Below are 102,971 nucleotides of genomic sequence, written 5' to 3'. Positions count from 1 at the left end.
ATTATATATAAATTAGAAATACATTTTTGCTCGAAAGAGAGCCAGATGCAAGCGATTTTATATAATATTAAAATTATTGGTTTGATGAACTTTTTGTTTTTAATTCTGCGTCTATTTACTACCAACGGGTAAATATTATTATTATTTTTTTAATAGAAAAACTAAATATTAGTTGCATTTGTATTGCATGAAAAGTAATTTTACTTAATTTGTTTGCTTGTTTATTTTTTACTTATCCAGGCTCAAAATTTTATTTTAGGAGAAATGTGGGTGCTTTTTTTTTTTTTTTCATTTTTTTGAAATTCTCGTCTTCAACTTGTTTTCCGTATAACTGCACGCTTAAATCTTTGACAAAGCGGCTGAATTTAAAATTTTCTTACTGAAAAAACTCACTTTGGTTTGAAAGGTTGAATTTTAGTGAAACATAAATGAAAATGGAATTTGATATAAATTCTAAATCATCAAAAAGTTCAAACCATGATAGAGAAGCATATTTGTTTTCAGAAATCAGTTTTACATGCTAAATAAAAAAATAAATAACGTTAGTGTAAGGGAAAATTGGCTCGTTTATTATTAGACGGTACTTCTTGTCCTCTGTCAATTGCAATTGTTCAGTTTATTTTTTGAAACTTTGCAATATTTGCAGATTAGTTATGAGTAAAAATCAGCATTGCTAAAGAGCCAAAGAAGTATAAGTAATTGCATGCACACGTTTATGACTTACAACCCCCCCCCCTAAATCTATAAATACAACAATTTACAAATATTGGACTTGATTAATGTGGGTTTTCAACGTTGCGTTTTAATTTGAATACTAATTCATTTGCAAATTTGTCTTTAAAAATTTCAGCTGACTCCTCTCAAGTATAGTTTAATTGAAAATCTGTTTTGATGGAAGTTAAAGTGTATTTTTCAGCCTTTTTCTTTTTTTTTTCTTCGTTGCAATTTTTCATTATTCTATTGTATGTTTTCTACTTAACTAGAGAGGCAAAATGTTTTCTCAGTTGAACTGTTGTTAAATAACGGAAATTAATTCGCAAGTTGTTCAAAACTGCTAAAAGGGTCGCATAATTCCTCTTAGACTCCCCTGCTGTAAAGGTTTTTGAGAATGAGTACGACATTAAATGAATTAAAGTATCAAATGAGTAATTTAATGTTTAGGATTACAAAAAACAGCTAAAACTATATAAATAAGAAATATGCCTTGTAGAAGTTTAGCTGTCAGCAGATATGAGTACTTTTTAACGATTTTTTCGTGAGTCATTTTTTTAGTAAGTTTTGGTACTCAATTTATCCAAATTTCAATTTTACTTCATAATGTAAAACTAAATGTAATTCAAATTAAAATATATGAATTTATTATAAATCATAAAGAAAAATAGGGGTGAAACTATACTGCCTAATTAAAACAAATTCAAACAGTATGATTTTTTTAACGATTCCTTTTGTTTGATATTGGTAAATTTTTGACAATATTGTTAAAAGAAAAAAATGCTGTAAAATAAAATAGTTTTTCAAAAAGTAAAATGCAACGTCAAATTTCTTTTTTTCTTTATTCCAAAAAACCCATATAAGTATTAATTATCTTTAAAAAAAGCTTATTTTGACTACTTTAGTTTATGGGTGCAAGCTGTGTGTGTGTGTAGAATAAAATAATGTAAAGCAGATGATAACCTTAAACAGTAGCTTCACAACAGGGGGGCGGAGTGGCGGGCCGCCCCGAGTGATACCATTCTGGAGAGTAACACTCAAAATGGATTTAATAGTTTCTGAAAAATATAAATGCTTAAATTCTGAAAAACAAATCCCCAAATAACCTATCTTAAAATATATACTTAATCTATAAAATTTCAACGAAAATGTAGCACAATATTGCGTATTGTGCTACAGTATCAACGCTACAGTATATATGCAAGTGAAGGAAGCGGTTGCATATGTGTCTAGGTAAAATTTTACAGGAAAGGCTTCAATAGTTATGTTTCTGTAATGAAAATTTTGTTACATCACGTAATTAATTTTAAAAAAAAGGGAAAAGAAAATTGTATGAATGTTTACATACAAGAAGCAAAGTTTTTTTTTATTGGATTAGGGAGGGGAATTACTTACTATCACCTCGAGTGAAAGGAGTGTTGGGAACGCCCTTGACTTTGAATGAGTAGTTTTTAAATGATTTGTTTTACTAATGCAGGGCAAAATTAACTTTTTCGTTTTTGTTTTACAGGTTTCTTCTACTCTGTATATGTCTACTTTGTATTATAGAAATAACTAAAGCTGTAAGTATGATCATTAACACATTTTCTGTCAGTTAATAATAAATACAAAAGGACTAAAAATGCTAAAAATCGGTTAAGCATTAGCAATTTCCTTGCGTGTTTTGTCAAATCCAATCAACTCTTTTTTCCATGAAACTTCTTTACAGTGCATTACACTCGTTTTCGGAATGCAGTACGAATACAATCATCTAGACGCATAATTTATTAATAATTAGAAGTAAATTTATAATTAGAAGTATATTTATGATTAGAAGTACAATTCATAATTAGAAGTATACTTATAATTATAAGTATACTTATAATTAGAAGTATACTTATAATTAGAAGTACAATTCATAATTAGAAGTATACTTATAATTTGAAGAACAATATATTTTTAGAAGTATACTTATAATTAGAAGTACAATTTATAATTAGAAGTTTTCTTATGAATTTGTTAGAAGTATAATTTATAATTAGAAGAAGAATATTTGGATGTGTAAAAGAATAATAATTAGCAATATAATTTTTTTCTTACATGTATACTTTTTACTAGAACTACAATTTATAATTATAAGTATACTTATAACTGGAAGTATGATTTATAATTATAAGTGTACTTATAACAAGAAGTATGATTTATAATTATGAGTATACTTATAATTAGAACTATAATTAATAATTCTAAGCATACTTATAACTAGCAGTATGATTTGTAATTATAAGTATACTTATAATTAGAAGTATAATTTATTATTAGAAGCATAATTTTTATTTAGAATACTTATGAATATAAGTATAATCAATAATAAGTACACTTATAATTAGAAGTATAATTTATGATTAAAGAAAAAAATTGTAATTGACAATGATCTTAATTGCAAACTTTGTTTAAATTTAAAAGAAAAAAAAAACGAATTTTAAAAAGTACGAAATGATAAGTTGGCGACATTAAGAAAGAGAAAGGATACAGTGAAAAATCATTTTAGTCGTCAATGTTTTCACTCAGCTATGTTACTTTCTGGAATTTTATCCGAGTGGGCAAACTTCATCTTCTTGAATTGTATTCCAGACAACCAGTGAAGAAACATTGCTTTCAACAAGGAATCCAAAATTTTTATTTTTACTGTCGCTTCATTTTCAAGTACAAAACCTTTTTTTCATCCATAGATTAAAGAATTACAAATAATGTTAATCTTCTCAAATTAATCAGCAGTGGAAGCAGGGCCATGTTTTAGGGGTGGATTTTTTAGGGTTCAAACCCCCGCCGACATTTTTGAAACTACTAAAAAATGCTTTTCATTACTCTTTTGCTCAAAAACCATTATTACTCTTTTTCAATTTTATTTGAAATTATTTTTGAAGAACTTTGCGAATTTAGTCCTATATCTGAAGTATTTAGTTTTACTGCAGTTATTGGTGTACAAAGTTTAATATTTAAAAAAAATATTTCAATCGGTGAGCAAATTCAATTTAGTTTTTTTACGCTTCTGCACATGACATCACAAGTGATTAAATTGTATTCACTGTTGCCATAAACGCAGAGCGCAATATTTAATTCGGATCTTTGCTCACATGTACTGGCAACGAAATGGTTGATAGCAAGCGTAGAGCCCAATATTCAATTCATTTCTGAATTATTATAACTCGGAAACGCAGTAGACAGCAAACATAAGCATTCAGCGCGCTAGTGGAGTACACGCCAAAGGGCATCACTTGTGACGTCATTAAGACAACGCCTTGTCTAAAAAATCGGGCATTTAACAAAAAAATTAAAAATTAAACGTTTTGAAAATAAAAGATTTTCCTCGCTACGTGTTTTTTTTTTTCTCCCACATTACATCAACTTCAATGATTAAAAGTAGTACTTTTGACTGATGGAAACAACCACATTATAGAAGACCGAATTTAAAATCGGCCAATTGCGTATTCGCGAATTAGGTATAAAGGCACGTCACCGCTTGTAGAAAAAAAAACCACAAATTCATTTTTTTTTTTTTCTTTTTTTTTTTTTTTTGTGCGGCCCGTTAAAATGGTATTCATATGTGGGTGGTCTTGAAGAAAAAGCCGAGTACCGTTGAATGATTCTCAAATAAACGAACGCTACTGAATCGAATTGCTAACCGAAAACAATTCTGTTGAAAATGAATCTACTGCTAACCAGCGTCATTTAAAATTACGCAAACTGGTGTGACAAACGAGTAGTGAGAAACAGAAGAAAGCGAGAAAAAGAAAAAAAAAACTCCTCCAAAATGAGTGATGAATACCAATTTCGCTTGGACCTTGCAAAAGAGAGGCAGAGCTAACATCCGGTGGCTTCAGCGTAGGCGGTTATTTCGGCCCGTCTCGGATGTGGGCGAGTGACTCAAGCTCCAGTTTTGGAACTGCTCTTGTAATTTTTTTCTCCAAGGGATTGATATTTATTGAGAAGACGGTGGAAGGGGGTGAGACGGAATGTTTACTGGCGGGAACGAAAAAGAATAATTCTGAGTTGGATCCCACGACCTTTTTTGTTGTTGTTGTTGTGTTGTCGTTTGTGGCTAGGTTTCTCAAAGTCACACACAGATTTCGGCACCGGAATTTCTTCTGCTTGGTGTATTTATTCTCCACTTAGAGCAGTCGTTCTCAGTCGGTGGTTCACGTACCTTTTGAAGTATGCGAAATTTCTCTTGATTTTTTAAGGATATAAAAAATGCCCCCCCCCCCAAGAAAAGAACTCTGTTTACTATATTGACTTTTAAAAAACTAAAAACGTTTTACTGATGCCTGCCTTTTTTTCTCTGGCGATATGTGTCTTCTTTTCTTCTATTTTTTTTGAAAATAAATGATCAGAGAACATAAATGTAATTTTTTTTTTTCATTTCATTCATTTTTTGAATTTTCTTTTTGTTTTTCATATTCGAATTTCTGTAATTTGTAAAAACTGATTCACAAGCTTATTTAGAATAAAGTAAAACTTTTTTTTATTCAGAGATTTATTTTAGAACAATGGCGTGTTTGTTTGGAGTACTTCCTTGTATTTCTACTGAAATTCAGAATATTTTTGAATACAAAATGAACTTCTGTTTTTGTACTGTATGAGCTTGAAATGCTATAAATGACCAGATAACTGTGACTGCAATGCATAAAAAATATCTTGTGTAGCATTTTTATTGGAATAACATACGAAAGACTGCATTTACTTTACAAAACTCAAGCTATTCCTTGTTTCCGTTGACTCATTCGTTCAATTCAAATTCCACTTGTTTTTAAATTTGAAAAAATAAATAAATAAATAAGTACGAAAAAAAAATCATCAACGAGATGATGCTAAGAAGTGAATAATGGGAAAAAATAATTGCGATATCTCTCTATCTAACATATTTACATTCTAAAGATAGTGGAAGCTAAGTGTCACACGATATAAATAAATATATAAATAAATAAAAAAGAAAAATAGTAATAATAATAAAAAAAATCATTAACGAGATGATGACAAGAAGCGAATGATGGAAAAAAATAATAGTGATATCTCTGTATCTAAAAATTTTACATTCTAAACATAGCAGTAAACAAGTGTCACGATATAAATAAATAAATACAAAAATAATAATAATAATAAAAAGATCATTAACGAGATGATGACAAGAAACGAATAATGGAAAAAAATGATTGCGATATCTCTCTAACAGTTTTACATTCTAAAAATAGTAGTAAATAAGTGTCAAACGATATAAATAAATAAATACAAATAATAATAATAATAATACTAATAAAAAGATCATCAACGAGAAGATGACAAGAAGCGAATAATGAAAAAAAAAAAAATTGCGATATCTCTCTATCTAACATTTTTACATTCTAAAATTAGTGGTAACGAAGTTTCACACGATTTTGAACATTAAACGCAATATTACTTTTAACTGAATTATTTCCTGAATTAAAAAAATGTTTTTATTTATTTTGTTTTTATTTGACAACTATTGTACATTCAAATACTCCCTCTTCGTTTTTTTTTTTTTTTTTTTTTTTAAATTTGGCACATAAGAAAGATTTAAAACTTGTTAAAGCAACAAATACATTTTTTTTTCAAGGACAGAACCCTCTGACTGACTTTTGCCGAGACTGAAAACTATTTTCAAAAGCTGAATCTTGATTATCAAAACAGTGAATTAAAGCACTGTGGACACAAACAACCGAAGTAATTCTTGGACGTGGCCACCTAACCAAAAATTTTTGCTGTCGCAGCTTAAAAAATTACTTCCCCCAAGAAAACTTTTAGTTCATTTCTTCACTCCACAGCAGACGAAATTTTATGCCGCGAGCGAGATTGAGTTTGGTGATGTTCTTAAAACGTGCCCTGTCTTTTTCAATTTTCTAAATCTGATTTCGCTTTCCCTGGGTCTGTTTCTGCCGCTTCCGTAAAAAGTTCTTTTAAGATATATGAAATTTTTATGACATAATAATATGTTGTCGTCATTTTTGTTTTTACGCAGTTTATCCTTTATGGATGTGATCCGAACTTTTTATTGCACTTACGAACCTCGGGAAGCAAACGGGACTCTAGGGGCGTACAAAAAAAGATTTTTCGCCTATGTTCGAAATCAGATTTTAACTTTAAAAAAAATATTTGAAAACCATAAAGGTACAAATGAAATGCTTTGAAAATTTAAGATATAGATTATTCCGTAAATCAGCGTTTCTCAAACTTTTTTTGACCGGGAAGTGTTTTTGAAAAAAATCAGCCAATTGGTAATGTTTTTCCTTTAAAAAAAATAAAAACATGCATTTGCGAACCGTTGAAAAAATTTGAGTTTTTTTGCGGATTGATGAGGTCCCCCTACCCCTTTTTCTTTTTCTTTGCGTACTAGCAGAAAAAAAGCACTTTGAACTCCATTGTCAAATACTTTGTCAAACACTTTGAGAAGGGCTGAGGTTTTTTTAAACTTTTTCTAAATAGTAATAATGAAAAATGAATTAATAAAAACATAAATAAAACTTTGTGTTAAATTATTGTTACAAAAAATGTTATGTTAAAAATAAGATAAGTAAGTATTGTAATAATTATAATAATAAATATTGCTGAAAAATCAAAGAAAAGTACGAAAATTAATCACAAAACTCGCGTAAAAGATGTCATATAGGATATTATTATGGTAATTTCTTTTTTTCTGTGTAAAGTACATTTTTAACTTGGAAAAGCAAAAATATCTGAGTACCGGTGAAATTTTTCTGCGGACCGGTGTTGGTCATCACACCTCACACCCGAGGGTCCCCTGCACCGGTGCCGGTCCGTCGGACTACCGATTAAGAATACCTGGTATAGGATATCACCATTTTTACTTTCTTTTATATCTAATATATAAAAGTATTGGATTCGTGCAAATTTTCGAATTTCGAATTTTGACGGATTCGAACGTTTTGAGGTGTGCTGAGTTCATTGGGCGTCAATAGCTAAAAAGGGGGTGGCGCAATCGAACGTTCTTTTTTTTTTCCATTGCGCCATATCTCAAGAAATATCGCTACATTCTGGATGAAATTTGGAATAAGTGTGAATCCATATGTAAGCAGGCGTTGATTCAATTTTGGCACCAATCGCTTCATGGGGGCTGATTTTTTTTTTTTTTTTTTTTTTTTTGGTGTGAATAAAAATAGCTTTATAAATGCAACAATAAAGATAAATCGTAATAGTCTGCCGGCTGCGTATTTCGCGTGATTTTAATTGGTGGAAAATGACCAGAAAATCGCGATGATTTAAACTTTTTAACTGTTGCCATCTAGTGTTTGTTAACAAATAAATGTTTGTAATTATTTTAAGCAAGGCTTTTTAAATAATTTTCAAATTTCATTCATTGCTTTGCTTTTGAGATAAATCGCGAATTCAGATGATCGTCAAGTTTTGGCGTGTGTAATTTTGTTTTTGTTGGGAATATTGCTTCCTCGTCAAGCATGGGGAGGGTGCAGAATTATAAGAAAGATATAGAAGAAAGTTTCGTGATGGCCACAACATACTACTTGTTTGTACTGTTAACCCGCCTCTATTTTCCTATTGAGTGAGGAAATTTTTTTTAACGTGGACGATCAAAAATTTTCTGAGCACTGTTCAAATTTTTCTGCGAACCGGTGCCGGTTCACCGGACTACCAGTTGACAGTCGCTGTCGTAAATTTCCCCCAAGTTTTAAGGTTAAGGTGAGTCCCAAGTTAAGCTTTTACAATTTCTGTACATTATTCGACTCTGTAGATTCGTATATTCAAACGTAACTAGTTATAGTTAAAGCCAGACATTTTATTCAAATTGTTCATGAGGCAAATTCAAGAAATGTGTATGATACAGGGTTCAATAGAGATATAGATGAACTTTTTGAAGAAATGCAAGCAGTTCAGTAGTGGAATAGATGAACTTTTTAAAGAAATGCAAGGTAATAGCAAAGAAGTATGTAAGCTATTTAGGACAAGTTGTTACTTCACGTCTGGTTTTATGCGATAATTCAAAAGATGCTCATCTAAAAGAAACAGAAAAACAAAACTTTTTTTTTAACTCTGATATGTTCCGATATTAGTAACATATTTGAAAAAGTATAATAATTATTGATTTGAAATCTAAATTTAATGCTCTTTCTTGCCGCCCATTTTCACCAAGTTAAGTTACATAATTAGTGTGTGGTGGCATATAAACGATATAATCAGTAGTGAACCATTAATAAAAGTTCGTAATTCAAAAGATTTTTTTTATTAATTTAAAGTACAACCAACCAGTAAATTTAAAAAATTGTAATTATCGGGAAAAAACTATTTAAATTAGAAACCATTGTTAGAAACAAACCTCTAAACCCCGTTCAAGTTTTTTCCACATATTTGGAATTATGTAATAAAATTAAAGAAGATTCATCTTCAAAATGGTTTTGCAAATAACTTTGGGGAAACTCAATTCTTCTTAATGCAAAATCTACATTCCTTTGCAAAACCTAGCTGTCAAATAATCGAAAAGAATAATCTATTTTTTGCTGGTGTAAATGGTACAAAGCAGCTAGATATGAAAAAAAAAAAAAAAAAATCGCACTCTGCAGATTCTCAGTCTAGCAAACAAGTGACCTCGTCAGTAAGGAGTTGGAATCTTTACTGGGTGATTGCAGGTTCGATGCCTGCCGGTCAAAGATCCTCCGTGTACGCTGATGGTGAAGGGTGTGGTTATCTGTTATGGTTACAATACCTCCTAGTTTTCATTCCAAATCAATACCTGGGTGGGGAGGGAGAGAGGATGGTCCTGAATCAAATGTTGCTCGCCTTCTGATATAGAGCATAAAAAAAAAAGCTGTCTTCGTGCTTTATCTAACCGGTTAACCTCGTCTTGGGGAATGGTTCGGGGTACTCAGGAGTGTAGTTAGATCTTTTTGTCTTTCCAAAAAATAAATAAATAAATAAATAAATAAAAAAATAGATAAAATAAATAAAAAAATGAATAAAAAATAGATAAAATAAATAGATAAATAAATACAAAAATCGATAAAATAAATAAATAAATAAATACCTTACCAATTTGAATTTTTTCAGGAATACGTTTATATCTTATAGAGCAAGAAAGAGCCCGTGAACGCCAGACCTACGTCATGGTACAAAGGTCGAAAAAATTTTTGCGTCAGCAGATCACAAGAGGTAAGAAAGTTTCGCTATTAGTTAAGCTGAGTCGCGCTGACTTTGGCAGGAAACAGGTAGCAAAAGTTGCGTCAAAAACTGAGCCATTCCATGTCAAGTGACCTCGTCGTTTCAACTTGCTCATCTCCGACTTGAACGAAATTTTATAGAGGTGTAGACATGCCTATAAAATTTACCTATATAAATTTTCAGCTTCCAAGACCTAAATCCTGAGGATCTAAGATCGATAAAATAAAGGGTAGCAAAATGGCGGATCAGCTTTGAGAAATAAATTTTCCTGTTTTGCACGGTTCCCACATTGGAGGTCATTTTGGAGTCCACTTTTTTTTTCTTTTTGAGGTGTCCTAGTTCCTCATGATTTGTGTCTTGGAAGCTGAAAGTTTTCATAGGTTAGTTTCAAAGGCATGTCTGCACCTCTTTAGAACGTCCTCCAAATTGGAGATGGTTGGATAAGGACCACCAGGTCACGTGACATGAAATAAATTTATGATGTTTAGTTTTTCCAGCAATTTTACGCACCTTTCCGACCTGTTTCCTGCCAAAGCCAGCGCGACCCTGCTTAACTAATAGCAAACCTTTCTTACCTGCTGCGATGTGCTTTTGAAAAAAAAAAAATGGGCCCTTATACTATGTCGTAGGTCTGGCAGTAGCGTACTTACGGGGTCTAACTCCCTGTTTTCAAATTGAGTGTATAAGTGTTTAGCTTATTCAATGAAACATAATAGAATTTCACGCCACTAAAATTTCTTTTTTTTTCGTGAGAAATAAGTATTGTTTCATTTTTGCCCCCTATAGCTCTTTTCTTGCAAGTTTTTTTTATTTAATTTTTTTTTATAAAAACATTTTTATATACTTGTATGATCATTTTTTTTAAATTAAAAAAAAATCTTTTTTTTAAATTAGTCGAAATGCCGCCACCCTGGCTGCTGCACCCCTGGCGAGAGTCACTCCTATCACCCCTATGACACGCTACTGAGGTCTGGCATTCATGGGCTCTTGGACTATTAGCTTATGTGGACACTGCCTTTCCCTAAACATTCGTCTGACTAACACTAATCATAGCAGTACACACATAACCAAGTAACTCACGAACAACACTGAAAGTATACATTCCCTCAGCGCCTATCAAATTTCAACAATGATAAGAGAGAGAGAGAGGGGAAAGAGAAAAAAGGCTAGAATTTTTTTTCCACTTTTTTTTTTTTTTTTCTGCTCATACGATGAAAATAAACGCTATGATTACGATGTGAATGTCGCGGTTTTTCTGATGTTAGAAGGACAAGTTTCTTATCGATTTGATACCCCTGAAATTTGCTGATAGGATTTTTGGAATTATGTTACATGAACGTTGCCCATAATTGGTCACTTTTCTATTGAAAACACTGAGAGATACTATTGAAGATTACGTTTTTCTCATGATTGGCTACCTTCCCTGCTATTTTTAATGTGTAGTTAGGTATGACAGTGGTTATACCATTCTGCAAAATTCGAGTTGTGTCACAATTCGTAGCTTTTAATAATTAGTCACCATATGATTTTTTTAAATTTGATTATTCGTTTCTTTATGCGTTTTTAATTAATTTATTTTTTTGCGTTGATTCTAAAACTAACCTTTATTTTCGTTCATCTGTCAGGGATTTCAAGGCATATCAAATTTCAAAACCCGCAGATTAAATTAATAAAGTTAACATTTAAGAAATAAAGATCGAAAATTTGAGGTTTATTAATGGATTTTAAATGTTTTTTTAGTTTGTCCTGCAATATTGTGCCTAAACAACTGAGAGGTTAAAAGAAGAGAACGCTCATAGACTTCTAATTTTAAACGAAATGTTTATTAAAGAAGTCTAAATTTATTTTATTCTTACTATTTTTCAGTTGGGTAAAAGGGTATGTAACTTAAAGGATTATTTTCTACTGCGAAAACTTTGGACGGTCTATATCTTCTGAGAATCTCCCCTGGTTTAAGCTGTTACTGCACAATGGTAACACTTTAAGCATATCGGAAGCATTCTATGTTGTGAAACAAGAATCGCTTACCCTTCTCCTTGCTTAGTTATCATTTTGTTCTCTTATGCCTCATTTATATGTATGGAAACGTTTTAAATCTCCCACTTTTCCCATACAAAACTTTAAGGGCAATCCCCGTAGGGGTGTCCCAATGGGAGGTCACTGGAACCTCACAAAATTCCTTACTCAACACATGTATGTGAATGATTGTATTTTATTGTTCGTTAACTTTTTTTAAGTTTCATTCGACAAATTGAGAATATTCCCCTTCTCAAAGATTTAGTTTCGTGGCGTTCTTGATTCCACTGTAACAGATGCATTAATTGCTACACAAAAGCAGGTTTATCATTTCGAACATTTTCGGGAAGGGGGGGGGGAATTGGCTTCTTCGATCCCTTATATCAAGGCCCTGCGCAAGGCCTCCTACGAAAGGCTGCAAATATATTAGAACTTCGTTTTATGGTATGAACTTTATGAAGAATATGGACATCTGATTCTATTTAATATATATATATATATATATATATATATATATATATATATATATATATATATATATATATATATATATATATATATATATATATATATATATATATATATATATATATATATATATATATATATATATATATACTGTTAAATTTAGATGATTTCCAGGAACAATAATTAAACAATATTATTTCATCCAGTCACAGGAGTATGTCATGAGATACATCCGTGTGTTTCATGTTGTTTATTTACTGTTGTTTGCAAGATTGTCATTTCGTCATGCCATAAGAGGAAAAAAAATAATGAGCAGTATGTTGCCTGAGGACCCCCCCCCCCCCCTTTTGCTGGCCTTTAAATGTCTTTCTTGAAAATGAAATTTAAGCTTCTGAATCAAAAATCCATCTCTAATGACTAAAAAACTTAATAAAGTTATTTAATTTGTAAAAAAAAACAGTTAGCAGTTTGTTGTATTTTCTATAATTTAATATAGAATTTCATTTGATATTCACAGTTTGTTATTTGGCGTATTTATTTAAAAATGTTTCTATTTGCAGCAAAATGTACAGACATATCCTTTGATTGGAAATCCAGTAGTATGTGCTGGTTGTAAAGGCGATAACTGCAATTGTGTGGGAGAACAGGGATCTAGGGTAAATATGATTTTGTTTTCCGAAAAAATGTGAAAAGAATGTCAAAGAGAATGACTTAATTACTCTCCTTGCAATTCACTAATCACAAACTATCACATAACATGATTCAATTTTTTTTTTTTTTTTTTTTTTTTTTTTCAATTTTCATAGTTAAGCAAGTTTGTTCCATTTTCAGGGAGCTCCTGGCAGGCCGGGAGAACAAGGCATAACTGGACCTCCCGGATTCCCAGGACCGGATGGCTTGCTTGGAGAAAAAGGAGATAAAGGAGAATTGGGGATCCCCGGATCTAGAGGTTCAAAAGGAGATAGGGTAAAATATAGTTTCTCAAATTGTTAGAAAATCTTTTTCTTGAACTTTTCATCTTGTTTAATGGCTTGTTTTACTTAAAAGTATTTTTATAAAGTTATGCATTTACATTTTTTAATTTCATAAGTATAAAATGTCTACTTGTGTAATTAGCGTAATTAGTTATGTTGCATCACCTCAATAAATACTTTTTATCCGTAAAATGTGTTTGAAACATGTCTAATGCACTTGTAATGTGACTTAAATTTCAAAATGCTGTTAATTTTTCATTTTTTTTCAGGGTAAAATGGGGATGCCTGGCTTCCCTGGTGTAAATGGCATACCGGTAGGTGATAATGTCTTCATTTACTTATACTTTAATTTGTTAAACGATGTTTTTTAAATTGAAAAGGTTATCGCCAAACAAATATTTTGCACATTTTCAGTCTTTTTTTTTTTAATTAAAAAAAGGTTAATTTTTTCTTGGAAATTCATGTATAGAATTAATCATAATAATCGGAATACAGCTTTTTAATTTTAGTTGAATAAATCTTTGATTTTAATTAATTTTTTAAAAGTTTTATTTATTTATTTATGTTTCTTTTTTTGTTGCTCACAATTTTTAAGACGTTAAGTGTTCATCATAAAGCTTTATGACACGTGAAAAAAAGAAACAAAAAACAAAATGAATAAATAAAATAAAAAATAAATAAATAAATAAATTGAAATAAATAAAATAGATAAATGAAATAAAATAAATAAATAAATAAAATAAATAAATAAAATAAATAAATAAAATAAATAAATAAAATAAATAAAATAAATAAAATAAAATAAATAAAATAAATAAATAAAATAAAATAAAATAAATAAAATAAATAAATAAAATAAAATAAAATAAAATAAATAAGAAATACATGAAGTTATTTTTGTTAAATGCTTTGTCCATTGAACAATCTAACAAAATGGGAAGGTAAATAACAAACAGATTAAAAACTGCTCAAAATGTTGATTCATTTTCAATCAGAGAAAAATAGCTATCCTTAAACAGAAACAATTTCATCACTGACGAAAAGTTGAACCCCAAACTATACCAAAGAGTTCAAAACAAGAAACTCAATGAATGAAAGACGATTTAAATACATTTTTGTTGAGACAAACACATTTTCACACATGGGCACAGTGAAATTTTGCGTATAGGAGTAAGGCACTAAAATTTAATCGTAGGAACAAATATATTTGCCAGAATCCTAAATAACTAAAATGAAATCCTAATGATTTGAGTTCAACATCCTAATAAGCAATGTAAAAATCAAGAATCTTGATGGCTTAGGGAAATTCATCATGACTGAGGAGAAAATGCTGCTGACTAGGTGAAAAATCGAATGACTAGTTTCAAAATATTTAATGAAAAAATGGCTATACTTAAGGGCTATACTTACGATGAAATGAGAAAAAAAAATACACTGCCTGATTAAACTGAAAACAAATTTTAATTAGTAAACTTCTAAGAGTTTAAAACTTAAGTTTGTTTGACCTAAAGAAAAATCCTAACGACTAGGGAAAAAATCTTAAGAAATAGGGGAAAATTCAAATTACTAACGGGGAAAATCTAAATGAGTAAGAGAAAAATTTAAAAGAAGTATAAATATTTAAAAAAAAAATACAAGGAATTAAAGAGATATTTTAATGACTTAGAAATAATCCTAGAATCTAAGGAAATGTTCTAATAACTAAGGAGAAAAATCTAAGTGACTACGAAAAAGTTCTAATGAATCACTGGAAAATAATAAGATGCACATAAGTGACGAACTAAATCATTCTAATGGGGAACGATTTCAATTATTACGAGTAGTACGCTATTTGGTGTGGCTGAATGATGAGATGTTGATGTACTCTACATTAATGACTAAGAGTTTTTTAAGAAATATTACAAAACGTAAAATTACTTAAAATATGATGGAAAAAAAGTCTGAGCTCGATTAAAACGTAAAACGAGTGAAAAACAACCAATCTTCAGTTCTCTCCTTAAACATGCTGGTAATGCAAAAAGTTTAAGCATATTTTTAATTTCACAGGGTCATCCCGGTCAACAAGGACCACGTGGACCTCCTGGACTCGACGGTTGCAAAGGTGAAGACGTAAGTTTAACACTTGTACTACATTCTCCTTCTTTCTTTTCTAAAGCTCTGTTTGAATATCTATACACTAAATTCAATGAATCATTTTAGCAAAAATGAACCACTTACAATGGTTCTCCATGCGAGTGGAAAAGTTTATGAAAGATCTTCAAGTGATGATGAGTTTGCTTGCAGTTTGAACTTTCAACCATTACAGAAAAGTTGATAAATATTGATGTGAACAAGTTATTCTTGACACTTAAACTGAGAATAAGTAATTAATTCTACTTTAAGATTTTCTGTCGAGTAATAAATAAAAAAATAGTTAGAAACATTTTAAAAATTTAAATGCAACCATTTGAAAAGGCATAATTTACTGCACTAGCAATATTTATGCTGAAAAATTATCTTCAAAAGACAAAACAAAAACAAAACAACAGTTTCCACGAAATAAATGAATAAAAAATGGTATTTGTAACAAGTAACATTTACTCTTACAGAAGCTTTACAACAAATACTGTTGAACATTCTTTGCCACTATATTTACTTTTTCGTAGCTCGAAAAGTCTGATAGAATTTAATTTGCACGTTCTATCAACTCACAGAAAGCAGCCCAGGTAGCACATCGCGTACAATAAACGTTACGTGGGCTACCTTGGAGAGCATGATTACTCCAAAAGTTGTTCATTAATTTACCAGTTTTCGGTTTTTCTTCTGTGAATATCTATAACCAACTTGTCTCCCATTCATTGATTCTTTTTCCAGGGTGCTCCTGGACTTCCAGGTGGGGATGGCGGACCAGGTCCAGATGGCTATAGTGGGACTCCAGGACCCAAAGGATTCAAGGGAGAACCCTCCTTTGGGGAAGGAGGAGCTAAAGGGCAAAAGGTCAATCAAAAACTGTTGCATTATTGTTTTACTAAAGTGCAATTTTTCGAAAAACAGCTACAACTCGAATTGTTTTTTTATTTTTTGCCGAATGCAATTTAAGAAGTCTTTAACATTATGCTTAATGTATAAATTTTGATGAAGTTTTAAGGAAGTTATACTTTGCTTTCATATGATTGAGTATGATTTCCTTTGTTTAAGAATAACTCACAAAACTGTTGCATTTAAATAGCGATAAAAAAATCATTTCTTTTTCTTCATGCTTATTAGTCTGACAAGGAAATATATCCAATCCTGTCGTTAAGAAAACTTATCAGTTTATAAGATTTATTTATTTATGAAATTATTTAAGAATTTTAATTTATTTATTAGATTTTTAATACTTTCAGGGAGAACCAGGAAGAGATGGCAGATCTGGATATCCGGTAATTGACTTTTAATAAATAAGTGCATATTTTTATTATTATGACATTATATATGCTTTTAGCATACATTTGCATTAATGCATTTATTTATTTTAAAATTTCAAATGTATTTTGGTATTAATAACTATTTTAATTATTATGAAAGAACTTCATTTGCTACAGATGCATTTCTTTTAAATGTATTCCATAACAAATGAGTTTTCCAAGAGTATTAAATCACAACGGTGGTCATATTTAAGGGGTCATTTTACATAAGAAGCATCAGGAATGACTAAGAAGTTTTGTGACAGAGATTCTATTTTATTTGTTTATTTATTTCGTCGTGCAGAAGAGTTTTTTTTTTTTTGGTTTTTCGTGAAATGTTTGTGATATCATTTCAATTGAATGCAAAAACAAAAGTATCTGCCATAACATAAGTCATTTATGATCCTTAAATGGCTTATAGCATACACTATTTTTTCAGAATATTAAAATATATTCACTAAAACTGTATCAAGTATAATCAATTTTGTTTTCATATTTTTATTATTATTATTATTATATACTTCTACGTTGATGAAACAAAATAATAAAAAAATATTCTCTAAGTAAACAGATGAAAGCATAAATGAAGGCTTTATGTCTAGTAAAAATATCACTAAAAGGGAAAATAAAATAAATAAATAAATAAATAAAGGCTTGGTAAGATGTGCATTGGCTAGTCTGTAAGTCCTCCACCCCACACTAATACTCTTTCAAAGAGTTGCGCTTGTTGACTTAATACTTGTATTTCATTTGCTTCAATGATTTTTTTTATTTGAAAAAAAAAATTAAAAAAAAAAGAAGATCCTAAAAGAAAAATTGATCTTTTTATAGCAATTGATCTTATAAGCGGATTTGGAACAGAAAGTATTTTTTGCTTACAATTAGTTCACTCTTACAATTTACATTTCCAAAGAAAAAGAAAGGAAGAAAACTTGATTGGAAAGAGATTTTGACATAGATATCATAGTTTACTTCCTATTTGAATATTATAAAAAGAAATTCTTGAGCACTTCAGTAATATTTCACAATAGCTTCTATGAATGAAATACGTACAAATTTTGCTATCCAAAAATCCAGTGTAGTCAAATCTAAACGTTTTGCCCCAAATTGAAAACAAGGAAGGATTTTGAATGTATTCTGAGTATTTGTTCTGTGAAATACACAAAACAAAGAAATTCTTTGTAACACTAGTAATGGAAAATTGTGTTGATTAAACAAGAAGGTTCGGATCAAGAATTGGAAATTTACAACATTCGGTTCATCAAGCAACCAGGAAAAAAAGAGAATTATTGTTTTACGCTGTAGTACGAGAACCAAAAACAATTTTGCTTTAGACACAAAGTATGATCTAGACTTACATTTTTATTTTCCTTCTTAAAATATAGAAATATTTTAAAAATCTGTTTTTCCACGAGTTTAGCAATTTGTTTCACTTATTAGAAATCATTTCAAAGCTTCATGTACTTGTTTTACACTTTAAAAATTGGAGAAAATTTAAAGCTATCACGTGGTCTAGCGGCTACGGACATTCGACGACCTGGGTTCAATCCTTTGTATTGCAGTTGAACCACTAGGAACTTAACTATTATATACTTCCCCTTCTCCTACCGTTGTATGGCTTAGCAGTTGAACCACTAGGTACTTGAATAGGGTAGACAGGGGCACGTTTACGAGGATTTTTTTCAATGAATTTTTATGTTTTAACAGAGGAAATTGTAAAAATTGTGGTTGTATGAAGCAGTTAATGGAGCCACAATTCGTGTATTCAGTTGATGCACAACTTGTGTTTTTAACTGTAAAAAAACTTTTTTTTAAGTTCAAGTCGTTTGCGTAAACTTGCCCCGAATGCGGGGCAAGTTTACGCATAGTAAAAATCCTAGCACGGAGTTAGTGTAGGAAATTTTTAACCAAAGTTAAATGTTTTATTTATCTTAAAACACTTTAATAATAAGAAAATTACACACAATTAATTAAAGAACATTTATGCGCATGAAGACAACGCTATATGATTGTAAGCTATAAGATACGAATCTGTTACTTAATTAGAAATGAATGGTGATTTTCAAAACTAAATAACATAAAAATATTAAAGGTTTGAAACAGTACAGAGCGAAAAAAGCGTCCGGGCCCCGTTTTGAAGTAAGACAGAGTAATAAGACACAGTAAGAACGTTCGTAAATGTGCCCCGCTGAAAATGCGTAAACGTGCCCCATTGGCAAGTTTAGATTTACTATTTTTAACGTGCAACAAAATTTCCTAATTTTTTCTGTCCACACAAATACATTTCTCAAAAAATGATGAAATTCTGCTGATTTTTATATATTTATTTGTTCTTAACTGTGTATTATTTATACACAATATGCTTCAAAACGTTCAGCACAAAATTTACTCAGCTTGGTAGAAAACAGATTTTTCTATCCGCGTGTTAAATCGAAGCTCGACTGATGCTCAAGAATATTTGCCAGGGAGTAGCATCAATCTGGTATGTCTGTTGGATCTCCAGTTATAACTCGTTTTGGAAAAAGGGCACTGCGTAAACGTGCCCAACGCGTAAACGTGCCGTGGTCTACCCTACTATATACTCCTTCTCCATTCAAAGAACTTGATAGTTGGAATTTACTAATACGTAATATCTGCATTGAGTGAATGAACTTGTTCACTGTATGTACCATAGGTAGCGTTTTTCCTTTTATAGAAAATATTTATGCACTGGTTCAAAATAATTTTCGGAACCGATGAAACGGAATTTTCGAATAATTTGAAGTTGAAGTCAGTAGTAAACAGTTTTACAAAACTGATGTACTTACAGGAGATATCAGGCTTGCTTGATTCTTGATGAATTACTATTTTTTTTTTAAACAGTTTTGAATAGCTTTTTTGTTTAAATTTCACTGCCATTGTACTGTAAGGAGTGTAAAATTAAATGTTTTTATATTATGTAACTTTTTATTTCACTTACTAATTGTCCAATATTTTGCAGGGACCGCCTGGTCAAGACGGTCGACCTGGTCCCAAGGGAGAAGGGGGATACCCTGGACCTCCTGTAAGTAAACATTTGTACTTATTTTTCAATTTGTATTTAAATCCAATAAAGTGTGTCTGACACTAATGTAGACATGTATTTTAAAAGCACAGTTCCAAGAAAGTGTAGGAGGCAACTCGTTGTCCACTTCGTATTTAGAGATCATGTACACCTTATATACTTTTTGCTGAAAAAGTAAATTAATTTGTAAACATTTTTAAATGTTGTGGAACGAATTGACGAAAGAAAAAAAAAAAGGATGTTGAGAGCTTCAAAACAAAATTACGTTTTCATTTTTACATTAGTTATTTTATTGGTAAACAGACAAAATATTTTGTCACTAGCTAAAGCAGTTGTTGTTATTTGAAATTATACGTATTACGGCGTTGAGAAGAATGCGCTTGCTGTAGAAAACAAAAGTGAAATTTTAGTTTATAAGTTTAAACGATCAAGATATATTTTTCATGACTGTTGATGAGTTAATAAGATTTTTATGGTGTTCTTCCGCGTAAAGTCTTCACAAAACTTTGAACGAATCCATTGTGAAGATTCAACAACGCATCGCATTTCGTATCATTATTGTTGGTAATATATTTCGAATGCATTTATATTTCTAGCCCATTAAAACAAGTTGATAAGATCACGATACACCAGTCATGCTGCTGGATTTTTATAGTGGATTTATGCACAAAGGTTCCACAAAATTTTGAACGAATCTATAGTCAAGATTCCACAACTTTTCGCATATTGTCCAATTAAAACAAGTTGAGTAGATCACTATACATCAATTATAACTGTTGCACAGTTAATAAAGTTTTTATGATGTTGTTATGTGTAAAGATTCCTCAAAACTTTGAACGAATCACTAGTAAAGATTCAACAATGCTTCGTATTTCTATTTATTAATATTCACAAGTTCAAGACCATGTTGGTGACTTAATAAGCTATTTAAGGTGTTGTTAAGCGTAAATACTCTACAAAACTTTAAACGAACCCATAGTCAAGATTAAACAGCGCATGGTATTCCTTATTATTTTGGTTAATATTGTATTTCCAATATATTAATATACACAGCCAATAAAAACAAGTTGATACGATCACAGTACATCCTTCATGACTGCTGTATATTAAATAAGATTTTCATAGTAAGTTTAAACGTAAAGGTTCCACAAAACTGAACGAATCCATAGTCAAGATTTAACAACGCTTCGCATTTTGTATTATTAATATTCACATCTGATTAAAAGAAGTTGCAAGTCGCAATGCATCAATAGTGACTGTTGACAGTTAATAAGATTTTCATGGTGTTGTTACGCGTAAAGATTCCACAAAATGTTGAACGAATCCGTAATCATGATTCAACAAAGCTTCACATTTCGTATTATTATTGCTACTATTACGTTTTGAATGCATTAACATTCACAGCCGATTAAAACAAGTCGATAAGATCACGATACATGTATATCATTCGTGCTGCTGGAGAGTTCAACTACACCGCTAGTTTCGTATTATGTCACTTAAACTTAAAATTTTATTTCAGTTATGTCGCTAGAATTGCCCATTGAAAGACTTGGAAATATAGCTACTTCTCTTTTACAGGGTCCTAAAGGAGAAGAAGGCTATCCTGGGCCAAAAGGAAACATGGCAATCGGCTTTCAAGGCAGCAAAGGAGATCCAGTTAGTATTGAAACCCTACAAACAGCAATAGCGTAGTTTTTGTATCTATTGCTGAAATTGCAAATTTATTGCTATATTTTAAATTGAAATACTTATTTGCTTTTCAGGGTCCTAAAGGTTTACCTGGACCAAAAGGACTTCCTGGACTATGTGATGAGTTTGTAGAAAAAGGTTCTATTGTTGGGCCCCCAGGAGAACCTGGACAGAAGGGACAGAAAGTAAGTTGTACGAGGGCGAGTCAAATGAAAGTGAGCCAACCTACCCTGCGCAATAATGGCTCAGTCCATCAACCGCGACGCATGCGCGCAGCACACAGGCAACCCTCATTTACAAAAGTGATACGTAAGTGTGAGGATAATAGTTCTTTAATGTTCCCATAATCCGGGTTGAAATCGGTTCGTGACATAATGGACGCTCCAAGAGATGAACAGCGTGGTGTGGTCAGGTTTTTGACTGCTGAAGGTGTTTCCCAACACGAAATTAGTCGCCGTATGGCTGCCGTGTACGGTGAACATTGCATTTCATTGGCCACTGTGAAGCGTTGGTGCAAACGGTTCAAAGAAGGACGTGAAAGTTGCAAAGACGACCCAAGACCGGGCCAAAGCCACCGTGCAATCACCCCCAACACAATTGCACAGGTTCATGAGCTGATTAGACAAGAACGGAGGATAAGCATCGATGAACTGGCAGAGCATGTGAACATCAGTCACGGTTCGGTTCACACCATAATTCATGACCATCTCGGTTATCGGCTCTTGTGTGCTGAATGGATGCCCAAGATTTTGAACGACCGCCAGAAGACAGAGAGGTTCGGCGCTGCCTTGACTCATCTGATCCGGTATCACAATGAGGGTAACGACTTCTTGACTGCAATTGTGACAGGGGACGAATCATGGTGCCACCACTACGAGCCTGAAACACGCCGGCAGAGCTTACAGTGGAAACATTTGAATTCGCCACCCCCAAAGAAAGCAAAGGCCGTTATCTCCGCAGGTAAGGTGCTGTTGACTTTTTTTTTCGATCGTCAGGGGCCATTACTGATCGAATTTGCTAAACCTAGAGAGACTATCAATAGTGCCCGATATTGCGAAACGCTGGATCGCCTGCGTGTCTCTATCAAGAACAAACGACCCGGAAGATTGACGAATGGGGTCATCTTGCTGCATGACAATGCCCGTCCCCACGTCGCTGATGTGGTTAAGACAAAACTGGCGAAGTTCAAGTGGGAAACGCTGCATCATCCGCCCTACAGCCCCGACCTGTCGCCTTGCGACTTTCACATTTTCGGGCAATTGAAAAAACACCTAAAGGGAACCAGATTCGTGTCGGACGATGCCGTGAAGGAGTCAGTTTCAGAATTTTTGAAGCAGCAACCCAAGGAGTTTTATGAGAATGGAATCACGCGACTCGTTAGTCAATGGGACAAATGTTTAAATGCCCATGGTGATTACTTTTAAATAAAGTACTCCTTTTGTCATATATTCGCATTGGCTCACTTTCATTTGACTCGCCCTCGTAATTTGCTTAAACTGCTATTTTGGGTATGAAAACAATGATTACAAGTTTCACAATTGTTCTATTTAATGATTTTGTTCTAAATTTTAAATCTACGTTGGGATTAAAGTTTACTTCTTTCAATTTGAAAAACTGGAAGGTTAATACGAAGGATGCTGTTAAAATTTAACTTAAAAGATTTTTTTTCTGAAAGTAGGAAAACTTCTATTTTTGATCTGAGGGACGTGTAAGCATATGCATTCCTATTTAAAAGATAAGATCACGTTTAATACGAAGTCACGGGTAAGACGAACATATTGTTCGTTAAGTTTGGTTTGCTATCTAACTGCGAGGGTAAATCAAATATAAACCGTAATTTCTTTTTTAAAAAAAATTGTTTATATCCACCAAGAAAATTTTACATAAGCCATTCTATTTCTAGATAATGTCCTTTCTCTGATACACATTTTTTTTAAAAATCAGATTGCCAAGTTTTTGATGCCGTCGTGATCGAAAGAAGGGGGACAAAAAAAAAGAGCGAATTGCGCACGAACTCCTCTATACAATTGCATCTTCATCAAACGTTTGTCCTCTTAGGTCTTTTTTGAGTGTTTCAAACAAATGGCAGTCACAAGGCGATAAATCTGGACTGTACGGAGGGGTTTTAGAGGTGTCCGTTGAAATTTCTAAATTTTTCTCGCTCTAAAGCGGCAGAATGTCGCCCTGCATTTTCATAAAGAAAAATGACGTTACATATCGTTTGGCGTCCTCGTTGGCCGCGATATGCAGCTTTTTCTTCATCCAAAAGTCGACAGTAGCAGCCTTCATTAGTTGTCCTTCTTCAATAACGTCACGTATGGCAACAATGTCGCCACAGTGGTTCTTCTCAGTGGTTTCCTTTCATCAGGTTCGTTTTTTACAACTTTTCTTTCTGCCATGTATTTTTCATAGTACTCACACACTAGAGTGTGCAAAGTATTTTTTCTATAAAATGTGCATGAAGCTGTCTAAAAATTTCAGAGAGTTTGGTGCCATCTTTTTCGAGAAACTTAATAACTATTCGTTGAGCAAACAGAGGAGTGCACTTCTTGCTCATTCATGTCTTACTGAAGCAGCCCAAATCTCCAAAATGTGTGCAAACACAAAAACCTTCTTCAGACATCCCCACTAACATATTGGCAAAAGTAGCACTCTAGATTTATAACTAACAACAGTGTTATAGTTAAATTCTGGTTTATATTTGATCTACCCTTACATTAAAAACTTCATGTATAATATGTACATTAAATTGAAAGTCTCTGCTAAAACGAGCAAACATTTCCGACCTCTTTACTTAAAATGTTCGTGGTTGAATACTGTAATTTTCTTTTTTAGAAGTTATTCATCATTTTGTTAGATAGTAGAAGTCTCATTGTGTAAAGAAAAGAAAATATTAACTATTTTACATAGAAAATAAAGCTTGTGCATTTGTTTTCCTGTGGACATTTCAATTTATTCGGAGATAAAACGGTCCATCTTAAATCGTGGATTACAACATATTCCAGGATTGTCGGTTGTCCTTTTCCTTTTTCAATATTTTCCAAAAACATTCAGTTATAAGAAATAAGTGATTTTTTTCTGAATTTACTAATAGTTAGATTACAACATGTGTATTAGTAGTAATGCTTTATGAATATAGATAATCATTTCTTCGTTTTTTTCACAGTATCACTCATTCACGGTTATTACAAATAACGGCTAATACGAACAAATTCATGGATTTTTGTCATTTCGTGTTAGGTATTGTGTATAGTGCCTAGGAATTCTATAGGATGACAAATGCTATTAAGGCAAAGCATGAGAAAGTTCCTTATTAGGCTATTTTCAAATGACGCAGCATGGCTACAGAATGCATGAACTTCCTTAATTTTCTAGTGCAGTGGTTTCTAATTTCTAAGTGCATGGGTGCCGCAGATAAAACCAAAGGATTAGTGGCTAACCGGTATATAACTATAGCTATTACAAAAATTCTTTTCGGGGATGGAGATACTGGAGCACCTTAATTAAAGTAAATTACAAAATGAAAAAGGAACCTTTGCCAAAAATATATATGAAATGCTCAATGGTAGGTTTTCGGCTTGCAACAGTCGAAAACGATGTGGTGTACTTGGAGACTCTCAACTATTTCGCGTACAAAGCACGTCTGAATATGAAAAAAGCGCGACTTTTAATCTATAAATTACGATTTTCACTAATGAACAACATTTGGAGCCTATCAAGGGTTTTAAAAAACTATTTTTTTTGCATACGATTATGAAATTAAATGCTGAAAATTATTTTCTTAAAAGTTTTAGCGGGACGCAAAAACTAGGTGCGTGGTCGCATGCGGTCCTCGGGCATGCAGTTTTAAAACCCTGTTCTATAGTGTTTTCTGAAACTATCCAAGAGCCGTGAGATATAGGAATGCAAAATTAATTACATAATACAATCAAATAATTTTCCGTAGGGGGAACCAGGCAGCAGAGGCGACAGAGGATTTGATGGAATTCCTGGAATTATGGTGAGTTAATTTGTATATTTTGTTGATTGTAAAACTATATTCAATTCTATTCGTCTTCAGGACAAAACTGCCGTGAACAAGTCAATAGCAGAATCTGCACAAAATGAGTTGAAGAAGCGGGTTTGCGATTTCCCACATAATAGATCGAAATCTAAAGACACCTGAATATTGAAATTTACACTACAGATTGGGAAAACCCAATCTGGCAGCATTGTGAAGGCTACGTAGATCCTAATCATAGCATTACGAAACTACTGTCCGCCTCCGAGAAGTTGAGCTATAGCCTTGAGCAAGTCCATTCCTTTCAAGGGAGAGCAATCAGTAATAAGAGGAATTGTTAGTAGGGCTCGACCGATGGCATTTTTTGGCCGATGGGCCGATGCCGATTGTTGGCCGATTGTTCAAAGACGGCCGATGGCCGATTGCCGATTGTTTTCCTCCAAATGGCCGATTGCCGATGGCCGATGGCCGATGCTGTTGGCCGATGGCAAAAAAAAAAAAAGAATCTAACAGAAATAAATTGATAAGATTGTCAGGGATTTAAAGGATCATTGATTCATTTCACTTTACTTCCTTTCTACGAATAAGGAATTAAAATCCCTCCCCCCCCCCCCCAAAAAAAAAATCAGATTTCGATCTAAATTTTTATTTTACGATCATCCAATTTAAACTTCACAAGTTTTTTCGGCGCATATGTACATGCATATGTACCCAAGAACATATAGATGACCGAAATATCCATTTTGAACGCCTCCTTAATTAATTATCGCAAATTCTCTTGTGATGTCTTCATGGGTGTAAACTTACGTCACTCAAAAAGTTATGAAATAGTAAGTTGAAAACTCATACGTACGTAGTAGTATGATCTAAAAGTTCGAGGACAAGTTGCATAAAAATTTACCGTGAATAGTTCACATTGCCGAAGTACATCTATCTACAAAATAGTCACCTTGAACGACTATGCACTTCTGCCAACGTTCGTATAGCTTTTAGAAGGATTCCTGGAAGACATTTATCGCAACCTCCTGTAAGGCCTCTTGCGCTGCTGCTTTAACTTCATCGTTTGGAAAAAGGCGACTTTCATGTTGAGGATGCACGGTTCGATTGGTCAATACTCTGATATGACAAACAAATAATATAACGTTTCGTCGGACTTAGCTCCGTGTGACTTTTACCTGTTCCCAGCAAAAAAACATTTGCATGGATGCTGCTTTCTTCCGTCAGGAGAAGATAAAACTGCATCACAGAAGGTAGCGAAAAATGGCTTCCAGGAGTGTTTCCAAAAGTTATATGAACACTGGCAGAAGTACACAGTCCCTCAAGATGACCTTTTGAAGGTGGATGTGCTTCGGTGATGTCAACTATTCAGGGTAAGATTTTATATAGCTGGTTCCCCGAACTTTTGGATCGTACTACGTACAATCTGTATAGGGTGTAGTTATGCTTCTCCTTTTTTGACTGCTGTATGATGGAAGACAAAGAACAACCGCCAAAAAAAAAAAAAAGTACGAAAAACAAAGAGACTGTTTAATAACCAATTGATTTTTTTTAATTGAACAAATAACTAAGATTTCAGTAACATTGTAGTAATGTATTGATTTAGGTACACTAAACATAGTAAAAAAAATTAAATTACGGTTTTTAATCATTCAAAAAAAAAAAAAAAATAAGAATAGAACTATGAAACCGTCAACAAATTACGCAATTAAAGTGGAAAGATTGCACGTAGACATTTTTTAGTCATCAAATTAAACAAAAAAGGTAACAGATAAATTACAATATTAAATCATAATAGGAATATTTTTATACTTATGAATAGAAAAGTTTGCATTTTTCATAAAATGTATAACTGACATAAATTTTGCGGAAAAAAGAAATAGCCATGAAAAGAGCGAAGTTCTTAAAACGTAGCTACAATAAACAAACTCAATATTTACACCAAGTTAATAACTGAATACATATACTATACTTGATCTGATGTTTGTACACGTAATATTGAACAATTTGATTGTTTAATCTTTTATGAAGCACTACAAACAAGTTCAAATTAAAGTCTTCAATTTAACAATAATTTTCTGAAATTTAAAAAATTGCATAATAGAAAATCCTTGAAACTTTTCTATAACATATTATTAAACATATGATGAAAACGAAAATAACTTATTCATTGATTTTATAAAAATACATAAAAATAGTTACTTACAACAGAAAAAAAAATCGATCGCTACTAATGATGCAAAAAAGATGGCGCATTACAAAATATAGATGAAACAAGTATAAGAAATAAACAAAATGACTTTTCTTGACCAAAATAAATAATCGCTAAATATTTAAGAAATGCTTGAAACGACGAGGGTGGGTTAGAGGGGGGCACTCTCTGATTTTGGAGTAACTCACAACGTTAAACTTCGGCCCCAACTTCGGCTTAATTTTTTTTAGTACAGAACCGCTACCACCAACACCTCGAAATAGTTTCTGAATCTACTCCAGCATTTCCGAAGAAAAAATTCATAAGTCCCTTTGTTTTCCGAATTATGTCACCATTCAAAACGTCTTTAATCAATTTCTTACATTAGTGCTCTAAATTCTTCCTAAACAATAGATAAAGCTTGAAAAAAAATCTCTAATTTTATGAATAGTGTTAGTTTTAAATTACTCAGAACTACAACTAGAGTTTAATTTCAGAAATTGAGGGAGTGGGAGGAGGGGCACGCAAGTGTTCTCGGAAATACAAAAAATAGTTGTAAAAAATAGAGTTCAAAATAATCATAAACATTGAGCAAAAAAACCGTTTGAAAACCAGCACCCGAGTTTGCTTTGATGTGCAGTGGCAGATTTAAAATATAGCAAATGTTGTAATTGCGCGAGAGGCCCCATAACCATAGGGGCACCGTAGGAGTTACAAAAATGCTTATGATAAATGTTTTATAACTTCTGTGATAGAGAAATAGGGCCACAAAATGTATTTCGACGGGCCCCAAACTTGTAGCTCCGCCGAAGCGATACAGAAAATACTGCACTACTGTGGTTCATATTACAAACATCGAAAAATGAAAAATTACCGTCGGTTCAATGGGAATCTAACAAAAGGAAACAAAACCGGTTTCGCCATCTCATATTTGTTTCCATGATCTCCAATTCTGCAATATATCACCAAATGATCGTCAGTATGAAACGCTATATTAGTTTTGCATTGAAATAAGTAATTAATAACCACAAAAAATCAGTTAATAGGCTTTTTAGAACACCCGATCGAAAATAAAAAGGGAAGTGCACAACTGTAACGTGCGCATATCCCACATGCGAAAATTTAGCTTTCTACAACTTACCATTTTTGAGTTATAACTTATAAAAGGTATATACGTACATCCAGCCGCAAGAAACAACGCAATAATTAACTTGTTTAGTACCTGAATGCAGTATTAAAAACTTTTTCAGGGGTGACTAAAATAGAAATTCATACTGAAATTTAAGTAAACAATTTTGTTTGAAAACAATAACTCCCTTTACTTTGTATTAAAAAGTAAAACAACAAAGGTCCTTTTTTTTTTTCAAAAACATCGGCCAATTCCATCGGCTTTTCGATGTTTTTAAGGCCGATGGGCCGATGTTTCCTGGAAGTTAGCATCGGCAGCCGATGCCGATGCCGATGGCTAAATTGTTGAACCATCGGCGCCGATGCATCGGCCAGGCCGATGCATCGGTCGAGTCCTAATTGTTAGGCGCAGAGTTGGGCTACCATTAAGCTTTTTGATCTTCAGCCGTTTTTCTGCACCCCTATTTTAACAAAGAGGAATCGTGTGGCGGAGTTCAACTTGCCAGAGACGGACAGTACTAGTTTAGGTTTGCACCGACATGAACCTGTTTTCAAAGCTGTTTGCCATCTGTTAAACTACAAGCGATAAGATTAAACGTTGATTTTCACAAAACAACGTTGGTGTTTTCTTCTTTCTTTTCTTTTGCCTTTTTTTTCCGAAAGAAACAATTTTTAAATCAAGCAGTGCCTCTAAATTAAGCAGTGGCACATTGAATAAAAGACACATCACTTTTCCTCTTAATCAGATTGACTCGTCGAAAATGGCAGCTAGTCAACTCCATGGCAAATGTAGACAGATTGTAGGTCGGTTGAATTGAAAATTGTAAACTTTTACAATTTCATTACATTTGCTATTATTACAATAGCAAACATTGATGTTCCTCATTTGTTTACAATTTACTTCTTTTTCATCCTTTTTGTTCTTTTAAAAACAAGATTCAATATTTACAGACTCTTCAGCGGTGTTTAACCCTTTGAGGACCTTGAGACATATGTGTCCCAAAAGTACAAAATTTATTTTATAAATTATCGATCGCGAATAACTTATACATTATATTTTTTTCCTTGTTATTAAGCCATCAGAATCTTAATGGTAACAAAAATATATTATTGTTAAAAAATTACGCCAATTTTATTTCGCAGCAATCGCAAATGAAATACATTAATTGAAAAGATCCCATTCATACTGTCATGAGTGTACTTTCATTACTTTTCAAGATTACTTTTTGATTAAAGAATAAATGCAAATAGGTCATTAATTCTTTAAATATTTCTGAATTCAGTAATTAATAAACCAAGTTTTGGGAAATTGTTGTAGTTTAGCATCGATAATAACCATATGTAAACGTATGTTCTATCAATTTACACAAAATCTACAAAATTGATTTTCACAAAACTTGACGTACATATTATTTGCGAAGCTATTTAATAGTTTTATATATTAAACAACTCCATACTCTGCCGTACAACTTATTTTCTTTAAAAGATAGTACTTCCCTAAAAATTTGATAGATTTTCTTTTCAGCTAAATGCTAATTTAAGATTTAATTGCAAAAAGTAACGCTAAACTCCACATTACTGTTTACAAAGTATTGCCTGCAGCCATTCTGCAAAAAAAAAAAAAAATCTCAAAGGCAAAATCAAGCAGTTTGCATGGTTTGTTACTCAGTAATTTTTTTATAAAATGCCTGGTAAATAAAAGAGAAATTTTCATCTGATAAATCTTAGTGGAGGATATAATATATATATATATATATATACTTTTTCATTTCAGTTAGGTATTTAAATTAAAAAAATAAATATATACATCGAATATCTTGATAAACTGTTATTACTATAGTAAAATTATAAATATTCTGAACTAAATAATGAAATTTGATATTATGTGTTCAAAATAGGGTCCTCCTGGCGATGTGGGGATAGTGGGAGAAAAAGGCATTATTGGATATCCAGGACTGAGGGTAAGTATAAAAATTTTATGAAAAAATCATTTAAATCGAAAATTTCTCATGTGTTTACTATTTATGTAAATGTTATTGCACATGCGCATTAAAGTAATAAAATAGAAAATATGAGAATCCTATTTCTTGACTTAAGTAGAATTCATCTTCGAAAATACACTGCTCGACATTGAAAATGCAACATTAAGAAGGAGTGGTCAGAAGGTGATGAAATTTGGAAAAAAGACAGAGACAGCAAGGAATAATAAATGATCTTAATTTCAAAATGATAGGCACATCTAGGCATAGAGTCAATAAGGGTGCGGAAGGTGGCCAGAGGGATGGCTCTCCATTCTCTTTCAACCATTTGCCACAGTTCGTCTTCTGAACGAGGCAGGGACAGAGTCTGCAAACGGCGTCAAATCACATCCCACATATGTTCGATTGGTGAAAGGTCAGGAGAGTATGGTGGCCAGGGAAGCACCTGTGTGCCTTGGAGATCATGTTATCCTGCTGAAAAATTGCATTAGTAGCCCTTGAAGGTAAGGGATTGCCACCGGCCGCAGCACATTATCCAAGTGTCTTTTGGTCGTCATAGTGCCCTTAATATGAACTAGAGGTGATATGGAATTGTACGCAATTGCGCCTCAGACCATTATGACACGTTGTCGTGCGGTGGGACGTTCCACAGTTACTGCCGGATTATATCTATCTCTACGTCGACGCCACACACGTATGCGGTGACTATCACTGGATAAACAAAAGCGGGATTCATCTGAGAACACGATATTTCGCCATTCTGTCATCTACGTCGCTCTAGTCCGGCACCATACTAAACGTTGCGGTCTATGTTGTGGGGTCAATGGCAGTCTTCTTAGCGGACGCCGTGATTGCAGATCACGTGCGACCAAACGACGGGAAATGGTTCTGGTTGACACGGGAACATTCAGGGTATCTTGCATCTGCTGCAGAATCGAGGAACGAGTGACTTGTGGGTCTGCTACAGCTTGTCGGTGGATGCGTCGATCCACGCGCTCTGACGTCACTCTGGCTGCCCCTGCACCCCTCAATCTTGCCACATTTCGTTGTTCCAACCATTTTCGGCGCAGCCGATGCAGCTCGCATCCATGTGGTTATCAGCTGCGATTTGACGTAAGGACAAACCTCCCCTTCTCAGTCCGATCACCATACCCCTCGTAAAATCGTCTATCTGCTGAAAGTGTCTTCGCTGACGGCGGTCTGCCAAGCAATCTCTCGTGTGACACTTATCCTCCAATACAAAAACAAAATTTCTTCGATAATTCTCCAGTCAGAAGTAACTACACGAATATTGCCCATTCTGCAAGTTCCTTCCCTTATATCTTACTTCACGTGCGTCGGAGAGCTGGGCATTTCACATCATTTACATAACTCAGTGATGTACGTCTACTCTAAAATTTGCAGAAATTTCTGAACACTCCTTCTTGGTGTTGCATTTTCAATGTCGAGCAGTGTAATACGAAAATGTCATATCCTTCTTAATTAAGTATGTGTAGGGTAGACCGACCAGTGAATGAACAGTTAAGCACAATTTCATTTTGAAAAAATCCTAGTAATTTTAAATTCTATACTATACACATCGTGATAGTTAAAACATTTTAATTGATCTATGTAAATATCTCTAAAAAATCGCGGGAACTTAAATGGTACCGCTTCCGACTTTTTTAGGTGTTTAAAGAAAAAATGGCACAACAACCCAGTGAATGACACAAATTGGTCCAGTGAATGAATATGATAAATTTTTATTCAAAAAGAAACTAGGTTTTTTTGAGATCTATCTATCTATCTATATAACTATCTATATCTATTTATCTATCTATCGATTTATATAACTATCTATATCTATCTATCTATATAAATATCTATCTTTTATATTTCTATTCATCTATCAATATATCTTTCTATCTATATTTCTATCTACACATCTATCGGTCTATCTCTATGTTTATTTACCTATTTATCAATGTACCTATCTATTTTTCTATTTATCTATCTGCTTATCTATCTATCTATCTGTCTATCTACCTAACTATTTACCTATTTAACTGTCTGTACATCTAAATATCTACCAATCTACACTGCTCAAAACAATTAGGGGAGCAAGCAAAAACGTGAAGAAAACCGGGCGAGACGGCCATGTATTGGCATACAATGGATAGTACACGCGTATCAATGCGCAATACAGAAAAAAAGACGTAAAATAATTGGAATTAAGTTTTAATGCTTTGAAAGTATGGAAAAAACGCTAAAAGATGATTTAGGGCAACAATTTGGTTACATGTAAATGATGAAAAAAGACACTGTTTAGACATGATGCATAAGTTTTAATAAGGCGTGTGGGCTCCTCGAACACCTAAGACTGCTGCACACCTGTTTGCCATGGATGCGATGAGGTTATCTATCTGACTTTGGGGAATACTGTTCCACTCCCCAAGAAGTGCAATTTCCAAGTCTCGAACAGTAACAGGCGGCCTTGGTCGCGCAGCAATGCGTCGTCCGAGCATGTCCCAAACATGCTCGAGTAGATTCAGGTCAGGAGAGCACGCTGGTCATTCCATACGCTGTATTGTTTCAGCTTCAAGCATGTTCTCTACCAGACGAGCTCTATGCGGTCGGGCAATATCATTCTGGAAAACAACGGAATCTCCAATGGCTCCAGAGTAAGCGATGACATGAGGTCGCAGTATCTCGTATGCATACCTTCGGCCAGTCAAAGTGCCATTCCGAATGATATGCAGGTCCGTACGTCCGCCTATGCTGATTCCACCCCATACCATCCAACCAACTCATCTGTATTGTGACTTTTCACGAATGAATGCGAGGTTATTTCGAGTGACCCTGTCCCTCCATACCAGAAAGCGTCGGATGTCACACTCCAGGCTGATTTGGGACTCATCTGTAAACAACACTTGGCTCCAATCATGTTGCTCCCAATCTCGATGTTCAACATCCCATCATCTTCGGGCAGCACGGTGGCGTGGGGTCAACGGAATGAGGACCATTGGCCTACGTGCATAGAGCTCTCCCTCATGAAGCCGATTACGTACTGTTTGGCTGGACATCCTTCGTCCTGTTGCCAAGAGTAACTGTCTTTGCAGCTGCGTAGCATTCTCTGTTCTGTTTCGACGGGCTATTAACAGTATATACTGGTTATCAGTTGCTTCAGTGGCATGTGACCGACCTTGCCCTGATCGACGTTTAACATTTCCTGTCTCTTGGAATTGATTCCAAAGCCTTGCAACAACACTTCTGGAGACTCAAACAGCGTCCGCGACACTACGTTATGTTTGCGCGGATTCCAGTCTGCCTATAAGATGTCATGTCATGGATTCCGGTAAATCACTCTGTTAAGACATTCTCAAGTAACCTTGTCTCAAGAAAAAATACTGTGCAATCGAATTTCACAGTTACGGCAATAAAACGGACGTTTCTGCAACATCTCGATTTCTGCTCTTATCTCCTTTTTCTGGTTTTTGACCTCATGAACACTGATTGGCATATAAAATTTTCTTTTTCCGTTTCCTGGTAGGCTTAAAATTATGGATGTTTATATTATTTTATGTTATTTATTAGTATGCATCTTTGCGTAATTTTGTTAAAACCATGTGCTCCCCTAATTGTTTTGAGCAGTGTATTATCCTAATCAATTTATTTATCTATCTATCCATCTCCTTATCAGTATATCTACCTATCCATATCTATACACCTATCTATATCTATCCACCTATCTACCTGTCTATATATCTACCTACTATCTATTAACCACTAGCTCTCTGTTTATCTATCAATGAATCTATCTACCTATTCCATCTCTATATTTATCTACCTATATATCTATTTACCTCTTATTTTTAATATATCTATCTCTATATCTTTCTCTATCTATTTATCTATTTATATACAAACATACATCTACCTATCTATTCTCTCTCTTTGTATATATATTTCAATTTCTCTATCTTTATATCTACCTGTCTATCTATCAAGAGAGATAAAGATACAGAAAGATAGATGTAGGTAGGTAGGTTAATATACAGATAGAGATATAGATAGATAAAAGATAAAACTCAGTAAAAAGTGCATTGTTTGCAAAGACAAAAATAAAGAAATTATAAAATATATAATGAAATACATAAATAAACAAGCACATAAAACTATCTGCATTACAAAAAAGTACAAAAATGAAAATACCTCAAAGAAACTTCAAATTTCTTTTTAAATCAAAAGAAATTTTGCCATTGTTCATTCACTGGTTTTCGCAATTTTTCGTACCCAGTGACTGAACACCCCTCTACCTGAAAATCTACGCATTCTGCATTGACTGAAACAATTTAAATCCATAGCCTAAATGTGTATACTTAATTTTCTTTCATAGAGTTAAAAAATAAAATTTATTGATAAAAATAATATGTATTAAAATAATTGCTAGCACGAAACCAGCCATATTATTTTGAAAGAGCGAAGAACGATTCACGGCAGTACAAATTTCAAATTTTTTCCAGGAAAAAAAATACGTGTCCAAAGTAACCAATCAGGTGTTAGAAAGCTTATAATATCAATAAAGAACGTTTTTGTAGTGAATTTATTCAGAATTTTTTTTTTGCAAGCTTATTTTTTTAAAAAATTGACGCGCTGTTTATTCACTGGGTGGTGTTCACTCCACTGGTCGGTCTACCCTACCTTACTATCACCTAGATATTGGTACTTCAAAAGTTTTTCATCAGAATTTCATTTCCTTCCAGTCGCTACTTGTGACTACTTGTGACTAACCTCCTCATTTCCTCAGAAGGTCAGGAATCTTATGTGAATTTCTTTCACTTATTAATTCAACCTCTAATGTAATACTGCCTCAAGCAAGTTTGTCCTCATGTTCATTACATTTTTCGAAGGTTGTTTAGGCAATAAATACATAAATAAATAAAATCATAAAAATATCATCGCCGAATCCCAAAAATAATTCCAAGTACTCGTCACTCCCGTTACTTTTCTCATACAATACAAATGCCACAACCATTAGAATTTTCATTCTAGATTAAAATTTATGCAATAGTAATAATTCTTTTGCTCATGAATTAAACATTTCTTTTTTCCCCCCAATATTCTTTCTTGTTAGAAAAATTGAAGTTTCTCTAAGATGAAACATGCTTGAATCTCTACATTTTTTTTTTTTTTTTTTGCATTTAGGGTAAAGATGGCTTCCCAGGACTACCAGGTGAAGTTGGGTTCAAGGTAATTTATTTGTTTATTTAGATATAAATACAAAACTATCTACTTTAACCAGAAAGAAACAAGAAAGTTGTTCGTTCTGTACACTAGTTTATTCTTAAATCTAAGATTTTTGTGTCTTGAAAAACCAGAACTTAGAACCAAGAACGGAATTTCGACCTGAGAGCAAAATCAATGCATGAAATAATTTTCGAAATAGGGTATACAGTCGACGCTCGTTATAACGACCCCAGTGGTGCAAACAAAATCGGTCGCTATAACGAGCGGTCGTTATAACGTATTGCGTGTCGTTTAGTAATTTTTTAAAATGCACAAATTATTTCTCATAGTTAAGAGAATTAAGAAACTAGCAAGATAGTTTTAAAATATTTTTTTGATTTCTTTCTCTTTCTGAAAAATTTATGCTGCAATTGTAAAGCTTTCTGCTTTTTTGACTTTTTCAAAAAAATATAATTCGTAATGCCTACAATTTGTGTGTGGTTTTCATCAAGTCTTTGGCCTCATACCAACAAACAGTACTTTTCAATGGAAATATTTTACCTTTAGAAACATGAAATGTTTAAATATTAGTTTTCGAATAGTTAGTTCTGAGGATATCAAAAAATTGAAACTTAGTTTTGGATGCTATATTGGAATGAACGATTCAGTTTTGACGCTCTAATGAACAGTAAAATAACATTGCATTTATGGAATAGTAGATGGGACTTCATGCATCGGTCGCTATAACGGAAGGGTCGCAGTAATAGGAGGTCGTTCTATAGAGCGTTGACTGTACTGTCTTTTTAGGGATCTTAAGTTTATCTTATATGTATTTTCGATGTCTGAATGACCATGATACCATTCCATGCCTCGGGAAAGTTACAGTGGCATCTATGCGAGTCACAATAGTCACAAGTCACAGCGACAGAATTGTGAACTCACACTAGAGACACGCTGTGACGCATTTGTGACATGCTTCATGTGACATCGCTTCAACAATAAATGTTTGACCAGGTTCTTGGATATTTTAAAGACGTCACTGCAACGTTACTTTGCGACGTCACCACGGACTGACATTCGTAAGTTACTGATACCTGTTGATGACTTTAAGCAGTTCAATCCCTTTTTAACGAAGTTCATGAGATCAGCAAAATTATTTTGCTGGAACGAAATTAAGTTATACATGTATTATATATGTTGACATTGTTCCTATGCAATTTAAGTTGGGGATTATCAGTCTTCTTCGGAACGAGATTTTCGTTTTAACGGACGTCACTGAAACGGGATTTGATTTAAGCGACAGTTTGTAATTATCACGAGACGAGGATAAGTATGTGACCACAGCTCGCAACTTACACATAGGGTCTCATTTTAGTCCATGTGCTATTAAGAGAATGGTTAAAATTTAATTTAAAGAATCTCTCTTTATATATATCGCTGTTCCGGTGGAACATTCACGCAACTGCAAAAAGTGTAATTGTACAGGAGAATTTACAAAATTATTTTTTTCATTACCTCATTCAGTGAAGCATAGTTGAGTTATTTTCCTGGTAAAGTCAGTGTTCCTCCGAATGGGGTAACCATGTTTGGACCCAGTGACGACAATAACTCATTTTCAATTAATTTTGCAGTTACGTGAGTGTTCCAGCGGAACAGCGACATATGTAGCATATTATTGTGTGTTTATTACCGACCAAATGTTTTTTTTTTAAATTTTTTTATATGGAGGATATAAATTTGGTCACATCCGTTCATTTTTTAGGGTGATAGAGGAGATGAAGGTCTACCAGGTATCGACGGTCTACCCGGAATGAAAGGCGACCCAGGGCTACCAGGAACACCAGGACCTAGAGGGTTTCAAGGACCACCAGGATCTCCAGGAGTAAGCATAATAAAGAATTTATGAAAATTATTAATTTTAAAGCTGTTTCTTGCCAATTTTCAATGCAATATCTTAAGAACTATCTTTAATGTCTTAAGAAATGTAAACAGGATGAGGTTGGATGATAACTGCCACTGCCATATAAGGACTGTAATCAAATAAATCACCTCCCAAAGTGACAAGCTTTTCAAGTTTTGTTGCACTAAAACCGTGTGATCTTCTAGATGTGTTTCGCTAAACCCTGTAATTCCATGGGGCATTTCTGGGAATTGCTGGGCTCAAAATAACAATTTAAAAAGAAAAAAATATATGAAGCACTTACACTAGCTACTAATGCTTATTAACTAAAACGTAAAAACGATTGAATATGATACACTACTGCAGATGATACCAATCTCGGTAGAATTGAAAAGTTTGTGTAAAAAAATCTAAATACATTCCAGTTACACAATGCATGGGTCGGTGAGTACCAGAGTTGGAGTTAAAGCTCTTTAACATAAAATTTTGCATTAAAGTTTTTAATTATAAAAAAAACTTCATACTTTTCTTTAGTTCTTTACATAAAGTACCTTCGACATATTGATCTACTCTAACTATACTTTTAATAATATATATTTCTAAAAGTAGGATGCGTGTCTCCCGAAAAAAAACTTTTTAACTCACTCTAAGAGTGTAGCGAAGTAAGTTCTTGAAGCTTGAAACAATAAGACAAAAATTAAACAATAAATCCTAAGAAAAAAATATCGACATTTTATAATCTGCAGTAATTTTATTTTTGTTTCACTTTATTTCTGTTAGGGCATTGAAGGAAGAGCTGGACCACCGGGCCCACAAGGTATTAAAGGCTTCCCTGGACCACCAGGCTTTGCAGGTGCTGATGGAATACCAGGTACGTTTTTTGCTCAATATTATTTTTAGTTGTAGTTACATTTAGTTAGTCATATTTATGTTAGTTAATAAGGTCAATATTTCAATTTCCTCTTTAAACTGAAAAGAAAAAGAAATTACATTTGTGCTTGTTATGGAAGAGGAAGACCTTATATTTATAAACTTTTGCCTTAAATAACAATTTACAAGAAATATTATCAATATCCAGCTAAAGCTTCTTAAAAGACACAAAGCAATAAATATCTTATAAGGTTTATCCTTAAAAAGGAGAAATTCTCTCTTAGAAAACACTGAGAGGGATAAAACGATCCGTTACTTAGTAGTTATCTCTTTGAATTCTGTAAAATTTGCAGTTCATGATGATTTTTTTTTTTTTTTTTTTTTTGAAGCACTATTTTACGATCTGCAGAATGAACGAACAACTAGAAAAAATAATGTTGCGCATAAGAGCAAGTAAAAGGTAACATCCGATGGAACATGTTCGAAAGAAATTCATGCTAAACTATACACGTTTATAAATTCTCGCACAACTTTTAGGTACATTGAAAGCGATATATGCAGTTTATCATAGTATAACTACACCTTAAACATTATGTAAGCCATATAAAGAGAAATTACTATGCGTTCGGAGGTGTTAACTTTTGGAGCCCCATCAATGAAGACCGACGTTTTGGGCAGCTCCTTTAGAAAACTTAGGAAGCACCTTGAAGAAAATGGGTGTAAGGGAGAAAATTAAAAATTTGGTGATATGTAATTAATGTAAATGGTAGGAGACACTTTCACTTGTTTTGTAGAAAGAGAAGGTAATAGTAGTTCTGGTAGGTGCCGACTACAGCATGATTTAAAAAACTATTTCATTGAAAGACTACATAGGACTTGAACTTAACTCGAAACCTTAAAAAGTCCAATTACAGCAATTTGCTTCTCAATGCCTCATTTGTTGATTTTAAAAGTCATGCGTTAAATATTTGCTACTATTAATTCCCATGTCTCTGAAAATTGCTTAATCAGAACGTATTACCAGTTCAGACTTCGTAATATTTACCAACAGGGGCAATTGGTCCCAGAGGCTTTCCTGGATCCCCAGGAGTGGGAGGATCACCAGGTCTCCCTGGTAGAGAAGGACCTCCGGGCTTGAAGGGAGACAAAGGTGACGACGGAACACCAGGAACTCCAGGGGTTGATGGAATTCCAGGTCTTCCTGGAATACCAGGATCAAAAGGAGAGCAAGGTCCGAAAGGAACACCTGGATATCCCATACCTGGTACAGACGGACTAGATGGCAGTCCTGGGCTGGATGGATTACCTGGATCTAAAGGCGATATGGGTCCTAAAGGAGACAGAGGTAATTAAACCAAAAATTGTATGAAATAACCAAATCTTTAAAATGACAAATTTTTCCAATTAGTTTTCCCTCATGCTAATGCTTATCGAATTCAGGAGTGAAAGAAAAACTTCCCCGTTTCTTATATTTTCGATGAACAAAATTTAATTGAAAGCACTGAGAGAAGATGGTATAGATAATTTTCTTTTTTTCAAAACAAATCAATTTAGGAAGGCACAAAACAATTTATGAAAAGTACAGTTGTTATATCAACTTCAGTACTCTAATAATCATACGCAATTATTCTTTGAAAATGAGACTTTTCACTAGCGATAAAAAGGTTATTTACTGAAGATACAGTTTTCCATAATGAAGTTCTCTAGAAGTTCTAAAGAACTTCGGTTTTAATATCGAATCAGAAACTTTATTTCAACTGACATTAAATCGAACTGTGGACGCTACAAGCTCAGAGTCTGTGCCGCAAGTTGCAAGAATGGTTCTCACGTCAGACAGAGAACCTAAACCAAATGTCTTGAAACTAAAAGTACTTTATAATTGAAATTATGTATATTTCAGACCTGCGAAGCTCTACTTTGTAAAATATAAATGGTTATCTAATTATCTGAAAAAATACAGAAAGAATATCTTAAAATGCTGAAGGTTTTCCCTCCAAATGTAATCTGATATCATTTTGAAGGAAAAATCATACAAAAAGTTAAATTCTGTGCTGCATTTACATAAAATGCACTAAAAAGTAATTTTCATCCAATCTTAATTTTCCAAAAAAAAAAAAAAGACAGGAAGATTGAAATACTTAGTTTTTTCTATTAATTCCAGAGTTACTTGTTGATAGAGTAAATCGAAACACTTAATTTACGCATCAAAATTATCTGGGAAGATTAAATTGATGTATTTAGTAACCTGCCACATGAAAAGTAAAACTAACTAAACCCAATTACTTCAGGTTTTAGACCTGCTGGACTTAAAAATGCTCACATAAGTTGGGAAAATTGAGTCATCTTCAAACAGTAATCACGCCTATACAATCGTCTGAAAACATGTGAAACTCTGAATCTCGTGCATATGATACCTAATTTTTGTTTACCAGCAGTTTAGTTTCAATATCCCATACTTATACAGTACTTATCCCATATTACTTTTACCCAAACTGATCCTATACCCTTCTCTTGACCACTAATGTATCTTCAATAATTTAAGTACACATATTGGTAAATTATTTCTCAGCTTTCCCGCTGCTGTCTTTTTCCAATCGCATCCACTGACTGCGTGAACTTTTTTTTTTCAGGCGTTCCTGGAGACACTGAAGATGGAGTTCCAGGACCACCCGGATTGCAAGGATATCCTGGAGAGAAAGGATTTCCTGGTGAACCAGGCCGTTCAGGAGCAACCGGATTCCGTGGACTAAAAGGTAAGAGTGGAAAAAGAAAAAGAAAATAACCGTGTATCATGTGTAATTGCAGTATTTTTTCTGAGGTGTATCAAGGTTTACAAAAACCTAAAAAGAAAAAAAAAAATCTTACAAGCAGCCCAAAACTAGTGGCCAATAATTACAAATAATAGAAAAAATAGAGTTTATTAATCTGAGAAATAATTACACAAAGGAGCGCGAAAGCTATACTGAATCTAGAAGTAAGTATACTGGAATTTATTTTAAAAATCTCCAGTGGAGAGAATTTTCTGGTGCATCACAGACAATGAGTTGCAACACATAATAGAAGCACTAAAGTAGATGAAGTTTGATTACAACCATTCTGTTTATTGAAATCTATTTTTTACTACGAACAAATTGCTTGCTTTAGGTGATTCCGGTGGAAGCTGTTCAGACTGTCCTTCAGGAGCGAAAGGAGAAAAAGGAGAAAGAGGTCTTGATGGCGCACCAGGACTTCAAGGAGAAAGAGGATCTCCAGGAGTTCCAGGACGTCCTGGTGACAAAGGGGACGATGGCCAACCTGGATTTGCAGGCACTCCGGGTAAAGAGGTAAGTTTAAACTTTTCGTTTAATTATCTCACTATACGATTCTAAATCCTGAAAAGAACAATAGGAAAGGGAATGCAAAAGCCATACATCCAATTTATCTAAAGAGATTCCAACCTGGATTTGCAGGCACTCCAGGTAAAGAGGTAAGTTAACCATTTTCGTTTAGTTATCTCATTCTAAGAATCCAAATTCTGAAAACGAACAATAGAAAAGAGAATGCAAAAGCCACACATCCACTTTTTCTATAGAGATTTGAGTGTGTGAACAGAAATGATTCATTGGAAAACATTTGTCATACTTTGAAGTTGAAAACAGAAAACTCTAAAATGAAATGAAGTGAGTTTGAACAACTCACTGTGCACTCAACCAGCCAGTCTCAAGTTTTAAACCTATCCACTTATAAAGAAGATGACAAAAGAATGAAAAGAAACATCTATCTACCTTCTACAACTTTTCTACACGTTTTTTGGAATTGAAAAATTAGAAAATTGAATAAAAATAAAGAAAAAAACGGAATAAAAGTGATAAAATGAAATGTTATTACTTATTTTGAAAGACAAAAAATATCTTTCTCAGAACCTTTGTGAAGGTTCCAAGTTATAAAGTGAGCAAACTCTTAATTACCTTGAAAGTATTGAGAATTTCAATACATCATAATTAGTATTTCAGTATTTGAATAATTAATTCATAAATCAAACTTTCTTAACTCAAAAATTACTTGACTGAAAATATCAATATTTTGCATGAGTTTGAGGTTCTGTTTGGAACATCAAAATTTTATATTTCGTAAAACTTGATAATGTACCTTAAGAACTTGAACATAATTAATGAAATGTGTAATGTATAATGGAATTTTCAAAATTAACATAAACTTTTAATTGTGCAAATGATGGTCAGGGCTGTAGCCAAAGAGAGGCCTTAAAGGAATGCCAGTGACCATACTGGAAAAAGAATTCCCTGTGTTGCGAGAACCTTACATTTTTTTTATTTCAGTCTTAAGTAAAAAAAATGTGGTCTACTAATAATAAGACTTATGGAAACCTGTTTTTTTTTTTTTGTTTGTTTTTTTGTTTTAGATTATCAATTTCATAATGTAGATGGCTTAAAAATGTTAGTAAAAGCCCCGAGACATCGGTATAGTCGCAGCTTTATAAGCAGTGCGTAGTTATTATCAATAACTATCCAGAAATGAGTTAATTGTTCAGACTCCTATTACAATAAACATTAAAAAATTTTATTTATACATAAGAATTTTGAGAAGGAAAGTAATTCAATGTTGCTAATTTCAAATATTTCTGAAGGCGAAGTGAAAACATCTTTACTTTTAAACTTACTTTCCCAGTAAAAGTCAGAGAAAGAAGAAAAAAGCATGAAAAAAGGCTTAATGCATCTTGAAAATATTACAAAAAAAATTAAAAATTAAAAAAAATAATTGAATTAATATCGAAAAATTAAAAATTGGAAAGTAGGGTATTAAGATGGGGGAAAATGTCTGTCGGTCTGTCTGTCTGCCCCCCCCCCCGTAATAACTTTTGAATGAATAGTCCGATTCAAACAATTTTTTCTTGTTCGAAAGATCTTGGCGAGGACACCTCATTCCTATGTTCCAGTTTTTGAGTTGAACTATTTTTTGTTCAATTTTGAATAGTTCAAAAAAAACTAAACATAAGCGCCTACGGGGAAATTCAAGGCAATTTCAAACTGTGAGGCGAATTTGCTTCAAACAAACTTTGTAGGAAAAAGATTTTGATGAAAACCTTGTATATAAAATATTTTTTTAATTTGAACATTTTTCCGTTCAATTTTGAACAGTTCAAATCCCTTAACATTAGCACCTACGGGGAAACTGAAAGTCAATGTAGATTCCGTACTTGAAGGCGGATTTACTTCAAACAAATTTTGTTGGAAATACACTGGTGTGGAAAATTAAGGACGAGACGGTTTTTTCAATATAACTTTGTACAAAAGCTTTCCAAATCAACACATTTAACACCGTAAGATCCCCAATACGTAAGGACATGTGTAATGTAAGCAACACTTACGAAAAGAGAAATCAGAGGGAAAAAAAGAAGGTTTATTGAAAAAGTTGCATGGAGCGCAATGCGACTGAAGGCCGAAACATCCCTGTGATGCTAGGCTGCGACTGCTAGGCAGGTTTCACAGCATCTGCCCATGCTGAGAAAGGGTGTCAATGAGTTGTTGAGGCATTGCTGACTTCTTGCAGGGCCAATCGAAGCTCCCGAATCGTTACAGGTTTAAGGTACGAGCTGCCAAGCGTCTGCCTAGAAAATCTCATACATGCTCAATGGGATTGAGATCCGGAGATCGTGCCGGCCAATCCATACGTTCAATATCCTCACTCTCTAAGAGCTGTTCGGCAGCTACTGTGCGATGACATGGTGCATTATTGTCCATGAAAAGGAACTGCGAACCCATAGCGCCTCTAAAAAGACGCACACATGGAAGAAGAATCTCGTTACAATAACGGGTCCCGTTGACTGAACCTGCGTCGAAGATGTGGAGGTCTGTACGACTACTGAGCATGATGCCTCCCCAAACGAGAACACCGCGACCTCCATACCTGTCCCTTTCAATGATGTTCGAGGGATGATTGCGGCTTCCCCGCTCTCTCCAGATGAGTATGCGATGAGAATCGCTACTCAGACTGAATCTGCTCTCATCTGTAATGAGTTCTTGTCCCCATTCATTGTCTCTCCAATTCCGGTGTTCCCGGCACCACAGAGAACGCCTTCTCCGATGGGAAGGCGTTAGAGGTACACACCGTATAGGGCGTCGTGCAAACAGACCACCACCGTGCAGTCTTCTGGCCACGGTAAAACGCGATATCGGTCGTCCAGTCGCCTGTGTCGTGTGTCTAGCGATTTCTCCCGCTGTCTGCCGCCTGTTTCTTCTGGCCTGTAAGACAATATACCGGTCATCTGCGGGTGTGGTTCCTCGAGGACGACCGCTACTGAACCCCCGGATAGCTGATCCTGTAGTTTGAAAATGTCTCCAAAGTCGTGAAACGATGCTGTGAGCAATACCGAACTCTGCAGCCACACTTGTCACACTGCGGCCTTCCTCTAACTTCCCAATGATTCGACCTCGGGTAAAAGCATCCAGATGTCGTCTAACAGATTGATTATTCGCCATTTCTCGCTGAGGCAGCAACTCGCTGTGATTTTAACTGCTATACGGCGTGCAATCTCTTTGCCAGAAATACTGATCTTACACCGACAACATGCTTTATACTACTCAGACACCCCCCCCCCCCATTACGTCTGCCAGCATATCTGCGCATGTGCTACCGTACATCACCTTTCTTAATCTCCTGATTGGTCTTTCTGTCGGCTCTGCCTCTTCGTTCAGCTGATATGCTAATTTTTCGACTTCGTCCTTAATTTTTGCACACCAGTGTAACTCTTGACGACAAACTCCAGACTCCGACTCTGAAAATGTAGGGGCACATGACTCCGACTCCGACTCCTCTGTCCGACAATTAGTCGGACTCCGACTCCCCGACTTTGATTCTGACTTTGTAGCTATGGCAAAATTTTATACACGGAGGAAAAATGACTCACTCCAATTCCTGGATATTCGACTCCGACTCCTTTATCCCAAAATGAGATTGACTCCGACTCCGACTCCGCAGCCATGGGTTTAACTGTGAAATAATTATTGTGAATATGACTTGTTTTTATTTTCACTCTAAAGTTTTAATGAATGTATTCAGTTTTCAACGGATAAACTCGAAGTCATTTATGTTTCTACATAAAGATATGCGCAGACGATTTTTTTTGTTTTTGTTTTGTTTTGATTCAATGAAAATTATTTCTTGAAGTTGACATTTTATTGTTTTTTATTTATTTTGGTAAGTGCATTAAATCATTTAAAAAATTATTTTTGGCAACAGGGGAAAAAAAGAAACGACTTTTTTTTGATCGATGTATTAATTTTAATGAGCTTATTAAATTTAATTATTATTTTTTCGTTTTGAAAGCGGTTAAAGAATTTTTTTAATGGAAAAAAGTGTATTAGCTGCTTTGTTTAAGAGGTACTGCTATTTTATTTGTTCGTTTATTTATTTATTAATTTTTTTTACGCATCTAATTTTTTAGATGATTAAGACATATTTTATTCCTAGAAATCAGCTTAAAATATTAAAAATTTATGCAATTTTTAGCTATTTTTAAGAATATTGATCAGGTACTAGAAAGTAGTATGGGTATACGGGAAAGTAGGCTCGTTTAGTTTTAGACAGAACTTCTTGTTGTAGACTGAATTACTGCAGTTTATGCTCTACGATTTTAATGATAAAATGGTAAATTTTAAATTACTTAACTTTCTACACAACTTATATTGATGTACAGTGGCTCTCAAAAGTGTTCGTACACCTACGACTTCAGCGAAAATTGGCCCCTATCCATTGGTTAGAATTAATATTTCGGAACATGTATTTAATTATAAGATCTATGATGAATTTTTAACAAAACTACATGAAAAGTTTTTAAAAATATTAAAACTTAATTTTTTAAAAATAAAAAGCCAAAAAGTGCTGGAGATTTTATCTCACAAAAGTCTTCGTACACTTTACAAAATGTCTATATATTATGGTATAATCTAACTTTTGATTTTGTTATTAATTAGTAGACTATCATACAGTATTCATAACACCTTTTAAACGTCTGGGAATAGATTTCATTCTTTTTCTTTCTTTTTTTTTGCGTAATTTCTTAGTTAGTGTTCAATCACACTTCGAGTCTTACTGTTTCTAGCTCTATTTTCGTTTTAAAGCCCTATTTTCGTAATCTAGCCTCCACACATCTCTAAATACGTTACATTAAGTTAAAATTTGGAGATTGATGGGGTATTTTCTAAACTTTAGGACAATTTTCGAGGCACTAGATGCAAACGTTGAAAACCGTGTGCTTCCTATCGTTATCTTGATAAAAAACAAAGTTGTTTCCAATAACCAAATTTTTGGCTAAGAGTTCAAAATTGGTTTTTAAAACATTTAAAGGAACAGATTTGAAGGAACAGATGATTCATTATTTCATCAAAAAATTACAAACTACCAAGTCCTGATGCTGATATGCACCCTCACACTATATCACCTCCACCGTCCTGATTACCGTCCAACTAAGTTCTTAAGATTAAGTTCCAAACTTTTTCTTCTACTTATAACTAAGCAACAATTTAACCAAAAATGTTTAATTCATTTTTATCTGTAAGTCAGACGTAATTGTAAAACGTTTTGAGCTTATTTGTTATTGATTTTGCGACTAAAAGCGTAAGCTTTCTATGTTTCGCACGACCAAGAAAATTTCAGCGGGAAGAGGTCTCAATTAATTCAGCTAATCAGAGAACTTGGTGAACAATTTGAGGTGAAAATTAAATGTGAAATTTTTCCATTTAACACTGTAGAAACATTTACAGCACTCAAATGTGTATTTTTCATATTTTGTTTTAACTTTAAATCTCCGATCACACTTTGTCAACTTTGCCAGTTGACCTTTTCTTACCTTGTTTTCGGTCCGATTCTTTTCTTTAAAGCATTTTATCTAGCACATTACTATGGAATGGTATAAATTATCTAATTTTGAGACATTTTAAACCAATTTACCGCTACCGCGAGGGAAAAAAAATCAAATTTCGAATGGTGTTTGTTGTTTTTTACGAATACCATCCATTTTAAAGTAATAAGCACAATATTAAGGAAAAAATAAACAAAAAATTAAAGCCAAATGACTTTCAAGGGTCAACACAATGCAAAAATATTAAATAAACGACATATGATACTTTTAATCATGAATTTATTCGAAAATATTTGAGTGTACGATGACTTTTGTGGCGTATCATTTCTCTGTCTCTTCGTTTTTTGACCCATTTCAAAAAGAAGATCCGTCAATATTTAAAAAAAAAAAACTACTGGGTTGTATTTAGAATGACATAGGAATGGTGTGAAAAAATATTGGACTTCATATTCGAATTCAGTTTCGCGTTATTTTGGTTTTACTAAAAAATTTCTAAGTGTACGAACACTTTTGGGAGCCACTGTATGTGCTAAATCACCATACTCAGTTAAATAAATAGTGTAGTTAGTAATAATTTTCCTATTTTATTTTTTTGGACACTACAAAATTTTTAAACTTATGATTTATGAAAAATTCGGAAGTGTAAAAAAGTAAAGATCATATCTGAAGCTAGACTCCCCCCCCCCTCCGCTACCCTACCCCCAAAGAAAAGCACGGTATTCAATGATCGGAAATTAGAAACTGGGCTCAGCTCAAATTTGCAGGATTGGCTTAGTGCATGATAAAAACAAAAAGACGTAAATTAAAAAAAAAAACCATGCTTGATTTTTTAATTTTTTTATTTATTCTTTCTCCATTGCACATACAAATACAAAAAGTGACAACCAACAACAGGCTCTGGGCCAAGCCAGGCTTGTACTAGTCAGTTTATCAATACCCAATGAAAATCAAGAAACCTCTTGGAACTATTAACCCTATTGCAAGTAACGGTTGCTTCTGGTAAAGTATTATAAATACCTAAATCCCCGCTGAAGTACTAATCTTTCCTCATTTCAAGATTAGCTTTATATTTGAAAACCTTAAAGCAAAGACCCCTGGTTTTGCTATCTGTGCAGAAATTTAGCCCATATCGTCGGCACCATGCTAAACTAACGATAGTGAAAAATCGCGATTCACGTTTTTCAAATTTGATGGTTTGCCATAATACTCAAAACGGGCTATCTACTGCAATACTTCAAAACGATAGTTTTACACTTAAAGTTATCTATAAGATTAAAACATTAAAAATAACTAAACACGTCAGGTGGGAAAAAAATATTGTTTCGGCTCTCCTGAAAAGTTCTAATTTTCACATTTGTTAGTTTAGCATGTTGCCGACGATTTGCTCTGTTTCCTTTTGCATTTTTCTTGCAAACAATAGTTGTTGACTTAATAGAGGATAACCAACTGGTAGTCGTAGGTATTCTAGGAGCAAAAAAAGCTTAGAACATTGATTGTTGATTGGTTGATGAAAATGTTAAATTCGTGTCCTATTGATATTTTCAATTTAAAAACTGCAAAGGCTAGTTTCTTAAATTGGGAATTTACTCTTTTTTTTTTGTAACTGAAATGGACACAGTAGGCCTTGGCCCCCATGGGGTCTTGCACTACCGAGTTAATTACCTCCTTTTTATAGGGTGAGCCAGGAATACCTGGACGGCAAGGACAGAAAGGCGATAGAGGCATTCCAGCTTTTGTTCCCGGAGAACTTTTAGTAGGATCACCAGGTCAGTTTCTTTTTCCTTCTTTTTTTTTTAAAAATTTTTTCTGAGATGATTTTACACAAAACAGTGGCCGCAGCTTATATGAATCACGTTTGTTCTAAACGGTTTAGATTCCGTAAAGCAGCTGATTCAATAAAGCAGCTAGTTCAACGAAGCTGGATTTTATTCTGTTTTTGAAAAGTTGATTCATTAAAGCGGTTGATTTAATTAACCACCGATTCAATGAACCAGCGTCCACTGTATTTGTGGTTGAATGGTCTTGTACTCATTTTATAGCATTTTATAAATTTTTTTTGGTTCAAAAGTATTGGGAGCCAGAAGGATAATGACTTAGTTGTTAATGTCTAGCATTCTAATAAATAAATAACTTCTTTATTTATTCTAAGACGATATTTGGTAAAGACCTTTTAAAAAAGCAATATTTCAATGGAAGTTTTTCCTTTAGAATATTAAAAGGACATCATAGTTACTGAAATCCTACATTTTCCCAGGTGACAAAGGAGAAAGAGGACCACCAGGACTTCCCGGATTACCAGGTAAAGATGGAGCTAAAGGTTTGGATGGGTATCCAGGGCCTCATGGATTACCGGCTCCTAAAGGAGAAAAGGTGAAACTTTGGATAATGTTTTGCATTAATTTTATCCTCGGAAATGTAAATGTATGTTTATACACAGTTTCATCAATTTTTTCATTTTTTTTTCATTAGGGCAACATAGGTTTACCAGGTCCACCAGGTCCAGCTGGTCCATTTGGACCTGCTGGTCCTAGAGGTCCCAAAGGAGACAGAGGGTATGGTTTCCCAGGCAGTCCGGGAGAAAGGGGTGAGGAAGGTTTGCCGGGCTTGCCAGGCAGAGTAGGTGATCAGGGACCAAAAGGATATCCAGGTATGCAAGAGCTGTAAGATTTATGAAACGAAATGAAAAATATTTTTTTTTTTTAATTTGTACATCTTCAATCTTTACTGCACAAAATGAATGATAAAAATTAGCTTGAATCAGTTAATGGGGTTTTATTAATGAGAAACGTAATAAATACTTTTTTGAAAAGTATAATAAATACTTCTCAGCAATTTTAAATTGATTTTTTTTTTTTGCACATTTATTGTTATCATGTAATTTTAAATATTAGCTAGTACAAATATATAGTAATATAAAATATTAAGAATCAAGCAAAAATTTATAAATTTACGTAAGAAATCATTCTCTGCAGTTTGAACGCCTGCGCTATGTATAAAGGCATGATAGACAGATAAAGAGTACGAAATTTTTCGCCTTATTTGTAATATACGTATTTCGCGATTGTAGATCAAATGTGTAATGTACAAACGTTTAACTGGACAAAGAGATGTGGCAGACAAGATTTTGAAAATCACCCAGAGTTGTTGAAAGATACCTCAATTGTAATTCAAAATTTAGAAGAAACGAAAGAGGTATTTCTGATGAATCTTATGGAACAACTTACACTGCAAATTCTCAGTACAGATTTGAAACACGTAATAAGAACACTTTAATTCACAAAATTGTTCTAGCTATCTGAATGTGCGCTAAAGTGTGTTCTGAATATAAGCCGTTAAAAAGCATGTTTTCAAATGCGTTCCCAAAAGCAATAAACAGGTACAGAATCAAATAAGTGTCCTGAAAAGCGTACCCAGAAGTTTTTTGAAAATTGCTCCAAAAAGCGTGCTTCAATGTGTTCTCCAAAAAAAAAAAAAGGATTAGTTCAAGCTCTAGACTAGGAATTCTGAGTAGTAGCCACTGGCTACTAGAGTCCTGAAAAATGATAGCCACTTTTGACTTATGGTAACCATTTTTAAACATAGCAAAAAAAAAAAAAAAAAAAAAAAAAATCTGAAGCGAGTTTGCTTTGAATTACGTTGCCAAGGTGAAATCGACTGATGCGCTGAACATCTTAGGAGTTGAAGCATGTTGTCGTAGAACGATATACGACATGAATTTTCACAAAAAAAAAAAGTACATAGTCGCCATTTTGGCTATTAAGACTTGATTTTTCGGTAGCCATTTTCAATGAAATGGTCGCCCGATTGGCAACTGGCGACATGGGAGGATCTAGGGAAGGGGCCATATGAGCCATGGACCCCTTCGAAAAAATTTCAAGAACAGTTAAAATCCCTTTTTTTTGAGCAAAAATGCAAAAAATTTCCCTTATAACACATAAAAAGTCTAACAATAAGGAAAACAATAAGAGGGAGGCCATGGCCACCCTGAAAAAGTTTCAAAAATAGTTAAAAACATTTTTTAGAGCTAAATATAAAAAAAAATCCTTATTATTCCTCGAAGTCTAACAAGAATATAAAAACAACGCCGGGGAGATACAAAACCACACTGAGGAAGTTTCTTCAAGTATAGTTTTTTAAACCCTCTTTCTTAGCTTAAATTGGAAAAAAAAAATTTCATTGTAATTCATGTGAAGTCTAACAAGAATGGAAACAATGCCAGCATGGCCACCCCACGAAAATTTCAAAAATATCAAGTGTGTACCAAATATTTGGGTTCATTTAGAATAATAGGCGTATCTTGTTTGATGTGTTTATACTTCCCCTATGTGGGAAAGAACTGGGATGTGTTGGTAAGTGTCCGATAAAAAGTTGTACATTTAATGATTACGCATTAAGTTAAAGTTAGATTTAAGTTTTAACCTGACTTTATACAGTGCTATGTAAGTACTCTTCATTCCCTTTTTAATATGGGACCCTCCAAACCACTCCTCTTCCACTTGTTAGTATTGCCAAAGATCGTCTACAAACCACGTTTTAAAAAATAATTTGTAAAAGTTTCCAGGGGAAGGTTCCCCACACCTCATTTTCGCCAACATCGTTCAAGATTGTCATAAATTTTGTTTTAAGCGCTTGAGTTTCACAATGTTTCCAGGGGAGAACTCCTCCGTGTCTAACATCATTGAAAGTCTTCAAGAATTGCGTTTCTGGAGCTTCAATTTCAAAAAATTGCCGGTCCTCTAAAAGTTACTCATGAACATTTGCAATTTAAAGAGTTCAATTTTGAAAAAATTTTGGGAGTGGATCTCAGAATCTCTTCCACCCCTAACCTTACCAAAGATAGTCTAGAATGCGTTTTTACGTCTATAAATTTGTAAAATTTCCTGGGATGGGCCTTTTAATCTCTCCTCCTCTTAACATCAAAAATCGTCTAAAACAGCCTTTTTAGAGCTACAATTTCGGGGGAGCGCTCCAAACTTCTTCTCCCCTACCATTACCAAAGATCATTAGAATGCATCTTTAAGACTGAAAATTAGAAAAATTTCTTGGTGTGGGTCCTCGAATTTCTCCTCCACGTATCATCACGAAAAGATCGTATTAAACTGCGTTTTTGTCTCTACAATGGCAAAAAAAATCCGCAAGAGAAACCTTGAACTTTCTTCTTCTTAACAATATTGGAGATAATGTTTGCGTTTTTAAGGTTTCAATTTTCGAAAAATGAGCGGGGGGGGGGTCACACTTGAGCCCTTAATACTACGAAAGACAGTTAAATGCATTTCTAAGATTACAAATCAGAAAAATTTAATTAGATGAGCCCTCAAATTTCTCCTCTCTCTAAGATCATCAATAATCGTTTTAAACTGCATTCTTAGAGCTACTATTTCGAAAAATAGGCAGGAGAGCGCCACCGAACCTCTTCTCACCTAACATTACCAAATATCGTCCAAAATGCATTTTTAAGACTACAAATTCGACAATTTTCCGTGGGAGAAACCCCCGAACCCCCTTTACTTCGGAGTTAATATTATACTTACGGTTGGTTCATATCGGCTACCTCTTGAATCAGAAGACCTATACAGTCACCTCAGATTACAGTACTAATACAGGAATACCACTTTGAGGCGACGATATATGCACACGTTTGTTAAGAAAAGAGAAAAATTATTGGGAAGGTTACAGCCTTTATGTTAAACTTGCGTCGCCTGGTGAAAATTCTTTAAAAATGCTGTAGTTAAAGTGGGCCATATTGATATTTGTAAAACTGAAATTTTTCCAAAGCATCGTATTTTTTCAAATGGCCCTCTCCGAGAATTCTGTCTGGATCCGCCCCTGAAAGCGACAAGCCCATGTTCGAAAACTTCGCAACGCATGAGTGCCTGCCCCCCCCCAAGAGCAAGGGCGCGCCCCCTAAATATCACGAAACCACCCCCCCCCCCCATAAAAAAGAGAAAAATATCCCGTAAGACAACCCCCGCGAAAATTTTCAATAGCGCAGCCTGTGCCCCCCTCCCCCCCCAAGGCGAGCACCCCTGGAAAATGGGTTCAAAAAGTGTCTGAAGATTTGCAGTGTAAATTATTGGTCATGATTATCTTTTTCTGAACTTATGTGTTGAGAATTTAACCTGGGAAAAGTGGGCGAAGCAGTTAATATGAGACAGACGTAAACTGTTTCTGCTTCTTTTATTACTAGTCTCCTTATCTGTAGAAACTTTTAAAATGGGCTTTTTTCCGTAAGACATATTTCCTTGCTTTTTGTTCATGCAAAGAGAATTTTAAATTTCGATAAAAGCAACATAATCATTAAGAAACACTGAAGATATAATGAAAGATAATGCAATTAACAAAACATGTATCTTCAACTAAGTGATATTTATATTAGCGTTTATTTGTTTTAGTCAACGTACAGCAGACCCTCATTTTACGCGTGGGTTACGTTCCACGGAAATGCCGCGTAAATCGCAACCACGTAAATTGAGACCTAATACTAGTGTTAAAATAGGGGTTTGGTTCCGTAAATTACAAAATACTTCATTGTAGTAATGACTAATTGTAGAATAAGTTTAATGTGTACTTATATCGATTTTTATGCACAACATGTATTAAGAAAACATAAATTAATTTCGTGTTCTGTTTATAAAGAGGAGCTGGCAATTATAGTCTTCTGGCCCGCATTAATAATTTTCTCTGTAATTCTTTGCAGAGCATTAACGCATCCATCCATTTCTACGATAGAATCTTTCTTCACTAACAAATCAAAAAGATCATTTCTATTGTCCAGGAATGGCTCTAAATTTTCCATGTGAACGTTTTTGGTTGTGTCACCGATGTCGGTATCTTCGTTGGTTTTGGCCGACTTTCACTCCTAAAAGATCTTCTTCCAGTGAGTTCTGAACTGTATGAGTTTGATAACTTTACTTCTGGAAAGAGCTTTGGAACCAATTACATAAAATGTCTCCGGTGGCCCAAGCTCGATCATTAGCACGCCAAAATGCAGTTTATTCTGTGTAATCTGCATTCTTTAGGATCTTGGATTTTAAAAGAGGAGAAAATTTTATCTGCTTGCATTGCCGCATCCGTGTAAAACTGAAACTCATCCGTGTAAAATAAAATAAAGGTATCTAATCTTAAACCGCGTATAATCGAAACTGCGTAAAATAAACCCGCGTAAAAAGAGGGTCTACTGTACTTGTTTCCAACACATAATTAGAAAATCTGTTTATAAACAAATAACAGGCAACATTTTCTATGGTTATGACGCAGTTTTGGTTTTCGATAGCTCCTCAACCTCCACCGGATGTAATTCAGTTGATTCCTGGGCCTCGGGGACCTCCAGGCCCTAACGGAGAACCAGGATTACCCGGATTTGATGGAATACCAGGGGAACCAGGACTTCCAGGTAGACCAGGACAACCAGGATTTAAAGGTGAACCAGGATTTGATGGCCTTCCAGGAGCGCCAGGTCCTAGAGGTATTAAGATTTGATTAAGTTTTTATAAATTGCTATTTTACCACTGTTATCTGTAATTTCAGTTTAATGCGAGGCATCGGGTTATTATTTACTAGAAACTTTCCAATAGAAAGCTGATCTATGATTTTGATTTAACTCGAGTTTGAACATAACATATTTTTAGTTTTATAGTAGGATTTTTCTTTTCTTTCAACATTTTTGGCCGATTAGTAACGTAAGGAAATAGTTCGTAGTTGCTTTATTTCGCACATATGCTTCTTTTTTTCCGAAAAGAATTGATGTGTTGTCTGGATTGTAGAGATTTATGAGTGATATTTTTTTCATATTAGTTGTTTGGTAAAGATCATGTAGATATTCCATCGTAAACAGCATTTACTGGTGTATCTTTCTGTACATCACGTAAAACAACTGATACACAGAAAAAGCAATATTGAAACTTTGCACTTTTCAACTATAGTTGGGCAAACCTAACCTCACAGTGTCGTAATTCTATGATTAGGATCTGCGCAGGCTTCACGTTGCTGACAAGTTAGGTTTGCCCCGTACTGACTAAATATGATGATTACGTCAAATGAGTCAATCGCGGGAGAGTGTGGGATAAATTGAAATAACGGGGCAAGTGAAAGGGTAAAATATTTTCACAGTTTGCAGCAACCCTTACCTAGCAATATGTTAACTATGTTTGTAAACATATAGTTGATTCGAGTAAAAAATAAAATAAATTACTCTACTGTCCAACCATGGATTGCTTGGAATTTTCAAACGTCCAGATAAGATGAAACTAAGTGAATACGGGGGGAAAGTAAAAATTTGATGCACGTATTCCGCTCATTTGAATGAGACTCTGCTTCTGCAAAAGCTGACATCGGTAGAAAATAATAGATTCGTCCATTTCCGGTTGTAAAACGGATGTTTGTCTTTCCATACAATTCGTGGTCAGACAGTAAACGCCAAGGAAAATAATACATGTCATTTTCAAAGTTTAATACACGTGTCAAAAATAATTTTTGTTTTATAAAATGATAAAGTTTTTGCACTTAACATTTTAAACAATCATTTAGATCTACTGATATCCAGTGCAGTACTTATTTAGTTCATAATAGGCATGTTTTGATTTAAAATATTTAATGCAATATGTCAAGTACACACGAGACAAAGTGAATTAAACGAAGTGAAATACTTGATTTCGTTTACTTATTCATTCATTTATTAAATCACTTATGCACTCAGTCATTAATTAATTCATTCACATTTCTTCATTCATAAATTCGTTTATTTATTCATGCGTACACTTGTTTTCTTATTCATTCAATCTTTTTTCATTCGTTTACTTGTTGTCATATATTAATTGTTTTGTTTGATTATTCTTTTATTGTTTCATTATTTATTCATTCATTTGATGAAAGAGATTTTTAACAATGAAATATAAAGTATTTCATTAGAAAAATAATTTTTTCTTCACTTTGCCCCTATACAAGAGGCAAAGTGATTTTTTTTCACTTCGGCCGAAAGTTTTCAAGCTTAAATTTTGCTATTTTTCCATAACAAACCTGTAAACATGAGAAATTAAAGATGCTTATACCCAAAGATTAAAATATTGTTCAAAGCTATTTTATTAATTTAAAAATAATTATTTTTATACTCGTATTTGAAATGATTTATTAAAGCTGTAAAACATTTTTAGAAAAGTGGTTTTTAGTTATTTTTATTGATTTTTATACAAAATACCGTATTATTCCGCAAAATTTTAAATTGCTCCTCAAAATCTACTCGAATGCTACTCAAACTGTTTCTCCAAAGTTGGTAACCCTGCTTATTTCTTCCTTTTTTTTAATGTGCACTTTACTGCCAAAAATAAAAAGTAATATTGCAATGCAAGTTTACTGTAAAATATATTGTTCTCTCTTTCTCTGCCCTAATTTTCCAAAGAAATTTCTAAGTTTTTCATTTTGAAAAAGGTAAGTTATCTTAATTCATTTTTCCCTACATGTCCCTACTACCCAAAGTACGAAAAATCTTGTAGCAAAAAATATTTTGTTTGCTCGGTACCCCTGAACCTTTTCCCTGAACGATTTACCTTTTTTTAATATTTTTACTTCACAAAATTTGTGGTCTACTTAAACCAGCCTCTCTTGAGAGTGTTAATAGTTACCTTACTCATTCAGGTATGTTGTCCCAAGGGACAACCCCCCCCCCCCCTATTTTAAACAATCATGGCTACGGATGTGAGTCGGAAAACTCAAAAGCTGGTTAATGTCTAGCCTTTAGACATTTCTGTTACAGCAAAATTCATTTATCAATCTTTCTAGAATAGGAAGTGAATTAACGAAACTAATAACTGGAATGTTCTTTCAATCATAGAAAGGATCTGTATTACTGCAATGATAATATCTCTGATATTTTTTCCGATAAAACGGAATATTTTAAAATTCAGTCAGACTATTTTCAGACGTAGTATCTATTACGTTCAAGTTCAAGTTTTATCTCTGAGATAACGCCGCTGACATTTCCTGGAGGGAGAAAAAAAATAATTAAAAAAGCCGAACTGTGTGCTCAGAACTGTTGATTGTTTAAAATAGGATTCTTGTCACAGTTTAAAATTAGTATCACTTACTATAATATTCTGATATGAAAATAAAATAAATCAAAAGTATTAACATTCCTTTAGTTCAAAATTAATTTCAACATTACCGTGAATGCAATCTATTTCGGCTCATATTTTGCAACTTTTTTAGCTTTTCGCAATAAATCATTTTTCCTCACTTACAAACACACACACATTTTCCAAAAATAGTAGAAATGGATTCAGCACACCTGATAACGTACAAATCCGTCACAACTCAAAATCTTTCACGGATCCGACACTTTCTTCCGCGTGCATTAGATATAGAAGAAATTAATAAGATTTAAATAAGTAGGGGTACTACTTATGATTTTCAGACATAATTTATTTTGAATTTCAGGGTTACCAGGACCAAGGGGGGACAAAGGAAATCCAGGACCACAAGGATTTCTTGGAGAACCAGGAAGACCAGGACCAACAGGTTTACCCGGTTTTCCAGGAGAAAGAGGTATGCAAAAAAAGTTTTGTTTTCCTTTCCCCCCAATGTCTCTATTATTTTCATTTACAGTAAAAACTATGATAAAATTTGAAATCTCAGATTATATAGATTTAGTTTTATTTTTGAATAAATGTTAAAAGGGTTTCTTAATTCATTAGAAAGGAAGCTAAATGTGAAACGTTACAAGAACATTTTGGCAAGACCAGGTTAGGCAAAACGTTTTTACGCATTTCATCGTATAATGAAAATTTACCACAGAGATTAGCTATTTCTTCCTCATCGAAGTAAATTTTATCATATGTATCTCTGTAAAAAAAAAAAATTCTGACACAAAAGCTCAACATAAGTTCTCGCCGTAATCCAAGGACTGATACACGAGAGGGGCGATGGAGGCGATCGCCCTTCCCTTGAGGGAAACCTCCACCGGTAATTTTTCCAAATCAAAGTTCTAAAACGCAAGTGTAGATCATCTTTGACGACATTTCGGAAAAAAGTGAGGTTCGAATCTTCCTCTTGTAAATTTTTCGAAATTGAAGTTTCAAAAACGCAATTTCAGATAACCTTTGGTGTTGTTAGGAGGCCCTCTCCCGGGCATTTTGCAAAGTTCAAAGACGCGATTGTAGACATATCAGGTAGTGTTAGGTAATTAATAAATAAAAGAAACTAATTTCGTTGTATAAGTGAGAATATTGTACATACTTTTTTTTTTTCATGTTTACAAGTGATATTACTTGCTTAGCTGTTAAAAATAAAGTTTTTCTGTCATAATCAATTTCCTTATAACATTGTCACAGCCAAAGATGCTCAGTGGAGGTGAGGTAGCATCTTTAAATGCTTTGTCCCGATGATAAAAATTCATACATACTCAAGTGATGAGTTGGGTCTGGTGAGGGGAAGTGGTCAATGGGGTAAAGTGGTCATACGTCAAATAAATGGCTATAGCTTGGAAATAAATGTTCGAGTTAATGTTTAAATTTTATTTTAGAGTAGGGCAGTTAGAAACTACATTTTAAACACAAAATTTTACAGTTGGCAAAATATTATTTGGTAAAAAAAAATATTTTGCGTGAAAATGAAAAATTTAAAAATCTAAATACCTTTTCTAACTTCCTTGGAAAATTTTATTTGTTTGAATTATGAACAGATTGACTGCACAGGAGGCTTTTTACATGTCTCAAGAATTTTTACTCATTAGCTGTTAGCTGGATCTACTTTAGGTAAGACAATTTAAGTAAGATGGGCTAAAGTGATCATAATATTAAGCTTAACGAATATTGTTTTTCTTATTGTTTTTGTTCTCGGCATTATTACGCGACCTCCCCTCTGTGCTCTTGCGACCTGAATGAACTTCAGACTGTTGATCATGTTTTATTCTTTTGTCCTCAGTATGACTTTCTTCGATATGAACTTTATAAACAAGTTATAACAAGTGGACTAACGTGGCCTCCAAAACTGAAACATTTGCTTGCACCTGAGTACATTGTGCAATTCCTTGAATTTATTCACAGTATTAATTTTCTTTGTCTTTGAATTTGCAATCTGTTTTTCATCTTTGTCTGTCGCTGTAAGGACACTTGATTTACGTTTTGTTCTCTATGCATCTTTAGCTGAATGTAATTGATTGTGGATGCATGTGGTATGACTTGCGTCATGGAGCATGCTGTAAATAAATTATTTAATTAAAAAAAAAAGACCTTCACATCTTCGACGCAGGTCCAGTCAACGGGATCCATTATTGTAACGAGATTCTTCTTCCGTATGTGCGTCTTTTTAGAGGCGCTAAGGGTCCGCAGTTCCTTTTCATGGACGACAATGCACCATGTCATCGCACAGTAGCTGCCGAATAGCTCTTAGAGAGTGAGGATATTGAACGTATGGATAGGCCGGCACGATCTCCGGATCTCAATCCCATCGAGCATGTATGAGATTTTCTAGGCAGACGCTTGGCAGCTCGTACCTTACCACCAGTAACGATTCGGGAGCTTCGATTGGCGCTGCAAGACGACGAATGGGCAGCAATGCCTCAACAACTCATTGACACCCTCATTCTCAGCATGGGCAGACGCTGTGAAACCTGCCTAGCAGTCGGGGGAGATCATATCCCCTACTAAAGACCGGATGTTTCTTGCTGGACACCCATCACAGGGATGTTTCGGCCTTCAGTCGCATTGCGCTCCACGCTACTTTTTCAATAAAGCTTCTTTTTATCCCTCTAATTTCTCTTTTAGTAAGTGTTGCTTACATTGCACATGTCCTTACGTATTGGGGATCTTACGGTATTAAATGTGTTGATTTGGAAAGCTTTTGTACAAAGGTATATTGAAAAAACCGTCTCGTCCTTAATTTTTGCACACCAGTGTATATAAGTCTATACAGGTATATAATCGTGTTTACACGTATACATACGTATATACTCGTGCTTCCATAGATATAAACGTGAGTAGACGCGTACAAAGACGCACTGGATGCATCCACGAATTAACTCGTGTATACCCCCGTATATGTATGTACGTACACTTATATATACGCATATACGTCTATTATACACGTATATGCTCAAGTATACACGTATGTATTCGAGATACAAGTGCATACGTGCATATGATATACGTTTATATGCGTATATACACGTGACACGTATGTACACGTGACGCGTATGTACTCGTGTAGACACGTATACACTTCTGTAGGTAATCACTTATACATGCTTATATACTCGTGTATACACATATATACTTGAATTGGCACGTGCATGCATGTATCTGATGTATACATTTATCTACTCATATATGAACATTTTTACTCATGTTGGCACGACACGTATATACTCGTGTATACACACATATACTTGTACATATACTTGTAACTATAAAAATAACCGAAATATACGAATTTTGTGTTATTTGTAATGGTTTTGCATCTATTTTTAACTACGACCACTTTACCCCATACTATAACCACTTTCCCCCACCCCCTGGTGTAAAGTAGTCATAAATACGTAGGGAAAAAGAATGTTATAAAACTACTTCAATCAATATTTTTTCCCTAAAATTCAATGTACCGTGTTTTTTAATAATGCAATGTAAAATAACAACAAAAAAAGTTGAAGTGTTTAAAGAATTTATTGCATTCATTATCCACCTAAGTTGAAAACCTACGTTTTTATGACCACTTTACCCCACCAAATCCTACAGAATGTCGAAATGGAGCTGAGTTTGAAAAAGTTACCAGTTTATAAAAAGATATGACATTCTTTTCGATCTTTTTCCGTCAGGTGACAAAGGCGATAGAGGATTTCCAGGCGTAGGTGTTAGAGGATCTCCAGGTCTTCCAGGCACTCAAGGGGAGAAAGGATTTCCAGGTGGACCAGGACTTCCTGGACAGATTGGTAAGTTTTATAAAATAGCAGTTTTCCGCCCTGTTTAATGTCCGCCAGTTATTGATCGAGTGAAAGTACTCTGAATAGGAAAACCATATAATATAATATTTTTTTCTAGTGTTGTTTTTCTCAAGGATACTATCCTACGCACAAATTAAACTGTTAAAAGAGAAGTTGCACAATAGTAATCTTTTGGTACATCACAATAAAACAAACGGAGTTGTTCAATTATAGAATGTAATGAAATTTCTTAAAACACATTTAAATAAGAAAGTTCGTGACTACCGTTTGAAAAAGCCATATTTTATTGTTATCATACAATTTTTTTTGAGCAATCACGATTGCTAATTGTTTTAATTTGACCGTACTTGATGTCCGGTACCTTTTTCAACCCCACCATCCTCTGCAGGCGCGGCTCCTTCCGGTAGCCGCTGCTCCTGGTAGGTGGCGTCCATGTCCTACACACACGCACGCTCACACACACACGCGCCTTTACACACATGCGCCTTTACACACGTACACACGCGCGCCTTTACACACGTGCCTTTACACGCATACACACACGCGCCTTTACACGCATACACACACGCGCCTTTACACACATACACACACAGGTCTACGCACACACACAAGCTTACACATACACAACTATACAACTATACACACGTAACCGCTCAAGAACAGGGACAGGAACCGTTTCTAGAAAGAAGCAAATGGGGGTAGTAACCAATGAGTAGGTTCCTGTCACAACTCGTGATTGCGAAAAACATAATTTGAATTCAAAATTTCAGAATTCAAATTAATTTTGAAAATTTGAAAGGTTTTTTTTTCTTATCTTTAAATTGGACATTTTTGAGTAGAAGATATGTTCTTACTGTGTGATGTAATTAGTGCTCGTTGAAGCTTCTTAAGTTTTATTCATTTCATTTTAAGTCATTGAAATTTATCTCCTTTTTGGAATTAAAATTCGGCTAAAAGTTTCATTTCTTCCCCGCACCTCAACCTAACAGAACTGATGCTTAACACTTGAAGGATGAATTCTTCTGATAATGTGTAGATAAAATATTAACTACGATATTATTTTGTTGATTTGAAGGTGAGAAAGGCTTTCCGGGTTATCCAGGAGAAAAAGGAGATCGTGGCGTTCCAGGAACCCCCGGATTTGCAGGACTCAAAGGAGATAAAGGAGAACCAGCTTTGGTGGGCTTTCCTGGACCAGTAGGACGTACTGGAGAGCCTGGAATCCCTGGACTACCAGGTAACAAAATAAAGTGGCCTTTTTTTTTCTTGTTTCTTTCCATCTTTATAAAAATACAGTGGTGGTCAAAAGTATAAGGACAAAAGGAAAAACCACCAAATCTTCGCTGCATTTGGTCGGAAAGTTATGCAAATTTTATGACTATGTAGTAACTAATAGTAAGTGAAACTTTTTTTTAATAACTTTTATTGGAATACAAAGGAATTTCTTATTCGTAGAAGAAAGTCTTGAAATTCACTTGCAGAGGTGTTAAAAATATCTCTACTATTAGTTTTATAGAATATCAGTTTATTTATTACGAATTCCGATTGTTCATTAGAACTTTCCTCTAAGTCAATTGTTACTATTATTACTAATTGTATTTATTGTCAAGACATTTTTTTTCTAAGAGGTTCTTTAGTTTCTTATAAAGATTCACCCTTCCTTTGTTGTGTTTTTGTTAATTAATGTTTGTTGTTAACCTTCATGAATTAGTAATAACAGGAAATGGGTCTTAGAGCTTGGTCACTATTATTTCATCCTTAAATCTTTAAGAGTTCCCCTTTTAATCATTGCAGTTTTTCTGCTCCAGTCACTTTAATAAGTTCAGAAAATTTAATTGTTTTGTTTCCATCTTCTGGTTCATCTTTCAATCCTCTGCAAACTACTGTTATTACAAGCGAATCCGATTACATCTTTCTTGCGCTATTGATAAATTATTGTATTTTACAGGTGACAAAGGTGCTCCAGGTGAACCAGGCTTCCCCGGAAGCTTCGGCCTGCCAGGTTTTAAAGGCAACCCAGGTTTACCAGGTCTTCCAGGATTACAAGGATTTGATGGAAAGACGGGACTACCGGGTCCTCCTGGGAAAGACGGATTGGATGGTCTACCAGGATTTCCAGGTACTTAAATTATTTTTCATATTAATAATCGTTAAAAGTTTTAAAAATATATTTAAATGAATCGATGAGTTTTCTTCTTTACTTTATTCCTTCCTTTTGGCTAAAGTGGACATATACCAGGCTTCGGATTTTCACAATTACCTATAAATATGTATAATAATTTTGTTCACACTCCTAAGCTACTTCATTAAATAGGTTTGAAGCTTCGTAACTGTTTCAGTCAGATTTAGCAATGAGCTGTATTAGGTGTAATGTACGTTCAAATCTTCTCACAAAGAGTCTTTTTTTTTTTTTTTTCAGGTCTCAAAGGAGATAGAGGATCAGCAGGTTTGGCAGGTCAACCTGGAAAACCTGGACTAGAAGGTCTTCCAGGACCTCTAGGACTCAAGGGTGACAAGGGTTTCCCGGGTTTCCCAGGTGAAGAAGGTGCGCGAGGATTTCCAGGAGAGAAAGGAAATCGTGGAATACCAGGATTTCCTGGTTTGAAAGGAGAACCAGGAGGCTTTTCAGCTAGAGGTGACAAAGGAGAAAGTGGATTTCCTGGATTACGAGGACCACCAGGATTAACTGGACTGCCAGGTAAGAACTTGATATAGAATCTTCAACTCGTAATATAACATGAAACTTGTTTAACTTAAGTGATTATTAGCAAAGTTGAGCTCAAATCGGTATGGTTAAATATTAATTCTTTGGTAACCTAAAATATTTATCCTCAGAATTCAACTTGTTCGGTTCCAGAACTTGGTTGTTATTACATCCTCTTAATTAAAAATGGATTCAATCAACTATTTTTATCTGATCAATTAATTGAATTCTCACTTTAGGCTGCTCGTATTTTGAAAGTTTTCCGCACTTTGAAGATTAGTTATTCAGGGTAACTTTGATCTGCATTTTATCTATTTTTAACTGCCTCCCCTCCCTCTCATTTTTACTAGTATTACTAGCCGCCTTCGGCAGATTAGTCGTTAATGTATAGTACGCTGTACAATTCCGCCCCCAAGAAGTGCACTGCCGTGAGTCGTGTATACTTCTCCTTCTTTCAGCCTTTGGTGGCTTAAGTTAGCGAAAGAAAGTTAATTGACGTTTTAATTAATAGCTCTGATGATTAAAATCGTAAAAAGTTGCGACAGAAACTACATTCCATCAAAGTGAAGGATGAAAAAAGTAACGCATCTCATAAAATACTCGTCTTACTTAAACCTTTTTCGTTCAAAACAGAAATTATTAGCAAATGGCTAACTGCAACGCGTCTTCGGAGTTCTTCAGTTCAAAGTTATCTAACAATTCTAGGAAACTTTGAGCAGGGTATTTAATAAATTATTTTAATAAAGTAGAGCAACTCGACTTTGTTTCAAAATATTAAACTTTTAAATGTTTGAACGCTATTTTACTCCAAGAGATCACCACAGATTTCCATTTATTATTTTATTGCATTATAGACTATTACGCTCTCGGATCGTGAGGTTTTTTTTTTTTTTTTTTCATGAAAAATCTTTTGTTTTGCGCTTGCTTAACCTCGTATTTTTTCCCTACATTTTCAGGTTTCGACGGATTGCCTGGTCCTAAAGGAGATGATGGAATACCAGGAATTGGGCTTCCCGGACCACCAGGTTCAACAGGAGAACGCGGACCGGAAGGTGCACCAGGTCTACCAGGAATACCAGGCCCCAAAGGATTCGAAGGATTACCTGGTTTTCCAGGACTAAAAGGAAACAGAGTGAGTGAAGAAATTATTTTAACTTTGCCTCTTTTTCAGCAGCAGCCGTCAGCTATTTCATCCCATCTTTGAATAAGGAAAACAAAATAGTTTCAGGCAATACGTTTTTAGAGAAATTCCACCATGTATAAATGTATTCCGAACATCTTCAATTTATGCTGATAATTCGAGTTATTTTTACGTATATGGTAAATCGAGTAGAGATTACGACGGTTCGAGGGGGGGGGGGGTGTAAGCGTTAGAATCCAAGGTTTTTCTTTACACAAAACTTTGTTATGTCCTCCTAAATCATATGTAAAATGTCCCTGACTTTCTACCGTATGCTTCTCCCCCCTTTATTTTGCTTAGATCAATGAAGAATAGACAAGCTGTCCTATTCAGTCACTATTGTATGCGCTGAAGCATGAGTAAAGGTGACAAGTTTTATGACTTGGGGAGAAGATCAAATAATTTCGCCGTCATGCACCACGTGGTTCGGTCACAGGCCTTTTGGATTTCAGCGCTTTCTTGCTCTGTCGCTATTCTACGAGAGCGCAACTTTTAGAACAATTTTTAAATCGGCATAACTCAACAACTTACCTCAGAAATTGTAAAAAAAAAAAAAACGCTCATCCATGAATCAATAAACTGTACGCTTGCGGTTGACAGAGAAACAATGTGCCAAAACATTTCAGGCAGAAGGTAAAAAATTAAAATCGACGACTATTCAAATCCCTTCAAAATTTGGTGCAGACATGGGAAAGTGCTTCCGTGGAAGGACGAAGTCACGTGATCTCCCCTCACTTTCTTCTTGAAGATTTCTGCGTCAACAACCACACCCATTTGCCGTATGTATGTGTTAATGATCTGAGTGTTTCTGAGGGGAGGGGGGAGGCAGGAAAATTTCAACTTTGCTATCTAGGCAAGTGAGGTATGACGTAATTTTTTACACTCGAAATAAAGTCGAATAAAATAGAAATTAAATAGTTAGGATTAGTATTTCAGCAGCTAATTTTGCTATCCTACATAGGAAAAGGTGGAGGAGTTGGCCTTGTTGGTCTACATGGCCTTATTTGTCACACCCACCTTAATATATTCTTCTTGCATTAAAGATGGCATAAGCAATCTAAAATGAGCTCTTCTGGTCCAACAAAAAAAATCGTCAACCATGACATTTACGCAATAAAACAATGCGTTCCCCCAAATATTTTTTCTCAATTACAACACTGTTTAGGTGTACAAAGTTGATTCTTTTTCTTACGTTTTCTTTTATTTAACATCTTTCCCAACAAGACATTTTGTGAATGGTTTCAATGTTTAAAATACTTTTTATAATTTTTTATTGTGTGTTTTAAGTTCGTGCTTGTAGGTATCATTATTTTTTCGTTTTCTTGCATGATTTCAATGAAAACCAAATCAGCTGTAAAATAATTAATGAACACCACACATCCCAGTTCATTAAAGAAGTCTTCAGTATTTCAAATTAAACCGTGCTTTCTTTCCGTTCTTTTTTTCTTTTCATTCCTTAAACTACATTCAATGACCTCAGTAAAAGATTAAAAACGGCGTCATTTTATCTTTTTTCTTTTCAATTCAGGGATTAGACGGCCTTCCAGGACCTCCAAGGAATACGTGGAATTGATGGTGCTCCAGGTCTTCTTGGCCTCAAAGGGGATAATGGACTTCCTGGATTCCCAGGGTCGAAGGGAGAACCAGGAAGGGCTGGACTTCCGGGATTGCCTGGTTTCAAAGGAGATCGTGGATCACCGGGACTTGTAGGACCACCAGGAAAAGATGGACCCCCTGGAGAACTGGGAGACATTGGGCTCCCTGGACTGCCAGGTAAGGCGATCAATCTTATATTTTGGACCCTTGGAAAATAAAACTATTTCTTTTCAAAGTAACTTCACTATTCCGAGAGATATTTCTACCTCGATTAGGAGATTCACGGTTATGAATTTCTTTAATACTTTTTGGAATCTCGCCAAAATTTCGGATGACAATCATGAAATCCACGATTGGACAGGTGTTTTTCAGTTAGACCAGTCTGATAACTCTTTAAATTGACGATTTGAAATTTGCCAGATTAACTACCAGAAATTACCATGACCGAACGTCTCCAACTCTAAGAAATACTCTGTCTTTTCCTTACTGATAAATTGTCGTCCCTCTTATTAGCCGCGTTTGCATGATGCTTTTGTAACCTGCTTATCACCGCATTCCAGCTTTTTGACGGTAATATGTGGTCAACTTGTCTACTGCTTTTAGCTGGAGTTTTTCAGAGTTTCTTTTCAGAATGCAATCCTGAAACTTGTTTACGTCGCTGCGTAAATCCTCTTACCGTGACGCAACTGTTTTTCATATGAGGAATGTTTTTTTTTTTTTTTCAACTTTTTTTTTTTCCCCGCTGTTGAAAGAGGAATTTGCAGGGCATAGAAGAGTCTTCTGGTATGGGCTATTGTGAAATCTCTACATAGTATAAAATGAAGTCTAAAAAACCGTCTGTGTGTTTGAACTCGCAAAACTCGAGGATTACCCGGCCGATTTCGCTGAAATTTTCACAATTTGTTCTTTTAAGTCCTGAGAAGGTTTGCAGACCAGTTCGAAAAACATTCGATGAATTGTTCTTTTTTTATTCCAATTTACGTCCAATTTTCACATAAATTCCCGAATATGGGGGTGAAAAATTACTTGCACATAATTATAAAGGGTGTCCCAAAATTAACGCAAGATTTGAATTTGCCACAATTTTTGCTGTAAATTGTTGGCAGCCACGGAAAAAGAACAATTTGACAGCTGGGAGTTTAGGGTTAGTAAAAATGGAGTGTTATGCTATTATACAGCCAGCGAAACAATTCAATCACTGCATAAGGAATTTCCTGTTCGTGTACTCTCTCGTTTCGGTGATACGAATTGTACCCTAGATCGTGTGATTTTACATCATTAGACTTCTTCCTATGGGGTTATTTGAAGTCAAACGTCTATGTCAGCAATCCCACAACCACCCGCGTATTACCTAATTGCGATATCGAGCGCCAATAACAGTAAACCGCTTGACTCGCCCAAACTTTCATTATTTTTCAAATAATTGTTCGATAATGAAAACGCATTATAGAATCGAAAACGCTCCATTTGTAATAACCCTAGACCCTCAGCTGCCAAATTGTTCTTTTTTCAAGATTGCCCACAATTTATTGCAAAAATGGCGGCAAATTCAAATCTTGCGTTAATTTTGGGACACCCTTTATTACATGTCGTTAGAAAGGGTAGAATTTTCCGCGCTCTTCTCTACATAGTATAAAATGAAGCCTCCAAAAACCGTCTGTGTGTTTGAACTCGCAAAACTCGAGAACTACCCGGCCGATTTCGCTGAAATTTTCACAATTTGTTCCTTTAAGTCCTGAGAAGGTTTGCAGACCAGTTCGAAAAACATTCGATGAATTGTTCTTTTTTTATTCCAATTTACGTCCAATTTTCACATAAATTCCCGAATATGGGGGTGAAAAATTACTTGCACATAATTATATTACATGTCGTTAGAAAGGGTAGAATTTTCCGCGTTCTACGCAATTTCTTTCAATGCTCTAACTTTATTACGGCGGGAGTTATTAACGTTTTTAGCTTGGATTTTTTTTAGGCTTAGCTGAAATTTAGGCACCACTTTCTTCATTAAATACATCAATACAAAGTGAAGGAATTGTCACACAGCTTTCTTTTCGACGCCATTGGAAAAAGCGACCTTTTCTACTCCTGATCTAACTCGACCTATGGTCGAAAAAAATAAGCTTTTATCTCGAAAGGAAAAAAAGTTACAAGCCCTTTTAAATCAAGTTTGAGAAATCTCGATTCCATTCAAATTGTGGACCATTTTCTTTCGCATTTTAATTCCTTAAACTTATTTTATTTTGTGTTTCCATGGTTACGCATTTTAAATCCATCTTTCTAGACTTAATTTCTTAAAAGTATTTTAATATCTGTCGTCATTGTTTGGAAGGGAAATCATGATGTTTTTTTTTATTTATGTTTTACGTCTGATTGTTGAATATACGTCACTTGATACAATTTTTATTTTCAAAGTAGACCGGGCGAAGACGGGCAATGCAGCTAGTATAAATATATGTGTGTTATTTTAGGTGACAGGAGTTTTCCAGGAGATAAAGGAGAACGCGGGCTTGATGGATTACCCGGATTTCCAGGAACAAAAGGAGACAGGGGCTTGGACGGAGTTCCAGGATTACCAGGTAAATCCTGAAGTACTTGCCGTATGTTGTGCTTTGAATTCATAAAACTATTGTAGCCTTCAGCAGTTTCACTATACAGACGAATTAACGGGTCCTGATTTAACGAGAACCTGGATTTAGAGATGTAATCAGAAAGATTTGGTTGGTACACCGTTAATAATTTCCTTTTAACTAGCAAACCCCGCTGAAAGCAAGCAATATTATTCTGCTTTATAAAACTTGTACTGATTTCCAGCTCAGTTCACATTTTCTTGGCAAATTTCGTTTACATTCTTAAGTTAACCAAAAGTTAGTGGTGATCATAAATCTTGAAAAATAGAGATGACGCCGGCAGCAGAATTTTCTTCATGTCTGCGAAGCAGATTAAAAATTCAAATATAGTATGCTGGATAATCCTATACTGGGTAGTAAAATCGAAATCAGCTCCAAGAAATATTTAAAAAATAAGATGCTAAACGTAAAATCTGCAAGTATATGCTACCTGAGGATTGCATCACTGAAAATATGGTGCTACGCTTTGTTCGCTGAAGTTCTAAATTTTTTCTTTCAAAATTTTAGGATTTTTCTCTCCGAACTAAGAAATAGTCAGCAGACTTTCTAAAGAATCTTGATGCACGTTGCAGCATCGCGCTGTTTCTGCTACAGGGGTGATGACGGTCCTTTTTTTTTTTTTTTTTCAGTTTGTGGAGTAGAGAAACATTTGAAAATTATATATTTGTTGACGTCATTGCCATACTTCCAAAGTACTTACGTCCGGGGATATTATTGCTGAAATTCAAGCTAATGGTAGATGAAAAAAGAAATTCTAATGACAGCAATAACGACAACTGTGAAGATTTTAAAACTGAGAAGCCCTCAATTCTACTTTTAGCTTTTCTTTTCTTTTCTAAATCGCTCTGATGACTTTTTCAAGTTTTTATGCTGGGCAAAAACAGGTTGCAATTTTTAGGTTAGGAGATATGTTGTAATTGTTAATTTTTTTTAGTAAAAACCTCAACAGAAGTGAAAAGTACAACTATGCTACTACATGAATTATTGAATAGTGTTCATAAATAGGTACGTAACAGACTCTTAGCTGACATAGAACTGCATCAACAGGTAAAAATCTGAGAGGTTATAAAAACACATGTTAGCACAAGGAACACAAAACCAGTAATATTGCTCCTTGTGGAAAGCTATCAAACTGCTTGGTATACATTACTGAGTCCTTGGGGCTTCTCTCTAAAGTATTCTATCAGTTCAAAAATTTCTTCTTGGAGGTTTACAGAGAACGTTGAATCTTGTTCTTAATTTGGGCCAAAGAAGGACCGTAGGGCCAAAGTAGCCTATATTTACGGTAAATCAGAAAATAGTTTTGGGACATTCACTCGTATTATGAATGCTTGTAAATGTAAGATAATGTTTATAAACCAATTAGCATTGAAGTTGAAGTAACAACAATAAAGTTGTCAATTCTCATTTTAAATATGTAACACAAAATGTAAAACTTATTCGTATTCATCTCATTTTTAAAAATGTGTAATATTTATTGAAATTTTCAGGTCTGAAAGGAGACAGGGGTTTTCCGGGACTAGATGGCTTACCAGGACAGCCTGGACTCCAAGGATTCCCTGGTAATGCTCAAAACATTACAACTTACATGTATCTAAAAAATAAAGATCATTAAATGATTTTCATTTTAAAAACATAACAAAAATTTAAATAATTTAGCTTTTAAATGTACATACCATTTAATAAATTTTATTGCTTTTTATTTCTATCTTTCAGGGTCTACTTTTATGCCCCTCCCCCTTTATCGCTTTTCCAATGTATATTTGATTGTATATTTAGAAAAAGTACTTTTGAGCCCGAAATATTTAGATTAAAAAATTTCGAAAAAAGAAGAGAGAAAGAGAGAGGAAACTGCAAAAAAAAAAAAAAAAAAAAAAAAACTTGGAGTATTTCTTAATGTATTTCTTTTTGCAGTCATGTATCACATATTGTAATATGTGCAGTAGTTTTGAAAGTATATAAATTTTAAATCGGGGCAATCATTTGTGCTCACCCTGTGTTACTAGTGACTGCTCACCAACTCTTGGTTTATCAACTTTTACGGTTTTTATTATTGCCTTTAGTTTTAATTTGTTTAAATGACTACTCAAAGTTTAATCTTTTAACAGGCGAACCGGGATTACCAGGTACTAGAGGCAGACCTGGACCACCAGGTTTTGGATTGAAAGGAGAACAAGGACTAGCGGGACTACCAGGTCTTGATGGACTGCCAGGATTACCAGGGCCCAAAGGTGAGGAAGGAAAATATAAAATTAAAGAAAAGGTTTGGGGTATATTGCTTGACTATAGGTTTGATTTCCACTAGCACCTCTTACGAAAGTGCTTTTTGAGGATAAAGGGAAATGCATTTGTTAACTTATGGCCTATTTTTAAATTCTGAGAACCTTACTTTCTCTTCTCTTCTCCCCAAAAAAAAGGAGCTAAAAATCAGATATTTTTAAAAGCCTTACTGTTTTTTCCCCCTTAAACCATTCATGTTAAAAAAAGTTATTTCAAAAAAAAAAAAAAAAGATACTTTTTACTATTAAGTGGAAGATCTTTAAACTTTTCTACTCCTTCACTCAAGTGAAATAATTATTAAAAATCAAGACTTCTATTACAATTTTATAGCATTTGCTATTACAATAAAAATAACGTTATATTTTAGTATGTACGATGTGCAAGAAGTTAACTGCGCGCAAATGAAAGTTTTGGAACATGTACTCAAATTAAATGAAGTAGTTAATCTTGCGCTAATTAACTTTTTCATCACTGATTATTTTCAACCGCTATAAAACTACTGCTAACTATATCAACCGCTATTGAATGCGCTTCTGTAATTTTTTGAAAGATAACATTATTCATCTCTCTCTCTCTATATATATATATATATATTTTTATATATATATATATATAGATGAATAATGATAACTAGACTAGATAGATGAATATATATATATATATATACAGTTTAACCTTGACCATCCTCTTATAAATAATAGCCGATGATCGAGTAACCCGCGTCCTTTAACAATGAAACTCGCGCCACGGCATGATAATTTGATAATATGTTCTGGTAATGTTTAATATGCACGGAAAGGTTTTATTGTGACAAGGCTGAACTCGACCCGGTAACTTAACTGTTTTACTAGTAACCACAATGACAGTCATTTTAGGGGAATGAAAAGTCAAAAAGGTGGTTCAAAATTATCGCTATCCACTGGAGTTACGGTTAAAATTTCAAATATCAATACATCACCAAACAGGCAATGGCTTCGTTCAAATATTGAAGAAATTTTCTCCCGTCATACCATGTGACGGCGACTTTCTAGTCAATAAATAATAACAAGCAATAATGTTTATGTCAGAATATATTGAATAATGAAATGAATGAGCGAGATAAATAAAAAATAAGCAGGAGAGATTTTATAAATGTGGTTACTTTAGTTTTAGTTTATTGTTTAAGTTTCATTTGAAAAAAACCTGGAAATATTTTAAATTTTAACTCCCATATAGGATCTGAAGGAGTACATGGGCTTCCTGGAGAGCCAGGATTTGCAGGGCGTCCAGGGCTACCAGGACTTCCTGGAGAAAAAGGTGATGAAGGATATTCTGGTACTCCAGGGCAACGAGGTTTCGACGGACTGCCAGGACCCAAAGGTGAACCAGGTGTTCCTGGTTTCCCAGGACTAAAAGGAGATATTGGATTCCCTGGAATACCAGGATTACCTGGCTTCCCAGGAGTGAAAGGCTTACCAGGTAATGATATGAGTAACTTATTGTTAAATTAAATTCATGATTCCTCTGATTTGATAGATCAAAGCAGCAGCTAATTTTTCAACATGTTTTACGTACATTTTGTAGTAATTAGAATAAAAGGTCATTTTTGTTTCTGAGCTTAATTATTCAAAGATGAATAATTTTACGTTCCCTGTTCCCAAGGATGGATGCAAAGAAGGGACGATGCGATTGGGGCAATTGCCCCTCTCTTGAGGCCATTTCTCCGACTTGAAGTCCTAAAACGCAAGTGTAGCCATCTTTGATGACGTTAGAGAAAGGAATAGGGTTCAAATCTCCCTCGCGGATACTTTTCAGAATTCTAGTTTCAGAAAGGCAGCTTCTTTGCTCATATTAGGAAAAAGAATCTGGAGGCTTTCCTTTGGGCATTTTGCAAAAATTAAGTTCAAAAGATGCAATTGTAGATATCTCATGTAGAGTTTGGGTAAAGAATGGGTTCAGTGACTTTCCTCCTTTAATTTATCGAAACTGAAGTTGTAAAAAGCGCAATTTTAGACGACCTTCGATAATGTTAGGGGGAAGGGGTTTCTAGACATTACTTATTACGAAATTAAAGCTGTATAGCGCAAGTTTAGAACACCTCTTTCAGCGGAAAAGGGAAGGAATAGGTTCGGACACCAAGGATAAACCCCTATATTTCAGTTGTTTTAGAATCCAGATAAAAGTAATGCGGCAGTCCCCCCCCCCCCAGAAGCGTGTGTTAATCATGTATGTAGTAAGAGGTAAGTTAAAAGAATAACCGCCCCCACCTGGAAGAATTTCTGGATCCGTCCTTGCCTCTCTTTCAAAAAGAAAATTAATTCTTGGAAGATATCTTAATGCAATTACACCATTAATTATCATAGATGTTCAAGAAAAGGAAAGAACGCACATTTGTTTATTTTCTCTAAAGTGAGCGCACTCTTGAGTAACAGAGCATAAATTCCTTGAAATCAACAAATAGTTAGTGAGCTCGTCTCAAACTTTTTATGTACTGCATTTATTATAGGCCTAAGTGGAGTACCAGGAGTACCAGGGCGAAAGGGTGAGCGTGGTGAACCAGGACTTCCCGGATTTCCAGGACCCCAAGGACCTAAAGGAATTCCTGGTTTGGAAGGCTTTGAAGGTCTTCCAGGACAACGAGGTATTTTTATTGCAAATTTTATGAATGCTCAAATGTTTTGTCTTTTCTTAACGAGTTATGTTGTTAAATTTCTTTTATTGCTAAAATTTCTTTAAATTTTATATTTTTATGAGTATTTCTATGTATCCTATTTCTGTTTAGTTTGGAACACATAAAATATGTTTTGTATTTCAGTTAATAAACCCCTTGAAATCAATCAACTTTTTAGATGCTAACAATACTGTTTCATCATTTGGCTATAGTTCAAAGTTTAGTGTTTGTATAGATATTAGATTAGTATGATTTTGTGTTGGATAGATTTAATTTGTTACAGTTTCCAAAGAAAAAAAAGCCTACTGTTCAATTTGATCAGGGTTTTAAGCTAAACAGATCCACCTGTATAGATTGAGATAAATTTTAACTCCGTACTTTTAACTACGCAGGATCTTATTACGTAGAATTTAATGAGATAAATTGAAACAACATGAGCAATCTACTCGGTGTGTCTGTGACAAAAATTTCGAAAGTCCTATTCTAAGAGCAGAGCCTGGATGGAAAGCATTTGTCAAAAAATCACGTAAAGAAGCTGAGGGAAATTTTGGATTAATAACTGGACATGGTGGCATGGATGATCACAGCTGAAAGATAAGCACAGACTGCCTTTGTATGTACGCTAGAAAGAAAAATGAAATGAAAATGTTGTGAAGAATTGATGCCAAGTATTGCAGTTAACATCTTTATCATCTTCACAGTGAAATTAAACTACTTCTGTTAAATTAAATTTGAAAGAAACGCCATTGTAAAAAAAACTAGTTAGATGAAGCACAGGCTGTTCCGCTCGCAAAATGGTCTCTTGATTGTTGTCAGAAAACCTTTCATGACAGTCTAAAAACAACACCAACTATCCGTTCAGTTCACATTTGGTCCTTGGGTTGAAATGAACACTACGAGTTTTCAATTCTTGATATATGCTCTACATGTAAAATTGCAAAAACAAAGAAATCCCACTTGCTAAACTGCCTGATATGAAACTCTAGCTTAAAAAAGAGAAGTAGATGATTTGTGTGTTCTCTATTAGATAGCTAGAAAACTTCACATGGTGTGCAGTCAATTTGCTAAGTTATCCTATGCGCTTTCAACTTCTTAAATAATATTTGATTTTGCCCTTCTATTTTTGTTTACTTATTCATAGGTGTGGTTCGTATGGTTTAAGGTCTGAATTATTATAAAGAAAAGGGAGAAGAGATTGCACACAAGGTGGTTCAGGGGGTACGAATTGAGGTATGCGCGCAGACCTTCATTTAATTGTACAAGAGCAGTATTCGAGTGCGTAGATGAAGGAACAGGTTGGCTTGTAAAGCGCGTTTACGATAAAATATCGCTACTTTGCATCTTTTAACCAAACTAAGCGCAATTATTAAGAGAAACCTCTTATATCCGTGTGAGGAATCTCCTCGACCCTATAAGAACAGATTGCGCAAACATGCCTGTTAGATTTTGTTAGACTTTGTGGCATTACATTGAATCATAACAATAAAAAAGTATTGAAAATGAATAACCAACAAATTGTGTTGTAATTATACATGAATAGTTCATCAAACATTACTATCTAGTGTGATTTTTGTCATTCCGTTTATTTGTGCGCAAACTCTAGCTTTGCCCCATAAATCAACAAGGACGTTGAATTTCTTAACCTTTTCCAAGGCAGTGAGAAATAACCTCCTACTGAGTTTAACAAATATATGCCATAATGAACGATTTGATCATCTCAGATTAGTTTATAATGATATGTTACTTTTAGTTACGGATGTAATACATCGATATGTACTCCTCCCTTTCCAAAAAGAGGGGCTGTGGATAAGATCTTATTTAAATTTTTTTAATAAACTAAAGGCATCAATAAATTTGTTTTTTAACCCATCTTACTAGCTAAACTACTTTGCCACCTAAAGTAAAAATAATTTTACTTTAGCTCTAACAGATTAAAAAAATAAAAAAAAAATCGCCTTTTAAAGTTTGGCGTATATTGTTAAAAATCTAAGCTGATGCTCCACCAAGAAATGCGCTAAGTTTCTGGTTGGAGTAAATCTAACCAGGCAGCGTCGTATGCTACAGTTGCGATCAGCGTAGCCTTCACAATGCTGTCAAATGAGGTTTGCCCCAACTGTAGCAAAAAGGGAGCTTCAATCATCTTTATTGGTGATAAATTGGTGGTCACCGTTTGTAAAAGCACAATTACTATATTAGTGAAACTTATTCCCAATAAGAAGGTTGCAGTTAAGTTTCGCTTGATTTAACTTATTACCCGGTGAAACTTTAAATTTTATTTTTAGCAGTGTACTATTTATCCTACTTATGTTTAGTGACACATTTGAAATACTCCACATAAAGAGAATTGAAAAAGCACGGTCTTTTTCAATTTCTAGGTTTTGATGGCCTTCCAGGAGAGAAGGGTGACAGAGCAGATTCTCCGCCAGAAAACATCACGCGAGGAGAGAAAGGTAACCCAGGACTTCCAGGACGAAGAGGAGAACCGGGATTCCCTGGACCCAAAGGATATCCGGGAGGAGCGGGATTTCCTGGTAAGAAGTGACTCAGCACAAAAGTTTGCGCTGGTATATAGCCTTCAAGAATTAAGTTATCGTGGTTTTCGTTTATCACGATTTTAATTAATGAGACAACACCTATTTAATGGTTTCATTTTGATTTTAAAAAATTACGTACTCATTTTAATTAAATTGAGTTGAAACATATAGTATGCGTAAAATAATTTAAAGGTCAAAGATAGCTTTTATTTATTTATTTATTTATTATTATTATTATTATTACTTTTTTTTTTCATTTTACTGATGTTAATGCTGTGAGTTTCTGCTGATTTTTCTTTTCATATCTTTCTTTTTTTTAACCGAAAAAATTACGCTTCCCCCCCCTCCCCCAAAAATACCGTGTCAGAAAGGGGAAGATGATTTTGAAATTCCAGCGTGTCAAAATATTGCTTTTACCTAGAAGGCCAAAGGAAACTTTACAGCAGTTGAATATAGAATGCTAAGTACTAGATTGTTTGTAGGTGCAAAATGTAGGTGCGCATTCAAGCAAAAAATGTGAAATTGTGAACGTGTTGCATTGAAATAGATGGGCTATATACTGAACAATTAGATGTTAATTTAAAAATATTTATGAAACAAGAAATATTCTCAAAAATAAATCTGTAATGACTTTCTGTAATTGTTCGCTTCCTAAAAAACAAACATCTTCTAAATGAGTGTTGACAGAACTTTCTGTTAAAAAATATAAATAAATATAAATAAATAAATTAAAACATTTTGGACAAAGCTGTATAGAGCTTTTAATTTCCTACTTTCAGTGAAAAAAAATTTAATAAAATAACCTTAGTTATAACTCTGGAACAAACAATGAAAAACTCAATTTTAGCAAGTTTATTAACCTTGTGAACAAAATGACAAAGGAAAATGTGTTCCTCTTATTATAAGATTAATCTGACTAATATAAGTGGCAGTAATTTACTTCTCTGCCGAAGTGTAGAATAACATATATTTGGTAAACACATAGAAAGGATTGATGTGAGAATCGACTGCTGCTTTCTTGTCCTTAATGCACGAACCTTTTTCTTAAAGGAATGAAAGGCAATCCAGGTCCCAACGGACCTCCAGGACTGCCAGGACTACCAGGACCAGATGGACCAAAAGGCGATCGCGGATTCGATGGACTTCCAGGACCACCAGGGCCTCCAGGAGTGAGAGGTGCTCCAGGACCTAACGGTCTGCCAGGAAGGCCAGGTGGAGAAAAGCTTATGGGGATGTTAGTGGTACGGCACAGTCAGTCATACAACATACCACAATGTCCAAGAGGAATGTCAAAACTATGGGACGGTTACAGTTTATTGTACATAGAAGGCAATGAAAAATCACATAACCAAGACTTGGGTAAGTTTCAATGAATTTAAAATGGAAACGTTTAAATGTGTCTTAGAAGTTAAATTTTAAAGCTTTTTTTTCTATCAATTTGTTTGCTAACTACTGTCAGAGAGTGATTTACTGAGATATCGCACGAACTTTTCTTTTAGTTTTAATGTCTCATCCATACTGATTTTTATGTTTTGAAAATAACTAAATTCCTAATGCATAAGTAATCTCATGCATTAAACGTTGACTCTTTATTAAATGCAATGTTCTTTTCCAGGCTTCGCCGGTTCGTGCATGCAGAAATTCAACACAATGCCATTCTTGTTCTGTGATTTCAACAGTGTTTGCAACTACGCCAGCCGCAATGACAAATCTTATTGGCTGTCCACCAACGCACCTCTTCCCATGATGCCAGTTGGCGAAGACATGATACAAGAATATATTAGTCGCTGCACTGTGTGTGAGACACCTGCCAATGTCATAGCTGTGCACAGCCAGTCACTATCTATACCAGATTGTCCAAGAGGTTGGAATTCCTTATGGATCGGATACAGTTTTGCTATGGTAAGAAATGTTTATTTTATGTTATCCGGCGACACATAAAGCTAAACCATTTAGAAGGAGGCATAAAAATAGTCGCAGATTTACATTATTGGGGGACCATTGTAATGCAATTTCGTGCCCTTTTTTGTCCAACGTAAAATTTTTTTCATATATAATTTTGGATCCCTTTCGGGACCTCTTGCGATAGCAACACGGTAAATCTGTTCACCGTGATCACACAAGATCCACAATCCCCCTCCCCCTTTAAGTTAGGATAGCCTCAAGTCAGCAACAGCAATGTTATTATACTTGTAAAAGAAATTTGCAAAAAGGTTTAGCGAAGAGACTAAAATCCTTGGCACCCCGCCCCCTGTCAGTTGATCTACATTCTGTATTTAAGCTTCCCTTTTGTAACCCCGATCACAAAAGCGCACAGTGGACGACACCATCCATTCCTTAACATTATATTATCCGTCGGCTCTAGATTTGAACTCATTACCTTGGTCACATTATGGCCCATATTGATCACCACACTTCGCTCAAAGTTCAAATTTTCTGTCAGTGTTGTTCATAGGGACAGAAAATGTTTTTAGTTGTATGATAAGCATTATTTACTTTATTATTGTTGATATTAGTGACTTAAGTATTGCTGACTTCAATCTTCCGTTTTTATTGCAGCACACTGCGGCTGGAGCTGAAGGTGGTGGCCAGTCCCTGTCTAGCCCTGGAAGCTGTCTAGAAGACTTCCGAGCCACACCATTCATAGAATGCAATGGAGCACGAGGCACTTGCCACTACTTTGCAAACAAGTTCAGCTTCTGGTTGACGACGGTAGAAGATGAAGAACAATTCGAAAGACCTGTTAGCACGACCCTCAAAGCAAATGATTTGCGTTCGAGGGTCAGCAGGTGTAACGTATGTCTCAAGAGTACGACTGTGACGTGATGAACTGACGTCATAACGTACGTTGATATGTGGCGATGAGATAATATTGGACATTTAACGCAATTGAACTTCTGACTGCTAGAATGAGTTTCTTATTGGCAGACCTATAAAATGGGCGTGGCTTTAGATCATAATTTAATCAATCATGATCACTCAAAGCTTCGACAAGTGACCTCATGATTATTATTTTCGCCCAAGGAAGAAAATGTAAATAAGCTCTTAAACTTTGAAAAAATAAGATGTTAAAAATTTAATTAGTGCACATTGATATTTTGCATTTATTAGCGCTTTGCAGATATTCAGTCTTTTAATTGTTTCTATACGAAACTTATTTTACAAGTTTTAATCAGAACTGACTTTGAAATGAATTTCACATTTAGCAAAGCTGTGGATATCAAGCACCTATTACAAGTGAAGCGTTTCAAAATAGAGTACTTATAAGATAAGTACTTATATTTATATGAAAATGCTTCAATTTTTCGCATTCAAATAACTAATCAAAAATATAACTATACATGTATGTACAACCAAGCTGAAGTCGATGAGCCTTGGTGCAATAAACATATAGTAGAACATATGACTTGCCCAAATCTACGTGAAATAGTTCTTTTACGTAAATGTGCGCTAAACAATAATCATTTCCGTTGTAAACTCAGAAATCCTATTATATTTGACATCCTTAAAAGCTCTTCCTACCCTCTTTTTTTTTCTAAAATTAAATTTGGAAAATAGAAATAAAGTTGCAATATTATTTTTATTGTGCTGTTTTTTTCAGCAGCAAAATTATATTGTGCAAAAATATATATTTTGATATTTAGAAACTTAGAAATTTATTTCTCATTTCTTTAATGCCAACGTCTTAACTTTATTTTTTTTGAATAGCAAAATAAGTACAATTTAACGCGAACCGAATTATTTTTTTCTTACGCAATTTATCGATTCCTCTTTCTCTTTAATTGTGAAAATTACTGCTTCGAATTACTTACTAACTCTGACAATTGTACATTTATTTAATAATGCCCAGTATTTTTATCGGATTTCAGATCTCCTAAAGATCAGTACTAAGTCCTGAACGAATCTAGACCACAGCTTATTAACGTACAAGCTAAAGTAATATCCAAAATAATTAACGAATTTTTACATTGCAACAGACCAGTCCTAGATCCTGAGCATGTCCATATTACAACTAACCTACTCATATTGTGATAATGTCCAATATTTTCTTCGAATTTTTAAACTGCCAACAGACCAATCCTTCAACTTAAACAATTTCATATCATAGCTGACGTACGATGCTGCTAATAAAAAAAATTCATATCAAGAAGAAAATGTGAAAACATTTTTGCATGTTTTTAAAAGCTTGCTTCTTCTTTTTGAAGTTACTGCCGATTTGCATTTTCGACATTCGAAATGTGTTTCATTTGAAAGGATCAAAAGTTCCTGGTCTTCTTTTTAGATTTCTTCAGATGCCAAGACATCTAGTCTCTTCTTGACTATGCTGATCAATATGGTGCTAACTGAATTTTCAAGTACTTAAAGTTGTTAACCGAAGACTATTTGAGCTTTGAAGCTTGAAAGAAAAACTGATTTACTTTTGCTAATATTTTCTAGAAAAATATGAGTGTTATGTGCCTTTTCAAAAATCTGTGTGTATCAAAGTAAGAGCCGATAAAATGTTTACACTGAAATTGTAAACTGTAATTGTTTGACAATTTAAACGTTGCTGGATATTTAATAAAATACTGCCATATTTTACCAGCTGATTTGCTTCATTTCATCTCCTTTTAGAAAATATTTATTGGTTTATAAGATCGATTCATTTAATTTTGTCAGGTTTTTAAAAAAATAATATTGAAGCTTTAATTGTTTTAAATTTTTGATTCATTCTATAAAATAAATAAGTTGATTAAAAAAAGTCATTCATTCATTTTGAAATTGTACTTTTTGACTATCATCCAAAGTCAGGTGTGGACTGGCCATGTGGAAATTTGGGCGTAAGCCAGAAGGGGCGGTCCTAAACTACCCCAAAATACTATTTTTTGCAAACTGAAAGTGATTTTTTACGATTTTAATATAACTGACCATAAATGTGTCTTAGAAAGGGACGCTGTGAGGGAAACGCAGAAGGAGCAGAGGCATCAAAATTTTTCAAGAAAATGGGCTGCCAATTTCATTTTAGCGATTTCGAAAAATATTTTTAAAAAATATATATATATTAAAATGAACAAAAAAATAAAACTGATAAAAATTCCTATTTCTCGGTAAAATTAAAAAAGAAAATGAACTATTAAAATATTATTTAGGAGTATCCAAGAATCTTTAGTATTAAGATACATTTATCAAGGGCAGTTGAAAAGCACAATTAAAACCTTTTTTAATGAAACAAAGTATTCAGTACATTATAAAAACTCATGTCTAACCTTAGATGAAAAAATGAATTGATCAAATAGCATGATAGCTTGATAAGGGAAGCCGGTATTTTTACATTTCTACTTTTTTTTTAAATCAAAATATCATTACGTAATCACAGTAAACATAAGAAAAATACATTGGCCGCCGAAATATGTTACAAATAGACCTTAAGTAGAGCTTTAAAAAATTTTAATTCTGGTAGCTCTATATAATTGAAGATAGAAACTGGAAATAAAATTAAACTATTAATATGTTTAAGACGCGAGCGATATTTTTTTAAAAAATGGGAAAAGTAACAAAAAAAAAATCACTGAAAAAAGAAAAAAAAACCTCAATCCAAAAAATTATTATTTTTTCCCCTGAGGCAGAAAACAATTCAAAACATTTTCTAACAAATTAAAGCATTGGGGTGAGAAAAACAAGATATTGTCAGAGGTTCTCACAATATTTTTATAAAAAAAAAAAAGATAAAGTAGCCAAAGAAGTGGCGGAGGAAGGGGGTTCTGCATTCCAAATTCTATCCTTTGACAGCAAAAGGAGTATAATTTCGCTTTTAGAACTTTAATTAAAAAGAAAAAAAACTCCGGTATAAAGCCCCGAGAGATAATCCCGTGAGAATCCTCGAACATTGTCTTTTCCTTTAAACGTGATCAATTGCGTTTGCAGGGCTTTAGCTTTAAAAAATTCTAAGAGATTACTCCTAAACTCTAGCTTTTAAATCGCATAGCTAAATATCGTATAAAATTTGTTTCTAGCTCTTTAATACAAAAAGATTTTTCGGGAGGAGCTCCCTTCTCTCCTTCCGTGAACATCATCTCAGGTGGCCTGCAGTTATGATTTTAGGACTTAAATTTCAAAAAAATTCTGTGGGAAATCTTCCCTGGTCCATCACTACGAAACAACGACTGAAGCTTTACTTTTGAAAACTAAATTTCGAAAGATTTCAGGGAGAGAGCCCGGAACGTCCCTCAGCCTAACACCACCAACGCCAGTCTCAAATTTTGACTTTAGAACTGCGATTACCCGGAGTAGTCCCGAATTCCGTCTCTTCCCCCAACAACAACCAAGATCGCGTCAAGTTTGCGCATTTAGGACTTTGGTTTAAAGAAATTCTGTGGGATATCTTCCCTGGTCCATCATTACAAAACACGACTGAAGCTTTACTTTTGGAAACTAAATTTCGAAAGATTTCAGGGAGAGAGCCCGGAACGTCCCCTCAGCCTACCCACTTAACGCTAGTCTCAAATTTTGACCTTTATAACTGCGATTACCCGAGTAGTCCCAAATTTCGTCTCTTCCCCTAACGTCAATCAAGATCGCATTAAGTTTGCGCATTTAGGACTTTAGTTTAAAAAAAAAATCATTCTTTCCCTTAATGTCATCAAAGATGCTCTGCAATTACGCTTTTAGAACTTCCATTTCGAAACATTTTTGGACAGCATCCCCAATCCCTCACCTCTTCCGGCATCATTAAAGATTGTGTAAAATTTTATAGGAATTCAATTTCGAAAAGCTTTTAGAAAAGAGCGGGAGGGCCACCAAACTCCGACCATATCTTCCCCGAGCCCCCGCCGAAATCCGTTTCACTAACATCGATGCTCGCCTAAAATTGCTTATTTGGAGATTAAATTTCGAAAGGTAGACGAGGAGAGATCATGAACCCCATCCCTTCTCCAAATGTAACCAAATAAGTCCAATTGCGCTTTTTGACATATATCTTGAAACATTTCTGAGGAAGCATCCCCGAACACCTACCCCCATTCAAGATCATCTAAATTTTGCTTATAAAACTGGACCACAAAGGAAAAAAATATTGCAATGTATAAAAAGAGTCGAATCTTGGTTAATTTCCCGAAACATTATGGCGTGTGCGCGAAATTGTAACAGTGTGCAAATAGTTTTGCAGACATGTGAAAAGAGTCAAAAAGCAGCATTTTAATAGTAGTATTTAAATTTTTTTTTTTGAAAGTTTGTTGCCATAAATTGTTTTTAAATTTTACCTTTTTTTTTTTTTTTTCAAATTTCGCACATGCGCGATCTAAAGACATAAACATTTATTTATGTTTTACTACCTTTCTGCTATTAAAAATGCCAAGGCCTCACTTTTTTTTGCTATTAGAATTTGCTTGTTCGAAATATCCATTTTTCAGCCCAATTACATGTATAGACGCTACCAAAACTTACTAAACTGGACATTTAAGTTGCCCATATAGATGTCGCGAGAAAACTTAAATAAATTTCAGAATGTCTAAAATGAAAGTTTAAATTGAAATCTGAGTGAGAAATGTTTCGTGAGGGTAAGTACATAGTTTCCCTCTACTCTTTAGAAGCAATAAATAAATTCTGTAAAAGTTGTTTCTTTACCAGTACAGTGTTAATGTAGAGAAAACAACTTGTCCACGTTACATTGCGCACGCAGTCATTCCATTGTCCAACACCTGTAAAAATATCTTTTTTGAACTTCGTTTATTTATTAATTTAAAAACTCACAAAATTTGAAGTTGCTAAGTGATCTCACACAAAAATAAGTTTTCGAAGAATACTTCGATATGTAATAAATTTGATCTTTCTTGATATTACTTTCACCAATATCTCACCCTTCCATCATTGTCGGTGTCGTATACTACGTCAGATGCTAGAAACGTCTCGGTCTTTTTTTATTATTATAATTATTCAACCCCCTTGATGATAAAAAGCGATGCGTCCCAAATTATTTAAAATACTGCCAACAAAAAGAGAAAATGAATGTGAAGTAGTGATGTGTTTCTTTTAAGGAGCATCAGATTCGTCAAAATTCGGAGCAATAGAATTTCGTCAGTCAAAAGTTTGGAGAATCTATGCAATGTTAAAATTATGTGACAACGGAAAAAAATAAATGAATAAAATAATGAACAAAAATAAACTCCTGTATTTACTTATCGAGGAAAAAAAATTAAGAGTTTATTTTTTTTAATCGAGGACTACCTCCTACAGAGGCAGTTGACTTTTTAAAATTTTGATGATATTTGCAACCGATATTCTTTTCAGTGTCCTAGCAAATAGTCAATCATCTTTTTCGTTTTTTTTTCTTTTTTATAGCGGAGTTGAGGTGAATTTTCTGTTTGGTAAATCTTTTTTTTTGCCGCAGCCCGAATACATTAAATCGGAACTTTAACTACTGGAAAACTTCAGATAGGTGCAGAAGTTTTCTTTGCATATTTGGTTTATATACAGCTAATTTGAAGTTTTAAACACGATATTTTTTTTAGCAACGGTGTGAAATTGATAGAAAATTAACCTGGAAATTAGGGTTTCACATACAATTTTCTAAAGTTTGAGACACGACTAATTCAGCAAACTTCAGATTAGTCCAGTCAATGAACACATTATAGCGTGCATGGAATATGCGATAATTTTTGACTTCAGAATATTGTTAGGGGTAGTTAGTAAGTAAAAATACTAAAAGTCCCCGACCCTGGGGGTGAACTAAAGGTGGGAGGGAGGGGAGAAGAAAATTTTGGGTTTTTCGAGAAAATGTCGGAAACGGTGGAAAACATGCGTTTAAAATAAAAATTCAAGCTAAATAAAGTTACTATGAAACTGTTTCTACACATATTTGTCAAATTTCCAATAATTTTCTGGGTATATGTTATAAAATATCGATGATTTTCGGAAAAAATTCTCTCTTTTTGTCAAACATTTGCTCCTAGTGCCTCCCAAGATAAGTATTCATGAAAATTGTCCACAATTAAGTTGTAGAGCTTTAAATTTCCTTCAATTTGATATGCTATTTTGTTATATTTTATTCAACCAATCAAAAGTTACAGAATTTCAAACACGCACTTTCATTGCAAAAAATGGTACACTTGCCATTCACAAATTTCAAACTGACTCGAAAGGATCGCGCATTTCCTCTTTCTTCAATGACTGCGACAATCCTGATGGACAATAAGGAAGTATTTGTGGATTACTACAACACAAATGATGCTTAAGGTGTGTGTGGGGGGAGGGGGTCGTGAACACTCGTCGACTTTGTGACAAGGGGAAGAAAAGCGTAAGAAGTGTGATTATCAAGCATTTTTGAATACGAATATGTTTATGAAAAGTAGATTGTGAAACGAACTTTGTTACAAAGGGATGGGGGGGGGGGGGGGTAGAGGGTTAAAAATGTTGAAAAAGGTGTGACATTACTTATGGACAGCCCTTTACCAAGGAATCGGAAGAAGATTTGCAAAATTACGTATATGCAGTATGAATTGGTGGACTGAGGACGTGCAGAAAGTCAGCACTATACATACTGTTTAAGGAAATTGATAAAGACATTGGTTTAATTTAATTTGAATCATTTGTTACTGACGATAGTCGGCAAAACTGTTAGGAAAAAAGATAGGACTGTATAAATCATATGGACATCAACGTGAGTTAGAAAATTGAAACGACGGTCAAACAAGAAGGTTTCTGTTCAACTTTCATAATAACAGTCAGCTGACAAATTCGCTACTGATGAAGCTGCTGAAAAACGAGACAAATACGCTCCGAGCTTAAGGTGATTTTGACGTTGATATTGCAAAGACGGCTATCATCAGACGGCAAAATTCTTCGGTAGCTATCCATTTGAGAGGCAGTCCTCCTGGTTGTCCTCTTGATAGCCAAATCCTCAACTGATCATAACATTCTGCCAGAAATTTAAAATCATACAACACGTATCTAAGGTATATATCAACAGTTCTTCTTCCCCTGAATCCATTGAGGCTGCTCTGGTCAGATCTGTCTCTCATTGTATGGTGCTCTAGCCACAGAAAAGTCCCTCAATGAGTTCCGTTACAGATCATTTATCAAAGTAGCTGCAAACATCAAGACTGATCGCTAACTCTGCCGTACCACCAAGTTTACCTGTAGCTAGGACCTTAATGGTGAAGTACCGGATTGGGGGTTTGGGAAAGGAAGAATCTCTAACTCGTGCTGAAACTCTCGGAATCGGATGTTGCTCCTGACGGAATCTAGAAGATGATTTTGGCAGATTGCTTTTCTACAAGTGACCAGGAGGTCACTTTTAGAAAATCATCGTTAGACTACTCTGTCGTAAGCTTGCATTGCAAGGGCAGATGCAACAACGGAATCAAAATATTTATCCAGGACGAAGGGGACGACGATGACATCAATACATTAGCAATTTCTAAGAACAACTTTTCCACTGCTGGTGACATGACCCTTCCGTCTCAGAATAGAACCAAGATGTCACCTTAAAGATAATATTTTCATTTTCTCATTACTGCTAGTTCATATTCCATATAAACACTTTCAAAATATGATTAAAAATAATGTACTAAAAACTATAATTACCAAAAGGTGCTACCGGTCAGCTACATTTACCTTATTTCTATTATTAAAATTTTCATTATCCTGTTATAGCGTCACATATTCATTTCAATAAGAGTAACGAAACTGAGTACATGCTAGAACTTCATAGTTCTTGATTGCTTGTCAGCTGGGTGTCGCTGTGATTAGTCATAGGCTTCGTATTTCTTTGGTATCAGGTTTGAATCTGCAGTTCAAGTGTTCAGTCGGTGGATTTTCAAGACACAGAAAACCGTCAGGGTCCTTACCACATGATTGCTGCAAAAGATCCCAAAAATAAAAAGATTTTTTTCCCCCGAAAAGTATTGATTTTTAAGAAAGCATACCTAAATAACCACTGGAATGTGGCATATATGTAGGAAAACAATTTCAAAATAAATTTAGTTAAATTTCACTTTTATTCGGAACACATTTTTCCTGCCGTTTCCGAGATATAATCGAAAACCACAAAATTTGGCTGCCCTCCCACATTTGACACCCCTCCCCTCCTAGGGTCGGGGACTTTCAGCATGTTTACTTATTAATTACTTCTAACAAATTTCTTAGTGAGGAAATGCTGGCTTTTTACACTTCTTTAGCTCACTTTCGTTAAATAATGCAATGAGTATGGAGCTAATTCATACTGCATAAACGTACTTCTGCAAATCTTCGTCCGATTTCTTGGTAAGAGGCTGTTTATAAATGATGTTACACTTTTTCTCAACATTTTGACCCCCTCCCCATTTGTCACAAAGTACTTTTCATAAACTAATTTTTGTAAACATATTCGTATTAAAAAATACTTGATTTCACACTTCTTACTATTTCCCTTCCCCTTGTTACAAAGTCATAATTTTACGAACCCCCCCCCCCCCACTTAAACATCATTTGTGGTGTAGTAATCAACAAATACTTCTTTATTGTCCATCAGGACTGTCGAATTCATTGAAGAAAGAGGAAGTGCGCAATCCTTTCGAGTCAGTTTGAAATTTGTGAATGGCAAGTGTTCCATTTTTTGCCATGAAAGTGCGTATTTGAAATTCTGTAACTTTTGATTGGTTAAATAAAATATAACAAAGTAGCATATCAAATTGAAGAAAATTTAAAGCTCTACAACTCTGTTATGGACAATTTTCATGAACACTGATTCTGAGAAGCACTAGGCGCAAATGTTTGACAAAAAGAGAGAATTTTTCCGAAAATCATCAATTTTTCATAACGTATACCAGGAAAATTATTGGAAATTTGACCTATATGTGTCGAAACAGTTTCATAGTAAATTTATTTAGCTTGAATTTTTATTTTAAACGCATTTTTTTCCACCGTTTTCGACATTTTCTCGAAAAACCCAAAATTTTCCTCCCTCCTCCCTCCCACCTTTAGCTCATCCCCCAGGGTCGGGGACTTTTAGTATGTTTACTTACTAACTACCCCCAAAAATATTCTGAAGTCAAAAATTATCGCATATTCCATGCACGCTACACCCCTGTTTTGAGCACACATTGACTGGACTAGATAAGAGTATAACATTTTATTGGCGATTATGTTTTAGAATCATGTTAAGATATATTATATTACATAAAAAATAACCGCGGTAACTCGAATCAGTTTTCCAGGAATGTCCAAGTTTTCACAAAATTTTCCATTTGCAAAGTCAATTATCTCAAAACTTCAGAGTCCCAGATTAACTTTATTTAACCTAGAGGAAAAAAAATGTCGTACAACAAGAATTCCCTGACTTTTCCAGGTTATTTTTTAGAAAATTCCAGGTTACTCACTTCATTCAAAATTAAGTTTAAGTAACAATATTTTCAAAATAATCTAAATTGTTTAAAGTAGTAATGCGTAAGATCTAAAACTTTTCCACTTGTAGATTTAAAAAAATAAAAAAAAAATCTTTGATTTTTTTAAAAATTTTCTCTCTCAGAATTTAAGTTTTTTTTCTTTTTTTGAACGTTTTTTTCAAAATTGTTTTTAATTGTTTACTACCTGTTTAAAACAAAGTACTTTCAACACATTTTAGCGTTTCTTTGATGCCACATTTGTCATGCATATCAACATTTTGCTGTAATCGTGCAGCAATCTTTCTCCACTTTCGGTTAACAATTCTTCTTTTTATTTTCTTATTAGTATGTAACACAAAACATATTGAGCAACCTACAAAGCTATTTTCAGCATGATTAACTAGTTGCAACGATGGGTATACCATATAATGCATAATGACAAAAATCAACATCCGTCAATCATATGCCAATGCCAATAATCATCAGTTTTTTTTCTTTAACATACAAAGGATGCTTACATTAAAATTTAAAATTTTCTTTTCTGGAAAATAATTTATTTTTAAAAATTCATAATTAATTGCACATTAACTTTCAATAGTTTACATTGAGATAAACATCCATTATGTTTTTGTAAATTTAGGTCTACTTCCATCTTGCAAACGACCAAATATGGTGACTAAGTAAACTAGTATGTTGTGGCCATCACGAAACTTTCTTCTATATTTTTCTTTTTTTTCTGATCCTTCCCCATGCTTGACGAGGAAGCAATACTCCCAACAAAAACAAAATTACACATGCAAAAACTGAAAGTTATTTTAAAAGCCTTGCTTGAATTAATTACAAATATTTTATTTGTTAACAAACATAAGATGGCAACAGTTAAAAATTTTAAATCATTGAGATAATATTTCCGATCATTTCCATACAATTAAAATCACGAGAAATGCGCAGACGACAATCTATTACGATTTATCTTTCTTATTGTTGCATTAATAAAGCTATTTTTATTCGCAAAAAAAAAAAAAAAAAAAAAAGAATTAATTTGAATTTTGACATCTTGAATTCAAATTATGTTTTTCGCAATCACAAGTGTGTGTATATGTAGGCGTGTGTGTTTGTGTGTGAGGGTATGTGTGTTTGTGTGTAGGGGTATGTGTATGTGTGTGTAGGCATGTGTGTTTGTCTGTGTGCTGGCATAAGTGTGTGGGTAGTTGTGTATATGAATGTGTGTATGTGTGTGGGGGGGGGTATGTGTATGTGTGTAGGCATATGTGTTTGTGTCAGTGTGCAGGCATGAATGTGTGGGTAGTTGTGTGTATGTGTGTGTGCGTGCGTGTGTGTGTAGCTGCGCATGTATGCGCGTGTGTGTAGAACATGGATGCAACCTGGAGACGGCTTTCGCTAGGAGCAGCTTCGTGAGGAGCCGGTCGACGGTGACAGGGTGCGGAGGGTGGCGGTGGGAAAATAAAAAGATAGGACATCAAAACAGTCAAATGAGAACAATAAGCAATCGTGATTGCTCAAAAAAAAAAAAAAAAAAAAAAAAAAAAAAAACACCTTGGAGCGATTGGTGTCAAAATTGAACCAAAGCCTGTTTACATATGGATTCACATCTATTCCAAATTTCAACCAGAACGTAGCATTACTTCTTGAGATAGGGCACTCACAATGGAAAAAAAGAACGGGCGATTGCGCTACCCCCTTTTTAGCTATTGACACCAAAATAAAATCAGCTTTTATACCCTTTACGGGCTACTTGCCGATAAATTTTTCTTTCATTCCGTTCATTATTTCTTGAGATACAGCAGTCAAAATTGACGACAAAAAACGTTCTATAACTCAACCCCCGTTTGAGTTATTGACACCAAAATTGAATCAGCACCTGTTCCTGTTACTGGCAACATATGGACCAAATTTTGTTTGATTCCGAATGTTACTTCCTGAGGAATAGCAAGCACGCGTAACTCAAAAAACGTCCCATTGCTCCACCCCCCTTGGAGGAATTCGCGCCAAAAACCAATGGGCACAAGTTCACATAGGGGCACATATGTGTACCAAATTTCCTTCGATTTCATGCGGTAGTTTTTGCTGTAGAGCGGCCACAAAAAACTGGTCACACACAGACGTGACACACACACAGACAGACAGACATTTTCCAAAAATAGTCGAAATGGACTCAGCACACCTAAAAACGTTCAAATCCGTCAAAATTCGAAATTCGAAAATTTGCACGAATCCAATACTTTCTTCTATATATTAGCTATAGAAGAAAGTAAAAATTTAAGATAAGTAGATTTTTGAATTTATAGCATAAAAGTAGTTATAAATAATTAATAATCCTTAAAAACTACAATTAAGACAAAACAGTCAGTTTTTAGCACATAAGCGTCGAAATCAATTAGAATTAAAAAAATGTTCTGGAGACAAAATTTCGTATTTTTCCAGAAAATAATTACTAATTATCCGGAGAAAAGAGCACATTTTACGTTGCGATCGATATCTTGCATTGCAATAAACATTCAATGCCAATTTCGGAAACTTAGGCACATAAAAAGTCTTGTGTACTGTCGTCTTCGGAATGACCAAATATGGCGGCTACGACAAAAATTAAGAAATAATTTTTGAATTTGTAGCATGAAAATTTTTTTAGAATAATTAATCTTTATGAAGCTACAATTTAGTTGAAAAGTTTTAAGCACATTTGCGTCCAAGGCAATGAGGATAAATTAAGTTTTAAGAACAATTTTTTTCATTTCTCAAGAAAATTACATATTTATATAAAATTAAACAAAAAGAAAATTCATTTGAATTTTGAAATTTTGAATTCAAATTATGTTTTTTGCAATCACGAGTGTGTGTGATGTGTATGTAGGCATGTCTGTTTGTGTCTGTGGGCAGGCATGAGAGTGTGTACGGGTGTGTGTTTGTAAGTATGTGCGTGTGTGTCTGTATGTGTGTGTGTAAGTGTGCGTGTGTGTAGGATATAGACGCAACCTGGAGACGGTTTTCAAAAGAGGAGTAGCACCGGGAGGGGCCGGTCGACGGTGGTGCTGCAGAGGATGGCGGGAGGAAAATAAAATCATAGGACGCCAAAAAACAGTCAAATGAGAACAATAAGCAATGTGATTACTCAAAAAATAAATAAATAAATAAAAATAATAATTTGAATTCTGAAATTTTGAATTCAAATTATGTTTTTCGCAATCACGAGTTGCAACACGACCCTACTCATTGGAGTTATTGTTTCTAGAATCGGCTCCTGTCTCCCCAAACCTGCCCCTCCTCCTGGGCGGTCACGTTTGTATATTGGTGTGTGAAGGCGTGTGTGCGTGCATGTGTATGCTTGTGTGTGTGCGTAGACCTGTGTGTATGCATGTAGGCGTATGTGAGAGTACATGTGTATAAGCAAAGCGTATTTATAGGACATGGACACCACTCACCAGGAGCAGCGGATACCGGGGGACAGTGCTCAGGACCAGAGGCCGGTGGTGCTGCAGAGGCCCCTGGTCCATGCTGAAAAAGGAACCAAACGCCAAGGACGGTGAAGTGAGAACAATAAGCAATCATGATTGCTCAAAAAAAAAAAACAATTTGCAGCATATTTTGCGTAGTTTTCAGTTAAACAAAACATCCCAGTCTGCTTTGTTTTTGGAAACTTAGGCATTTAAGCACCGTTTTTACTTGGATCTTATTAAAGACCAAACATGGTGACTACGTTTCACATGTAGCTGAAAAGACTTATTTTCGATTAAAAAAAACAATTTTCCCGATCGACCCTACTCTCCACAGGCTTATGCTTCAGAAGCAGAAAATTGTCTTCTTCCCTGTTGAGTTTATGCATAATTCCTGTTCACCATAGGACTTTTTTCCTTGGGAACTATTGCTGGGTAAAAATGGCGTCCGCGAAAGTTTTTTTTTGGGGTCGCCTTTTTTTTTTTGCTAGCGTCATTTTGCCTCAAAACGTTTACAATTTTTTCAGGAAACATCGATAAAATGAAGATTAGATAGATCTCATGGTACAAAATTCCCTGTGAAAAATTCTTTTTGGGGGCAAAATTGGAAATTTCCCTGACATTTTTGACTATGTCATTTTCCCTTACAATTCCAGGTTTTCCCAGAGCGTACGAACCCTGTCATAAACTAGCCCACCATATTAGACGGAAACCCTGTTGAAAAAAGCTGCGTTTGTTAGAAAACTACATATACCAGGGGTTCCCTAATTTTTGCATAATCACAGCACCCTTTGACGAATTTCAATTTTTTCACGGCATCATTAATCCACCTCAATTATACAACAATATTGAAAATATTGGACAGCTCGCGGCACCTTTCGCCCCTCCTTGCGGAAACCCAGTGTGCCGCAAGGGGGGGATCTTTTTTGGGAACCCCTGACCTATAACAAAAACAAGGAAGCGTTCATTTGATAAAGCAGTGTAGTCTTTTTTTTTGGACTGTTGAAAAAATTTATGAACCCAAAACCGATGGAAACATAGCTAGAGTTCCTGTATCAGACTCTGAGACTGCGACGTCTTCGTCAACCTCCAATTTTCTACAATTCGAATTAATCAGTCGGTAAGTAATTTATCAAGTCCGCATTATATTTATGGAATATTTAATTTTTAATTAGATTTTCACAGCATTTTTACTTTTATTGTAAGTGGTGTTTTACTATTATTTTAAGTGATGTTATTTTTCTGCATACAAGATGAATGTGTCGAGTATCACGCAAATTTATAATCGGAGATAGATATGTGTAGAGTATTATGCAAATATTGCATCAGGGTTCATACCCTTCAGAGAGAAAAAAATTCAAGCACTTTTCAAGGCAAAAAAAATTTTTTTTTCAAGGGCAATATCATAAATTTTTTCTAAAAATGTTGTATGCAGATTTCATTTACTGCAAACACATAGAAATAAGACAATAATACAAAAAATATAGGAAAACAAAATTGCTTTTTCTACAACAAGAGACATTTTGATGAAAGATCTACTATGTCAAAAGTTTTTTTAAAAAATGTCTGAAAAGTTCGGTCATAAAGAGAAGCAGATCCCTAGAGGTTTAATTTTGCAATCTCCACATTCAAAGAAGTATATTTTCTAGAATCAGTAAATTAATATTAAAAAAAAAAAAAACCTTTCATGAGTACTTTTAACTTTTATGGAAAGAAACCAATACCTAAGTTCAATGGCATTGCCAGAGAGGAGTTTTTGAAGTCATATTTCGAAATTGAAAAGATTCACAAGAAGTTGACATATATTATGACAAAAGTAGTTTCATTTTGGGAACAAATGGGTTATTGTTGAAATTAGAATTTAAATTTAGAAAGGTAATAATATTCAGGTGTGAAAGTAATTTGTAAGTTCATAAAAATTACCTGAAAGTTTCAAAGAGCAAATCGGGGCGAGGGGGGGGGGGGGGCAATTTTTAAAACTAAGACATCCATTACTTGAATATACATATGTACAGCAATAACTTTTGATAACCATACAATTCATTTCTTGTGTTAAGCTAGTTTATTAAGTCAAAATATTCTGCATAGAAAAACCAGGCCCGGTGCCTGTTGATAACCAGCAACAGGCACAGGGGCTAGCTAGGCTGGTCCTGGTCAATTTATTAGATCCAAATGAAAATCAATGACCCTTCCTTAAGCTATCTACCCTTTTGCTGATTACCTGTTCCAAGTACCCACAACCTTACTAAAGTAGTAATTTTGAACATTTGGGGTAAAGAAGAAAATTGCAGACATAGGGAGGTAAAATCATAATGAACACTACTGGATTTCCAGTGAATAATCATGACACAACCACCCCTGTTACATAACTTAATTATTTTAGTAGACGAAGAAAATGTGATGTACTTATAAATTCAACTTTATAAAATTATATGATTCAACGTTACATTTAAAATACAAACTTTTAGTTAATTTGTTAGGTGCTCAATTGCTTAAATTAAAATTTTTCCAAAAAAATTTGTTTTCACCGAAAATTAGCCAAAGCTAATTACATTCAAAATTGCAAAAATAAAAAAGCATATAATTAAACAAGACCAAAATAATTAATTCTTTAGTTATTAAAATAAAAAATAAAATAAGCTAATCTGACGTAGCATGTGTCAAAATAACTTCTAGTTGCCAAAAATATAAAAAATTTACAAGATGCAAAAGGATTGAAATCTCAAACAAGGGAAGCAAATTTTCACGGATTAAGTTGTCATAAAATATGCTAATCTAAGGTAGCATGTATGAAAATAACATCCGATTAATCAATATATTTAAATATTTGCAAGATGCAAAAAAATTGAAATTTCAAACACGAGAAACAATTTTTTGCGAAGTCCGATTTCGTTCAACGTTGGCATGTTTCCCGTAAAATAAATTTATTTTATTTTTTATTAAAATTTAGCAAAAAATATACTAAATCTGCGGTAGCATATGCGAAAATAACATTTGATTAGCCAAAATATTGAAATATTTGCATGATGCAAGAAGATTGAAATTTCAAACACAAGAGCAATTTTATGGGAAATAAGAGTAAGTTCAATGTTGTCATGGTTTCCAAATTAACTCCTTTGCTAATTAATGAAATGAAACAAAAAATAAGTTAATCTAAAGTACCATAGGTCAAAATATCTTTTGGTTGTAAAAAACATCAAAATATTTACAAGATGCAAAAGGATTGAAATCCCAAACAACGGGAGCAATTTTTAGCGATGTTGCATATTGAACACATGTTCAGAAAATTGCATTGGTGAAATACTTTTTTAAAACTTTTAAGCACAATCCGATGATTTTTGAGAGAATTTAAATACTAAGAAACTTTTTCAAGGTTTTAAAACTTTTTCAAGGTTTTCAAGCACTTGAAAATGAGCTTTTTTTTTTCAAGCACTTTTCAAGGTTTTTCCAAGGGCGTACGAACCCTGTGAATCAACCAGGGGTTTTGTGATCCGAAACCTTTGAGTTGTCGTTTCTGAAAATTTTCATATTTCATTCTAAAACTGAAAAATTAGTTTAAAAGAAAACTTTTAAAATAAGTTTTATCAATGATTCCTGCAAGCATATTTGAAGAGATTTTATGATTTCAATGATTTTTGTTTGTATACTTGAAGAGTTTTTACATGGGGAAGGGAGGGGGGTTGTTCGTAGAAGAAAAATTTTGTACGCAAGACTACGTTCTTGAGCATGACCCCCCCCCCCCTAAAATGAAATCCTGCATCCGCCCCTGCATACACTATGGATTGCATCAATGTGTATCTCTTTAAATCTCAGATAATCAAGTAAATTTAGTAGAAATGGGATGAAATTTTGGCTGAAATATGCTTTCTGAACTATTTTGAAATGAAAAGACAACAAAAAAAAAAGGTCTGTGTAGTAAATTTATGTACCTAGTAAAAGAAGTTGCAATGATTAAAAGAATAAAAAAACTTATTTTATGTGAGTTTATCGTAATCCCCAAAATTTAAGCATCGTGAAATATTTCATGAAGTATTCAGCTCGCGAAATCATCAATATCTTCATTTTTGCAAAAATAAGTGCTTTTACAGTATTTAGAAAATTTGCAGTACATTTAAGAAAATATTTTTTTCAAATTTATCAATATGTCAAATTTTTCTAAAGCTTTGCTGGTTACTTTTCATAAATTAGATTACATATTTTTTAATAATGTACAGAATTCACAAGAAATTTAAGGGTAAAAGGTTTAGTTGTTCAAAAAATCAGCATGCTTAAAAAAAAAAGTTTAAACCAAACAATCCTAATATGTAGTGGAGAATAATACAATAATACAGCAACACTTACAATGAAATATTTTATTTTTTTTCCCTTCAATCATGAATTTATTTTAAAACAACAGAAACAGTTGTTACATGCATATTCACAAAATAGGAAATTATACAACAACATATTAACAAATTTTCATTTAAAACAATTTTGAAATATGAATGATATTTACATCAAAACTATGGATTGCCGTTAAAAGAAACTTATGCTCCAGTCAATAACAATTTGAAACTACCAAGAGCTCCAAAAACAAAAGACTTCAAAGTTATTTAACAAAAATTATATAAAAAAAAACACATGTTGAGCATTTGTTCTGTAAGACATGTTAAAAACATTTAAAACTTTGAGAAATCATTTAATCAGCCGTACTAAAAAGAAAGTGCATTGTGAAATGATCTTCAAATAGTTCATCATTTCAAACTATAACTGCACATCAAATATGGATTAAATTCAGATTTAAACTTAAGAAACTCACACACAAAAATAAAAACTTGTCCTTAAGTTTTACCCACAACCTGTTAGGGGTATAATATGTTTCAAAACCTGTATCACAGAAAACATGTCAGATAAAGGTGGTTTAGGCCAGTGTTTCTCAAATGGCTTTCTTAAAGATGTTCAATATTTTTAGCTAAGAGTGATACATCAGATTTAAACTTAAGGAACTCACACATAAAAATAAAAACTTATCCTTAAGTTTTACCCACAAACTTTTATTGGTACAATACATTTCAAAACCTGTATCACAGAAAACATGTCAGATAAAGGTGGTTTAGGTCAGTGTTTCTCAAATGGCTCTCTTAAAGATGTTCAATGTTTTAAGCTAAGAGTGATACAGCATTTTGTACTACAAATCTGGGGTCAAAAACTTAATGGCCATCAGCAACAGACATCTTTTGAACATGTGTAGAATTTTTTTCAGATAAATTGATTGTTGCAAAAGCTTAGAATCAACAAAGGTAGAAAATTCAACTTATTTCTTTAAGAAAAAGTACTTTCAGTGTAAATGCTGTATCTCACTCGACTCAAAAAAGTTAACCTAAATCACCTCATTTTAAGGAGTTAACCCCTTTCATATTCAGAAAATTTCACATTGCTCATACAAGATTCAGTCCTAATTATCGCATTCGGAACAAAGACATATAAGTCCATGTAGGAAAATATTTAGATGACACTTATTTCATAAAGTTTTTTCCTCATTCCATATTATAATCCTTTTGTTTAAAGTTCTTTTCGCAGGTTAAAGCCAAAATATGGCTTTGGGTTCAAATTGCACTCTTAGGCACACTGGAATAACAATTTATATTGATGAAGATCAAACTGTTGAAGTTGCAGATTAGTCCCCCCACCCTCCCCCCCGTATTTTCAATATCCTTGATTTTGTTAGGAATAGAATATAAAATTACTGAGTTGAGACAGGCTTGGAGCAGGCAGATTCTGCTGAAGCCGTTGTGTGTCAAAGAGCTAAAACAAAAGAAAAAAATATATAACGGTTCTAGTGCAAAGAACAGAAGTCATTCTGGTACTTATAACACTCATGCAAATTCTCCCATTGAGCAATACAAAAAAGAGTTTAATGATGAAATTACTTTCGAATGTTTAATAAAATTACATAAAAACTGACTGAACCTTTAAAAGCACTAGTTCATAAAAAGCTCAAGTGATATAAGGTTAACTGAAACATTTTATTGCCCCTCCTTTCTGTGAGTTAGTTTATAAATCTTTTTCATTAATTAAGAACTCAGAAATTAAGTTATCAGATATAAAAAAGCCAGCTTCCTCTGTTATTGCTACTTTTGTAAACTTTTCAAATTTTGTACTAATTAACTATAGGAACCCTGTGTTGTTTGTTCACTGTTTTTCAAAATATAGTCGACACGATTGTTGGTAATGCTGGGCAATGTTTGGAGATAAATGGCTCGAAATTCAAACAAATAGCAAGAAAGATTGTTGATAGTTGAATAAGTGTCATCTATTTGTTGCACAAGTTACTGGCACAAACCAGAATTTTATGATGCTCATACCTGTAGAAGAATTTGGCTTCATGGTCCCTAAAATTGATAGGTACCATAAATTTTACTGATAGGTGCAGTTCAAAATTTCTATAAAGCAATTTTTGATCTCCTACAGCCTTGAATAAATCAAAACATAATTATATAATAAAAAGTATAATTATGTTTTGATAAAAATATAGTCGACACGATTGTTGGTAATGCTGGGCAATGTTTGGAGATAAATGGCTGGAAATTCAAACAAATTGTTAGGAAAAGATTGTCGACAGTTGAATAAGTGTCATCTATTTGTTGTACAAGTTACTGGCACAAACCAGAATTTTATGACGCTCATACCTGTAGAAGAACTTGGCTTCATAGTCCCTAAAATTGACAGGCACCATAAAATTTACTGATAAGTGCAGTTCAAAATCTCTATAAAATAATTTTTGATCTTCTACAGCCTTGAATAAATTAAAACATAATTATATATTAAAAAGAAACATATTTTGTTACTGCTACTCTCATCCATGATAAACATCATTTTTAAATTAGTGTTTATATTTTTTGGTACCCTTATGAATCCTTCAGCCACAGTTGAGAGCAGTATTGAGAATCACTGGCTTAAAATAATTCAGATCTTTTTTATAAAAAAAGGAAGAAGATCCACATATCATGTAAAGCTCTCTTTCAGAGAAAAAATTACATTGCTGAAATATTATTAAAAGTTACAAAAGTTTTATATTAAAAGTTTTCTTTATAATGCAGGGCCAACTAAAAATACTTAGTAAAATAATCTCATACAAAAACAATTATTAAACAGAAGTTATTACAGAACTATACCCTTTTAAAATAAGAAATAATTGTTTTTTTTTTTTTAAATCTTTTTTCTAAAATGTAGCTTTTCAAAAAGAAAAATTTAACAGTCATGATATTAAGTTGTGTGGTGCCAAATCTTGATGCAATAAATAATCGCAAAAAAGGGGGATTAATGTATTTACTGTACGTAAACCCAATTGAACCTTTCAAGATTCAAACACAAATACAGCAAGTTTTCATTTAAGTTTAAAACTAATTGACAAATTTAAGAACAATGGCAATTTAAGGAGTCACAACCTAAGATAGCACATAAAATTTTTTGTTAGAAATCAGTCACAATAATTTAATGTGTTAAAAAAAAATTGAATAAAATGCAAATATATATGATGCATCAAATGTTTTAACAAAAAATGTACATAAAGACTTTTTAAATATAATTTTTTTTATTTATTGATTTTTCTTGAAATCACACAAGTAAATGACATTTTGAATATGGTACAAAACTAAGAGTTTGTTTCAAAAACAAAACTATTTAAATGTTGAATAATTAAAAATGTTTCATGACTGTATGATGAAATGTAATTGGTGGAAGAATACGTTTATGTGAATAAATTTTCATGGATGACTGGAATTCAGTTTTTCTTCTCTCCTTCAGAATTTTTTTGCTGTCTGTTTTGCAAGAAGAATGTTTTTTTTTAATTCCTTTCTGCAAATTCAGCTTTCAAGCGTAAAATTATAAAATGAAAATGAAAGACAGCCTTTAACAAACAAAAAAAAAAAAAAAAAAAAAAAAAATGAAATGAATGAATACAAGTTTTATGGAGAGGGTTTTAAGTAAGAAAAACACCTTAAGTTTCCTCAAAAGATTTGTTCGCATTAAGTAATTCTTCACAGAATATATTTGAATATTAAGACTAATACTCCATGTTTTGTAGTAATTTTAACCTGTGAAAGTATATGCGTCAAGGAAAAGATAAAAAGAAAAATACACAATATCATTTCTCAATAATTAAATTTCTCCACTATATTATAATATGAGTGTCTTAATATAGAAAAACTAGTACTGAATGAAGGTAAAAGTATAAAAGTGGTTCTCTTTAGTTGAAGGAAAAAAAAAACAGAATTGCACTTAATTAGCTGTAAGCAGTTTGACTCAAAATGGGTTGTTTCACCATGAAATATGTAATTATCATTACAACTGACCAATGTGATATTTGATCAAGGAATTTAAAGAATGATAGCTTGAGACAATGCTTTTATGGTTAGATTTTTTTTTTCATGAGTTATGATTGTATTTTATTAACATACACAAGCAAACATGCATGCAAGTGCAAGTATTTGATTAGAGATACCTGATTCAAGGATGTTTGTGCAAGTGGCTTTGATTTTTGATTTTATTGAGGAGCTTTAATTTAATACATCTTCTCTTCATTACGTTCTGCATTTTTGTCCAAAAAAATTGACAAATGTCAAAAAAGAAAATATATATATATATATATATATATATATATATATATATATATATATATATATATATATATATATATATATATATATATATATACTTGTATATATTAAGCTTTCTGTACAAGAAAATACTTCAAACAATGTATGTTAAGACTGTAAATCAGCTTGGTTTAAAAACTTTATTTTTCTAAACATTATTTAAAATTTCCAACCAAAAATATTGAAGATTAGGAAAGCTAAATTTACATAATATATGGACCCCCTCCCCCTTTTGTGGACAACTATTTTTAGTTTTATAAAATAAAATAACAACAAATAATAACAAAAGGAGGTCTTGGATTACTTAATCACAAAAATATCACTTAATATCTCTACCTTTAATTTTGAGTCAGCAATGATGTAAAATATAATTTATTCTAAAGAAAAGAAATATAGAATGAAATGAAACACACAACAAATATACATTTGTTAAATTTTTGCTCCTAATATTCATATTTTATTATAAATAAAGAAAAAATTTAGTGTATACTTTTAATCCATACGAAAGAAAAGCAATCCTTGCAACCCTGATACTTGAAGAAACATGTTCTGAATAGAAGATAAACATTAAAAGTATTAAAAATGCAAAAAATATTTTAGCTAAAAGAAATAAGTTTCTTTAACTTAGTGCAGAAAGAAATGAATGATAAAATAAAGATTATTAAAGCATTAATCATGAAAATCAGTATCTGTAATGTTCTTGCAAAATCGGTACTTCAATAATGCTAAGTGTATCACTTATTTTCTCTATGTTTCAAACTATTTTGCTTTAAAATTTTGATCCCTATTTTTTATCTCTTGAGTAAACAAAAAGCTTTTGTTTCATGAATGAATTATTAACTCACAAACACATTAAAAAAAAAAAAAAAAACTAAGGAAATAATAGGTCATCAATATTGACAAGATATATTATTTTCATCAGTTAATCACCGCGTGACAAACTGATTATTAATTTTATTTATGCTAGTAAATATAAAAATTGTTGCTAAGGTGCATTTGATACTTATAATCTGAGTCCGACAAACCCCGCATACCAGGTAGTCAGGGTAACCAAAAAAGAATTTCTTGGTGACTAGTTCTTTCAAACGCCATGTTACAATATTTTTTCCTACAAACTCTCAGAAATAATTTGTCTGACATCTTCATTTTTTTCTTGGCTTTTTTTAAGACAATGAAGTTACAAATTAAAATAATTAATTTCATTTTCTCTAGGAAAAAAAATAGACTAGTAAATTCAGAGATTCGGTTAAATAGAGGATGGTTAAAAAGAAATCTATGTGTCAAAAAAAAAGCCTTTTTTTTTCAATCTATTTCTCCAAGATCCATCAAGTTGGAGATAATAATGAACAGTATAGCTTAAAATAAAATAGGAAGAAAATACTTTACTATAAAAACATTATGCAAATGAAAA

The 102,971-nt window shown here is 33.8% G+C and overlaps 1 protein-coding gene across 1 annotated transcript; it reads left to right on the top strand.

Annotated features, from left to right (window-relative positions):
* Positions 1-2,221: 2,221 nt before the first annotated feature.
* Positions 2,222-81,715, top strand: LOC129230625 (collagen alpha-2(IV) chain-like; the record flags this gene model as incomplete). Its single annotated transcript, XM_054865040.1, is given in 39 exon segments — positions 2,222-2,273; positions 12,939-13,034; positions 13,210-13,344; positions 13,622-13,666; positions 15,399-15,461; positions 16,206-16,328; positions 16,718-16,753; positions 19,758-19,820; positions 21,399-21,476; positions 21,584-21,694; positions 25,456-25,509; positions 30,724-30,786; positions 35,989-36,033; positions 37,772-37,891; positions 38,690-38,780; positions 39,831-40,124; positions 41,410-41,532; positions 41,924-42,102; positions 49,312-49,402; positions 49,891-50,006; positions 50,106-50,283; positions 54,910-55,101; positions 58,065-58,172; positions 61,438-61,551; positions 62,639-62,800; positions 63,512-63,682; positions 63,983-64,261; positions 65,224-65,399; positions 66,976-67,002; positions 67,004-67,220; positions 69,512-69,619; positions 71,161-71,232; positions 71,779-71,901; positions 73,166-73,408; positions 74,436-74,570; positions 76,976-77,131; positions 78,185-78,493; positions 78,750-79,036; positions 79,694-81,715. Coding segments are annotated over 39 exon segments (5,302 nt in total), but the record flags the coding sequence as incomplete, so codon positions are not given.
* Between the last annotated feature and the right edge of the window lie 21,256 nt (positions 81,716-102,971).

This window comes from Uloborus diversus, chromosome 9, assembly GCF_026930045.1.
Source record: "Uloborus diversus isolate 005 chromosome 9, Udiv.v.3.1, whole genome shotgun sequence".
NCBI lineage: Eukaryota > Metazoa > Arthropoda > Arachnida > Araneae > Uloboridae > Uloborus > Uloborus diversus.
Note: the sequence above shows the minus strand (reverse complement) of the source record. Positions and strands in the feature narration are given on the sequence as shown.